The 119,115-nt window shown below is 40.7% G+C and overlaps 3 protein-coding genes and 1 long non-coding RNA gene across 5 annotated transcripts; 2 read left to right on the top strand and 2 right to left on the bottom strand.

Annotated features, from left to right (window-relative positions):
* Positions 1 to 8,173: 8,173 nt before the first annotated feature.
* On the bottom strand, positions 8,174 to 14,846 carry enpp4 (ectonucleotide pyrophosphatase/phosphodiesterase 4). Its single transcript, XM_078243474.1, has 8 exons — positions 14,689 to 14,846; positions 12,515 to 12,752; positions 11,900 to 12,199; positions 11,588 to 11,692; positions 10,348 to 10,546; positions 10,019 to 10,189; positions 9,617 to 9,886; positions 8,174 to 8,988 (listed from the first exon to the last, which is right to left on the bottom strand). The coding sequence occupies exons 2-8, from the start codon at positions 12,749 to 12,751 to the stop codon at positions 8,882 to 8,884; spliced, it is 1,389 nt and encodes a 462-aa protein (XP_078099600.1). The 5' UTR covers position 12,752; positions 14,689 to 14,846; the 3' UTR covers positions 8,174 to 8,881.
* Positions 14,847 to 17,118: 2,272 nt separating this feature from the next.
* clic5a (chloride intracellular channel 5a) lies at positions 17,119 to 25,962 on the top strand. Of its 2 annotated transcripts, none has more exons than XM_078243476.1 (6): positions 17,119 to 17,646; positions 22,461 to 22,570; positions 23,101 to 23,226; positions 23,311 to 23,417; positions 23,534 to 23,715; positions 23,803 to 25,962. In XM_078243476.1, the coding sequence occupies exons 1-6, from the start codon at positions 17,161 to 17,163 to the stop codon at positions 23,965 to 23,967; spliced, it is 1,176 nt and encodes a 391-aa protein (XP_078099602.1). In that variant the 5' UTR covers positions 17,119 to 17,160; the 3' UTR covers positions 23,968 to 25,962. The 2 variants fall into 2 exon arrangements, with proteins under 2 accessions (XP_078099602.1, XP_078099601.1); XM_078243475.1 differs by lacking the exon at positions 17,119 to 17,646 and adding an exon at positions 20,168 to 20,421.
* Positions 25,963 to 29,633: 3,671 nt separating this feature from the next.
* mgat5 (alpha-1,6-mannosylglycoprotein 6-beta-N-acetylglucosaminyltransferase) lies at positions 29,634 to 111,872 on the top strand. The gene is made up of 17 exons (XM_078244092.1): positions 29,634 to 29,822; positions 46,214 to 46,673; positions 51,167 to 51,331; positions 66,427 to 66,503; positions 68,224 to 68,313; positions 72,146 to 72,217; positions 74,516 to 74,677; positions 75,869 to 76,038; positions 77,209 to 77,343; positions 82,908 to 83,041; positions 89,780 to 89,913; positions 103,802 to 103,951; positions 107,913 to 108,059; positions 108,181 to 108,297; positions 109,204 to 109,278; positions 110,217 to 110,374; positions 110,685 to 111,872. The coding sequence occupies exons 2-17, from the start codon at positions 46,433 to 46,435 to the stop codon at positions 110,881 to 110,883; spliced, it is 2,226 nt and encodes a 741-aa protein (XP_078100218.1). The 5' UTR covers positions 29,634 to 29,822; positions 46,214 to 46,432; the 3' UTR covers positions 110,884 to 111,872.
* A 2,365-nt stretch (positions 111,873 to 114,237) lies between these two features.
* LOC144513033 (uncharacterized) lies at positions 114,238 to 118,808 on the bottom strand. The gene is made up of 3 exons (XR_013501071.1): positions 118,550 to 118,808; positions 116,658 to 116,748; positions 114,238 to 115,219 (listed from the first exon to the last, which is right to left on the bottom strand). It is a non-coding gene; the product is annotated as an uncharacterized LOC144513033 (long non-coding RNA).
* Positions 118,809 to 119,115: the final 307 nt, after the last annotated feature.

The raw sequence follows: 119,115 nt of genomic DNA, 5'->3' as shown, positions 1-119,115 counted from the left end.
AAAACTAGCTACATCGGTTATGCTGTTTTGTAAACATTACAAATCTACAGGCCATATACTTAAAAAAAATATTGGCCTGTCTGTTGTAGTCCCTTTCTCTCACTCAACACCTTGTATGCTTAGGTGTTAGCATGAAGCTAGAGCTGAAGATCTACTGAGGACAGATGGATGATTTTAATGCTACAGTTCTTATTGCTAAACATGTACACTAGTCAATGTGCCAATCTCTTTCCATCTCCAAAATTGTAAAGTCAAACAGAAGAATCCAAAACACAGTGGCACCATCATCTTATAGATAAACGCCCATGTTAGTGGAATAAGTGTTAACTGTCTGCTGTATGGTTATATCATAAATATCAGCGAATACAGTAAGGAACATAAGGCAGTACATGCTGTTCACGCTGTTTTTCTACATGTGTATGCCGTTTAGGGTTCCAATAGTTCATCTCCATCATTTTCTGCTATGCTGTGGGTTAGAGTTTCTTTAGTTATTCCGTCGGTTTACCTTGCTAGGCAATGACAAAAATGAGAAATCGTCTCCAAATGTTCAACTGAAAGAGCGAATGCATTTTGCAGTTATTTTTGTCTATGTCTAATACTACATTTTCCTGTGTGTGATTTCTAAATCATGTTGATCCCACACTAACAGGGTGCTGCCACTGAAGCTGATATAAAACAGTTTTGGACTTTAATAGTCACAACCCTCTCAGTGACTTGTCTCCTCCTGTAACGAGTCCAATACCAACTCCTCCAAATCCACCCACGGCTGAGCTGTGAGCTCAGTATTTATTTTTTTGGTTTGTTTATCCCTTTAATCCAAGCTGTTACATTGGCAGGCGACAACAAATTAGGCGAGATATCAGTCATCAGCCCGTCGACACGCCATCAGGGGGCCACCTAACACCGTGTTGCGAGTGTTTGCAAGGTAGTGAAAGTGTTTTTGCCGTCCTACCTTTTCTCCCGTCCCACGTCAGCGGTACAGCAGGCGAAACCCAGCCACTAGACATTTCCGATGGTGCGGTTACAAAAGATGAACACAAACACATACATGCTTCTTATTATAGCTGCTTTTCAAGAGCATCGAGCAGGTGAATGAGAAAGATATTGCATTTGTTAAAAAGGGGTACGTCAACATTTTTTGGGGGGCAATTTTGGCCTCTCATTTTTCCTTGTGCAGGTGTGTCAAATTGCAGGAAAAAAAAAATCTTTTATCAAAGGCCATTGAAACTAAGGTTGAAAGCAAGCTTGTTTTCAATGAGTACAATTGGCCATCAAATGAGCAGATCCATCAGCGCTTGAAAGCAAATGGCAAGAAACAACAAAGCAACTTTGATGGTCTGGCAGGGAATGAATGGAACTGGGCCAGTATATAAACTGAGAGGCTGATGAGGGAAGTGGGAACAGGTGTGTAGATGGCGGGTGCAGTCAGGTGATGGGGAAAGGAGGGAAAGTCTAAATCTGGTGATGGATGAAGAGGCCTAAGGAATAGGGAATGTGGCTGGAGAGGAGGGAGAGAGATATGTTGTTTTCTATCATTATGAATATATTGAATCCTTATTTTGGGATTTTGAACTGTTATAGACCAGTGGTTGTCTTTTTGGCTTGTGATCCCCTAAAAGAGTACTCTCTACCAATTTAGCTTTACACTCTTTTAACATTGTCGGACTCACAATAAACATCTAAATCGATGCAGCAGAACCAGACATATTGTCTATTTTGTTACACGTATTGTATGTATGTCTGGTGAGCCAAAGAAAAATGTCCACCTTGGTGGACATTAAAGATTTATTCTATTCTATTCTATTCTTCTTCCTTATCAAATTCCTGGCGCCTACGTTACCCACAATGCAACTCGACCACCAACAGTTTGGTCAGAGAATTAAGTGTGTTGTAGCTAATAGTGGCTAATTGCCTCAAGCTGCTAGCCTCAAGCTGAGTTGAGGAGCGGGCTACATAGGGGGACTCCACACCCCCAGACTATTTTCATTTTCAAACTTGTAGTCTTCAGCCCCAACTGACACTGACTTGTGGTAATTTATCAGTAGTACTCCCTAAGACCTTTAAATAGACTTAGATTGTAAAATCATTGGAGATCCCCTTTAAAACAAAGCAAAAGTCTACTTTTTTCCTGCTTTCCTTTTCTGTTAATCATCTTGCGACCCCTAAGATTTATCTTGCGACCCTTATTGGCGTCTTTACCCCCTGGTTGGCAACCACTGTAATAGACTAAATAATGAATCCATTGATCTAAAAAATTATCAACTGATTAAATAATCATGATAATAATTTTTAAAACATTTTTTCAGCCAAATGTGGCAGGTGAAAAAGGAGACTACAACACCAAAAATGTTGACGTATCCCTTGAAGTTTGACCAACGTGAACAAAGAGTAAGCTTACATTACTTTTCCGTGGTGCTAGCTGATAAAAAGAGAACATCTGTTACTTTGCTGCAAGCTAAATTCAGTAGGTGCAAACGCGCAACAGAAGCAGCAGCATCGATGTTCGTATGGTGCAACGCGCTCAAGTTACGGAGTCAATTGGTTGCTAATCCTACTTCATATGGTGCAAATATGAAACACACATGTACTTATGGTGCAATAAGGGCAGATTGTCTCTTTAAATTCTATGGTGCATCTTGAGTACTGCCTTCAGTTGCCGGCCAAGGCTGTGCCAAAGGCTCCGTCCAAATGGACAACTGCTCTTCCTGTCCTGCAAGAGCTATGCAAGTCTCCAACGCAAGGAGATGTGCTTAGTGTACATGCTCACAACACACACACACACACACACACACACACACACACACACACACACACACACACACACACACACACACATGGTTTTCCTCCACAGCAGGGAGATATGCTTAGTACACACAGTGAAAAGTAGTCTAACATGGGTAGTATAATATGGGTTGTGTCCCTACCTCACTACTTGAACACACACACAAACACACATAAAATCACACACTAATGTCCAATAATCCCTTACCCCTTTATAATTTGGGAACAATATTCATATGGTGCTATTATGCTGGATGGGTTTTGTATTGTCGTGGTGACAGTGGTATGAAGAATTTATCCAAATATGTTTCGAGTGTTTCACGTTCAGATTGATTGAATCGTGTAATTCAATCAATCTGGGTTTCCTCAAGTAGAGAGTGAACATAAAAACAGCAACACCTTCTGTCTCTGAGAGTGACACATAAAAGCAACAATGCCTTATCCGCTCGACAGAACTGGAGGTGGACTATTATTTATTTTTTTAGATATCCAAGGTTGTGGTTAAAGATAAACTTTAGGACTTTAGGAATTTTATGGTCTCCACTGATGTGGATGTGAACATTCACTGTACATTAAGCATGGGTTAGAGCGTGTCAGAGCACAGAAATCGAAGAACAGCATACTGTGTTAGCACGAAAAAAACTAATATGTGACATTTAGAGAATACAGTCAAACATTTTCTGTTCTGATCGTGCTCGTGAATTTCTTGCATGAATGTTTAAGATTTGATGGCACACGTGCTAAGGAAAACAAGTGGTTACTGCAGAGGCTTAAAATGTAGAGTCACAGCTTCGTATGTGCTTCTGGGTTGTTAAAGGGAGATTTATGTTGAGCTCCAGAGCAGCTGTCCCACTAGCTTCTCCCTTGTACTGACCTTTGACCTTTTGACCCAAACCATGGCCCCTTTGCACCTAGCGCTCCAGCCAACCAGAGATCAGGTTTAACACAAATCAGGTCTGACACAACCAAAAAAAATACAGTTCCTTCTTTATATGGAAGTATTCATGTGTGGCAGTCAGACTCAGCTGTAGCCTCATTATCCAACTGCAGGTATCATACCTTCTTACCATCTCCATTTTGTTTTTCATATTTGGATCCACACTCTACAGTTGAGTCTGCATGCTACAAATGTAACTTCTTCCTTCACCCAAAAACCCATAGCCTTAGCCAGGCCCACTCTGTATAGACAAATCCAGTCAGTGTTATTGTATGGCTACACATTCACAGCTATGCAAGGTTACAGACAGAACGGTTCTGGGCTTGGATAACCTTTACAAAAAAAATACCACATCACTGTTCTAATGTGTTGCTTGTTCTTATTTCATTGCCTTTTTTTTCTTTGTTTGCAAACCGCAAAGTGTTAATGTGCAACAATGCAAACTTTTTTCGAACCATTTGTTTACTTTTTGCAATTGTTTATAATAATATGGTAATCGTGCACGTCATTTCTATGGACTTAATTTACATTTTTCTCTATCATGTTTGTCTGTTGGTGGGTTCAAATTGGTCGGGAGGGGAGGAGGGGGAGGAGACAGTGTAATGCACCTTTAGGGACTAATCAGGATGGATGCAACCTCCCGACAAAGGAATGTGGATCTGATTGTGAAAAGTAAAACCAGAAAGTTATCTTTTTGTTCTTTGTATAAACACATAAATGTTCCACTATCAGGGTCTGCAAAGCATATGAGGCCTGTGGTTAGGCTGCGTGTGTGTGTGTGTGTGTGTGTGTGTGTGTGTGTGTGTGTGTGTGTGTGCGTGTGTGCACTGTATGTGTCAGTAATGCTTCATATGCTTTTTTTAGCCAAAGTTTTACTTGCTTGGTCCAGAGCTGTGAAATTATCATTACTCGTCATGGTTTCATAGAACTGGAGGCCATACACTAAGCTGTTTCTGATCTCAGACCAGTTTCTACCAGATCTGAGTCCAACGAATTGAAATTGAAATCCTTTTCTTTTAGAAGCGAAGAGTTTTTATTTTTTTATTTTGGCACAAATGTTTAAATTTAAGTCGGAGGAATTTCAGTGGTTTGACTCAGGTGCACAGGGCAGGGTCAAACTAAACGTTAATGTGGATGTATCTATAAGATGTACCATGAGCTTTTATTTTGTCGGGGTCATGCTTTTCTACTGTGTTCTTCAGCTTGGAAAAAAAAAAAAAAGTAGCTCTAGAGATTTCGATGTGCAAAAGTACCTTTTATTTTCTCGTGGTTGGCATTTTGATTGTAAATACCTTTTTCTGGTAATCCTCCTCTGTTGGATCTATGTTCGATAAGTTGGTTAGATGGCTCTTACAAATGTACTGATAGTAAATGTTCTTTATAAATATCCAGAATGTAAGACGAGAGAAGAAAAATATGGCTTCACTGAGACTGTGTTTTCGTAAGAGTCTGTGCCATCGTGTTGTCTCGAGTATAAGCACACTGATATTAGATCTGTAGGCAGGATGAAGCTTTGGGAATGATTCGCCAGACAGCCACAACCAAGCATTAGACGAACAGGTGAATAATGATAGGTTGTTGTTATATTTGTCGCTCACATTCCTGATTTTTTTTTTAATTGTTCTGCATAGAAAGACAATCACTACCAGCAATGATTAGTGAAGAAATAATTTCATGTATTTCTTTAGAGTACAAAAATGTCCATTTTGACCCCTCATATGTTGTGTTAAACGGGATGAGATAAGTGCTCAAGAATATTCACCACTCCCAAATCTGTTCACTAAATATGAGGCTGGAGCCACCAGCCCGTTAGCTTACCTTAGCGCAAAGACTGGAAGCATTGAAAAAAAAGCTAGTCCAAAGTTTAAAAAGTTGGACAGAGCTAACTTAGCCAAAGTTAGACCTACTTCTAGTCATTATGCTAAGCTAAGATAACCGTCTCTAGCTTCCAATTTAGTGTACATTATTGACAGTGGTATCAATCTTCTCATCTAATTCTCTTTTTCCCAATTCGTCTGACTTTTCTTAATTAGAGTGTATTATTTTTAATGCCGCGAGCTCCACAGATGAAATTCCATTCACTTCCTGTATTGGGTGGAAGCAGAAATCTCAGAGACAAATATCTCAAAACCTTGACAAATAAAACCAAACCTATCTACATGGCTTGGTACCACTAGATATGTGAGAAATCTGATATTGTCATTTTTGGAAACCAACCCTTTAAGGAAAAATAAGTAAAAGAGCAATTTAGGAGTTGTGTTTGTTAAAATGGACATTTTTGCCTTTGAATGTGAATTAAATAGCTTGATATGATGGTCATATTTGCAGCGTGCAGCTACATGTCATTGTCAAACAGTTCAATACATAAGCACATATTTCAAACTTGAGGAAGAAAATGTTCAAAGAGGAACACAAGTTTTGAATCTAATAAAAACAGGGGCTGTCTGGCTGACGTCTCCCGTCTTCACTGTAGAAATGATGGCTGCTGTCATCGACCATGTTCAAACCGCTCCTGCGTCAGTTCATAAAAACACCATTCAGGAATCTTCTGGTCTTTGGGGGATTTCCAAATTCTCACCGAATGTTTCTGACCAATCACAAAAGAAACGGGAGAGAAACAAGACGAAACATTGCGTATCTCTTGTTTGTCTGTGTATTCTGTGTCTACAATAGTGTTAAAGCATTCTGGGGAAGAATTGAATGATATTTTCAATGGCTCTACGTGGCCAGCGTTAGGAAATGTGTTATTTTTGTTACAATACCTTCTGAAAATAAAGTCTATTTATCTGTGAAGAGACAGAGATTTACAATACAGATGACTACATAGAAATTATGACAAGATTTTAAATGATGTTAAAGAGATATAAATGAAAACATGTACAGTTCACTTGGTTTTGAACACAATACAGAAATGTATATGCGTCAGTATTGAGTTTGATTTTATATATTTACCATTTTATTACATTGTAATGTTGTGACTGCGATGGAGAAAAAAAATTATAAAGGAATATAAATTAATTTTTTCAAATGTGTGTCGCTTTTCCTTTACATCTGTGGACACTTAATGTGAGGGGTTTTTTTTATTTATTTTTTTTACATTCTTTTGAATCACAACATAAAAACTCTGATTTTCAAACAACTTTATTTAAAAGAAGTCATTTTAAAAGTCATTAAACCCCAGGAATCTCTATACAGGCCATGGAGGATTTGCATAGTGCCATTTTTTACACCTCTCAAAACTAGAAAACTCAAAACAGTAACTTTATGGATCAAACACAAATACAGTAGTACAAAGATGCAGTTTACGTGCAGCATTTAAAAATCACAAACACACATAAATATGATGTTTCTGGGTGTGGAATTGTTCTTCTTCTTGTTTCAGCAGAAAAATGCATACTCACACACACACACACACACACACACACACACACATGAATAGATGTATGAACACTACAGTACATATCACTAGTACATATATAGTTGGAAGCATGCATGCAGCACTGCATTAAAAGATAAGGCTTTCGATATGACCATCCCTATCCTGTTGTGGCACACAGCCTGGAGACCATTGGTTCCTACTGTAGATGTTAACCTTAAAAAACAGGTTGTATCATTCTCAAAAAAACACTAAATCATTTCCTGAAAAAGCTGGGCACTGTAGTTTTTAGCAAACGTTACTCAAAAAGGAGGAAATGTGCATTTGCTGGGGACTACTTTTAGCTGTGGATGAATACACATTTGGTGCTCTTGTGCTCTAGTGAGTATGTGGGGCAGCAGGACGGTGTATGGTGGATTGAGTCAATATAAACTACAGTGCCCATGTTACTTACAGTGAAGGAACAGGTCACCCAGTGCACCAGTGTGGCTCATTGATGTGTTTTTAATAATTTAATAACTTTAACAATGGAGCTCTGGCGCAGAGGAATAAGATATATCAGGCTTTTATATATATATATACACACACACACACACACACACACACACACACACACACACACACAATTTGTTAGCAGATACATTCATTGTTGGTTTTGGTCTTTTCATAAAGAAAAGAGGCATCAGTAAAAACCTACTCCTAAATGTTTCTTCTATTTTCAAAAACTAGGTGATCCAGTAAGTTACTGTCCTACCCGATGCTAATAATAAACATTATATTGCTTTAATTTTATGATACAAATCCCTATGTAAAGAAATGTATCTTAAATATCTCATGGAGCATTTGGTGCATCTTAATAGTCTTTGGTATCATTTATACTCATGCTGTAAGTACAGAAGGGATACCGTACACACCTTCTTACTGAATAATTTTCATAGAAATCATCCTCTTCCAAACACCATTTCACTTTACTGTAGCATTTATAGTTATTTTAACCTATCCAACTACAATTCAACATTAAAAATGTATCAATTCAGATGTCAAATTTTAGTTTTTCAGCATGCAAGTATGGAGAAAAGGACATTTAAAGCATTGTTTACTTCAGACTCGGGTATCAGTGTAACAAACAAACCAAAACGGTAACAGTACACACAGGAAGACAATCAAAACTTAAAAATCTTAAAAGCTTTTCTGTTCAAGACACACAGGATCTCAGTGAAATACATATGGGTCTTAAATGAGCTACTGGCTCCCTCTTCTGACAAAATGTAACACTACAAAGACAGAAAAAATAAATAGAATACAGACATAATAAAGTACTCTATAAACACAATTCCTGCAGAAAAATACAAAATAAATCTCTCAAGTCAGTATCTTAAACAAAAGTCTTTTTTAAACTTTAAATTTCCCAGAATGAAATGATTAATCTCAAATGGACTTCAATATTTCCTCACAATAAGTAACATTCCAAAACAAAACAAACCACTGGCTTCTTGTCACATGTTCAAGTCTATCGTAACAGTAGCATTAGGGAAAGTCAGTAACAACAATAGTATTCACTATTTACAGACATTTGACAGTAGGCCTCAAAAGGTTTAAAAAAAAAAAAAACAGGTCTTTCTACTGCATGTGTGTATGTGCACATGAACAACACGCATACAGCGCACACACAGGCCAGAGTGAAAGCTAGGGCAGCGGCCTCTGTGAGTAAAGTGCAACATTTAAACTACCTCTTTGAGCACAAACGGGTGACACAGATTAGTGTGGAGTAACCGGTTCGGACTGGTTTACTCCAACAGGGGGTCGTCGTCGTCATCGTCATCGTAGTCAACCTGTAGCCTCTGGAAGGGCCGGGGGCCTGACGAGCGGCGTTGGCTCAGCAACTTGAACAGAACTGAAGAGAAACAAGTACTGTTAGTTTGTTGATCGGTTGGAGACACACAGGGCACGTCACGGATTTAGCTAAAAATCCTGAAAACTAGGGATAGACCGATTATCGGGACGTTTTTTTGGCAGTTTGCAGATTATCTGCATCGGCGTTTTATTTGACTGATAACTGATAAAGTTAATGAATTAAAAAGTGCACTACTTTGGCTCTGCTCCAGCTCTGTGTCTGTCCCTCTGCTTTGTTTTCACTCACCACTGAGTCTGACTTAATGTCCCCCCCCACAACACTGTCTGACTATCTTTTACTGTCTATTATGTTGAAAGTTTCTAATTTAAACAAACGTTTTGTATTGGAGTTTGTAACCAAAATCTTAATTTTGACTTAAACATTTTCATTTTCACTGTATATGCATCTTGTTTAAAAAAAAATCGGTTTAAATAACTACTGATAATCGGTATCTGCCTTGAAAAACCAGAAGAGGTTGATCCCTAGATTCCCTACTGAAAACCCCCTGGTGCTCCAGGGGTCTATCCTGGGTCCGCTTTTTATTCTCTATCTAACATGCTACCCCCTGGGGCATATATTGCATGGACCTAACACATATTCATATACTGTTGCAATCATTCAGACTTACCAGTGATTGCACTGAGTACCAGTAGGACGCCCACCACCAGGCCGATCACCAGAGGAGCATCCCAGCAGGTCTCAGCAGCCAGCAGGCACCTAGCCTGGGTCAGCGTGCCGTTGTTGGGCTGTGGGGGCACCGACAGCAGGCGGCACATGAGTGGGTAAATGTCCACGCTCTCTAAACTGCTGATTTGATAACCCTGATGAAAGCTGGGCCCCGACGCTGCCATGAAGGGGTGCATGCTGGACAGGGAGTTGTCGTATCCGTGATCACCCACTGAAGGAGGGAGGAAGGGAGGGAGGGAGAATGATAGCTAGTGGGTGGAGGCGATTACAGATGACTTTTTAGTTATCCAAATGTCTGGCTATCACAGTATCACAGTATAGAGAAATCAATTAAGAGACGTACATCTTGGCAGCTTCCCTCGCTGCACTATAGTCCAGCCTTCGTCAGCAATCAGTATGATTGGCTGGATGCGCTCATTGTTCCGGTAGTGCAGCCTATCAGGGATGGCTGATTTCAAATAGGCTGTCATATGGGCGTGGCACTTATTCAGCAGGGCGAAGATGGCGTCTGGGTCTGCAAAGCACATGCACAGAAATAGGCATTTGTGTGAGCAATGGCTCCAAAAAAAACCACTAGAGAAAAGAGTTTAAAATTTTGACTGATGTACTTATTGTGGTTATGTTTGTATACAGGCTCTTCTATCTCATGTTAGCTGAAGTAAACCTGGTTACCATTATGTGGGATGAGGGCTGTGACAGGTGAGAGGTCCACCAGTGTGTAGTTGTCGGGGTGGAGGCAGTCGTCAAGCTGTATGAGGCGCTCAGCCGAGCACTGAGCCATGCCGTGATCACTGGTTACCAGGATGTTGACGCGACCCCAGAGGCCAGTCCGCTTCAGCTCTGAAACCAGCAGGCCTATGTTGTCGTCAACCTGATCGCATACCAAGTGACACGGCCATCAATAACTGTTTACATCAAGCAAATGTGAAGTGACAGGAGTTCTGTCCAAATATAATTAATCCTCAAATGTGCTGTACATTAGATCATGCCAAGTGTAGGCCATTTTTACAATGAATTTACATATTTATTGCATCTTTATCAAAATAAGCATCTGCCAAGCAAGAACACAGACTTAACTGCACTGAGGAGATATTACCAAAACCTCCTGCTTCCATCAAGCTTTTCTATTTCAATAATGTTATTTAATAAAAATACGTGCAGGTCAACTCATAATTCTCTAACATGTTACTCAGAGTTAACTAGATGAGTGGATATTCTTGTGGATATTAAAACGTACACATATGTGTTTGTTCAAACAAGATGTGTGGTTTCTTTTTTGTTACAGCAGGCTCCAAGAGTCCTGTGCCAAGATCCATTTCTATTCATAATTTGTCAAAACATTGATGATTCTAGTTTTCAAAAATGTGAATACCTAAAATGAATACAAACAATGATTAATTAAGGCACCAATACAATACGACCTCCATAAATTATTCTCAAAAACCTGGGGACAGTCATACTTGTCACAAGCAGGAAAAGCTCAGGTGTAAATAGTAACCAGCCATGGCACTATGAATGCTGGCTCACTGCTGCTCATTAAAAACAAAACAGTTGCTGATTCTCTCGTCTAGGTATCTGTTAAAAATTGTAAAATAGGACAACCCAAACAGTTAAACCACTGTTAGAAATAATTGCACAGGCTTTATTTACCTGCAGGTAATTTCCACTATATAACCTGCTAGCCCAGTGGTGAAAATGACCTAGCTACAGGTTAAACTGTCTACAAATTAACTGGGTACTTTCTTTCTGTGGTAAGTGACCATAGCATAAGCACATTATACACATGAGAGACTAATGGAAACACTGCTGGCTTCCAGCAAATGTATTTGTCTTCAGAGCAGAAGATTTCAGGAACCTTTTGTGTCAGGATCTAGTGAGCTCTGAGATTTTAAGCATAACCAAATTGCTGTACCTCCTTCAGCACACTGCTCATGGCAGTGACGTTGTCCGGACCAAATTTGTGACCTGACCGGTCTGGCTCTTCCCAGTAGAGAGCTGCGAACATCACCCCTTGCTCCTGGTGGAATAGGGGGGATGGAACAGATGTCAGACAATGGCTACTAACCCTTCCAGACTTCTCAAATGTTACTGCTTTGTGCAATAAAGTGCCATAAACAAGTAGTTAGTCCAGTGATAGAGCAAAATGGGAGTGGAAATACAGTAAAATATCTCTGTTACTAAAGAGACGTACAATACACTGAGCTTACTAAAGTAACTTTTCTACCTTTTCATCTCCCAACATCAAGTTCGTCACGTTCCCCAGTCGTTGTTGGAATGTCACATGAGAGTCGTATGGAAGGAAGTATGACGCTGTGCGGTTGCGGATGGCCACATTAGAGCCAGGCCACATAATGGCCGCCGTCTTGTAGCCGGAGTCCAGCGCGGTGAGCCAGAGGGGCTGCGCCTCACTCCACCACGCCGGGTCGGTGTCATTGCCATCGCCAACGTGGAAGTTCTTGTGGCTGACAGGGTCGTACATGTTACTGGACAGAATACCGTGAGACTCAGCGTACAGCCCTGTTACCTGGAGAGGAAAAACAATGGCTAGTTATGATCGCTGTAGCTCTTTGTTATGATACTATATTGCTTATTTCAGTTTATTCTATCATCTTCTATTACCTACTATATTATGAGACTTAATTGGTTCAGTTTGGTAAAATGTAGTTGGACCCAAGCAGTTTATACAGACTTTTCATGTTTCCTTGACTGATAAACCACATATGAAAGTGCATTATTAAGCGTTTACATTATCAGACAAACAGCTGGATGGGTGAGCATCACATACTGCTATTTGACAGATCATCTTTGACAACACAAAAAGCACAAGCAGCAGGGTTACCAGGCTGTAGTGGTTGGGAAACGTCTTGGTGATGAAGACGTTGGTGAGCTGCTCCACCAGGACCCCTTGACTGTACAGGAGCTTCAGGTTCGGCATGGGGAACCTCTTCAAGTAGTCTGCTCGGAAACCATCGAATGACACCAGCAGCAGTGGCGGAGGACCCTGCTGAGCTGTGTTGTTGTCTGTGGCCAAAGCTCTGACGCCACACAGGAAGCCCAGCAGTATATTAAGTAACATCCTGAGATAAACAAAGAAAATTGTTATCTACAAATTCATGTGACTAGTAATGGTGTGCTTAAAACAAGACTGAGTCTACAGTCATAATAGTGGCTATATGAGGCTGTACATTGAGTCTCTGAACTAAATGCTAATGTCAGGATGCTAACATACTCACAATGCAAACAATGCCAACATGCTAATGTTTAGCAAGTATCATTTTTGATCAGTCCATTAATTATCACTTTTTTGTCCATTATAACTTTTGATTGATAGCACTACATTAAACACATTCTGAAGAGACAAAACAATAAAAATCTGTAAATGAATCAGCCCTTCCCTTCCAAGAAACCCAAGCTGTGGAAAGTGCACTTTTAATGTCACATGGCTAAACCGCCATTACAGGACCGTTTGGTTGAATACCACTAGGCAAGAGTCCAAACCGTCAGTCAAGCTTTTCAGGGCAAAGCTACAAAAAAGGAAAAAGGGAACTGAGAACAGATGTCTGGCTAGATAGACAGCAATAAACATTTACATTCCATTTGCCAATCATCATTCTCACATACAAAAGCACATAGAGAGAAAGTGATATATTCTTTGGCGCTTGACTTTTACTTGTAGGAAGTGAAACTTATAGCGGTTACTTCACGCTGCTCCAGTAGGCAAAATGAAAATTACAACAAATCTACTATAGATGTATGAGTGATAGGTTAATTCCCTGATTGTTAGTGCGTGTCATGTCTTGCTTTAACGTCTGTAATGGGAAAGGGGTTTTCTATGAGTTTGTGGGGTCAATTTACTTTCTGTGTGGACAAAGGCAAAAACTGGGTCAACTGATAATAGTACGTGGAGGAACAGGGTATACTGGGTAACCTCCTCTGCCTGTTTTCTCATACAACATCCTGATTCATATGCATCCAATTACAAGACAAACAGACACTGTTGTAACTAGAACAACACGGTTACAGACGACTAAATACTTTTTTCCATACACATCCTATGAGGTCAGCTAGAAAGAGCAGCTAGAAGCTAGTAGAAAACTCAGTAAATTTCCTTTCTTCGAGGACACTTCAGTAAGGAAGAATAAAAACACAATTTCCATGAAGCAAGACAATCCATCACAGTTATACGTGTTACAGTTACATGAATACCAATCAAATGTGCATTTTAATAACGAGGACAAATAGGGAAATTAATAGTGAAAATCAAACATGACTGCAGGACTGCAAATAGCTTATTTTACTGTACATTCACCCACAATTTGCCCTGTACTGTAATTCTGCCAACACTCTCTTCCTTTTCCACTCGCTTCTTTCAATCACATTTTCTTATTTACTTACTGAATTCAGGGAGTTAAGTAATTCTGAAAGCAAAGATCTCAAGTTGTGATCTCTAAGAAGCATGAAATTGAAGTAAATGCTACAAAATTAGATTGACACACACGCGCGGGCGCGCGCGCACACGCACACACGATATTGATTTCTATGTATGTGCACACACTCTTCAGGCAACATGTTCTTCTGCACTGATAAAGAGCAAAATCTGGAGCTTTTAGTATTTTTCCCACTGTCTCTGACTCATACACAAAATGTAACACACGCTCACACACACCTCGGGCACTGACGTAACGTTAACTGACTTCCAGATGAAAAACTTGAGCAGCCAAACTGTCTATGGATGTATTAGCTATAATGACATGTCAAATAAATAACCACAACCACGAAGTCACCATTCTTGACGGAAAGTACCAAAGAAATGTCAATAATAATTGCATTTATAAATACTGAAGACAATGCGGAAGTCAAACGAAGAATGTGTGATGTAACGTTAGCTATAATGCGCAAAAAATTTATTTTTCAATATTAGCAGAGGAGCGTTAGTTGTCCGCAAAGCATTAGCTAGCTTACTAACGTTAATGTTACAGCGTTAACATAATGCTAACATTATCTGTCTGTTACCTGTTACAGGACTGACAGGTATACTTTGTCCTCGAGACAGTATCGTTGAATAACTTTCCTTTTCGGTCTATTTTCGTAGCAACATCATCGTCATCATCACTGGACTTCCTCAAACTCTTATATCAAAATTCACAGACGTTGGGACGTTGTCATAGACAGTTCGTTGTCGAGCTAGCTAAGATTATTTCCATAAAGTTCCGGCTGCGCATTTCAAAATAAATCCTTCTTTGAAACGCCACACACCATAATACAAAATAATGACGTTTTTTTCATCTTCAGTTACGTTTTTTTTAATATAAATAGCAATTCAACTGTAATTAATAGTAAATCCAAATCCAATAACATAATTATTAATCGTTTTAAAAACGGAAAGCTTTGTTATGTCTTGTTGTGGCAACCTTGACGTAACCGTTGACGGACGCCTTAACTAAATTAGCAGTTCAAGCAGCGAATCAGCGTTCTCATTTGGGGGGCGGGACCATGGATGTACGTTTGGTTTGTTGGATGCATCATGTGGTTACAGTAAATGCAACATTATAATAGCTGTTGTAGCCTATGGTTGTAGCCTACTTTCGTAAAAAATAAGGAAATCCATATAGTATTATAGTGGTGGAAAAATTATTCAGATCCTTTACTTTAGTACAAGAAGGCCTAATACAACACTGTAAAAATACTCCAACAAGTAAAAGTCCTGCATTCAAAACCTTACTTAAGTGAAAGTATTTAAGTAGGCTATTATCAGCAAAATCCTACTTAGAGTATCAAAAGTAAAAGTATATATTGTGCAGTAAAATATTCTCCGTCCCAGTGTTTTACTATTAAATATGATGTTTTTGGATTAATATTACTGCTGCATTAATTTGTATGTTGCATTTTACTTCTATAGATGGACTGTGCTAATTTGAACGGATATACTGTTGGGTGGGTTAATCTACAGCAATGCATCATATTCTATAAGATCATCATATGTTGGTAGCATCACTGTCCTGTGAGATCCACTTGTCTCTAAAAAGTCAACTTTTCATGAGCTCAGAAAAACAGCCCTGTTTTTCGCTTTGTGACGATGCATTTTCCAGCGGATCCAGAAGAGTTAAAATAGAGAATTTCGCTTAAGAAGAAGGAGGAGGAACACTATATCCTTCAGTTTATCACAACATTTTAAAATCATCACAGCTAGAGATATGTGGTTTCCACTGGACAGGAAGGGGGTTTAAAACTGTAATCTGAAAAGCTAGAGCTGTCAGACAAATAAAGTAAAAAGGACGATATTTCCCTCTGAGATGTAGTGGAATAGAAGTATAAAGTAGCAGAAAATGGAAATACTCAAGGAAAGTACAATTACCTCACATTTGTACTCAGTATTGTGGTAAATTAGTCTAAATTCAAAATGCATGACCAGCTCCAACACAATACCTCTCACACTTGCATTGCAGCATTGTATTGCAATTTGCCAGGCATTCAAAAACAATAAGTCTGTGTGGTTATTGTTTCTCCCTCAGGTTTGATTTAACACACATAGCTGACCACTCCTTTTTGTCACACAATCAAAAATTGCAGATGTTGAACCTGGTTTGAACACACCAACACGTTTCGAGAGCTGTCCCTGCACACAGGTGTAAAGGCAACAGAAGCCAGTTTCAGCTCTCTGCAATGCTCTGCATGCTAAATCAAAATCAATACGTTGCTGCCGAATCCTGGTTAAAACTGTTGGAGATGGTCCTTTAAAAGATACACAGTGGGCTTATAGCCAGCTGCTGCTCTCTCCGTCAATAGCAATAACATGCCATGGATTGGTGTATTATAACCAAGTACATTTACTCAAGTACTGTACTAAAGTACAAATTTGAGGTACTTTGCTTGAGTCTTTTCTTTTCATGTCACTTTCTAATTTTACTCCACTACATTTCAGAGAGAAATATTGTACTTTCCACTCCACTATTCATCTGGCAGCCTTAGTTACTAGTTACTATACAAATTGAGATGTATGCACACTAAACACATATAGTTTATAAAAGAAATAAATTAAACTACCCAACAATATAACGGCCTACAAGACGATTAAACCCAGACCTGTTTGGATCGTTTCCAGTTTCTAAAATGTGAAGATTTTTCTGCTTTGAGTACTTTTCCTTGTAATACTTTAAGTACATTTTCCTGAAGCTACTTACACACTTTTACTTAAGTAACATTTTCAATGTAGGACTTTTACTTACTACACTTTACAGTGTGGTATTAGTACTTTTACTTTAGTGAAGGATCTGAATACTCCTTCCACCACTGATGCCATGTCTATTCAAGTTGTGTTCTCCTTTAAGGATCACCAATGTTTTTTTTTCATTGCTTTTCTGCCTTCCCCATCCAAAGTCCTGGAGTGCTTTTTCATAAGGTAGGCACTTTTGGCACCACAGTCACTCTGCTGTACACCTTGACACGCTCAACCATTCAGGTCTCTGCTTGACCTCTTCAGCCAGAATGGATCATGTGTACGAGAAAGAGATTCAGTCATCAGGTGAATATGACCTGACGTATGAGACGCCATACGCGGAGCCCTCAGACCTGACAGCAGAGTATGAGAACACTGGGACTCGACGAGTACCGGCTCCCCCTTCTCTCCCAACACCTCACCATCCCACGGAGGAGAGGAGAGGCAGTTCCTCTTCTTCCTCATCCTCCTCATCTTCCTCATCTTCCTCACATGCCGAAGATGAAGAGAAAGGGGAGAATGAGGACTTGAATAGGGAGGAGGAGAAAGAGGAAGAGGTGATGACAATGGTGGAGGAGAGCAACAAAGGGATGAATTGGGAGAGGGGGTCTCCACAGGCGGAGGAGGACAGGGGGAACTCATCACGCAGGTCCTCATCTTCGTCATCATCGTCTTCATCAGCCTCTGTGAAGCAGGAACTTGAGGAGAAGGCAGAGCCTGATAAGGATGTACCTACAGTACAACTTTTTGTTAAGGTAGGGGATTTACTACATTATGAGATTTCCAAATTGAGTTCAGTGTAATCTCTGTGACACTTCATGGTATGTGTGTGGTCACATGCATAGCAAGCACATCATGTGCAGGTTGCATGCTCAAATTGACAACCTTTCTTTGAACTAAGTTGTAGGCCTCATAAAGCTCAGTCATAATCACATTCATATCAGTTGCTTATGAAGTCTGCAAGGTCACTGAGTATGTCCTAAAGTGTGTGTGCACATGTGTCATACAGCATGTGTGGGCGTGTATACGGGAATCTGATTGTGCTACATCCAGAGTTGGACATTGTTGTACTTAATGTGCTATTGTTTGGGCCCTTATACCTCCATGTGCTGTTCATTCACACCCCCTTCTATTTATATATATTATAGGGCATCATGTTTAGTCATTTCTGTGTGTGTGTGTGTGTGTGTGTGTGTGTGTGTGTGTGTGTGTGTGTGTGTGTGTGTGTGTGTGTGTGTGTGTGTGTGTGTGTGTGTGTGTGTGTGTGTGTGTGTGTGTTGTTCTGGTTCTAAATATAAGTCAAGTTGAACTTACAAGAATGTTCTGTGCCTCAGTGCCGGGATAGCTGGGGATGGTTGCTGTCAGATGGCCTTGTGAATTCATGTGTGTGTGTGTATGTGTGTGTGTGTGTGTGTGTGTGTGTGTGTGTGTGTGTGTGTGTGTGTGTGTGTGTGTGTGCATTCACTGAGGAACGCTGTGGGATTTGATCAAAAGCTCTGGGAATAATTAAGCAAGTGGACCTTGCATTTTGTATATTTACTACACACAGTGCAGTACGTGTTTCCAAGGTCAAGTATCAATCTTCAGGCTCAAACAAGAAAGAAATATATGAAAAACTGAAAATACAGATAATAGAATGAAGCTCCATACAATACATTAACATGCACAAAGAGCCTCAGCTAAGGACCATAAAGGGAGTACATTCATTAACTGATTGTGTTACTTGTTGCCATTTTACAATAGGAGGATGGTATTTAATAAACAGCTACTGACTAAACTGATAAATGACGCCCTCAAGCATCAACTACAACCTGGCAAAGCACAGGTGGGGATGAGATCAAGGCCACAACACAACACGGCTTTTGACAGATCAATAGGCTGAGCTTGATACCACGTTTTATCAAGGTGACACTCTGTACACGCCATGCCATTAAGCTGCTCTTTTGCTCTCGGGAGAGTTGTGTGTGTGTGTGTGTGTGTGTGTGTGTGTGTGTGTGTGTGTGTGTGTGTGTGTGTGTGTGTGTTTAGCTAAGTGTGTTGGTTGGTGGGCTATCTATCTATCTACCTGTATCTATGTATCCATGCTGAACATTGTACCTCCACACCCAAACGCTCGCACTCTAAATTAATTTATTACATAATCGGCACATTCCACACTAAAGTCCAGTTGCACTGGAGTATACAGAGATCATAAATTTGAAACTACAACCACATAATTTATAGCAATATCACGCTGAGGTTATTGCAGTAGAATAAGAGTGACTGAGGTCCTCTGTTGGCCGCACAAAGCCCAGCAGTTCCAAACTATTTTAATTCTGATCAAAATCCCTTTAAAAACAACTTTATTAACATTAGCAACTACAGACATAGTGGATTACTCTAACAACCTTTTAAAAATGGTTTATCAACATTTATAAGATGGCTAACTTTTGCTGGTGGCTTATTAGAAATTGAGAAAACCTTTTGGAGTAATAAGTTCTAAGTAATTAAAGAGCTAGCTAAAAAAAAGGAGGAGGATTTCCCATAACCTGGCAACCTAAATGTTATTCTTATCGATGGTTTATATAACTGATGTAGAAAACATTTGTAAATTATTTATTGACCATTATAAAGTTATTAATTACAGCGCCTTAAACCTTTATAAATGTTGGTTTCATTAGAAAGGGTATTGACATTTTAATTTATTCTTTATTAACTGAGCAATACAATTTCCCTTTAAAATGGGTCACAATTCTCTATGCTCAATCATTCCCTTAAACAGCTGGGCACTGTAGTTTTTAGCAAACATTAACCAAACAGAAGGGAAGTAGTGCATTTGTTAGGGACCATTTTCAGCCATGAAATAATCTACATTTGGTGCTCTAGCAAGTATTTACAGCAGCAGTATGGTGTGTATGTGGGATCAAGTCAAAATAAACTACAGTGCCCATGTTTCCCATAATAAAGGAACAGTTTTAGTCTTCAGACTCAGGCTGAGAATTCCCAGCATGGGACCCATGAGTGCTGATGAGTCTGAGAAGAAGACGATGACTCTCGATGATTCAAAGTCACCCAGTTGTGTTGTCAATCAGAGCTGTAAGAGATGAGAGGGACAGGGCACCCTTGGGTGACTTGCTCTGCCCTCCCCCTCCCCTCACCACATTAATGCTTTCCATGACACCCATCCCCACCCAAGGGGGTTATTTTTGCCTGACACTGTCACGCCCACACACACACACATACACACACTCACAGACTCTCTCTGTCACTGGCGCACGTCCTCAGCTGACACTCTAATGAGCGGCTATGGGACCAAGCGGACTTCACCGCATGGACCTGGAGTAGAATCTGCTGTAAACTGACACGGCACACACACACACACACACACACACACACACACACACACACACACACACACACACACACACACACAAACAATACATCTACACACTTGTAGAAACAAAACACACAAGCAGAGCGGGTTTTTCTTGACCATGACGGATACTGCAGCCGAGGAGGACAAGGACCCTGATATTGAGCTATTTGTCAAGGTGGGGTATGTGTGTTTTGGTGTATAGATCACAAGCTGACACTAGATCAGTTTTCTTCTCACCTCTAAATTACTTTTCTGTACTAACTTTACCATCTTACCTTCCATTCTGCCTGTAATAAAATAAGTTTTTTGTTGCTGTTGAAGTCAAGTCAAATTAAAACTGCAGATGCTCACTATATAATCTGTAAAGTGTGTTAGTGTGTGTGAATGTTGGGGGTGGCTCCTTTAAGTGTGTGCATACCATGTTGTTGTTGTGTGCTGATTTTCCATGTGTTAACCTGACACCCACGTGCATAGACAATCTCTCTCTTTCTCTCTCCCAATGAATTATTACTTGGGTCCTTTCAGTATTGAGAGCAGCAGCTTTACATGATCTGAAGTTATGATAAAATATGTGTTTGGTATGTATCTGTAGGTATGCCTGTGTGTATTTACTGTATGCACAGGTTTTAGCATGTCCCTTTGCTGATCAACACAGTCTAGATATATTGCTCTCTTATGTCACTTTTGCCAGTCCATATTGTGTTAAGGATGGGAGTGTGACAGCCCGCTGAGTCTACTGCATGTGCACTCTTTTACATGTTTGATTACTTGTAAGTTACCGACATATTTATAATGAACAATCAGTTAAATATTTTGAAACAAGAAAATATTTAAAGGAACACGGTTTTTTTTGCAGAAAGTTAGATGAGGAGACTGATACCTCTCTCATATCAGTACGCTAAATATGAAGCTTAGCTTAGCATAAGGATTTGGGGAACGATCTAGCACTAATTAAAAAGTTATCAAGTTATATCTTGTTTGCTTAATCTGTATAAACCCAAAGTGTGAAATATAAGTGTGGATTGATTTGTTTCAATGCTGTGCATACTGGGACCTTTGGAACAAGCCAGGCTAGCTGTTTCCCTGTGCTTACAGTCTTAATGCTAAGCTAAACTAACTGGCTTCTGGCTCTGCCTTCCTATTTAACGTACAGACCTGAGAGTGGTACTTGTCGGTACGCGATCTGTGACTTAGATTAGAAAATGAGCAATATCGGATCGCGCATGCGCATAACGGAACGTGCAGGCAGCACAGATCGCGTACCAACAGTATTCATTTTCTAATCTAAGTCTTGGCAAGAAGTTAGTATGAGTCTCTTTACACATATTTGCTAAACCATTTTTGAATGCATGATACACACTTTCGTTGCATGACAAAACAGTTTTAGTGCAACTGATTTAAAATGTCTAACGGTAATGAAACATTCACTAATTTGCAATTTCACTTGCACACATTCAGCAATGGCTGAATAGAAAGGTATGCTTCATTCAAATTTTTAAAGCAAAACAGCACGATTTACATGATTTCTAGTAACTGGGCTGAATGTATTTTCTGTATAAAACAGAAAATGTAAGATTAGATGACTGGACTTGTTTCCTCAGAAATTTCAGAAAAAATAGATCACACCTATGTTTAAAGTTCAGTGAAAGTGTGTGTCTTTTTGGATTGACGGGACAGTTGTTGTTTTTTGATTTCCATAGCTAATACACTGCTACAGTATTGTACAGTAGGACACGCACGCCCACACAGGCATTGAAGCGGCTAATGGAAGCAGTGTGGATTATTCATGTTGGACTCTGTGTCTCATTACATTACAGTGTCCTATTGCACCTTTGTGCGCGGACACACATACACACACACACACACACACACACACACACATGCACACATGCACATATTGATACTACTGATCATATGCCAATTATAAATGTGTGTACGTATACACACAGACCCAACCTCAAACCCACCACTTCAAACTAAAAAGCACTGATTCTTCTTCCTCTCTAATTGATTTGTCAGTGGTGTGTGCGTTGTGTATCTGTGTGTGAACCAGTTTCTGTTTTAGAATGCAGTTTGTGTGGGTATCCCTGTCAGTGTGTTTGTGAATGAGCGTGGGCCTGTATGAGGCAGTTTGTGTTTGTCTCCATTTCTATAGCAGTAGCCTATTAGTGTGTTACCATATTTGTGTGTGTGTGTGTGTGTGTGTGTTTACAGGCTGGGAGTGACGGGGAGAGCATCGGAAACTGTCCCTTCTCTCAGCGCCTCTTTATGATCCTCTGGCTGAAAGGTGTAGTCTTCAATGTCACCACTGTCGACCTCAAGAGGTAATAATAATATCATATTGTATTGTATGTATGTTGTCTTTGCATAGGGGTAGAATAATAATCTCATTGTTGTGTAATTTCACTGTGAGGCAAATTTTTTTTATTACTTTCATGTTCTGTACGTGCACTTCAAAAAACAAAAGTACAGTGACAATTTTTTAGCATATGCAGTTGTTTAAAGTATTGCATGGACCTATAAACACAACATCCCATAACTCACTGTTTTTATTAAGCAGTTAACAGATAGCTTTAATTATGCATTTTATGCATTTAATTATGCTCTGGCCCTAAGTGCTGCTTTGACAAATACATAAAGGTAATGAACAAAATCTCAAAGGGTCACATTTAAAAAAATACTTCACTTAAAAGAGTAATTGTGGTTGGGAAATGAGGCCCAGTGTTAGCAGCAACAGCAACCGTGGCTGAATAGACGAAGAAAAAAGGATCATGAGCTGTTAGGTGTAATATTGAAATAGCATTTCATTACAGATTTATATAAGAGGTTGTAAAAATGATTCCACTCTGATTAGGAAACCGGCTGACCTGCACAACCTGGCCCCAGGGACACACCCGCCCTTCCTCACTTTCCAGGGGGAGGTTCTCACTGACGTCAACAAAATAGAAGAGTATCTGGAGGAGATGCTGGCTCCACCAAAGTAGGCATCTTGCACTGATAAACACACACAGAATAAAGGAAATAGGGAGTCACTTCCTATTTACACCATGTTCCTGTTTTGTAGGTATCCCAAACTTGTAGCAAAGAATCGGGAATCAAACACAGCAGGAAATGACATTTTTGCCAAGTTCTCCGCTTACGTCAAAAACACTAGACCGGATAAAAATCGAGGTAAGCAAGCTGTACACAGGCATACGCATACATCTATTATAATCCAAATAGACATTCTGGTTTATCAACTTTGATGACCTTTTCACCTGGATATATGTTTTATGTGTGTGTTCCAGCTTTAGAGCAGAATCTAAACAAGTCCCTGGCCAAGCTGGATGAGTATCTGATGAGCGCACTACCTGACGAGGTTCAGGCGGGACACCACAGGGGCGAGGGAGAATCCAAACGCAAATACCTGGATGGAGACGAACTGACGCTGGCTGACTGCAACCTTCTGCCCAAACTTCATGTTGTCAAGGTGACCTGCTTTGGATTGGTTTAGTTTAGCTCATTTGACTTTGAATTGTGCCTTGACAGAACTGTTACAATAACTGGTTTTCCGCAGGTGGTTGCGAAGAAATACCGGAACTATGACATCCCGTCTGAATTCAAAGGGTTGTGGCGTTACCTTGGCAACGCCTACAACCGAGATGAGTTCATCAACACGTGTGCAGCCGATGTGGAAATCGAGCTCGCCTATAAGGACGTTGCTAAGAGGTTGGGAAAGTGAATGCATCACTAACACAGTCACTGTTGTACCTTTATCTCTTTTTAGAATATCTACTAAATCATACTTCTGACACACAGCACAGATACACACTCTTTACAAAGCATGTGTCGTTTGTAACACCAATGTGCTGAAATGTGGTTAAATGTAGTACATTGATGTGGTGTCTCAAAGAAAAGACGAATGATTTGTCTTTTTTTTTTTTAAGTTGCTAAGTAGCATCTCAAGTCTTATGCCTCTGTAATAATACTGACCATAAAACAAAGGCTGAAATTGTTTGGTCATGGTGATGATTCTGCTGATAATTCTCAAAACAAATTACATGATTTATAATGAGGAAAAAAGTTTGCAATTGACTGTAAACCCCTCCCCCCGAGCAGTGATTGTCAAATCATAGCTTAGCAACTGTAACTATGCTCGGCGGGCCTGTCAAACATTGGGTTGTTGAAGTGGTGGGGCTGTGAAGTGAGATTTAAATTCCGCATGTAAAGAGTTTGGAGGTGTCATTTCTTTAGCTTTTCCAAAAGCAGTAACAAAAGAGCAAAAGTGTAAGGAATGGATTAAACAGTGTTTATCTGCATTAAAGGGATGGTTCGGAGTGATTTCACCTATAGGGTCCTTTGCACCATGACCTCGAGCCAAATACCCCTGCCTTTCCTTGGTCTAACATTGGGCGAGTTAGTGCTATCAGCCGAATGGCTTAGTGCAGGTGCTAATGGAACCACATATTTTTGTTGTATCTCTTTTCAGTGTTGTAGTTTGTAGACGGTCCCTAAGCACTCGTCTTACTGCCGTCTCACCACCGTCTCACCACTGGCTGCTCGTAGATACCAAAGCCATCAGGCAAGTGCTATTTAAATAAACTCCTGGTGTACTTACAAACTTTCCAATGCCTCGTTTGGTACCATTCTGGGCATTATTAGTGGGGTAATTTACGAGATATACCTTTGGTTTCATTAGTGCCTGCACTAAGCCATTCGGCTGATAGCGCTAACTCAATGTTAGACCAAAGAAAAAAAAGCTTCTGGGGGGTGGGGGGCTCGAGGTCATGGTGCAAAGGTGAAATTACTCCGAACTATCCCTTTAACGTGCTGTGCCAGAACGGAAAGCTTGACAGGCGTAGCAAAAGCAACTAAGGATAGTGGGGCCTAACGAACGGTCAATTGGAGATGTCAAAAGTTAAAGGGGAAAAATAAAATTCAGTTGCTAACAGCAGATCCCCAGTCAGCCAATGTTTGAGCTCTACTAAAGTATTAGCCTTTCTGCTTCTTAAACCCTAATAATTTACCTTGTGAATTTACAGATGTAAGAAGAAAAATGGTACGCATAAAGCAGGGTTTGATTGACCTGTCCTCTTTTTTTCTGTGGAATGGATGATGTTGTATTACATTGCAGAGTCGAATTCATAGACAATAAAGTGTTGTTGGGAAAGCCGGTTGAGAATGTGTTTCAGCCAAATTAATTTGTCTTTTATTGGAGGCAGCATCAGCTTTGTAGCCTTTAGATATATGGTGTCTCACTTCTTTTCACAAAGAGGCAATGATTGAATGATTGACTTTTACAGTGTTACACCACAGTTTATGACTGATCCTTGTCTGGTCTCAGTGTAATTCAGATTAAAACTATACTTTCAATCAGATAAATCAGCCTGTAGTGAAAAGAAAAAGCACCCGAACGAAGCAAAGTTTACCCCAGCTGTTTTGTTGTCATGCAATGTTAATCATGATTGCTTTTGTGGGAATCAAGCTCTCCTCCTGCCTTAAGCTCTTTATGTACAGTGAATTATATATGTCTGAACATAATATGAATGTGAATTATTAATGTCATCAAAGGACTTGCCCTTTATACTGCCCCATAGAGCTGTGTGATAATATCATAAACTTCATATTTCTGTAAATGACTGTAGCTCAACTGTATTCATATTCCTTCTGATATTAGAACCATGAACCCACTGTGTATATGTCGCTTATTTGAATAATAAATCTATTTTCTCAGAGACTGAGCTTGAGAGTTGTGTTTTTTTCCCCCACTGGAAAGTGTCTCATTGATGTATAAGTGTGGTATACACTGGATATTGAATGTGTCTCTCCCATTTTATTGTGTTACATAGTGCAAGAAAGCTTTGTTGCTGATTTGTTTATGTAAAAACATATCTAATATATTGAATTTTGAATACTCATGCTGAGCCAGTTATTTTTAGCCATTTAAAAATATTTATCCTGACCTCTGACAATCACAGGTCATTCGTGAATAGGCAGGAATAAACAAAGGGAAACCTTAAATGCAAGGACCAAGGAACCACGTGGCTGTGTACACAGCTTCTTTTTTTCACCCTTTGCTTACAGTGTTTGTTATCTGCTCACAGCAGGTTCCCTATCTCCCTGTCAGCCGATTTTCCTGCCTCACCCCAGAAGGTTCATTCTATATCCACGTCACAGTTTTATATTTTAATGTTCTGAATACTAGTATAAATATCAGGCTTCCCTAACTTTAGATCTAATTCCCACAATAATTACCAGCTGTGTCATGTCATTGCAAGACAATATTACCATGCACCCTAAAAATTTCAGCAATGGTTTATTTATTTTGTTGTGCTTTTAAGAAATGCACAACCTAATGCGTCTTCTAAACTGATTCGCTGGATTACAGCATCTCTACATAGAAATACAAGGGGCCCATTGCTGTGAGGTCTAAAGAGCCTGTATCATCTGACAGCCAGCAGATGGCAGTAAACACAAAGCTTTTATAGGTCTGTGACAGCATGACCATATAGTTAGGGACCGTCCCGTTTTATCCTGTCTCCCCTTTCTCCAGCAGCAGTGGCAGCAAAGATGGTCAGACACTGTCCTGTGACTCCCATGACTGTCCCGGGACAGTCAGGCACTGTTCCGTACACTGTCCTGTGACTCCATGACTGGACACAGGACAGTGTCTGGGTATCACAGGACAGTGTCTGGGTATCACAGGACACTCCTCAGGACACTACTAACAGGACAGGACAGTTTTTTCTGCCACTGCTTCTCCCTTTCTGTTTAACTACCTTGATGTACCATGGCACACATTTATATCCATTTACAGGCATGGTAGTAATTGAAGATTAAAGCAAGCTTCAGCTAAGTTAGCAAGTAAGATAATGTGTTCATAAAGCAAAACAGATTTAAATACCCACTCTGTTACAACTCTCTCTGGTTTCCATTATCCTTCAGCAAAGAAGAACGCGAGAATGGAATATAATAATGTCATTAAATTATGTTTGTTTGATGTCTTGAGACCTTATTGCTGTGACAGATTCTTAAAATTGTTGTGACAGATTCTTAGAAAGCTGCTTTTCTGGAAGTATCTTATCTTAACACTACAGAATTTGCTTTACTAGTTTTTGTAGTGAAGAGTGCTTAACTTTATTTTAACTTTATTTAATGCGTGGCTCACATCACACATCACAACTCATAGAATCAACGGTGGAAGAAGTTTTCAGATCCTTTACTTAAGTAAAAGTAACAAACCACACTGTAAAAAAATACTCTTTTACAAGTTAAATTCCTGCATTGATAATGGTACTTAAAGCCCATCTTGCAGGGTTTATTTTCTAACGAATTTGCGCAATTTGCTTGTTGGTAATAAACATTTAAACTGTTACCCAACAACATAAAATACAAAGGATATCACAAAACGGAATAAAATACGAAAAAGTAGTACTATTTTACAGCGGTTTGCAGTGATTCTCTTTTCCCCCACAATGCATTGCATTACGTCACATTTGGGAGACGACAGATGAAAGCCCCGTCTCGGTTCACTGTCTATGGTCTCGGTCTGTGCCACTGGTCTTGCAAAACATGGCTTTTGGTCTTGACCAAGTCCATGTGTCTTTATTATGTGTATAATAATATTGGAGGGAAAGTGAAACACAGCTTGGATGCTGTTCAGCTTTTCACAAGTTTAGACAGCTAGCTACGCCGACGTTTGCTAACGTAACGCAACAGCGTTAGCCTAGACTGCTAGCTATGTAAATATTACAACTGCCTTCGGAGTTTCCTATATCTGCATCCACGTTGTCAACGTAAGACCTGTGGCGTTAGTGCTCCTTTTGTACCATAATTTTATTGAATGAAATGTTAAGCTTCGCCAGCTACTTCAGCAATCGGCAGTAGTTTCGAGCGAGCTAACCACGACAGTATTGTCACCCACAATCAACCGCTGCTGCTAAAAGCAGTCAACCTGCAGTGTTGTTTGAAATAGAGACACTTGTGGATGTGTTAGCTGTCGTGGTTAGCTCGCTGAAACTACTGCCGAAGTAGCTGGCTGGCTACGCAACGTTAGCTAATTCCGCTAGCATGCGTACAGGCTAACTGTAGCCAGTTAGTTTTGTGTGTAACGTAACAAATTCCCACCCATCTCGTAGGAGTGAAGCTTAACATTTCATTCAATAAAATTATGGTACAAAAGGAGCACTAACGCCACAGGTCTTATGTAGATAGACGCAGATATAGGAAACTACGAAGGCAGTCGTAATATTTACCTAGCTGTCTAGGCTAACGCTGTTGCGCTAACGTTAGCAAAACATCGGCGTAGCGTTAGCTAGCTGTCTAAACTTGTGAAAAGCCGAACAGCATCCCTGTCCAAGTAATAAACAAACACTAGGCAAATATGTTGTTACTGGAGCTAGTAGGCTACCATCAAAACGTGAGATATCTAATCAAAAATGTGTTTACAACGTCGGGGGATTTCACAGGTGGGACTGGAAAGTTAGCCCATAGCTAGCATGATGCCTTCTATTTCTAAATCTAGATAAGTTTACCGGTACTTATCTGAACTAACGACATGATCACTGTCACTAAATATAAAGAAAACATTGACTTTCACTTGGTGCTATTCACTGACAGTAAAAACACCTCTTCCTCATCCCAGTCAGTCACCATAGTTCCAGTACTAGGCTGAGGCACGTCTCCCCAACGTGACGTCATCACCGAATTGCGTTAAAAAACCCACTAATACCAAAAACGACAAAAACTGGCCTTTAACACTATTTGGAGACATTTTTAACAATGACATACATATGTTGAGTGCTTTATGTACCTATTAATCAACAGTGGTGGTTAACCTGCAACATGGGCTTTAAATTGCTAAATGCAGTACTGTAGTAGAACCTAATGCAGATTATTAGCTCCTGTAAGTGTTCTACTATTACATTAGATCCTAAATGCAGATGTATTGATGTAATGTTAGCAGCATTTTACTGTGTAGCTGGTCAAGGTGGAGATAATTTAGTTGTTTAATAACAAAACATCACATGTTATAAGCTCATCATATCTTTTAATATGGAAACATCTTAATTTGTTAAGTAAAGCTGTCAAATAAATGTTGTATAAAAACGTACAATGTGTATTTCTGTATTGCACTGTGTATTGTAAATGCTCAGGTTCAGGCAAGGTCACACAATAATTATTAGACCTCTTTATAAAACAAACGTTTAACAAGAAATAAATGCATTTACATTTGTCTAAAATTATCATCCAAACACATGTCAAATTGCATTGACATCTATAGGATCTTTGTTTTCTATCCCACCCAAAAGGGGTGCGGCCTTGACGTTTTGCGAAGTACTAGTAGCCTATAGCCTGCCGCATGTGCTGGTCTGATGTACGTTTTCTTGGGGGGTGTTAACATGCAGACGCTCCCTAAACTGCCACTCGCTTTCTGCAAGTGGGCAGAGCAAACGGAGGCTCGTGCGCTGTGGCTGGCTGAAATCATTCCAGTCTGCTCAACGCAGCGACGTCTCCACTCGCTCTTTCCCTGGATTTTGAGTGCTTATACCACCCGTATATCATCACCGTGGGCTACCGACAGAAACCATTAAAAAGGTAAGCCCCTTTCTGTGAGTGTAGCACCTCCGAAGCTCGGTTTCTGCCTCATTGTTAAGGGAATAACGCTGGAAGAAGAGGCGCAGTGTTGTAGCTGTGTGTGCTCGGGAGTGGGCGACTTGTCATTGCGGCGTTGCGTGTTTTGTGTTTTGTTGTGAAATGTGTGGTGGTCGACCGAAGCAGCTAGCCTCCTCAAGCCTCAAAACAAAGCTAATATAGCCAAAAATGGGGGTAGCTTGCTTGTTAGTCGGCTAGCCACATTAAAGCGATCCTGGTTGGTAATAGAGCTGAAAAGCTAACGTCAACGCTAGCTGAGTTTTTACAGCCAGTTAAGGGAATCGGAACGTAAATCGCCGCAGAGAGCAGGGGGTCCTATTGTTATTAACGTTACATGGCCGGGTTCAGCTAGCTTGTAAAATAAGTGATAGTAACACAGTGTAATACTGTAGACACGGATGGCGTACCCGCACAGTCTCTCTGGCAGGATAACATCATTGTGTCCGGAGCATGTCTCGAACAGGTTGTTAAGAATAACGTTCAACTTGTCTTGGTTATAGTGCCAATTTACAGTAGTACTTCGTTAATGGTGTGCCTCTAAATGATCTAATGAGAATCTGTATTGTCTCTACAATATCAAGAAGTGCTCTTAGCTATGTTTTAGCGTTTATTACCCTTATGTCTACAATATTCACCAAGGAGAAATCAGGTGACATTTACAGCTGCACTGTCAGTGTGCCAGTAACAGAAACATTCTTCCTGCTGACAGTGGTGCACTTACTTGTATCTTACAACAGTTTTAACAGACACAGTGTGATACAACAGTAACCAGGCATTTCACCTTGTTATATGCAAGCCAGAGAGATATATTTGCTCGGGGTTTTTCTTTCAGCTTCCAGAGATGATGTTGCGTTTTGGTGGCACCGACTCAGGCTGCGGAAGTTAATCATGTGAATTCATGCCTTGTAGGCCCACAGCGTCTTCTTTGGAAATACCTGGCTGGAAAAAGTGTAGGACCTGTAATTTTGACCAGCATTACCTGTTTTGAAATGAGCCTTGGGGACATTATTTCCTATAGCCGAAACATTTAATTATGGTAGAGTTGAATGCCAAGGTTATTATATTCTTCATGTTTTACAACTGTTTATTGATGACTAGCAAATTAGTAAAAGCTAAAAAAAAATAAAAAATAAAATCAGTCAGTGACAAACATATAGGGAGATTAATGAGTTTTAGTTCCTGTTCTGGTGGCTCACTGCTGAAGCACTTATCTCACCAGTGGAGTCCAGTAATTTTCGGTCTGCACCATGAACAGTCTCATGTAATTAGGTTATGACATGCTGATTTGATGTGATTATAAGAGATGTATCTTGTGTCATTGTCATGCAGGCTGCAAATGTGTACTTTCAACAAGAAGCTTGTCAAAACGGCTTTAAAGATGCTTGTAATTTGGTTTTGGTAGTGGTTAGCAACACAGGACAACTTTCCCTACTGGGACAGTAGAGTATGTCCTATGTTATTTAATGTGACCCAGCAAAAACGTCCCTGCTCCCTACTTATGATCCTCAAGTAAATGCTGAGTATAGTGACCATCCACCAAGGTGAGCCCCTGTCTTTATAAAGCGCTCTTTCAGCCACCTTTTTTTGCTGGAGCTCTTGGGATTATAAATCCTGAGGAAAAGGAGCTTTGGGAGGGGGGTTGGGGTTGTGTTGGTGGTCTAGGGTGGAAAGCCAGCAGAGGCAGTGGAGGGATGAAGGAGGAGCGATTGAAGATGGAGGGAACGGGGAGAACTGGGCTGTGGTGATGGATGCCATGCAGGGAAGTGGAACACTTGGCCTTTCTGTGATTTTTAAAGGACTCCTGTTCCCTCAGCACAAACACGCCTACACATACACCTAGAGCTGTAACAATTCCAAATGTTGCAGTACAATTAATTGTCTCAGAAAAAAATTGCCATTTAACAATATAATTGTCTCTTTCAGTCAAATTTTTTTAAAATATTTATTTATTCATTATTTGGTTATATCACTGTTATGTGACACAGATAATGTAATAACATTAATACACAGCCTATGAAGTAAACGCCTCTTTATTATCATAAACCATTTTTTCTAACTGTACCCCACCCCCCCTTGTCATTTTTGTTGCTATGAACATGTATAGGGTCAAGTGCCAACAACTAGCATAGCTTTAGCTCAACAGTTCGACCAATAATCACTTAGATAATTACAATTTGGCATATCTAAACAAAATCAACAATTACCATCAACAGTCATACCCCTTAGGACCTTAGCTAATGTAGCAATTCATTGCGATCAAACAAAGAAGCTGCAATTATGTAAAAAAAATGGACAATTATGTAGTAATTGTTATAGTCCTACATACACCTGTCTTCTCTGACGTGTGTGGTTAGTCTGGTTTCTGATCACTAAGCCAGACATTCCTGTATCTCCAAAGTACAAAGTATACTTGAGGTCAGAATGAGAGATAAAATCAGCTCTTTGGAAGAAGATTCTGCCATGTGTGTTAGTTAACCCCCCCCCCCCCCCCCCCCACACACACACACACACACACTCCAGCTAGTTGGCCCTCCTCTCTGAAAAGCCCCTTTCCCATCACGCAACACACATTCACTTCCTTACAGTCAGTCTACTGTTTGGAGCTCTGCAGTTGCAAAGCACTCATTTATTCGTGCTGCACATTTGAGCTGCAGAACGATGTTCATTGGTAGGGCAAGTCACAAAGCCTACAGTAAATCCTCTTGAAAAGCTGTTTTCACATCCAGGGCAAAAAAAACTGAAGAGGTAGGAAAAAGAATATTAGGGATTTTCAAAAAAACTTTACTGTAACCTCGAACATTAATCATATCCTCAAGTTAATGCCTGGTTTTTTTCTATTAAAGGATTTCACTCATAGGTGGAATATTGAACTATAAACTGCTGTTAAAAACGTTACTACATTAAAATGTCATGAGGGTGTGAGACATTTAAATTATTCCCACTGTTGGCTAGTTAGCTGCTTCCTTCAGTTATTCATTCAAACTTGAGATACTGGAATAATAGAATGGTGTTATTACAGAAACAACCTCAGTCGGCAAATAGAATCTGGTAAAACCAGCACGCTAACATAAAATACTGTCACTCTTGGTAATACGTCTTAGTCATAAGAAAAGTTACTGTTGTTAGTAAGTACGTAAGGTAACACTTTATAATAACCATCACTAATAATGGTAAATTGATAAATTAAACTTAAGTTAATAGTTATTTTACTGTTAAAAGACAATGAAATGATAACTAATAATGTTTACTAATAATTAGTAATGCTATAATTTGTTATTTTAACAGTTTATAGTCGCAAAACGCATAACATTTTATATATTATGTTAAGTATCGGTTAACGATTACTCCTCTGACTCAGACATTTGCACAGAAAAAAGGAGCAAATGTGTCTGGCTGGCTATATTTTTATGTCACAAGGATAGAAAGTGAGGACAGTTTGCCACTCCTGACTTCTTTTAAAGGGGTTTAGAGGATTTGGATTGCATTAAAAGTGAAGACCAGCATTAGGATTAGTTCAATGTTAGAGAAAGTGTTATAGGCGTACAGTGCAGGGGTTTGGGATTTAATGTAGTCCGAGAAGGTCCTCACAGGAATGGTGATATCATTGGGTGTGTGTTTTGCATACATTGAATTGCATAACAGTTCATTGCCCTTAAATGCTGCACTGCAAATACTTTGCTTTTATGTCAAATTTGATTTAAGAGTATTTTAGGTAATGATTCTGAAGTGTGTGTCAGTTAAATGTCGTTCTTCTACATATTGTAATGAGACCAACTAGTGTTAACATAGCAACAGAGCTTGTTTGTGGTGCTGACAGGGAAAAGGAAGTGGCGTGACTACTGTCAGCACCTCATCTGCAATTCCTACGAACACTTGTCACCGGCCTTGTTTCTGACATGCAGGTCGTGTTCAGGGTGGTCCTCCCATCTCTCGGCATGTTGTGGCAGGTTAATCGGTGCTAGTCTGAGGAAAGTGATGCCTTATCTGTGTTGTTTTTTTGTGGCTGTGTAGAGGAGAGACTTTTTTTTAACAAACATGTCCGTTACGAAGTCATTAACAGCAACAAAGGACAAAAGAAACCAGTGTTACAAGTTTTATGGTTTGCAAAGGGATTGAGTGTTATTTGCATCTGTTCGTTAGCCCCCACATGCATCGAGGGAAATGTAGAGAGCAGGTCCTGTTACATGTCAGTGTTGAGGTATTCACTGGGTGTTGTTGGCCATCAGTGTTTCAGGGAAATTATATAACTTCCCTTCTTGTACGTGTCGTACAGCCCTAAGACCGGCAACAAGCTTCCCTTATATTTTGGCTCTACCTTTTTTGAGTTTTTTGCAACTCTTGAGAAAAAAAAACTCATTACAAACAAAAGCAAGACAGCTACAGCCACAATACAATTTTAAAAAAGTCTTAAAAAATCCAACATGAAAGATTGTTTTTGTGTCACCTGCTACTTGGCTTCCTTTTCCATGAGGATGGTTCTTGTTTGTTTGTTCTTTAACTCTGGGAGTTAAAGCTGTCCAGCAGGGGCTCTTCTCAATCAGAGCAACATGTTCCTGAATGCCCCCCCTGCGATGCCTGCTGATTAGATTTAGGGTTCCAGGGTGGAGCTGGACTTCTTCCTGTGGAGGTCAAGGTTGTCAGGTGCCGGGCGTTAAACTCTGTAGTTCACAGCGTGTAAGGTGCTTTCACACCAACCAGACGGCCGACTGTCGGCAGAAAAGGCAGTCGGACTGATCAGTCGGGTCCCCAAGGTCCAAAACGATGCCTCAAAACACACTGAGGCGACGCCGACTTGAGCGTGCGCGAACCGTAATACGTCTCCATAGCAGCAGGCAACGCTTCTCTGTATTGTTTCCCAGAAAATGAAAACCGGCAGCCGATAGGACGAACGCGTCACGTGGGTCTTTTTTCTCCGGAAATTCACAGCCAGACTGTCATGGCGGCTTGTTCAGAATACGATCTCATATTGTACTAAAATAGTTCACCGAAATGTGTTTCTGAAACATTTTAAGCGAGAAATAGGCCATGCAGTTGCTGAATCTGTCTTCATTTCAGATCAACAAAGGTCAGTTTAAAAGATTTTTGTCAGATTTTGAGCGGCTCATCCGCTCGCCATTTCCTGGCGAGTCCCGACTGCCCTGTCTCCCGACTGAACATGTCGGGTCGGCCCAAATGAAGGCCGACGGCTCCTCGGACGGACGACGGCACGGAACACACCGAACAGACTCGAGTCACCGACCTCGCCAGACGGTCCGACAGCCTATAATCGGCTCTGTGTGTCAGCGCCTTACTGATACCTCTTTCACACGGCAATGACCCGGGTCGGACCAGGGTTATCTGACCCGCATTCAGCCCCTTCTTTTGTCATTTCAAACCAAGCAAGTCAACACAAGTTGATCCCTGGTCATGACAATTCAGACACGACCTGGGTAACAACCCGGGAGTAGGGCTGCACGATATAATACAAATATGCCATATGCAATAACGATATTATTTGCGATAAATAGACACATTAAAATGTACTCAGTTCTGCATTTCTGCTGCATGTATTCTTCTAAAATACAACCAATTGCTTGTTGAATTTAAATCAAATTTAAAGCAAAGCATATCTAACATTCTTTAATTGAACAAATTGAACATTGAATTGAATATAAAAAGCACCACTCAATAAAAGGACATGTTACATTTTAATGTGCAGTTTTCTACTGATATTTTCTTTGAGTGTCAATCGCGATATGTTGCAGCCTTTTGCGATAGTTGATATTGCGATGACGATAAGAAAACGATATATTGTGCGGCCCTACCCGGGAACAGTTCATAACAATTACCCCCGTACTCCAGTCCAGCTACCAATCGGACCGGTTAAGCCGGAAATCGACCCAAATTCTACAGTCAACCCAGGTTCAACCCTGGTTGAGCCCTCGGTGTGAAAGGGGTACAACAGCGATGAGTCCCGGGGGTGAAGCTTGAGCCGCCCTCCTGTGGCGATCACCTGATATTACTTAATAGGATTCTGTGACGAACATCACTTGCTTTTTTATCTTTTATCTGATGCTTAACATATAATATTATTTATCTCACTTACGGAACTTAAATACCAAGATTCCTATATAGTAGTCCACATATTCATCTTTATTTCCAGTGGCACTCTTATCAGACAGACTGAGGTGGACGGAGAAGGAGAGGAAGACAGAGAGAAGTAGACGTGACAACTTTGGATTCGAATACTCAGTGGTTTTGTCAGGTGTTCATTTTGTTTCATGTCTCATGTTAATGATTGATTGCTTGTGTTCAGGGTAGTGAGGGTTACTTTCTATAGTGGTGTGTCACTTGGCCGCTCTAGTGCATGACTCACCTTCCTCCTTGAGCTTGTCACCTGGAAGACTGACCAGCCAAATTAATTCTTTTTATTTTTCATTCTCTTCACCCTACACAAAGGTCATACATATTTTCATAGCATCCTCGCTATCAGTTTATTAATGAAGAATTATGAAAAGTACAGCAAGATTTTTTGGTCTTCTAAATATGTGAAGATTTATATGACAAAACCTTGAAATTGGTCCCCTTGAAGAACTGTTTGAGCCCATCAGTGACTCAATACAGAAGCCATTCACATTGATCAGGTTGCCTGTCACGTTTTAGATAAACTTCCTGAACTTAGCTGCAGGAAAAGCCTGTCTCAAACCCTGGGGTCAGCTCTTGATATCTGGTTACGAGCTGGGTTCCCACCAGTAAGATGCTGAAGCTGCAGCAGGGCCTGTTTCTCTGGAGGGCCTAATGAATAATTTAGAGGCGGGGCTTATGTGAAGAAGTCCCATTAAGATGCAGAGTCACACCGGTCTCCATGGTAGCAGGACCATATTATCAGGATCACGTCTCCTTTGGCCAGGCAACAGGCAAACTAGCACAGTTTTAGTCTGGGAGAGGATAGACGTTGACTAGTATGAGGAATTTCACTTTCCTGGATGAGGTTTCGAAAGGATACTTGTAAATAATCCCCAAGCTGGAGCCTCTAAGCATTTAGTGACAAATGGAGGGCTGTCACAGCATCGGTAAAAGAAAAAGGTGGGCTGAGCTAGGCAAAAGGGCCATCTTGTGTCTTGTTATAAAAATGTCTGTACATGTTTATTGTCTTTTGATGTTGATGATGGGGCAGGAGAGTAGTACTCAAACTATTAGACTATTGGTGGATTGACAGAAGATTAATCTGTAACAATTTTGATAATCGATTAATCATTAAGGCATTTTCTAAGCAAAAGTTCACTGGTTACAGCTCCCCAAAGGTAAATGTGTCTGGTCTTAGTCTATTACGATTGTAAACTGAACTACTGTACAGCATGCACTGATGTATGTGCATGAGTACATGTAGTAACTACCCCCCCTTATATTAAAGGCATATGCTGTTGAGTGGCAGTTGTGACTAATCAGTTATTTATTTATTTTTTTCCCCGTTTGCTCCTTGTGACACCAGAGAATAAAGATACAAATAAGACGCAGGGAAAGTGCAGCATGAACTGTCAGATTTACCCATGTGGTGGTGCAGGGACGACATTGGGTTTACATGTCAGTCCATGTGAACTTGAACCTAACAATATTCAACTTACTGGATATAAGACCAAGAAAAGCAACATATTCTCTAGGTAATTGTGCAGCTCATTGTGAGCCCATAAGCCTTCTTTTAAAACCAAGTCACCACCAGAGAGCTCTGAAGTTACCTGAGTGTGAGAAAGTCAAGCTTTATAAAAGCCTATTTATATTCAGGAGAAAAATGGATACTTTTTCAAAGTTGATCCATAATTGATGGCCAAAGCTACATCTAGAGCATATTTCTCTACTTTCTGTCATTATGCAACAAGCTCTTAGTGTATGTTATTTCAGTTCAGTAGAATGCTCTTTCTCTTTTAGATCAGGAGTAATGCACTGGAATTAATCTAGACCTTCAGCGTGCTTGACCTTTTATAGAATATCCCCTTAAACTACATTTTTAAGGAAGTTATTTTCAGCTCCAATCACAGACGCAAAGGAAATGGACAGAGTCTTTACCTCACTCAGCCATCTGGCCTGGTCTTAACAATTCTGCATATGACAGAACAGGGTCAAAGGCTGTGTGATTAGGACTCCGCTGGACAAATATTAAAGCCTGAGATGATTATATTGACAATGATGCGATATCAAGCCCTGCGACTTTACCATAAACCAGTTTCATCTGTGCAGACAGGGGAAATAAACTAAGCAGCCATGATTGCAACAAAGACAAATACCTCTTACTGAATCCTGCAGGTATTTGTTATTCTGATTAGGTATTTCTTGAAGCTGGAAACTAGAAAAAACAAGGTTCTATTTGTTATGTAAATGCTTGGTCAGGGGTTGTTCTGTTTGCCTTTTTAAACTAGAAATTTGACTGAACTTTGTCTGGAACTTTCAACTGACCTGGATTTATTTTAGTTTCTTGGTAATCAGTGTGTCTGTCTTCCACTTTGCAGAGTCTATTAGTCACTGTATTCTGAGGGATATTTGGTGCCTTGAAGACATTCTTGTATCCGTCCTCTGATTTATACTTTTTTAAGTAACATTGTCATAGATTTATTTAGAAGTTTTGAATATTTTATATTTGTTTTTGATTTAGATCATTTCACTTTAACATTTCACTAAACATTAATTAGTCTTTTCTGTTGATCACCCAGATTTCCACTCTGTTTTGTTAAAGATAGACTTTACAATCAAACAATTAAAACACAAAATAAACAGTTTTCATTAAGAACACAGTGAGAGAACTGTGAATCAGGACCCAGGAAACCTATTGAAACCAAATCTGTAACTTCAGAATGTGATTTATGGCATCACTTCGAAATGAGCATAACTTTCTCTTTTTTCTTTCTTTCTGCTTTTCTTATGTGTGACTTTATTTTTCCGTCAGTCACAGTTATCGTATCCATCTTTTAAAATAACATTTTTGTTATTTCTTTGCGAGGGAATAGTGGGCTTATCAGTACTACAGTGTGGTCTGTACTTGAAACTGAAAAATAAATGCAATTTTAGAGCTGCTCTGTTGTCCCTAACAGGAAAACGGCCTTAGTAGCAGATTTGAGAGGACAGTGATTCCTCCCAGGCTTGAATGATTTAATTGTTTCTGTCTTCACCGCCTCTTGAAGCCTCCGGGTATTGTGCGCTGCTACTTTTTCCCCAACAATGAAAAAAATCATTCAGAAGGTTGTTATGTTATCATTTCAAGTTGCGAGAGTCATATATTCTGCAACCTTAGCTGGCTGTCAACCCAGTTTCACAGGGCTGTTGCTGCTAAGAGCCAGAGGGCTCCCTGCCAGACAAATTAAGATCTGAATTAGCAACCAGAAGGTAACTGAGAGGATATACTGTATGCTCTGCTTAAGGGGGGGGGGGGATGTAGTCTTTCTCTACAGACTATAGAACACAGCCTGTGATTGGAAAGTTTCCTAACAAAGGTGTGATGTCGTGTGATGAGTTTCAGTGTTGGATAAGATAGATTGACACAGTAAATCAGGCTAGAACAGAAAGCCAGCTCTGACTGATAATGTGTCTATTCAGAAACTGAAGCGGTAGAGTCAATGTTCTGTGTAGGTTTTGGCTCGTACGCCTTACAGCGATGTACCACGGGGTATTCTGAGCAGCGTTCCTCTCCAATAAACAGCCCTAAAGCCTCCTATCCTTGTCGGCGCCCAACTAGCGAGTGCTGCCAGCCTTTTCCTGCCTCCCTCCAATGGAGTCCCATGCAATGAGAGACATCCGATGTTATCAGCACTGCAGATTGCACAGCGCTACTGCCAAGGGCTTGTCTCATGAATTCACAGTGCAGTGCAGAGATTCCCCCCCACGAAAGCCTTGTTTTGCACCCATCACAGAGCAAATTAGAGCGAGTTAAATGTAGAAAAGAAAGATACAGGAATTAGCATTTTTCATTGTCTTCATTTTTGGACAATAGACATCCCCGCTTTGTTAAAATGTATAAAAAGATCTCTGTCCATGCAGAAAACAAAGATGAGCCTTTGTCTTAAATGACTGAACAATTATGGTGTGTCATAACCTGCTGTGAGATTCCAGCCCTGTTGGAGGCTGCTTGCAGCTGTCTCTGACCTATTTATGAAGCTGATGGATGGAAGGTGAAGAGAGCCTTTTGTGTTGCTGCCTTTTGTGTTTCTTGGGAAGGTGCTGAGGATTTTCTGCCCACCGTTTGATGTTGCTGATATAACCATCTTTGCTGTGCCTCATTCTGAACACTGGCCGCTTAGATTGGAGAAAAATATTCCAAAAAGAAGAACAATAGTAAACAATAGTTCAAATATGGACCGGTGCAGGTATTTTGGTTATGTCCAGTGTACTGTTGGGATTCTCGTAATGTTGCATCTATGGAGGAGTCTGTGGTCCTGACCTGATTAGAGCCCATTTGAAAGAGCATAAGAAAGACGCAGTTCAAAAGCAAGGCTGCAGAAATCCCCTCCCCTCGCCTCATTTACAGCTACAGTGGTTGAATGCAGATGAGAGAACACCTAACATCTTTTTTCTTTTGGCTTGATTGCATGCTGGAAAGACTTGAATGATTTAATTGTTGCTTAATAAGCCCATAGGTATTTGTTTAGTTGTGCAGATTGCCTTCAGGGTTGTCAGTTAAAACTTGTTGAACCATTTAACAGTTTAACAAGTGCTGCAGGGCTGTCTCATTTTGCGTTATGGGCAAAAGATTGCTGATTTTTGGCCAAATGTATTATCATTGGCATGGTTGTGTTCAATCAACAATAAAGATTGCAAGCATGAAAATAGCAAATTACAGTTTAATGTTTACATTAATTATCCAACAAGGCCCCAGACCCCCACTGACACTGGCACTCTGGTGGTCTTTATTCTCATAAATCTATAAGACTGCTCACACAGTAAAGAAAATGGAAATGTGATTTTTGTTTAATATGCATGGCTTTTCAGAATTATGTATATGTTTGCTCCCGTCTGATTAAACACCTGTTAATAAAATGTTACATCTGGTAGTTGTTAATTTACAGCATTGATAAGCAACATCCAGAAATTAAAATGTGTTGTGGCAATTGCACTGATGAAATGGGACGTTGTAGATGACAAACGCTGTTATTCGTGTTTGAAACAAACAGTACGTGGTTAATTCCTGAAAGGGGTTTAGATGTAAATGAGACACTGGAAATGCAACAGTGAGGTGGTACAGCAGGACAAAGTGAAGGCTGCAACAACAGGAAACAGAAGAAGAGCTTGTGGTTTGTGACTCAATCACTAACTGAATGTTAAACTGTGGCCCCATTTACCCTTTATTTCAAGTGTCTTGTATCCACATAAGATAAATTAAACCACCTCCGGATTTCAATCCATCTTGAATGCTTCTTAATATTCTCTGGTTCCAGCTTCTAAAATTCTATAATTTGTAGCTTTTCTCTGTTTTATATGATTGAAAAATTAAAGTGGCTATTTGTAATTTTCAGTTTGTGTTGATTCTAGCCCTAGTGATAGCCCTGCCCAAGTATCAGCCATAACTACAACAGATAACTTGAAAAATACAATAGGCCCATATAAAGAAATCTCCTGCTACCTTTTACCTGATTGGATATGCTAACACAGGCTTTTACGGTGTTACAAAGAAATCTGTGACCCTTCGGAATGCGTTACCATAGAGCCATTCTACCTGCCTTAAATCATTTTGTGACTTTGTGGGAAAAATCGGACAAGGGCAAAGGCATTAAAAAACTATATTAAAAACAGCGTTCTTTTCACTGTTAGTCTCGTTTGCTGTTACAGGTCATTTATGATCCTCAGATGAAAAATGACAGTTTCAGAAACATTAAAAAGTTAGTAACTTTAAGTCAGTTTTGGACTATTGGTTGGACAAAATAAGCCATTTGTCAACATCACCTTGGACTCGCAGAACTTGTCATGGCCGTATCACACTATTTTCCAGACTAAATGATTGACAGATTAATCAATAGGCCTTCTTAAGATACATGTTAATTGTAATCCTCCTTTTACTTGAAATTTAGTTTGACTAATTCACCTTGTTCCTGACGTTTTGCGTCCTACAGATTCTTCATGTAGTCGGAAGTAAAACCTTGACATTTTGCATTTCAGACATATGCTTAACCACAAAAAACACACACACACACACACACACACACACACACACACAGTAAGAAGAACAGCTTCTTTCATTTGTCTAGCAGACAAGAAAGCCTGTTGAACATTTAGCAAAAAATGTAAATGTATAACAGAAAATGCATGTATTTAAGATGTTCTTTGTGTGCTCGCTTGTCAGTGAGGAAGATAAATTGTAAGCTATCCAAATGTTTATATATTGAGGGAACTATAAACCCTTTTGCATAGATTCTGTACAGCCCCATCCATCACAAAGATCACAGCGTTTGGGAGAGACAAAGCTGTTCTGTGTGTGTAGCCTCTCTTTCAAGAGACGCATTAAACTTTAAATTACTTTTGAAGATCTTATCTTGTTTTTAGCCAGTAGCAGCAAGTATTCTTGCTTAAAGCTGTATTGGTTTCACGTCAGACATACTACACAACCTTTCTTTTTATACTTTTAGTTGGATGTGGCCATGTCTGGCCCTGGTTTTTTCCAGGGCCAGTTTTCTCCGCATACTCAGCCTGGATCACAATACTCTATGCCTCCATTCAACCTCTCCTATCCAGTCAAATGAACACAGTTTGGTGTGTCAATTTTCTGCATGCATACCATAAGAGCTTCCACACACAGCGACCTCCAGTTCAGATACAGTATGCCTCTGTGCTGCTGTGTGGTCTGCTGTAGTTATAAACTGGCTGCTCTGCTTAAAGTAACAGGCTGGAGATCTGTACAACACTCACGTCTAATACCTCCTGTTTGGTCACCCATTGATTGCTAGTTTCTCATTCTCTAAAACCTGAACATTAGGCCTGCACGATATTGGAAAAAACTTACATTGCGATATTTTTTTCCCCTGCGATATACAGTGGGGAGAACAAGTATTTGGTACACTGCCGATTTTGCAGGTTTTCCTACTTACAAAGCATGTAGAGGTCTGTAATTTTTTATCATGGGTACACTTAAACTGTGAAAAACGGAATCTAAAACAAAAATCCAGAAAATCACATTGTATGGTTTTTAAATAATTAATTTGCATTTTATTGCATGACATAAGTATTTGATCACCTACCAACCAGTAAGAATTCCGGCTCTCACAGACCTGTTAGTTTTTCTTTAAGAAGCCCTCCTGTTCTTCACTCATTACCTGTATTAACTGCACCTGTTTGAACTTGTTACCTGTATAAAAGACACCTGTCCACACACTCAATCAAACAGACTCCAATCTCTCCACAATGGCCAAGACCAGAGAGCTGTGTAAGGACATCAGGGATACAATTTTAGACCTGCACAAGGCTAGGATGGGCTACAGGACAATAGGCAAGCAGCTTGGTGAGAAGGCAACAACTGTTGGCGCAATTATTAGAAAATGGAAGAAGTTCAAGATGACAGTCAATCTCCCTTGGTCTTTGGCTCCATGCAAGATCTCACCTCGTGTGGCATCAACGATCATGAGGAAGGTGAGGGATCAGCCCAGAACTACACGACAGGACCTGATCAATGACCTGAAGAGAGCTGGGACCACAGTCTCAAAGAAAACCATTAGTAACACACTACGCCGTCATGGATTAAAATCCTGCAGCGCACGCAGGGTCCCCCTGCTCAAGCCAGCGCATGACCAGGCCCGTCTGAAGTTTGCCAATGACCATCTGGATGATCCAGAGGAGGAATGGGAGAAGGTCATGTGGTCTGATGAGACAAAAATAGAGCCTTTTGGTCTAAACTCCACTCGCCGTGTTTGGAGGAAGAAGAAGGATGAGTACAACCCCAAGAACACCATCCCAACCGTGAAGCATGGAGGTGGAAACATCATTCTTTGGGGATGCTTTTCTCCAAAGGGGACAGGACGACTGCACTGTATTGAGGGGAGGATGGATGGGGCCATGTATCGCGAGATCTTGGCCAACAACCTCCTTCCCTCAGTAAGAGCATTGAAGATGGGTCGTGGCTGGGTCTTCCAGCATGACAACGACCCGAAACACACAGCCAGGGCAACTAAGAAGTGGCTACGTAAGAAGCATCTCAAGGTCCTGGAGTGGCCTAGCCAGTCTCCAGACCTGAACCCAATAGAAAATCTTTGGAGGGAGCTGAAAGTCCGTATTGCCCAGCGACAGCCCCGAAACCTGAAGGATCTGGAGAAGGTCTGTATGGAGGAGTGGGCCAAAATCCCTGCTACAGTGTGTGCAAACCTGGTCAAGAACTACAGGAAACGTATGATCTCTGTAATTGCAAACAAAGGTTTCTGTACCAAATATTAAGTTCTGCTTTTCTGATATCAATGTGGTATCAAATACTTATGTCATGCAATAAAATGCAAATTAATTACATAAAAATCATACAATGTGATTTTCTGGATTTTTGTTTAAGATTCCGTCACTCACAGTAGTGAAGAGTGAAGAGTATCTATGATAAAAATTACAGACCTCTACATGCTTTGTAAGTAGGAAAACCTGCAAAATCGGCAGTGTATCAAATACTTGTTCTCTCCACTGTATATTGTGATATGAAAAAAAAGACAAATTTTTACAAGAGGACATAAATAGTCCTATTTAGAAATACTAAATCAATCTCAACTACTGGGGTGATTTTGTAGGGGAGTGCATCTACAAAGAAAATAAAAATGAAAAAGGAAATTTTCTTATGTGAACCAGTCTTTGTTGAACTTAAAACCAAAACAAGTAAGCGCTGTGATTACTCTTCTGAAGTGATTTTTGAGAGGGAAATTAGGAAGAAATACACTGGTTGACAGACATGACACCATATTCATATAATATCAATCCAGGCTGAAGTGAATATTAATAATGCATGCATGTTGCTTCCTCTAAATTTCAGGTTGTAGTCAACTAGCGGGGCCTGCTTTGGTTGTTTGATAAATTGATTAATATTGATCATGATTGTTGGTTTGCTGTGCATGCAGAGCCTGCATGTCACACTCTTGCAACAATGTGTATCCAAGAGTACTTAAATCAGTGTAAATTACGTTATATTAGAAACAGACTGCTGTTGTAGATTAGTGTTACGTTTCCAGCGTCGCAGCTCCGATCCATAACGTTAGTTGGGACAGACGCCTTGTTTCTTTAGGCTAACTATGTTAGCTTTAGCCTGGCTGGTATCAGCTTTCTGCGGTGAAAAATGGCCGGTGTTGCACCGAAAGCTGTGACCCATCAGGAACTGTGACCGCAGTGGGCGCTGTTGCACATCGTCTGCTCGTACGTGGTAGACAATGGAGGGCGAAGAAGAGCGCCTACGCAAACGGCGTAAACATTAATACATTACATCCACGGATGCAAGCTGTATGATTATTCGCGATTTGTTATTGCTTCCTAAGGAGAGAGTAAACCGCTGGTGACCATATTCCACCTCAGGCATAGTAACATATGTTTATCTGAAAGTAAATAAAATATATGAAGGTACATTTTCTCTGAAATGTTTCTAAACATGTATTTCTTTGTCACTGCATGCACAAGTTACATTTGTAATAACCTACCTACAAATATATTGTACTGTTAAGAAAAGAGAGAACTAAATATTTAATGGACCAGCACATTGGGTAAGTTGTCAGAATGTGTGACCTCACTGTAACTGCTTAATAAAGGAGTTAAACTTCAAAATATTGTTTGGGGTAGTTATTTCATCTCTTCACACTAATGTTGACACATGTTTTCTTATTTTGAGTCATCACAGAGCCAGTACCTCAGAGGTCGCAATATATGACAATTATCAGCCGTCAGAATGTGTGACCTCACTGTAACTGCTTAATTAAGGAGTCAAACTTCAAACTATTGTTTTGGGTTGTTATGTCATCCCTTCACATTACTCTGGACACATGTTTTCTTATTTTGAGTCATCACAGAGCCAGTACCTCAGAGGTCACCATATATGACATTTATCAGCCGTCAGAATGTGTCACCTGCCCTGCTGAAGTCCACTTGTAAACAGGAGTGATGAAAGCTGTTACACTCTCAGTATGTAGAGGTACTGACTCTGTAATGACTCCAATAGAAACAATTATATACTTATATACTTCAGTTTCTCCAGGATACTCTGTATTATGGCTAACACTGCTGACAACTTTTTCCAATTATCAGTGTTTTTATTGTAATCATGTACATGTGTGTTTGACTTAGGTGACGGAACTCCCTCATTGTCTGTGTTTAGCAAACAACTAACCACTCATCTTTCCTTCCTCTCTGTCTTGTCTTTTCTGCTGCAGGATGCAACAGGTCGGACTCAGTCCACTGAGATGTTACTGAGCGACAAGAATGGGTCAGAGAAGGAAATCCCGTCGGTGAGGCAAACAAAAACCACCGCAGCTACACCGACTGACGCAGCCATGCCCCGCCTGCCCTCCTAAATCTCCTCCCCAGCCTCCGCACCTCCCCTCGGTCAAATCAGAGTCACAGCAGCCCCAACAACTCCCTATAAAGTCAGCATGGCTACACCCTTCCTGTGGAAGCTGTCATCCCAGAAGCTGGGCTTCTTCCTGGTCAGCTTTGGGTTCATCTGGGGCATGATGCTGCTGCATTTCACCATCCAGCAGCGAGCCAGCCATGAAAACAGCGCTGTGCTGAGGCAGCAGATCCTGGACCTCAGCAAGCGCTACATCAAGGCCCTGGCTGAGGAGAACCAAAGTGTCATGGATGGGCCCTATGTGGGTACCATGACAGCTTACGGTGAGTAGGCCAGCTAACAAGTCGAGTTCATGTGTCCCAGATATGTCAGGCGTTTTTAATGATTTTCTTGTGAAAACACCCCTCACAAGAAAGTCATTAAAAACGCCTGACATATCTGGTAAATGTGATGTGTACAAGTTCCTTTCCCAGGATTAGCCTGCTATTAGCAAAGCAAAATGAACGTGTCAATTGATGCTGTATGAGCCATAACTTTTTTTTATTTTCATAAGATCACTACCAGACACTAAAACAACAAGAGAGGTACCCTTTGATAGAATGGGATGTAGGGCTGGTCTTTGCTCATGCTCTCTTTTTACATCTTCTTTAAATTGGAGCGACTGGTTCCACTTGTCTACCTCCTGAGTAGGCAAACTATTGCCTTTATTCAAGAAAACTTCCCTGGGAGATTTAACGCTGATACAGCTGCATCAAAGCACAATACTGCAATAGCACAGGTCCAGGAGACCCATCAATAAGTTATTCATGCCATTAATAGACCTGTATGGCTCAATGGGAGGCTTCATTAGAAACCTGAGATTGGAATTGATTGTTCTCCAATGCCCAGAGAAATAACAGGATACAGTAAAGCTCCAGGAGATTAAAATCAGCTCCCAGAGAATGGAAAGAAGAAGCTGGAGTACGCAAAGAAACAAGTGCCATACTTGCTTAACTTATTTAAAGGTACTGTACATTAGGGGTGGGCCATATCACATTGTTCACTATAATACCGTAATCATTTAAAACAAATTCATAAAGAAATGATGGCAATATTCCGACTTGTTGACATAAATACGTCATACCGCTACGCACAGCAACAACAAGCAAGACTGAAAGCCAAATTGCCACCGGCCCCACCGGTTTAACATCAATCATTGTCCTGTGTTCATGTTAATTCAAAATGGAAGAAAATCCCTGAGCTCTTCTATCATCTAAAGGTAGTTCGGTTTCAAGAGGGCAGGTGTGGAACATAGTATCCTTTGCAAAATATGCCACAAAACAATTGCTGCTAAAGGTAGCACTACCACAAATCTTTTCATCACTTAAAACACCACCCAGTGCAGAACTCTACAGTCAAGCCAGCGTCAACTTCCAAAAAGAGGGTCAAACCTAGCCCCCACGTCGTTTAGAGGTACGTGTATGTACTGGGCTTTACGGTAAGAGCATGCAAGAACTGACCTCAAAATAAAAGATACTTTCCTGTGAACTGTGTTGCAAGTTCACAGTCATTCAATAAGTGAGTCAGTCTGTCAATAATAAATAATTGCATAAATAAAAATACATAAATAAAACAAAAACAAAACTACTGCCTGCAAACTGTATTTCGGAGACAATTTGAATTTCAATTGTATGAATAATTAGTCACACTAAATAATAAAGAATACATTTCGAAAGACCAATGTGGCTTCATGACAGTACACAGTGTCATTGAGTTGAGCTTCCACAGAGCAATTTTACTTCAAAATGATGGCAGCCTAAAAACATCAAGGTATTATTTATACGCCACTATGAGGTAGCACATAACAAAACTACTGTCATCAGGCTGTACTTTCTGTTTACCTCGACAGTATTGCTTGAGTCACTTGAAGGAAATCAAACATATGGATTAATTAAGCGAGTAATTTGTAATGTGTAATTCAGTATGACCTGGTATTAATAACTTAAGATGAAGAAGGAATAGTCTGTACAGCTATAATTCCCTAGACATATGCTTTTTTCTCCAAGAAGAGAAACTATGCCTGGATATAACATTTACATATGAGGAGTTATTCTCATCATTTATCAGTCTGTAGATTTTCCCGTAACATGATCCACAGTTCCTGGGAACGGTGTCCTGTCCAGTCTGTTTTGTTCCCTTTTATGACTTTGATTGATTTTCACGGTGCTGCCGGAGCTGCAGCACAGTCTGCTGACCGCCGTCAAATATTGCATCCAAATCCATTTTATGTCCTTGATTAGATAGGGAGGCAGCAGGATACTCTGTGCTTCCTGAGCTCACTCACTTGGCCGCTGATTTGCCCTGATACAATTTGTAGACACAGAGTTTCCTCCTTAGCTACCCATAAATGAGCCATAAAATCTTTATGCATTTGAATTTAATATTGTGTCTCCTGAAAGCCCATTTGTCAAGTCAATTCTATTTATATAGCCCAATATCACAAATCACAAATTCACTTTTTTGCTCACAAAGTTTCATCTTCTTCATTACATACAGTTTTAAATATTTACTACAATCGTTTTCACTGCTGATTGATCTACTGATAATCCTCTCGGCTAAAGGAATAGTCGTTTGCTCTTAAAAGGAGGACGGAAGAATCTTCCTATAGGTCTTTAGTCCAAAAGAGAGCAGCACTATTCAATATCGAGGAGATTCCAGGAGTTGACCCGTCAGTCACCAAAAACATGTCTCTCCACCTGAAGCCTGTCTCGAGGCAGGCTGTCATACCATCTTCTTCCTCCACAGTAAAATCAATTGTGACACGGAGATGATCTTTCCTTTTCCAATGCCCCTGAAACTGAGCCGTGCAGCCGGGGCGTGACAAGCCACCTGAAAACGGTGTCATGTTACCGCACAGTTCAGCAGCTATTGTGGATTTATTTTGTGGCGTGGACACATATCACACTTGTAGTCTCTGCCTCAACCTGCTCCGTCAGAATTCAGGAGAATGAAGCTGCCCACAGCGACGACCGGGTGTGGTCTAATTGCTGGTCTAATCCTCTCCTTCCTCTTTATGATGGCAGTCACTGTGTACTCCTTTCGCTATCTGATATATTACGTTTGTAAGATATGGAGACCCCTGACAGGCTGGGTTAAAGCAGATGACAATACACAATAGGAATCACTGATGAATGCCTTGGGCTTGTGTTCCCGTATAATCACTTCTTTTTAATGCTCATGGGCTTAAGGAAAAATCCCAGATCATTGTGCATCTATATTATCTTATATGACACTATTATTAAAAGCAAAGTGAAGTTCAGTGTGTTTGCCGCTCCAGGATTTGTTTTGCAACTGTATCACCTCGCTAGGAATATTGAGACAGGCAGAAATGTGTCCCTAGGTGTGCTATTACTCATCTGGTTACCTGGCAGCAGTATTGGTATACAGGAGGACATGTCAAAGCATTATTCACAGTGCCATGGATGTTTTTCTAACATACTGGCTAATGAAGCTCGCTGATTTAAAGCCTCACATTTAATTATTGTAAAACCTGAGAACATTTTCTGCTCTCCTAACAATTTATTACACAGATACAGAACGTGCACACATCTTTTTACACAATGTGTATTCTCTTTTACGTTCTTATTTCTATCCAGACTGCTGCTTCTGCAAGTTGACATTTGCTAAGGTACGAGCTAAGATATTAAACAGGCCTTGCTGAAGAATCTCTCTGATGTACAGCCTGAAGTCAGTGGGCACAGACCTATATGCCAGGGGTAAACAGAGGGGGCATTAACTCTGGGCTCACCCCCTTTTTATAAATTATGTTCAGCCCAATCGCTGGGCAAGGCCATTGCTTCAAAGCTTTCCGTTTGGTTTCTTTCTGGTCTCACTGCGCTGCTCTCTGTGCTTCTGCTCCTCCCAGCACACAGCTCGTCCAAAATCAGACAAATGCATTTCTCTTCACATGAATCAGGCTGGTGTGCTCTGCCAGGCCTCGTTGCGCCCGTGCCAATCTCTCTGACGTGATGAAAACTGGCGTGTCAAATGCATCGCGCTAATGGAAAATGTGGCGAAGGTTTGTGATAGACAAACTGCAATTATCATCATCTGATGAAAGCACGCTTGATGCACTCTGGATCACTTCTGCACACATATAAGCCAGTGCATGATGATATAATATACTATGAGGTTGATGATTATGACAGAGCTCTTTGCTGCAGACAAATAGCATGTTGCTGGGAACATAATATCTGTTGTTATACTCTATATACCAGTTACAGCAGCTCAAAACAACTTCACATTTCTTTGCAAATGTCATCGCAATTGCTGTTGCAGTATCAGACGAATGTATGCCCTCTCCTTCTCATTACTGGTCGGCGTCCCTCCTGCCTGTTCTACCCGTAGCTGTGTCCTATGCGTATAATAATAAGATGCCCACAGAAATGCATAAACTCAAATTAAACAGCAAGGCTACTCGCAAAGTCGCTGCAGCTCCAGTTGTACATTTAAATGAGCCTTAAGCTGACTGCCTGAAATCCACATACTTGTAGTGGGAGATGAAAAATCCACATTGTAGTTGAGCAAGGTTCCCCATGTTTGTATTCACTGTGATGATAGTAAAAGAATTGGAAGCTTTTCCTTTGTCAGAATTTGGAACGTTATTGCTCAGTTAATCAGATACAGATAGATCTTCAGCTGGGAGAAGTCAGGGGCCAGTTGGAAGTAGCAATAGCTGCTAGCCCTAGCATTACTTGCCTGATGTTAACCGCTCTTTTCGATAACATCAAAAATCATTTCACTACTTCAATAATCTGATTCACATTCTTACTTGCAGATTTAAAGAAGACTCTTGCAGTGCTGCTGGATAACATCATGCTGAGGCTTGGCAAGCTAGAGTCCAAGGTGGAAAACATCTACAACGGCACAGGGGGCAACCTGACCAACGGCACCAGCACTGCCACACCCAGCGCCACAAATTCAGAAAAAGTGAACGTGGCAGGTATGTATTCCATTTTCGCTTTTGCATTTAAAAAGTCTGGAGTGTGTGCATGTCATGGTGAGGTGGTAAGGGAAGGATTTGTCTTAAGTCTTTCATAAAGGCAGACATTTCAGCCCAGAGGATTGGAGCTCAAAGAGAAAACTCACTCTCTCGCAACATCCTCTCAGAAACAGTTGGCTTCAGAAAGTCCTTATTTGAATGAACTGTGACTCATGTATGGGCAGGTTTTATACTGTTTCTTTTTCCATAGAACCCCTGTTGTTCAGGGTATGAAAGTGCACAGTAAACATATAGTAGCTAAGACCAATTAAAGAAATGAGGATAAGCTGATTGTGGCTGTTTTCTATGACCCTTGTTTCATTTAAAACAAATCCCATTGGGAAAAACATTCCCGAGGCATACAACCAACCAAACTCTGCAAGTATTGCACAGTGCACACCAGGCACTTTATAGGACCAGACCGCATCTTTGGACATAATTCAAATAAGGCCTCTGTTCACGCTGCATGACCCTTTTTATTTGTTTTCATTGATTTTCCTGCCAGCTTTCAGATGATGAATTCAGCCCAGTTGAGAGAGCGAGGTGTTGGTTTTTATTGGATCCTGGGACTTCAGCTCTCAGTTGTTTGCACAGCATTAAACCGTAAGAATGTGGAATCTGTGCTCTGAGACAAATTATGCAGAATACGATTAGGCTGATTGAGTTGTATAGAATAGATCTAATCTAAATGACAGCTGCTGCACTGCCATTTTTTTAATCAAATGTGGGCACTGCTTTTGTAACTTTTACTCTTTTAAGACCTTGAGTTGAATGGTTATAAGTTGGCCTGTTTAATGAACATAAGCATCATATGAAAGTGATTATTATCAAGACAATTGACGTCATAGACAGCACTCTGACTGTCGTGATGACTCTGATAAAAATCGGATTTCCTTGATACTGTGTTTAAATGCTTTTTCTATGAAAAGGCAAACCACTGACGCCACATCCTTTCTGCAACACGTCATCATGTCTACCTTGTTTAATCTGGGTGACTCTAGAACAGTCATTTATTCTGGGTTACTTCATCCTGACATAATATGTTTGAGATAAATGAAAGAGCTGGTGAAGTAATGAAACTGTGATTGGCATTTGTCACTACTTTCTTACATTTTATATGCCAAACGATTAACTAACATAATCAGCACATTAATCCATAATGAAAATAAATAATATTGTAAAATAAGGTTTTATTAGAATACATAAAAACAAAACAATACAAAAATCTAAAAGTTAAATTGGGAGACTCTAATTGTATAAAATCCAGTTAAAAAAGACAGATGTTGGCAGCCTAGCCTCCTGTGTCTCTGTAGGCCGTGTGTACAGGTGTTGGTTCTCTGTCTTGTCTCAGTCCGTCCATTGTGAACTTGGGAGATGAGACACTAATCTCACACCATTGTCTGGGCTGCTCTTCACTTGGGCTCCTGTGTTGTGGAGCGATAGTACCTGGACCTGTGATTCATGTCAATAAACCTGCAGTGCCATGTTCGCTTAAAACTTCCGGCAGTACCCTTGAGAGACAACATTTGGATCCTGAATGCAGGTCAAGCTGACAAAGCGGCGACTACATCTCTCTTGGCAACAAACTAAAGGGCCCAGCACTCCAGAGTCTCCATTGGAGCATGCCCCCTGTCTTGGAGTGGGTGGCAGCCAGGGCTATTGCCAACTCCTCTAGTGCTCCTCCCTGACTGGAAGGCAATTACAAAGATAAGAATCTGGACAGTGAGGGCAACACACCTGGCTTTCAGAGAGGCTTCTATCAAGATGGAGCTGAGCAGCAGCCCTGGGACTGCACTGTTTTCACCTCGATTGTATACATTTTCTTATCCAAAGACTCTGGCACGTTCTGGACCAAACCTGGATCTTTGCAGTGTTCACAGTGTATTCTTGGCTTTTACTCTGCTTTTGTAACTAATTTACCAGAAAATCTGCAAATCCATACACGTTTCTTACACATGCAAACAGGGCGAGGGAAACTCTGAGTACTGTAGAGTAGAATGCCGTGACCTTTGGTGGCTAATACCATCACACCTTTTACCTGACAAGGATGAACCTGCATTTTAACTGAGGTCTTCAATGGAATTCTGAAACATTCAAATGTTTTTTCCACCCAGGTCAAAGACACTTTTCAGCTCAGTGACTGCTCAGAAACAAATGCCGGTCAATTCACTTGAATACTAGTTGAATCAGTCGTCTCATGTGACAGAAACACACAAACGCATACAAGAGTTCACATTATCTGCACTGTTGGTGGACATAAGTAATTAGACTGTGTACTTCTTTCTCCCTTCTTCCCTATGCTAGCTCTCTGAAATCCTACATTGCGTAAATATGGTCGAGGCTATTTAGAAACAAAAACATTAACAGATGCCCCAAATGTTTAGGGACACTTCCCAAAGCCTCTGATGACCTGCATACAGTGCTGCAATTACATTTTGCACTACATCTTTTGGTTCACCATTTCATCACACACTCCACAACAGAGCTTCATACTGAGCCTCATGTTGACGTGTGATCAGTGTAGCAGCTACTGTGAGTCCAACTTTCCCTCTGCTACTACCTCCTGCTGTTGTAAACTAACAGCTGTGTATACACTGTGGAACACACCTTCTTTTTTGTGATTGGTCATCTCACAAAAATATGGCACGCTCTCATTGCTTTACAGTCACACTCCATTGTGTGTAAAAAAAAAAAAGGTGTCTGCATGCCGCATTTTTTTATTTACTGCAATGCAAGCTCTGTCTATGCTCAGGAATAGCTTCGGCCTTGTGTGCTGTTGCATTTAGCCAAGGACAAGAGGCACAGAAGCCCCTCATTGGATCAAAACAAGTCAATCTGGCCTTGGTTTTTGCGTAGCTGGAGGCAGATGGGACTTGGTCTAACAGCAGTCTGTGATGCCTTGTCTTGCCGTCTCGCTGATGTGGCTTATCAACCTCGCCAGCAGTGTTTCATCTGTGGGTCGGCCCGTGGTGTGGAAATGTAATCTCCTCCTACACACACAAACACCCAGGCGTAGGGACAGGTGTAATGAATGGTCAGGTGGGGATTTGCATCCATATAACTAGCCCTCGCTTCCCTCTTTCTCTATTTTGTTCCCTCCACGATATTTCTTCACCGCTTGTGAGTGTGTAAAGTTATCGATGTTATCAAAAAAAAAATTTCGGTACACAGAAACCTGTGCTTTCACAGTTTTGTGGCATCTTCACTGTTTTGTCTCTTTTAGCTATTGATCCGCTTGCATCTCTGTTTGCCATTCACAGTGAAAGTTGAGAGCCAAGGTTTCAGTGTTGACAAAGGAAAGGGACAAGGACAGGGTTTCTGCTGCAGATTACATGTGTCCTGGTTAGCTCATGATTTCATTGGTCCTTGCACTTTATTTCCAGTTTAAACATTCAGCTGAGGTCCTTACAGTATCTAACTTGAAAGGAGAGCGAGAAGGTTGATTTCAGTTTTACACTCAGGGACTCTTCTCCTGCAAAACCTAAAACAGTGAATTTACGAACAATCGCATACAATTACCTTTTTAATACTGAAAACATTTTGTGGGACCCTCTTAGATTTAGAGCAGACTCTGTAGTCTCTATTAGCTTTGTTCTTGGAGGCCTTGATACTTCTTCAGTGTACAGCTCAATACTAATAAAGTACACACAAACCCTCTCAGTGTAAATAAGTTGCTGCGTTGCTGTCTGCTCCCACACACTTTCAAACAAACTCGCATGAATCCTGACACTCGGCATCCTACAGTTTAAATTCCACAGCAGCATAATTGAGCAGAAATCATTAGTTTTTAGCTGTGCTGAATTATACTTTGTATTATTCTATTTTCACCTTTGTTCACTTTAACGTTTTATTACTGTAGGTTGCAGCAACACACTACTATAAATAGACACAGTTACTGAAGGAAAACGTTAATTAGAGATTGCTTATATCCATTTTTCTTTTTCTTGCAGATTATTAGCCATGGTTGATTTGACTGGGTCAGTGGCGACAAATACAATGCCTTTCCTGTGGCTGCTTCACAATCAAAGCCACCCTGTTTTTTACCAGTTGAGCGCTTTTAATTTAAAACAGCTGCAGTTGGAAATGTTACGTTTGCATTAGAGGTGGCTTGATACAGTGTAAAGAGTGAGGCTGGCTGTTAATAAGTAGATAGAATTGTGCTGAATTACATACATGCAACGTTTCCTGTAAATCCCCTGTATGTGTAAAGTGAATGGTGGACTCCACCACTAACAATAAAAACTACTATATAAAAGGTTATCACTGAATGTAAATGCATAAAAATAGGGTTTGATTTCAGGAACGCATTTTGTTAACCAGTTTGACTTTAATGTTCATGTCTAACTTGCTACAGTAATCATTGTGTATGATATGTTGCTTGATGCAGTTTGAAACCATTCAAATGCCTCCTACCAGGGTTTGTGTTGATGTAAATGAGAGTACTGTGACACAGTGAGTTCAAATCTACAGAGGTAAAAAAAAAAAAAATGAAACCTGTTTGACGCACAGTCAAATATGAGACCTGAATCTTGATGCCTCTGATGTGGAGATCTGGAGTGGAAATGTTTCTCAGCTCCACAGTCTATTCTTGCAGTCTATACGTGCTTACCTGCCTGTTTATGAGCGTGATGTGACAAAGTAGAGAGGACTGAGCCTCCCCAGACCAACAGACAACAAGCACAGACAGGCTCCTCCACGTGTGTGTGTGTGTGTGTGTGTGTGTGTGTGTGTGTGTGTGTGTGTGTGTGTGTGTGTGTGTGTGTGTGTGTGTGTGTGTGTGTGTGTGTGTGTGTGTGTGTGTGTGTGTGTGTGTGTTCCATTGCAGAAAAGCAAAGTGTGAAAATGTGCCTGTATCTAGTGTTGTGCTATTGCAGAGCCTTAGAGATCCCTCCCATATGGAGTGCATTAGATCTACTTATAGCAGTGTTGTAAACAAAACTGCAAGAAAAGTGCAGACAGCTTTGCTTTCATTAAGTTTTCTGCCTGACACTGTGTAGAGCCTGGGAATACTTCCTGAGGCATTGCTGACAGGGCTTGTGGGATTGGCACACATTTAGCTTGAAGTATGTAATTAGGGGTGTGCAAAAAAATTGATTCATAGACTAATTGCGATTCAAGCTCTACCGATTCAAAATCGCAAAATTGTATGTCTGCTGCAATCACATGGGAAAAGTAACTACATTTACATACTGTGAATCGTTTTTCTTTTCTTTTTATCGAGAATCGTTTTTTAATCGAATCGTGCCATTTTCTGAATCGTGCACCCCTATATGTAATACTTCCACTTAAAATCACACTCGTTCCACATCTTCTCGAGGTAAAATGTCAAACATTCCCTCAAACCCCCAGAATGTTGGCACAAGATATGAGGTATACAACATATTTTAAATGTAACTCCATAGCCATGTAAGGCGCTGTTGTTTATCTTAGAGATGATCTGAGAATCTCTAGAATTTCTTGCAGCACTCTGCTTCTTCTTTATACAGTTCATACCAGAAATAGCAGTGTGATTAGAGCCACTGTTAAGACACTGAGCGGATTCATTTGGATTTAAGGCATTTTAGTGGTTACTGAGGAAGGAATGTACAATCAAGTTCAATTGTTGAATGTCTTGAACTAGGTTTAAGTGTTTTTCTGTGCATTTTTAATATAGTTATTTCAGTTTATTGCTTATTTTATTTTAATGTTTGAAAATCTAAAAATGTAGTTCATGTAATTGGTGCCTCGATTTTTTTTACATGGGGAAACCAAAAATGTACATTTTTAAAAGATGGAAAGGAATACGTCTTGCTATTTAATATCATTTTACAATGTTGTGCAATGACAGTTAAGGAATTCTTTTATCTTGCAGTAAAATAATACATCAACAAAGTCATTGTTTTTTTCAAGTAATTTCTTTCCCTAGAATTAATTATTCAATAGCTATAATGTTCAAAGTCCACAGGTTGTAGTCTGTAAAAAGTGACACTGGCCCTTCTGTCTTTTAAAAGGGAGTGATTTTTGAAGGTGTCTGTCGATCATTGGTCTAAACTCCTCAGTTCTTCCATTGTGTGAAATAACGATTATCACAATTGATACTGCAGTGTTTCTTCACTGAAACAAAGGGTTAGAGCTAGCTGCAGCATAACAACAATTAAATGAAAGCTTTTTGCTAATCCTCTGTAAATCAATTTGAATCAGTCAAATCAGAAGTGAGTTGAAGCCCATGCCTTGAGGAGGTAGGGGAGGGCTGGGAGAAACATCTAGGTCTAACACACCATTGGCTGGGACACATGCACCCCACTTTTTCAGAGACTCTATCTGTCTTTTGTTTTCCCTCCCTCCTTTAGTTTGATTCAGTGGCTGTTTTGCGGGGACTCCGCTGATCATTAAAGCTATGGTCGGGAAGCCCAGCATTTGAATCCACAGTGTTGCCAAAGCAAAGGAAATAAGAAAATATGCTATTTTCTGCATCTCTGCCTACTGTATGGCTCGGCTTCTCTTTGTATGCTGCACTCCATTTCCCTCTGGATCCTATAGTCTCCATTGTCTCCTCTTCCTTTGTGCCAGCATTGTTATTGTGCTGATTAAAGCCACAGCCCCGGCCCTGTATATTCTGCATTGCCGCCTCCTACCAAATATCAGCCGTTTTCCCCAGGCTTTTTTTTGGAATCCACATGCAACACACTGTGCATATAGTATACACAAACATCCTCCAACTGCATCTTACTTTCATTCAGCTTATTTTTCTTCAGGCAAGAGTAGCAGGATCCACATCTGAGGATAGAGCAGCAGATGCAGGCACACTTGAACTGAGAGTAGAGATGCAAAGATGCACTTGCACACAGTGACTCACAAGTTTAAAATCTAACATACACATACATGTTCATAGATGTATTCTAAGTTCCCATGCATTCACACTTTACATGGAGCTAAAAATTGAAATTGACATAATTGTTTTGGTTATATATATATATATGTATATGTATGTATGTATGTATGGCAGGTTACTGAAGTTTTCTTTCAGAGGAAATGGAACATTTCCGCGAAACCTGTATGTAGCTGTTTTTAGTTTAGAGACAATGTCGACAATTCTCGGTTTCATTTAAAGTCCTTCTCATCACAACAACAACAACAACCTAAAGCCGTAGATTTCCACCATTTGTCCAAATCAACAGTGGAAAGATAGTCATAGCTATGCAATGGTGGGAGCTACTCAAGGTTTTCTGGCTGCCTTTTGTCCTTGCGCCGCTCTTGGTGCAAAATCTGAATCTTCCTCTTGGATATTTTTGGAGAGAACAGTGGGCCGATCAGATTGCCCGAGCACAAAAGAGGGACTGATTATAGCCAGACGCTGTGCTCTTTGCAGCAGAGGAAGGGAGAGAAAGGAAACTCGACGTGGGCTGGAGAGCGGGGGAATGGGGGAAATTTGGATTTGTTTTTTTGCCTGAAGGACTTCACTGTGGAACACTTGTGTAGACCAGAGACAGTGCGGGGCATGTGTTTTGACCAACCTCAAACACGTGCCCCTCGCACTGGGAAGCCCCTCTGGTGTGTGTTACCCTGCTGTGTGCCTTCAGGTGGCAGGGCCTAGACAAGTGGTTTGGAGTTTTCATCTGACATGTACAGTAAAACCTCACAACACACACACTCATGTAGTATAAGAGAAACAGTTGGGCTGGAATAGTGCCTGTATTGTTTGTTCATTTTGGCTGAGTTTACATTTGACCATGTGTCATTTTCCAATACAATTTCCTCTTCTTTTCATGAGCTATTTTTATGTTCTTCACCTCTACTCCCCTCAGATGAGCTGATAAAAGTTACAAGGAAGTTATTGAGAATGTGTTTCTAAAGGGCATGGGGTAAACCTAAACTATCTCTGCACCTGGGGTCTGTATGACAAAGTGAGAATAGTTGGTCTTAACTATCGTATCGTATCTGTGGGATAAACTCAGTTTCCGGCTATAACCTGCTCCGGAGCAGGTTCAGTTCAGAGCAGAGGGTTTCAAACTGTGAGGTTTAGAAATCATAGAAATAAGACGCTCCGTATAACTCCAGAACTTGCCTTAGAATCATCAGGTTTTTAGGTTTTCTTCAGGATCAACAGTGATAGTTCACTGTACATCCATGGATACACTGCAAACAGGACGTTTTGTTAGCGAACTCTGCAAACTTTTAATGCTGCCAAAACAAATATAGGCTAAATAAAACTGGCTTAAGTTGCAGCCCATGGCATAACTCACTGACTACATGGTGGCACACTTCCTGTTTACAGCCTCCCTGTAGTCAGGGCCGGCGATTACTATAGGCGAACTAGGCGATTGCCTAAAGCGTAAAATGTGTTGGGGACGCCGTGTCGCCCTTAGATCTACTTCTCATTAATAGTAGAATTAGAATGACATGCGAAATAAAACATGTTTATTAAACATGATCATCATAGGGCGCCCCCTCAGCCACACGGAGCTCTGAAGCAGACCTGTGCGTCGCTTAGCGTCCACTCTCGCTGTAAAAATAGAGACGAGCAGCGGCACAGACCACGGAGCTGCTGCAGCTTGCCTTCCATGGTCTGTGCAGCTTCAGGTTTATAAAGGACGCGCTCTGCTGTGGGCATGCTGCGGTAGATGTGTCCCGTTTGTGCTCTGTGTATTTCTGCAGTAGGTCTAGTTTCGGTTTTCCACCTCCGATGTAGAGCAGCGTTCAGCCACTTCCCTAAACTTTGTCTCATTCAGAGACCAGAGTCTCAAACGGGGCTCAGTGTCTGTCAGACGGTCTGAGATCGACCATATCAGCAGAGCAATCACGTAATGCACAGCAGACTGTGGTGCAGGTGGATTATTTTCTGAAATATTGTGATTTCATTCTTGTAATAGCCTATTATCACTTTATTTTTCACCAAATATCACGACTCCTCCAAATCACAGAGAGCACAGATGAGATATATTTTGTGCACAAAGTTTTGAACATGAGTAGAAATATTGCTCAAACACATCTGAAATATTACAGTCCAGGGGTTTATTAATTCTTTAAAATGAATTCATGTAGCCTATCACTGAGGTGAATAATTGTCATATGCACATTAATTCTCCAACAAAAGACGCAAAAGAGGAGGAAGGAGTAAATGATGCTAGGCTACATGTGTGGTGACTCAGATATAATTAGAAAAGTTGATCCAAAGGAGAATAAATAGATGAAAGCAATACAGATTTCCTGAGAGCCTTACTGCGTTATATTCCATTATGTTTTATATTTGGATTGTAATCTATGTTTCCCTTTACATAAAGATATTTCCAGCATAAATTGATTCAGAAAAATGTAGAAATAGGTGCATAACAATTCACCTGAATGCAGGAAATGAAGTGTTTAATGTTCAAAATGTTCAGGGGGAGAACCCCCAGATCCCCCCATCATAAGTCACCATGCACACAAATCTGGAAACAAAACACTGGCCTTTGGGTTGCCAGACCAGTTATGATTAGACCAAATGTTGATGCCATCTAACTTACATGCAAGTAAAATGTACATACATTGGTACTCTATCGCTGACACAGCACTGTGGAGATCTGGCACTGCGAGACTGGGGGGCGCAAAACTCAATCTCGCCTAGGGCAACCAAAGGGCTAGAGCTGGCCCTGCCTGTAGTTATAAAATATTACTAATGGGTACAGTAATTAAAACTGTGTGTTCCCTTCTGCTTTGTTAGCAGGAACAAACTTACTTTTAACTGCTTGTATTCAGACTATTTATGTAATAAAAAGCACCAAAATGTCACTATGGAAAATAATACTGAATATGTTCACATGAATTTGCGCATGGCAGGATAGGAAAATCACAGCTTTGTGATACCAGTTATGCAGGATTGCCAGTGTTGGACTTGTTAAGACGGTTCAACCCAAGAGACTCAGAATTAGTATAACTTTCTTTGTGATACAGGCCTAACTTCTCTCCACCTGCACAGCTGTTGATGCTCTGTATTAAGCCAGCCTGCCTACTGTCTAATTGATGAGCTGCTGCAGAGATTCACACAGAAACTAAACACACACAAACTCACACACTGATGCTTCTGCTTCTTCTTACAAAGTGCATCTAAAATTAGTGCTTCTAAGCCAGTGGATCAGAGGACACAGATATGAGGAAAGCTGCACTTTTCGCCCCTTTTTATTTATATTTTTCAAGCTTTCAACTCCACAGAATCACCATGTTGACACTTAACACACTATTTACTTTAAAACCACGTTAGTTCATTGCTGAGGTGTCTTTAGAAAACCGTAACTGTAGAGTACTTACGTAATTGTCACAAAACTCTCATAACCTTTCTCTTATATGCCTGCCAATAGATTTAGTTAGTGTCATACCTTTTCGGTGTCCACTAACCAAACTGTGTCATTGAAGCTGGGCCTTGGCAGATTTCCTGTTATTTGAGGGAATGTTTTTAGTTAAGTGTGCCTGAGAACGAAATCAATGAGAGTGAGAGAGATGAGGAAAAAGAGAGCGAGAGAAGTACACAAGAGAAAGAATAACATAAACCAGATGTCCTCAATCCAATTCTGGAGTTGTCAAATTTCACATTACCTCATAGACTTGGACATAGACACTCAGGGAGGGACAGGGAAAATAACCTAGTGTAATATCACTTATTGTTCAGCAATGATACTATATTTAAGGGCTATCGGATGGCCAACACTGCGTGCTAGGAACTGGCTAATGGTGACCTCAGTGCTGCGAGAAGCCCTTTGAATGATCTCATCTGTTTTTCTCTGTACATTACATTTCAGAACACTTCTTAATGCGTCTTTTTACCTCATTATTTTTTACTTTAATATTCCTCTATATCATTTTACCTTGTGGTATCCTGGTTTTATCTGTTACAAATTAACTGCTCATGTTTACCTTTATTTGACTGTCAAAGAACTTTGCTTGAACTGCTGTTAGAATATTATTTAAAGAAGGTTTGGCATTGTAACTTTACTATTTGTGTCCCTCTGCCTTGGTTTCTTCGTTACTGTTTGCACAACAGAGGTGTAGTTTGGTGCTTGGCTCATCGCCCCACATCATCGCTTCAGCGTGTCAGTCAAACCTCTCGTCACCCTATTCATTGCCACACTGCATGTCTGACAGCAAATATCTAGCTGCTTCAGTGTGCCCACGCCTCCCTGTGAATTTTCCTGGTCGGTAAAAGATTTGCTAAAGCTCCATGACGCTCTGCCAGGATGTGTTACTTAAACCACATTCACCTCAGATTTAATGCATAGCAGCTAGTGATTGGACTGTGTCTAGTGAAATAGACATAAATGGATATGAAGTGGAAAAGGCAGGTAAAGGGTTTGGCTGGATTGATATCCACCCTTGTTGAGATGAACGACAAGGAATGGGCTCCCTTTGAAACAACACTACCTCTGCTATGTTTGATTATGAAGGGGGCTATATTTAGCTGCTCCTTGGCAGCAGCTTCTTCTGCTTGATTAAAGCTAGGAGAAGATTTGCCTGGTGGCTTTGGCGCGCGCTGGCTGACTGGCTGAACGACAGAATGAATGACAGGCTGCCTGGTTGGTTGGTTGTTTGGCAGACTGACTGGATGACTGGGCCTCTGAAAGATGAGATAACAGGAACTCACTCTGCACTGTTGGCTCTTGAATGCTGCGCAAGACAGCCACTTTACCAAACAACAAATCACAAATCAGGTTTCTTAAGGTGGCACTTTCAGTTTTGGAAATCAAGGACACAAAGGCAATATAAAAAAAAAGGATGAAAAAAGCAACAAGAAGGGACACAAGTCAAGGACACAAGTATGATACACGCTTGAAATCTAAGCCTCTCTAAGCCAAGTGCTTTATCATTGGGCATCTACGATACAGAGTCAATCTGATACCTATATTTACTTAAATGATTAAATATGTATCTGACACATTAAACTGAAACAATGCAAACACAACAAACAGCTGTAGCTCTTGGAAACAAAGCCTTTACTGTGTGTTGTGTTCATCTTGTGACCGACTGACTCCACCAGGAATGGCTCACTGGCCTCACACCTCTTTCCTCTTTGAACTACATAGGATTAAAATCACATTTATCACAAAGAGTGTTTGGTCTGGTACTAAGTATTAGTTGGCTTATTACAGCTTTTTGCTGAGAGCTGGATCCATTCGGCTAAACTTGGCTAATGGGGTTAACTAATTTCCCTTTATTGTGGACAGTAATAGAAACCAAGCAGTGTTGACGTCCAATATACTTGTCATCTGTTTGATAAAAATCAAAGGAGTGGGAGTACTGCCACGTTCCTGCAATTTCCTCTTTCCGGGAATGATCATACGGGAATATTCAAAGATTTATAGACACAATTGATTGTTACCTCAGACACTTAGTATAATACACAGCATATTGAAGTGTTTGAGCCAGGATTGTCTGGAACGGGGTCCAATGAGCCCATTAGGGGAGTACAGATTTGTCCAAGGAGGGCAAAACACAATACTGTGAAAACTGTACACCTGTTAAGTGCAATCTTACTTATTATTATTCTCAGAATAAATCACTACATTCAAAAGTATATTTAGTGGTGACTATGGTGGTGACTATGTTGCAATGTAATTGTCTGCGTAATGTAGACAATGTTCTGTTGTTTTTGTCAGATTGGACAGATAGTCTAGCTAGCTGTCTGGCATTACCCTGCAGAGATCTGAGAAAAGGTTAACCATAGTCCTCATAAATCCATCGGAGTTTAAAATGCCAACTCAAAGAAAGTTCAAGGCAACAGATATCCAGCTTAAATGAGTGAAATTGGCGGAATTTCCGAAGGCAACCGACCAATCCCGGATGTGGAACGTCGTGGATACAGACTAGCTAACTCATGAAAAAAACACGTTAATTGATTACAGATGATAAAATCTAAACATGACAAGCTTGCAAGCAGCCTTGATCCTGTCCTAGATTTTATTGATGCAGAGGCCATGTTCAAGGGCTCATACAGACGCTAATACAACCACACATAGACTCAATATCCCCCCTTCTCCTTCCCTAGATGGTGACTAAAGGAGTGAATAGGAACTCATGCCCATGGCTTTCCATCTAACCTGTGATGTTTTTAGTTGTAGTACTGTACATACTGTGTGGCATGTCATCACCTCTCTTTTATCCCTCATTCTTTGTGATATACACAGCTGAGGGAGCGAGCCAGAGAGTGTCAGCGAAACATGTTTCTCACACTAATGTAGGCGATAGAGCAGCACTGAAAGAGGGAGAGAAAGAACAAAGTTTCGCAAGAATATCTGTTTACTGCAGCAACTTCTCGGTGTAAATAAACTGAATCAACGATGAACATGATGTGGGTGCCTCTGCTCCACGACTGAAGATTGACCCAGTGCTGGGGCCGCTGATTAGCTTCATACACAAATCTCCATAAACACACACATCCTTCTCCGAAAACACCACCCACAAACTCATAATATCAGTCTGCTGTTGGCTTCCAAGCTTTTATCTATTCACCGCAGTCTATCATAATGCATTATTTATACTCTGGCTGTATAGGTCAGTGGCGATGATGTGTACGTCTCTAAATGGGGATATCAAAAAAGTGATTATATAGGAGGGAAGCCTGCGTGAATGTTAATCCTACGGTGATATTGTCTTCCTGGGATATTAAGAGCAATGCAGGAAAAATATCAGAGTGATTCCCTCCCCCACTGCAGTTGCATTCATTTTGTTTATTGCAGAAAGCAAACAGTTGTCAAACAAATGTCTTAAATGCCTCTCGACCGGTTTGACTGGCCCCGCTCTCAGCTCTTAGTGGTTTCTGTTGTGGAGTTGAGATTGCTAAGGCAAAGGTGACCCTGTTGGCTGAGAGTCATCCCTGACCACAGAGTAATGGGCAGTCTCCAGCTGTCATTCTAAGATGCAACTGGTCTGAAGTGCTGGGAATGTACCACAGACTGTAATCTCTATAAACGGATATCTGCCTATGAATGCAGAATCTGCAGGCAGCGTGACAGGTTTTTGGTATCAGAAGTGTTTTATAGTCTGACGATGATTTAGCTTTTTATTAGCTTATTTTTTTATTGTTAAGAAGAAGAATTTATCTGCATGTATCATGCGCAACCCACATACTCGGCGCTACTGCTCATCCCACAAATGCCTGTTCCTTACAAATGGGGCACCCTTTGAAAGGGAACTAAACAGACTTTCCAACGGTATAAGATTTATTGCCGAAAAGCATTGTTACCACAGAGAAATAATCTACCAAACACAAATTTCCTTACTTTTTGTGCTAAGTTTAGAGATATATGTTGTGTGTATATATACAACAAATAAAATGTACGACATCCGTACAGTCTTATCACATTACGCCACGCTGTGAATTGAATTCAAAGTAAATATAGAAGTTGTCATGAACACTGTTCTGCTCCTCTGACAGAGATCATAAAATACAGCGTATGACAAAACAATGAACAGCTGATGCAGTTGTTCCGCATGTCATATTTAATTGATGTTGCTTTTAAACGACTGCTCCGAGGCAAAGATGTCTCATGTTTGTTTCATGCTTGTTGCCTCGACTCCTCTCTCCTCAAGTCTCTTCCTCGACAGGGGGAGAGGGAGAGGGAGAGGGAGAGAGAGGGAGAGAGAGGGAGAGAGAGGGAGAGAGAGGGAGAGAGAGAGGGAGAGAGAGGGAGAGAGAGAGGGAGAGAGAGAGAGAGAGAGAGGGAGAGAGAGAGAGAGAGAGAGAGAGAGAGAGAGAGAGAGACTGTTGGGCCACAACCCAAACTAGCAGTGTTGTTCTTTGTAACACTAGATTTGGTTTAACAAACACGTTAGCAAAGCAACCTAGTACTAAAAATAAGCACAGCAAAAATGTCATACAGTTTGGACCACCGTGTTTAACGATATATCTTTAAAATGACAACAAAAATAAACAGGTTTGCCTCTGAAGGGAAAAGTATTGTGAACTGCAGACTAGAAGTGTGTTTAACTTTCAAAGTTTACATCTGCATTATCTCCAGTGTGAGGATCATACATCCTGCTAAAGCTACAGACAGTGACTGACTTGACCTTATTGATTTTCTCTCTCCTTCCCTCCCTCTCTCTTCCTCCAGACCTCCTAAACGGAGCCCAGGAGAGGTGCGATCTGCCACCTTTGGAGGGTTTCCCTCACTGCGAGGACAAGGTTAAGGTAAATAACACATCACACAGAAGGACTTTCCACCCCACTCCCTGTGTCTGTTTATATGTCTATGAATAGGTCATTTTGAAATCAGTTCAAGAAATAGGTAGCAAGAAAATGAGAGCACCAGCTACAGAAATTTCAACTACATAAACAGAAAAGATGGCATCAAATTCCCACACTTTGTTGACTGACAAAAGCTCTTTTGGGAAGAGCAGAGCAAGAACACCACAAGTATAAACAATGATCTAATTTTATTACCTCCAACAGTCCATGTGCGGGAATATTACACTTCAGACTTAATTTCACTTTTTAGAGGCAATGAGGCAGAGCGAGCCCACACACTGACACAGGTGCCTACACACAAATAACAATTTTGTGTGTGTGTGTGTGTGTGTGTGTGTGTTGGTTTCCCTGGAGCTGATAGGGCCCTATCATACACACCATCTGCTCCACCAGTCCCAATCCTCCACCGATACTGTTAGCATGTCCAACTGGGCACCAGGCGATTCCAAATCCTGCTGTAAACACACACGCACGCACGCAAACACACTCATGTACACATACATTGTACACAATGCTTTGCAGCATTTCAGAAATTCACTGAACTGTTATTCCACAGCAGTTTTACAACAGTATCAGGACACAGTTAGTAACATCTGACAAATCCATTTTTGACCACTTTACAGAGCCCTTAGGTTGCCTTTTAAACAAATATAGTACAATCTTCATGCCTCCCTTCACAATCCGTGCAACTCTGATCCAAGCCCATCTGCCAGGGCTCCCCTCTGTGAACAGATTTCAAAACTTGATTTTATATCACCCTGTGTGCTGCTCCCTTAGGTTACTGTTAGTCAGCATGCATGATGTACTCCAGCCTATGAACTAAGCAGGATAGCTGTCAGTCCACATCTTGGCTCAACAGCCCTTCCACTTTGCATGTATCCCAGCATGTCATTCACAACAATGCCAAAATAACTGCCTTCTAAGGATCAAATCAGGAGAGGGGGGGGGAGACACTGCAGCACCTTCTACCTCTGTCCTTTAGTGTTTTAGTATTATTTATTTTTGAAAAAAGCATGTTCTTCCATCTTTGTCAAAACTGCCATTTTCACATTGATTTATTTTCCACACATTCACACATGAGAGCTACCCCAGATCAACCTCCCTCTTTTCCTGTTGGCAGCTGAGCAGTTCCGCTGGATGACTTGCACATGTATGTCATGAAAGGGAAATAGTGTCTCTTTTATTTTCAAACCCCAGATTTTCCATGTGATTCCTGGGATTGAAGCCAGTGACGTTTAGGTCTCAATCCTGCTTCTCTAACCTCAGAGCCTTAAAAGACAGCCTAGACTATTTCCATGAGGATAGTGAAAACTAGCAGCTGGTGCTATAGATTTTGCAACTGTGCATTATGTATTCTATGAGCATCACAACCTGCCCACACACTACAGTCACTGGTAAACATCAACCTGACTTTTTTGTATCCATCTAAAGAGCTTTATTATTAGAATGAAAAAAGCTCCCTAGACAGCCGTTTGGCCGTCAATGTGAATGGCACAAAAGGGTTTCTTAATAGTCGCTGATAAAATACATTTGACTGCTATTAGCTCGCATAGGGCTCATATATTTTACAGATATTAAAGTAGTCGGTGGAGGGGATGATTTGGATGATGGAGAATGCATGTGGGTTTCAGATTTAATCCTTCCCTTTCCTCCTCTTCCTCAGTGGATGAAGGAGATGTGGCGCTCAGACTCCTGCTATGGCAACTACGGCGTGGATGGATCCACATGCTCCTTCTTCATCTACCTCAGCGAGGTGAGCCGTGTGTGTGTGTGTGTGTGTGTGTGTTTAATGAAGGTGTCTAAATACTAAAGTGTCTGCGTTTCTCACATTTTTTTCTCCCACTGAGCTGGGAACATTTTTGACTGATCACAGCATCAAGACGCACCTTGTACATAGAAGAACATGGACTGCATACATGTGTGTAGTAGTAACATGCTTGTATTGTGCATGTGACCATTACATTATTAAATTGGTCTAGCTATATCAATATATGGACTTTTCAGATTGTTTTTGTTGACCTAATGCAAGAGAGGAATGGTAAAAGAAGATCAGTCACCTGTCAAGTTTCTATTCAAAGGTAATGCAAAATGAACAGAATTTCCATAAGATTTGCAAAAGGAAATGCAAATGAATGCACTAATGCAAAACACTCAAAAGGTTTTAAAAAATAAAATTCAAAGGGAAACAGAAAAAAAAAAACATTATTTTCTGGCATAAAAACAATCTGCTAAACCTAAATAATAAGCCTGGCGATATTCTATATTTTTGTTATTGTCAATACATCCCATGAATAGACCAAAACGTTTGAATCAGAATCAGAATACTTTATTGATCCCCTCAGGGTAAATATTTAGTTGCAGTTGCTCACAGTCACATTCAAGATAAAATAAGAGTAAGAAAAGAGCAAGTCAATAAGTGTACACAGTAAATAAGTAACATATCTACAATTAAGACGTAAATAAAAATGTTAAGTATTTACAGACAAATAAAAACCTTAAATTGAAGTGAGATTAAGTTACAAGTCAGATTAGGTTAAGAAGATTGTTTCAATGGATTGTACAAATTCTATTGTAGTGCAGTGTACAGTATGAATACAAGTAGCAGCAGTGAATAAATAAATAAATAACACGTTTGTTCATGTAGCTGATAACTATTGCAGGAATTATTGTACATAATTGTCCAAGAATATTGAGATGTGATGTGGGGATGCGTGCTGTGAGACCAGTTTTAACTCTAAGCGTGTGACACTCAGAGGGAGGAGTTCTATACTTTGATGGCCACAGGCATGAACAACATCCAATATTTTTTGCATCAGTGGAGCACTATGGCACAGAGGATTAAGATATATCAGGCTTTAATACACAGTTGGATACATGCAGTGTGTGCTGGTTTGGGTCTTTTCATGAGATTTGTTGACAAAAAGAAAAACATTATCCTTGAACTTCAGTCTAAGATGTCTCTACCAAACTTCATGAATGCCATATTGCTGGAACTGTGATGGGAACATTTGCATATAACGTTTTAATAATTTAGCTTCTGCTCCTGTTAGTCATAGTAACTTACAGTGAGTACAAGAGTAGAGTAAGCTGGGATTGCTGCAACACACTAGCACATAATGGGAGGTTCAGAGCCCTGACAACACTCTGTCACCTGAGAACGATCATATAACAATGAAGCGCTAAAAATAAGAGCAAAGGAGAGAGGCAGATAGGATTTTATTTTTAATGAGAGCAAATTACATTGTGTTTAAAAGGCTGGTGTGGGAGAAAGAGGAGGTGACTCAGTGGGAAGGGAGGGAGAGGAGGAGTGGTGTGAGGTACTTCTTGAAGAGATGAGTTTTCAGCCTCCGAGGGAAGACGTGGAATGACTTTGCTACCCTGCCTAGTTTACATATCCTTGGCAAACAGGAAAAAGCTGCTAGACCGGCATGGATGAGTCATGCATTATTGACGAGCACTAACATATAGAAGCTTGTGTTCCTTCAAGGGACACTTTGAGACTTTTAATTTTGCATGACTTGTCTGTGCCAGACCAGTCAACATTTATTGTCGTTGATTCTAATTAAACTCTGTCATTCACCCCTGAAACCAAGCTCAAATTCATTCCGATAATGATTTGCTTTTTAACACGTTCCCCATCACCATCTGAATACAAATCATGTGCTCATGGTAAACTGTTTCACACTCTTTAAACACTCATACTCTCAGATCCAGGAAACAGCTCTGCTTCTCATGAGACGTGATTTATCATTTCAAAGATCCTTCATATATCATAGCCATGATTACCATTCTGTTTGATTTAGATTATTTAAGTGTGTCTCTCCCTCTTCTCTACTGGGAAAATTGTTCACGTTAATAAGTTGTTTGATCGAGTGCTGATTCAAGTGAGAATCGTGATTCTCCTTGTCTAATGGAAGGATATTTTATTTTCTAAAAAGTAAAACTTTAGTCATAGCTTCAGCTCCGGGAAGGTCAGTAGCCTGTTATGAATATTGTATATAAGCTGAAAGCATGGCAGTGAACTAAGAAGGCACACAGAAAGCCCGGCCTGCTCTGTATGGAAATAGAAGTTAGATGGACAACAGCAGAATCCATTAGGGGAGAGGAACCTTTTCTTGCTTGCTCTCTGTTCATATTCATTCAGTGTTTATGAAACAGGGATGCTTTACAGGAAAAGACCTGCAAAGATTGGAAACGGATGCATCTTCTCTCTGCAAGTCTCGATCCTGCTAATCTAACAGCCCTCAGCCTCCACTCACGGTTGCCATGACAATTTGAATGCATTTTCATTTAGAATCTGCCATGTGTGGCTCGTCTGTTATGAACACACACAGACACACAAATACACGCCCTTTGCCATGTATAATTCATATCTGTCAACCACCACATTAACCTTGTGAATAGGCAAATCAGAGTGGGCAACATATCATGATGGATGTCGACTGCAGAAGGTCAGGGCTGTGTGTGTGTGTGTGTGTGTGTGTGTGTGTGTGTGTGTGTGTGTGTGTGTGTGTGTGTGTGTGTGTGTGTGTTAGTTATGAGAAGGAGGCTAAACACACCTACCTTATCTTTAAGCTCTAGTGTTTACAAAGCAATATTTAGACTGCTGTTGCTGAGATAGGCAAGACACACACATACTCCATATTCCTCTCTGGTCAAACACGAGAGGAAGGACATGCTCAAGCAGAGAAGTGGAAGTAGAGCAAAAAAGGGAAACTTAATTAACATAAAATGTAATCCTACTAAGATGGGCCAATATCCCACTTTTTTGTCTCGTATGGGCATTTACAACAGCCACACACACACACACACACACACACACACACACACACAAACACACACACACTGTAGGAAGTGAGACTTCTGTTGAGCATTATGCTATATAACTAATATTTCCTCACATATGGCCTTCATTGCAGGATGAATACTAGGGGTGCACGATTCAGAAAATGTCACGATTCGATATCGATTTTTAGGCTTCGATTCAAAACGATTCTCGATTAAAAAAAACGATTCACAGTATGTACATTTAGTTACTTTTCCCATGTGATTGCAGTAGACATACAATTAAAAAATATGAATCGATTTTTGGAATTCTATGAATCGATTTTGAATCGGTAGAGCTTCGACTGTGAATTGATTTTTTTTTTTTTTTGCACACCCCTAATGAACACACATTTGCGGTTCCAGGAGTTTTTTTTTTCAAACCCATATTCCAAGTTCAGCAGCAGAAAACAAATTAGTTTGCGCTCCATTGCTCTCCAGACATGTGCAACATGGAATCAGATCTAATTTAGCTGCTCTTTATGCAAATCAGGGGAAGTGCTGCTCATTTACATCTGTAGTCTTAGAAGATACCCTGCTAAATTTTAAAACTTCATTAAAACATAATATTAAGTTAATATCCCCCTATATCCGTTCCTAAACATGGATTAGCTGACTTATGTGTGTGTGCTCTTCTGTGTCACTAAATGTCTGGTATGTTTTCTTAAGTGCACATCTCTTATTTGTGCTTGCGTCCGGTTAACAGTGAGCAGAAACTGAAAATGTTCCAGCAAAGTAAAACAGTGTTTTTGATTTGATAGGTGGAGAACTGGTGTCCTCGCCTGCCTTGGAGGATAAAGAACCTGAATGAAGATTTAGACAGGAGGGGACAGGTGAGAAACACAGCAAACGGCTCCCGTTCACTGTAAAACAAAAACAAAGAAAGGACACTTCAGCTACCTCTGCTGCTCTTTGGAGATGAGCCTTTTGAGGGCTCTCATCGCAAGGCATTGCTTGTACCAGGACAGCTAATGGTCTCTCTGCACTACTATGCTGTTAGTTAAAAAAACAACAACACTTGGCATCATTACTAGAAAAAATCAGGATGTATTTGGGCGTCACATTTCAAGTGTCAGGGTTGTGGTCCAAATGGCTTGAATGTATTCATTTTAAAGAGTTTTTCCATTAGCATACATTTTTAAACCGAGTCTTTCTCGACGTTAAGTCCCATGCCATCATCCTGACACTACAGAAGAAAATGACATTCGACACCATTTAATGGGCTGTTTTAATTTTAAGAAACACTTGCTCGGGGCGGCCTCTAGCTCATCCAGTAAGAGCGTGCGCCCCATGTAGGCTGAGTCCTTGGTAGCAGCCCGGGTTGGAATCCAACATGCGGCCCTTTGCTGCGTGTCATCCCCTCTCTTTCTCTCCCCCTTTCCTGTCTATCCACTGTCACTATCAAATAAAGGAAAAAAGCCCCAAAAAATAATCTTTAAACACTTGCTCACAAAATATCTAATTGTTTTAAATGTCCCAAAATGGCAGTAAATGTGAGAGGTAATTTCTACTGCAGTGTGTATCATGATCATATTTTTAAACAAGGCAGCAAATGAACAAGCAGGCTGAAGCTGATCCACAGCATCAACATGCCTTGATGGCATAAAGGAGTTGAGCAGCTTTCATAGACCAAATCCGGAGTGACGGGACCTTGGGACAAATCTGGAATAATGACCTTCTATCCCTGCCAATGCACCAGCTCACTCAAATCCCACTTAGAGCACCTCTCTGGGCCGTTAGTCTCGTGCACTGTCCACGCTATCAGCGCTCCTCGAAAAAAAAAAAAAAACCTTCCCTCTGCTGTGGGTAAATCAATATTATAAGCACTCTTTATCCCCTCTCTGGATGCATCAACAGAGCCCTCTGTGGTGGGGAGATGTCATTTGACAGGCTTTGGAGATTTTAATTCAGGCCCAGGTTTTTTAATAGGTTCAGTCTGCAGAAGTGATTTCCTGTCGTGATGAGGGATGCTAATGCCCTGCAACAGCCTTGTTTCAGCCACCTTAGCAGCTGGTAATGACACTGTGGTTTGAGGTTTGTTCCCCCTGTCTCATTCACTGCTTCTCTTCCTTCTTTCCAGGCTGTTCTTTGATTTCCATGTCTGAAGTACACACATTAAAAGTATTGATATTTTCCCCTTTATAATGGTCTGTGTGGCATTCAGATGAGTTTTATTACAGTGTAGTGTGATTCAGTAGCCGCAGTTTCACTTTGACTTCCAGTTAGTCACCACTCCTAAAACACAGGATGCGCTTGGTGCAACACACTGTTAGGTGTTTTACAGCTGGATTTGTTTTTGGACATAATGTCCATGAATGTATCCTAATGTTGCTGATAAGAAGTCCTCCTCTCCTCTCCTCTCTAAAGCCTTCGTACAGCTGAGCTATAAAAGGTGTGACCGATGTATTCACTTCTTTCACACTACACAGCCAGAGCTCACGTTTGCGTAAGCACATTTTTGTGTGCCCCCAATAAATGATTTCCTCTGCAGATGTCTCTCTGACAATTTATGATGGTTATTATCACCTCAACAGAATTACTTGAATTCCAGCTTCAGTGATTATAGAGGTTTCTTGGTCAAATAGGGCACATTTAGGCAAATGTAACATATTCAACATTCACTCATCCACCCATTTATCTATACACCATCCCTGCTTCCATCTGCCAATTTAAGGTGGTAAAAAGATTTAGGCAGTTTGGATAAACCTTTTTATCCTTTAGCATGCAATGTTTGCCTTTTGAGCTGGGGCTCATAGTTTCATTACTACAGCTCTTCTAGAAGGGTCTCCCAAGAAAAAGGCCCTTTAGCCATTTGGAAAGTGCAGTTGTCAATATTGCAATTATAAATTTGATTAGATACATTTTTAAAGATCCCCATGGGGTTACGTCATGGCAGCAGCAGAAGAAGGATGAAAGCACTTGAAACAAACCGTTATTTCAGATAACAAAGCAAGCAACAGGATAACACATTAAACAGACTTAGAGTTACAGTGTCTTTAGATTAGATTAAATTTACAGCTTTGAAATTAATAGCTTACTCTGAACATTATCTGGTGTACAGGTGGAAGTACAGTACAGTAGTAGCATATATACATACAATGTTTCACATTTTCACGTGTCTCCATGTGCAGGCGGAGGTCCGGACCAGTTTTGAGGAGCTTTACCGCGTGATGTCACAACGCGAGGAGTTCCGCTGGATGATGCTGAGGATCAAACGCATGGCTGAGCCGTGGGTCAGTGCCATCCGCTCACTGGCTGCCAAGCAGAACCTGGCCCGGCGTCGGAGGAAGAAGGTATGACGTACAGTGCGTCGTAGTACACTGGAGAAGTGAGATTTGCACTCAGTCGGGCAAAGGGATAAGCAGGCAAAGCAAAGACCTATTAGAAACAGTGTTTACAATTTTGACTGAAAAGCTTTTGTGAGCTGGATATACTCTAGATGTAATTAACGCATCAGTTGGAGACAGAATACCGTATACAATTGTCACAGCCATCAGACACCCACAGAAACAGGTGCAAGCAGATATAATGAGTGTAATTCCAAATTTAGATTACTTATTTGGGTGATCTACTCTCACAAAAAGATATCACAACTGGTCAAATTCTAATGTTTATGTTTCTAAAAATGAGAGGAATACAAACCTTTTAAGAACTTTCTGAAAACATGTAAACACACACACACACACACACACACACACACACACACACACACACACACACACAAACACTTATTCACACTTGTAAACGCCCCACTTTTGTTTAGGGAAGAAATGGTGGTGGGAGCGGACTGACATGGATATTCCATTGTGTCCAAAGTTGGTGGCAGCTCCTAACACTGAATAATGTACTCCACACTTTCCAGTGGCCTTGTAAATAATTCACATCAGATTCCCGTGATACCTTAGTGCTGATGCAAAGCAGCATCCCCTTAACAAAGCAGAGAGTTCAAGAAAAGAGATCTATCCATCTATCTATGGTATCTCACCTATCCTACCTTACTGTTCTGTGTGTCAGTTTAATCCATTTAATCTATAATTAAACAAAGAGTGTTGTTCTCTCCAGATACTTTCAAAGCCAGGTCTTTATTTCAGCCGCTAATCTCTTTTGGATATTAATCCGCACATATTAATCCTTGACTAGTATGCTCTGGGACTGGGGGTTGGCTGCTATTACTTCCTACTCCTGCTGTGGAACACTGTGTTCCCCTCAGCTGTGTGTGTGTGTGTGTGTGTGTGTGTGTGTGTGTGTGTGTGTGTGTGTGTGTGTGTGTGTGTGTGTGTGTGTGTGTGTGTGTGTGTGTGTGTGTGTGTGTGTGTGTGTGTGTGTGTGTGTGTGTGTGTGTGTGTGTGTGTGTGTGTAACACAGCCTTCCTAAAAACAAACCAAAGAGACAAAAAAAAAAAGTTTTGAATGCTAAAGTAAATTCTACGCTACATGATTTAGAGTGTCACTTATTCAATTCCATACCTTTTTCCCTTTCAATAGATCCTGGTGCACTTAGGCCTGCTGACCAAAGAGTCAGGCTTTAAAATAGCAGAAAACGCCTTCAGCGGTGGCCCATTGGGAGAGTTGGTCCAATGGAGTGATCTCATAACCACGCTGTACCTGCTGGGCCATGATGTTCGCATCTCAGCCTCCCTGGCGGAGCTCAAAGAGTCAGTACCAAACACACTAAGCACTATGATGTTCCTTTAGTGAAAACAGTATCGTAAGAAGATACTTATTCTGAGTTAGACTTCAGGAGATCCAACTTTCTTTAGTGTTTGCTTTAGTCAGAGTAGACTAAAAGCCAAAAAGCCTGAGCCAATAAAAATAATGATTGTTGTGTATCCTGATGCTTTAGGTCAGGTATAGAAATTGTTTGAGAGGGAAGAAACGCAGGTTTGCATAATTTTTGCTGCATTGGTGCTGTACACTTTAAATGCAACCCTTGGTGAACAAGGCCTAAATTCAAAGCACATTTTGTTTACCATTTATTTTAAACATTTAGGTTAACCAATTAGCTCTTAGTATTTAGTTATATATGACTGTATATTTGTTAATTGACTGAGGTAAACAAATGTAGCTCCACTGTTATTTGTGAAATATTTGTTGGTGGTTTTTCCAGGTAGAAAAAAGACTGTAAGGCAACTACAAACTTTGTTTAAACTGAAACTGGCACCCTGACTCAACTTGTGTAGTGGGTGCATACTGTTTGACATGGATATAGTATAGTGTGAGCTGCTGTGCTGCCTAAAAGTAATCTGGCCTTCTAGCCTCCCATCCTCACCATGTCAGGGATGATTTTTGTTGTTTGCTCCATGTTAAGAAAAAAATACCTTGGTAAGTACCTAGTTAATACATTTTTATGTTCAGAGTCCATGGTTTAGTTTTATTGTCAACAGAAATTATAAATACAAATGCTATTAAATAATCTTCTGTACCAATATTTTTCCACATCTTTTTAGCTTTGTAGATTGGTACCTCTATCAAATATGCCAATGTTAGTGCATTAGACAAAGAAGATACCACTGAATTTGGGATTTTTTTTTTTTAATCTGAATGCATTGTTGTTTTTAAATATTTTTATCAAAAGAAATTTCATGCACTATTGGAGTGAACAAAAGTATCTTCCCAAAGCGTCCTTCCCAGGTTTATTACCAGAGGGCTAGATAAGTAAAAGGTATCTGTTACTGTTTAGCTACTGGCCTAATAGAGCGAAATCTGACCATGTTAATACCATGGAATAGAATGCAGAAACAAATAACCAGCAGCAGCAGACTTGTATGTTTAATGTTATTAATTATCTGGCTATGAGAAAGTTAATTTCAAACTTTTCTCCCCAGGATCATGCGCAAGGTCATGGGGAACAAGTCCAGTTGCCCGACACAGGGTGACAAAGTGGTTGAGCTCATCTACATTGACATTGTGGGCCTCACCCAGTTTAAGAAGACGCTGGGACCTTCCTGGGTCCACTACCAGTAAGTCCATTTATATCCACCGACCAGCTTCTGACTATGAGTGATGCATTCTCTACATGGCCACACAATTCTCTGCAATTTGAACAGTTTGGGGTATTGAACATGAGCGATTTCTGTATTTGTGTTCTTGTCTGCATTCTCACTGGTTTGGAGTGGGCGAAAAACGTGAAGTCATAATCTTCCAAGCACCAATCAGGATTTAGCAACATTTGAACCACAATATGATGACAGTTGTGTGATTGTTTGCTTAAGTTGCCAACACTGTCAATAAAATCTGATCAAATCACACCCACACAGTCCTGGTGATGCCTTTTAGCTTTTTTCTTTTGTGCATTTAGTTGTGACTTTTTAATGTTATAGAAACCTAAGAGACAGCTGTAGGCCCTGTCACATCAACACAATTGCAGATTGGTGGCTGCTATCATTGGATTTAATGTTTATCTTTAATTGTATGCATCCAGGGAGCGGTTTTGCTGAGCATGCATTGTCTGTTTTAAACACTTCTACATTGGCCAGCTTTCCAGTACAACCACTTTTCTACAGGTGGCTTTTGCGCGGCTCTGATTGAGCCGTTGGCGGTTCATTATATTGCACTGTAACTGTTTGTTTCCCCTGTTTGTGATGAATTCCACAATTTGTACATTTATCTTACCTTGTGCTGTCAATTGTCAACCATGGTTTAACAGCTTTGCTCACATATGCAAAGGGCATTGGGTTGAGGCTTGTCTGGCACTTGCTTGGACAATGAGTCTATTTTCTGCTCAAACATTACCACAATTTCCCCAAAGACCGCAGTAGCGTCTGTTGTTCGCTCTGTTTCAAGTCTATTCTCTCTCGGATTGCTCCGCTGAGGACTGTAGATGAGGCCTTCCTGTTTTTTTTTTTTAAAAAGCTCTCATCCTTGCCGACTGACAGGAAAAGAGAAGAAACAATAAGTCTGGGGGCACTAATGGCCCCGCTGGTTCCTCCTGCTTGTCACCAGGTTTTGTTAGTCTGCGACATAACACCTTATACCGCATCCGCTCCCTTTGTGCCCTGAGGAAATTGATTCAGCCTCAGGCGTCATGTAAGGTCCGGATGCTGTTTTCTGCATTATTAGTCCTACCATAATTGAACACTTATCTCAAAGCACTTAGTGTCACTGTGCTTTGTGAAAGAGGACATACACTGCAGGTTGGAGACATTTTTCTGTACTCTCTCACTAAGTAAGTAAGCTAGTCAGTTTCCCTGCATCACCTTTCTGCCAAAGTGTCTTTTACTTTGCCGTCTCCTGTTAGTGAATTAAATTTTTTGCCTTTGTGGCCTGAGAATCCCTTTGTGAAACCATTTTTCCTTGACTGTATTTCTCATACAGGAAGGCAGGGAGAAGGATATCCTAAGCACAGAACATGCCAGATTTCTTTGCATATCAGACCCCAAGCAATAAACTATGTCATTATTGTTCCCTTTTTTCTGGTTTATTCTTTGTGTTTGGGGACAAAGCAACCACGTCTGTCAGGCCCGTTTGTGATTAATGTGTTTTTGTTATTGCCCCAGTCTTCTGGCTATCTGTCTTACAGTGCTGTATCACTGTGTTTCATACTACTCCGGAGGAATGGGAATGCTCTGAGCTATTGTTTTCTGGGTATATACTAGAGCCAATGTTGCCCTGTTGTTCCGTTTCATTTAATCCTTTCATCCAATAACTGAATCGGGCAATGCGCTTTCATCTACATCAGCGAGGCTGCAGAACATGTGCCAGTGTATACCAGTTCTACATTTGGTGTTGAAGGAAATAATGCAGAAATGAAACTGGACAAATGACACGTCAGGCTTTAGCTGCGTGTGTCCACAAGTTTGATTTCATCATTTTTCATCTGGCTTCTATTTCCTACTGATACTTCCTCACTTTCTTTTTCCAGAAACTTTGTTTTGACACAACACTGCATGTATTGCAGGGGCGTGATTTCATGCCACTGGCTTCCGCTCATCCACAGTGTCAGTTGTTGAAGTGTCTGTGGTTCTGTCAAAACAATAACTTGCTTTGGAGATTGTGTGAGTTGCAAAGCATATAGTGGTAACATGTAAAAGCCAATGTTTTTAGAAAGTTTTGGAGAAAATTAAAAATAGTTGTAATTGATCCTTCACTAAGCCTGGCTGCCCTTAGTTACTTTTGCTACGGCTGTCAAGTTTTCCATTCTAGCACGGCACATATTCAGGTTATAATGATATGTGGCAGATTTACCCCTCATAATGTGTGTTAATTATTGAAATAATTGGTCTTAAAGTGAAGACAGAAGTAGAAAAAAGCAAACTTCTCACTTCTAGTTGGCCACGGTGAATTCCTTCTGGCTGAAATGACAACTGCCCCGCTCAGATGTTAGCTAGCTAACTAACTCAGTGAATGTTTTAATCCTGAAAGGACTTTTTCTAACAACCTGTCCCACCACATAATAATAATAATAATAATAATAATAATAATAATAATAATAATAATAATAATAATAATAATAATAATGTAGTTAAATGCTAACTCTTGGCCTTGGAAGCAATGCAAGGTTACTACTGTAGTTAGTCAGTCAGCCAGCCATGCTAATGTTTGCAGCTTATGCTGCTGCTGATTGGTTAAGGGGAGAGGTTCAGTGAACAGGTAGTTGATCAGATGACTTGTGTAAAGGAGAAAGGTAGCTTCTCAAAAGAAGTGGCCGATTAATGCCATTTTGAGATAATCCAATGCCAGCGCTCACGAGGCCGTTTAACAAAAAATGTCTGCAGAACAAAGTTAGCGCTCCCCCGACGTCAGTGTCATGGTGCATCTCCGCGACAACGGAACTTTTTGAAAACGTTTTCCTTTTGTGTTTTTAAAGCTAGGCTGCGAGTTATAGCCTACAACTAAACACGGACTATAAAGAGACAATGCAGACAATTACAGTGTTAAATAAATGTTCATTTAAGTTCAGCAATTTTGTCTCATCTTTTTATTACTATAAACTGTTGTATTTCAACATGATATTGGCATCATAAATCGGCCATCGTCCGTCTTGCTGTCTAAATATCGGCATTGTCATCGGCCATTAAAAATAACGACCACCTCTCTAATGTTATATAGGTGTTATTTTATTGTTTTATAATAGTTATAAAAGATAACAATTCAGGTTAAAGTCTTATGAGTAGAATTTATTTTCACAATCAGATGTTATTAGCTGGATGACAATCAGGGTAAGATAATAAGTAACAAATTATAGTATATCTTTCCCAGCTCCATGGTGCCCTTGTTAAGTTTTTTTTTTTTTAACTAAACCCTGACGTTGGGCAGTTGTTCAGCTTAATGTTTTTTATAAGACACATTATTAACTCATATGTCTGTTTATCATGCAGCTGTGTTTAACGTCAGGGCTGTGCAGACATATAACAAGCCCTTAGGTAGATTCATATAAAACAGAAATTCCCATTTGATATCTCCTGTTTCCTAATGACCCATATGGGACCAATTCATTTATGGCTTATTTTATATGAGCGATAATCATGGCAGGACAGAAATCTTTTACAACAGCTTTTGTTATACACTATCCATTTGGGATCACTTTAGGTGGATTGCATTATTGTGAAATTAAAAAGTCTACTTTGGCATCAACATCCTCACTCAGTCCACCTCGATTGTGATATTGCAGCATATTAAGTGTTACTAAGTGCATACTTGTTGAGCTGAACAGCCTCAACTCCTGCCACATTACGACGCCCACTGTCAACTCACTGGACTCAGAATATGTGCTGAAAGCCTCACTGCAGCCCATATCTACATCATGCTATGGTTCCAGCAGCACTTCCCCATCTGTTGAGGATAGATCTACCGGGGACAGATGAGGGTTGTTTTTTTTCCGGAGCAAGTGGGAGATGACATGTGGCCGTGTTGTTGTTTTTGTTGTTCTGCTTTCAGTCTAAAGTTTGTTCCCAGCTCTCTACTCTCCCAGGGCCTTTCACTGTTCACGCAGCCAGCTGCACAGCTTCTGCCTGGATGGAGAGATGATAACAGAGAGGGAGAGAAGGAGAGAGAGAGGGAGAAATTTTTACTTGCAGATGTCTATGTGTGTGAGACTGAGGGCCCTATCTTGCACCCGGCGCAGCGCAGCGCAGAGCCCGACTTAAGTGTCTTTGCTAGTTTTCCCATCCAGTGCCCAGGTCGTTTAAATAGCAAATTCACGTGCTGGTCTTACAGGGAGGTGTGTTCAGGTGAATTCTTGCGGGAAGTGATCGCGCCATTGACCAACAAAAACCTGGTCTAAAGTCAATAGCGCAACATTTCATTGTTATTTTAACAGCAAATTACTAAAATGCGCATAGGCGTATGCACAGCACGCACACACTATGCTTGTTACACACACACACACAGGGAAGCGCAGCAGCACACAAACATGCAAAAGATTACAAATCAAAATATTACGGTGCAAATCCGCCATCATAATAGCAGTGTGCCAAGGTACAAACGTGCCAGTCATCAGTGAACAAGTTTTGATTAATAGCATGAGAGGGAGAGATCGTAATTTGTGGCCAAGTTGACAGATTGATATTGGCTTTCCTTTCGCTCATTGGGTCTTTGCCTTCCTAATTGTTGAAAGCGATGGACAGGGCAGATCAGACTTAATCAAAACCGAATCTAGAAAAGAGAAGTGAGTAACAATAAGCGAGTTAGTGAATGCAGAGCTTGGAGTTTAAGGTCAGTGGTTCTCTATCCCTCTCCTGGTTGTGGTTTAATTAATCCTGTGCTGTGACCTTTGAGTCAGCCGTGATGTTCATTCACAGTCTCACACAGGACAGGATTTCACCGTCTCTCTGTCTGAGAGTGGAGGCATCGTTGTTGTGGTTTCATGATCCCGTACGGAGCTGTTTTTATTTTGTGTAAATGCATTGTTTTTTTGTGTCACTGTATACATTGTGAAATACTTTATTAAAGACATTTAGTCATATCTCAAAATACATTTCTTCAACGTTAAACTACAAAAATGCTAAATATATAAATGAGTTAATGTTTTTGTTTCATACCATTACAATGCTCCATTCCACACGGGAATACATGACACGCAATAAAAATAAAGATTTCCAGTAGTTGATAACACAAATAGCACATATTCTGCAGCATTAAAATACATGTGTATCTCATCTTTAGCTGTTGTAGCATCCAACGGTTTAGATAAAACACCTCAATGTTAATGTAGCTGGGAGCTGCCATAAAGTACTATCCAACTATGAACAGGTTGGTTAATTTTCTAGATCTCCAGGCTTACTGGTGGGGTTTATATGGGTATAAAATTAAGTAACCTAAGGCTTTTTTCTTGTACTACTGTGAAGGTAATTGGGTGCACAAGGTGTGAAGAGTTTTTCTTCTAGCACATAATAACAACACTGAGCAGAGATGTGTGCAGAGATGATTTATAATAGTGTTTGTAGGTTTTATTGATTCAACACGATTCAAAGAAAACTTAATTGAAATATACAGCAGGCTGTTAATGTTAAGCAACTCATCATACAAGCATGTGCTTCTGGCATGGAGCAGCCCTTAACACTCTTGTCTTTGGGTGATGTCATAGGTGCATGTTGCGGGTGCTGGATTCGTTCGGGACGGAACCAGAGTTCAACCACGCCCACTACGCCCAGTCCAAGGGTCACAAGACGCCCTGGGGGAAGTGGAATCTCAACCCGCAGCAGTTCAACACCATGTTCCGTAAGTCGGCAGAACGCCAACACACACAAAGCACTCTCTTACCGAAAGTGCATTTGTCAACCATCAGTAAGCTTTAGCTCTGGTAGTTTAAAATAAACAACAACAAAAACAGGCCATTTGGCTCAATTATAGCATGAGTGCAGGATGTGAAATCTGTTCGCCACAGTTTATGAAATGAAAACCATAACAGAGAACGTTGCTGGTTGATTCATCCTCTGACTCAACAAGTTAAGAATGCAAAAAGATCCCTGATCCGTCCGAAGTACAAAAGTGCTGGACACTGGCCTTCTTCTCCACATGACTCTCACAGAGTTAACCTTCCCCACTCTGTTTAAATAAGGCCAAGTTGCCAAACATGACTACTTGCAGTATAAATCAGTTTTCGTGATCATTACACCCTAGGTTGTCTCCTATTCCACAGTTTAAGTTGAGTGTGAATGAGATGTTTTGGTCGGGAAAGAGGCATAAAAGAAACTCCAGCACATTGTTAATGGAATGTCATCATGCAGATTAAAGGAAAATAAGAGGTCAGACACACTCCATTTTACTGTGATTATAATGTAGGACGTAGGGGTTTTATTGCTCTGTGTGTGTGCATCACTGTAAGCTCACTCTGTAACTGGAGTCAACCACATTTGCGGACGTGGATGAGTGGTGGCGTTGCAGCAGAAGGGAGAGGGGAGCCAGCCCCCTGGGGTATTGACCTTTTCCCCATGGCTAAGAGAAAGTGAAATGTTACCCCTGCAGTCCCCGTTTGCGAGGTGAGGCCTGGAGCTATCCAGAATGCCACTGCACCTGAATAGGCCCTTTGTCCCCTTAACAGGGTATGTCTTTCTCATAACACACTGGGGCCTTTGCACAAAATCCAGTTAAGAGTCACTAGGTTAGATGATATCGCTGCTGAAACAAGTGCACAGTGGTTTGGTAGCGTGTTAAAACCACAAAATGGCATCACTCCCAGGCACGAGAGACTAGAAAGTTTTGTTTTTTTTCATCTCTGCATTGTGCCGCACAACACCTTACCTCCAGGCTTAAGAATAGCATGTGTACCATGCAAACAGTATTACATTAACACCTCCAAGGATGATGAAGTAGATATATCAGGTATGGTATTGTTATAAGGCCGTCCACAAATAATATTTGCTCATCAATCATTGTTATTTGATTAAGCTTTGTGTTAGTTTATGCAGAACACGGAAGGCATATGCCCGCTGAATGAATAATCATTCCTATCAGACACACCAACACAGAGACACGCCAATCACAGCCATTCTCCTATCAAGCTGGTCCTTTTATACTGTATATGACTCCTTCCTCACTGGTCCCTGCTACACTGACGCTGCTTCACTCACTGCTGCTGGCAACGCTTTGGCTCCACCACCCCAGCCTCCACCTTCCTAGTTCAGAGTCCTAACGTGACTCAAAGTTTAAAATGGTTTTCAATATTTTCCTTGTGGCTCACTCTTTTTTTACCCAGGGAGGGGTTCTGCGTGGTGCTCCCTGTTTCAGCTTAGCATGCTGCTTGGCTGGTCCAGGGAGCATTATCAAGAGCGGAGCCATCAGCGCCAAGCATGTTTTTCCATTAGTTGCAATAAATGGTTACATCTATGACCAGAGTGTTCCTGGCTGAATCACATGAAATTATACGGGGTAGTGTGTATTTCTGAGCAGGTGCTTCTGTCAGCTTGGATTTACCATGGGTGGAGTTTTCTGCTTGAGAACATTTTACTTTGTGTACATTTTACTGGTGTCAGGATCTGCAGAAGTAAATTTGGTTGTCTAGAAGCTTCTCATGTCTCATATTTACCCCATCAATCTGGTCCTACAAGCACGCTGTCAAAGAAATATAAAAGCATTTTAATACTATTTGCAAATGCTGTGTACAGTGTAGTTCCATATAGAAAGTAAATACAATAAAAAACTTTATATTTACTTTATTAAACCATACATTAAATGTTATATTTGGATTCCTTGGTCATGAATATGTATTAAAATTCACCTATTTAATGTAGATGTAACAATGGACAAATCAGATGCTAGTAGGTAATCTATCCTAGATTTGGATTGGTCTATTTGTTACGATTAGGCTCTGTGCTCTATAAATCATTGGTTGGGGGAATTTGGAGTTTGTGGCCTCTGGCCAATAAGACAAGAAAAGGCCAAATTGACCTCATTAATCTGTTTCAGAGTCAGGATAGCAGGGAGTGTTTTCTGCTGTACAGTTTGTGTTAGAATGGGCTGCACGTCTTAGTTAAGTCGGCTGTGTTTCCTAGTCATTAATAATCAGGGGAGCTGAATACTTGCAGTTAAAATGAACCTTTCCTGTAGGTCAGAACGACATGTAAGGATTGAAGTCCTGTAAAGTCTAATTTATTTACTATACACCTTATCAGGTTAAAAGACAGGTTTGTTACAAAGACTTTGGTGTGGGATATAAACCTGACTACAAACAGATATACATTTTATCTATTTATTTTGGAAACAAGAATGACTATGAATAATGATCCTTCCTTTAATCCCTCTGCACTACTGTCACAGATATACTTTCCCTGTCAAACATCTTTGTCATGCACATGCACTCTTATAAAAACACATTTAGAAACTTGAAGCATGCACATGGCCCAAGAAATCAGCTTTGTCAACCAGGTTTCTCTTAAACCCTTGCCACAGTTTTCCTGTGTGTGTATCTGTGCAGCTGAATGCTTAATCCCTTCCTGGAAATGATGATTAATACTGGTCATAGGCCGAACAACAGATATTATTTATCTTTGAGGCATTGCCAGCTACGTAACTGACCCTGAGATCTGCCAGGCTGATAGTGCCTGTAAAGCTTTGACTGATAATGTCGCTGGCACACCCACTCACAAAAGGTTATCTTTTTTTTTTTTCTATATTCGTTCGTTCGATCAATAGGCTGTTGTCTCTCATACGCCTTACTCTGTCCAAAGCACAAATAAACTTTTTACAACACCTTAAATAAGAAATGGGTTCTTGTAATTCATATCATTGGAAAACCAGACAGAGAGAACACATTTGTTGAGAATGAAATCATTTTTATTTCATTCAATCAAAACGTAATTAAATGCAGGCTTTCAAGATGTCGCCCTGCCTGTACTCTACGTATGTGGTTATTGGATTTACAGAGTTTTCTAATGAAACATTGGTGCAAGACAAGAACAGGTGCTGTAATTGAGCACCTCTCACTGTTTCTTTACATTTTAAACCTTTTTAGATGCTTTCTTTGATTGATTGCAGTGGATTAGCATTAATCAATCTTATTCGGCTCCGATACTGCCTAAAACGCTGGTATCAGAATCGGGAAGTACTGGAGTTAATGCACCGATCCGATACCACGTAATAAAGCCCTAAAGAAAATCTACGTCAAAGTAGTTTATTTATGTTCTTTTTCCGTTATAACTGACTGTCAAACTGCATAATAAAAGAAAGTTCTGTGGCGTTCATTGTTTGTGTTTGTTCATGTTTCACAAAGAGTTTAACCTGAGCCAGACTGACAACAAAGATAGAAATCATATCACATCCATACAGGGATAGTAGTATACAGTTGTTAAAACATAATAAAATATATGTCACATTGGTATCGGCTCAGTACTCGGTATCGGCCCGATACGCAAGTTCAGGTATCGGGAAGCAAAAAATGGCATCGGGCCATCTCTAATTAGCATAATGGAAAGTTCCAACACTGAAGTCCAGAAATACTGTAGAGACACATAGACACCAATTAGCATTTAATGACATAGAGACAGTTATACACTTTCCAAAACTGCTTTACCGATTAATAGATTGCAAACCAAGGTAAATATATTGGACCTTCAAATGGCACATACAGTACCGTGGTTGTGTGGGTGCATAGAATAGGGCCAAGTGCATTTCTTTGTTTGTCCTCAGACTGTATGAAATATGGCCGACATTAGCATAAATTAATGAACATCAATAATGTGCTAATGATTGCGAAACATCTGTCGAATGAGTTATTCATTGGTCTCGTGGATCATTTTTCAGACTTGTGTTGTGATATTTCAAACTAACATGAGTATGAATTACTTACAGATTAAAAACACTTCATTTTCATTCTTATGATGTTTGCAGCACTGTAGGACTGCCTGGCAGTCGCTCAATCTCAAAGTTGCTTGTGTATTTTTATTTTATTCTCACCCTTCAGGCCCATTCAGAAGTTGTCTAACCAAAAAAAGTCTTGATGTTGAGTTTTCAGAGTGCTGGAGATTTTAGTGTTGATGATGCATCTTTGCAGTTTAAAATCTTTTTTTTTTTTGTGTGACCAGCAAAATAGAAGTTAGTTTACTGTAAAATGAGTCTGCATTCTCAAATGTTGGGCTAATATTAATCACATAATCCTTAGTCTGTGACTTGGGATTACTTTTTCCCTAGTGTATTTTCTTGTGCAGGTACCACTGTGCGATGATGTAGTGTAGTCTGCCTCTAACGCTGATTCAGTGACACTTTCCTGCTCCTTTTTAAAGGGCACAAAGGAAGCCCCTGAACAGTCCCTCTCACCCTGTCAGAGACGATATCCTGCCCTTAAGAGTATTACCGGCATTTTTTCACCCGGTTTCGCACTCAGGTCGGCCATGTTGTACCAATATTGACTCCTAAGTGAACCCAGGCTTCCTTATTTAGCAACTTCACATTCACAAGTTTGTCAAGAGCAACAAAAGCAGCTGCTTCTCCAACAACGCTGTCCTCCCAGGCTGTTTGTTAGCTAATAGCAAATGAAGCCGTGGCAAGTTGAGTGACATTTTGAGTGGCGGCTCTAGTGGGAGAGGACGCATCTGTTGCCAAATGCATCAAGAGGGCCTAACACTAATTAACAGCCTGTCCTGTTTACACAGTTAGTTTTGTACAGGAGTGTTAGTGCTGCATCCTCCCAGTGCAGAGGACAATCTCTGCCTCGTCGCCATCAGAAATACTTTGTTATTGTTGACCTTTTGAGGTTTTGGCGTGTATTTGTTCAAAAGTGCTTTTGCTTTTCTACCGTTAACACCAGCTCAACTACACCTCCATTATGCCACACTGACACCTCACACAGATCTGGTGGTATCTTCGTAACATTTATGTGCTCTCCTACACACACGCAACATGAACTAACAGTTCTCAGCGGGTGAAAGGTTCCATCTGTGCATTGTCATGCTGGGAAGTGCAGAACAGGAGCAGGATTTGATTTGTTCAGTAATTACTTGGTCTGGTGCTAGGCTCATTTACTCTGCATCCTGTGTGTTTCTTTTTTATGTTTGCCCAAAGATATTTAGCTGGAGCCAATATGTGAACTGCCTGAAGAGATCGAGTGAACAAACGTTGGCTTTTTGTCAAGTGGGAAAAAATGTCACATTCCAGCCAACACCCTGATAAAAACACTTCAATAGTATTTGTGGAACTGCTGTAGCATAGTCAAACTTTTACAGTACGTCATTGTTTCTGCTGTCATCTGCCACAGTTGAATCATGATACAGCAGCTGTATCCCTGCCATCATGTGTTAAATGTCATCATTTATGATGATTCATCCCCTCTTATTACATGAGGCGTGATTAGTCCAGAGGATACCTGTGTTTGCACCTGTGGTATTTGAGATTCTTTGCAGAGATTTTCTCAATCAAGCCTTCTTTTATTTTCTATACCAGGGTTTTCCCTACTATTAGGTGCAGCACCTACGCTATTTTGGGCACCACCTTAAGCCGAATGAATGTAACCAAATTACTTTTCTCAGATGTAATGATTGTAGTTGTTTATTATCTGCGCTAGCTTTCCATTTTAAACACACATATGGTGAAAATAATCAATAAAACATGACGTGAAATTGCATTTTTTATTTTAATTTTTTTACGTACGATTTTCTTGAGGGCCGACCCCTAAACCCCATGCCAAATACGTTCATCTAAGTCTTCCATATACCTAGGGAAAACACTGCTATACTGAAGCCGATGCCATCTCCCTCTGACTGACTGACCTTAATTTGCCTCTGTAGTAAAAGCATTGTGGTAATAAAAAAAAAAAAAAAAAAAGCTCTGACCACAGTACAGTAGTTCCCCGGGGCTCTGGCACGAATCTGCACCAAAACACCTCGCAGGCTGTTTCATTCACTTCCATGGGTGATGAGGTCTGCGTTTCAGTCTGGTTGTACTATTCCTCAATTCGATTATTAAGCATATTACTTTTTGACTGAACCTTATCTGCCCACACTCCAAAACCCTTGTCTTCACATTTGTTTTACAAGGCAGAAGGGAGTGAGGTAAAGCGCTGCCAGATTCGGGCTCCACTCTTGACCTGCTCATCTCGTTGTTCCCATAGTAACTTGTCATCACCAGGCGATAAGGAACGGAGGGAACAAAAACCCAAAGTGCTTGTTGAGTTGTTCTGTGCAACTGTTTCCGTCTCTCTCTTTAGATCAGTGCTAATTACTGGGATTGAAATGGTCATATTTAACTAAATAGTATGCAGACACTTTTGTTTTTGCCTTAGTGATGCATAAACTAAGGAGAGAAAAATAGCCTAAAGTCATTTTTCATTTTATTCCCAAAGAAGCAATCACTGACTTTTTTTCTCGCCTCTATCCTTTTTTCCTTTTTGTTTTGCTAAGACACATTTAAATGCATCACAGTGAAGGTTAAATGACGCCTTTTAGAGCTTTTAATCCCTTAGAGGCAAGCACCGATATTCATTTGTGTGTTTGTATGTATTTATATTTTATTTTTATTTTACTGCAGCGCACACCCCAGACAACAGTTTCCTGGGCTTTGTCGTGGAGCAGCACCTCAATGCCAGCGACATCAGACACATTGATGACATCAAGAGACAGAACCAGTCACTAGTCTACGGCAAGGTTGACAACTTCTGGAAGGTATTATATCTTTTATGCACTCGCACACATGCATGAGACATTTACGATATTACTAAAACAGTGTACACATTTCTCACGCCCTGGAACATGTAAATTGGACACCTATAGGGCCGGGTTATACTAGAAAAGAAGTGGTTTGTACGTGTTGTCTGATCAGGTCGGAAATCAAAAGTGTTATAGTTATAGACTGATACAACCATGCTACAGAGAAAAAAAAGTAGTTCTGACTTTTCCAAAACCCAGCAAAACCCATATACTGTACACACATACCTACAGACACATTTACACAGACACACACCTTTTCAAATACTTACACTCTGACATACACAGATGTACACATAGATAAATACCTACGTATGCCTTCTGAAGATGAAAGGGACAGACTAGGCATGCCAAGAACGCCAGTGGACCAAGAATAACCCATTTCCAGACCCCTGAGAGCTCTGCAGTGAAACTCTTTGAACAACCTTGGGTAAAACTTTCACAGAAAAGTTAATAACGAAGCTCAAATTCATCGCTCTCTCCGTGACATTTTTAATATATTCAAATACATGCTCACACTGCGGCACAGGGACCAAGGGATTACTGTATCCTAGACAAAAACGACTTAGAGACTTGGAGAGATTTGCACATTGTTTGGCATGCCATGGATGGTTGGATTACTGCCCACGCCTTGATGAGCTTTCAGCCGACACCATGTATGTTTCAGAGTGGGTCGCTCCAGATCCTACTGACTCTTTAGTTGTCTGACAGAGTCGCTCGGTGGCATGATAATAGAAGCTACAAGAGAATTGTCTTCATGTAGCATGCCTTGTAGTGCAAATGCCTTCTCACATCAGGAGGCTGTGTGGTGAAGATGTGTAGAATTGAATAATAAGCCGAACATAACTGACTAATGATCTGCAAATACTGTTGCATCAGCCGGTCATGGTTTGTTCCACTTGGCTTTACCTACCTTTACCAACTCATTGGCTTTACATTTATGTCAATACAGCTGACTGGTGATAATAGTTCATGCATTGAGTTTCTGTGGTTCCATAGTTCCTGGAACTGTTTGGTCAAAAATCCCTGCGGGGCTTTCCGACCGGAGGGATTTTTGGAGTTCTTAGAACTAAACATTCCTAGAACACTTTTTTTCGTCATGTTCCGACAGGAAAAAAATTTGGGGATTTTTAAGTTCCTCTGGCCTCAGTAGTGTACTTTTTTAGCTCCTACTTCAGAGCAAGGTCTTTTCCCTTTTCCCTTTTCCTAGGTGTACTTGATTGGTCGAACTTATAAGTCACGCCCACTGCCAACTCGGAAACTTGCAGACAGAGCAACAACCAACAACGGGACATTTGTAACAATTTTCACCATCTTATTCATCATTAAATTCACTTCTGACAACGTTTTAGGCGAGAAATTAAGTGTTTAGATTTTGAATATAGGCAGTCTTGCGAAAATTGATGCCGAATTGACAATTTGCTTCAAAGTTTTCGGAGTTGAGAAGCTCCATCAAGTGAGGTGACAGCCAGCAAGCGCCTCCCCCGGCTTCTAGCTCGTCGCTCGGCCAGTCTTGCTCAGACATCTTGCGGTAAGCTGGAGGTCTCTCAGACCGTTCTCGTAAATAGGAGGCTTTTATTTCGCCGTTGACGGTTCGTTTGTTTAAATATCACAACACATGTCCATCATAAGATTAACGGGAACCTGTGGTTAACTGTCTTTTCGGAGTTAAGCTCCACAAGCGTGTCCTGTGGCTCGCCAGCCGTCACACACACACACACACACACACACACACACACACACACACACACACACACACACACACGTACGTCCACAGTGCAGCTTGCGTCACTCCCTTACCCCTCCTACCAGTCCCTATGGCCACTTGGCCAGTGGGAATGCAAACGGAAAAAAAGATTTTGGAGGAGAGTAGTTCTTAGAACTGCTTAGAAGTGTACTTTTCCTCTAAAAAGTACAAGTACTATCCGGTCGGAAAGCACCTATAGTCACACACATTTACGCTTGGAGCTGCACACTACAGGATTTCTGTTGGAGCAGATGGGAGTTTGGTGTCAATATTAAGGGCATTTAAACAGTATGTTTCAGGGCTTGGATGAGAACTTCACTTCTTCACCTCCAGGATTATTGCGATCCTGATCACATAAAGATGTGATTTGTCCTAAGAAGTAATGAACAAAATCCAACCAGTGGCCTCTGAAACAGCACAAGGAAGTGTGTGTTTGGAAAATACAAGTCATGTGGGAAAATATTAACAGCAACAAAACAAACTTAAAAACCTAATCTAAAACGTATTCATTAACAACACTTGTACAGTTTGAATTTCAAAGCCACATTGTAAGGCTCTAAATCCCAAGGTGTTTATAGTTTTTTAATCCAGAGGTAGCTGGCATGCTGCTGTGTTTTATGGCTTCTAGTACTGAGTCAGAGCTCACACAGCAGTGTGCTTTTCAGTCTAGCTTTAAAAGGGCAGACAGGGGGAGCCCATCAGCTCACAGCAAGCGGCATTAGTTGCCAATCAGACTCCCAAGCTGTTCATTACCTCCTGCTTTTAATTAAAGGGCCATTTTGGAACCGACTGATAACGAGCTGACTAGCTTACTTCATTCCCCTCCCTCTTCATTTTAAATCAAGCTGTCCTTCGATCTCTTTCTCCACACTTGAGAGGTTTTATTTCAAAATGATATATCCCCTATTTGTAATAGAAAGTGGGTCCCACTTTAAGAATTCTATTTCTTGCACGAAGGTAAAATTTATAATGGAATTATATTCATGTTATGGGATTAATGATCTGAAGACTCCCTAACTAACGCTTGAGAGAGGTACGGTCATCTTTTTCATATGTAGCAATCGAATTAAATCTCTTTTCAGCCCTGATAACGTTGGCAAACTTCAGTGTTGCTCATCAAATCTCTCTCTTGCCTTAATTACTATACCTGCCCCTCATTTCCACTTTTTTCCCCCTACGTTTATCTAGGGATCAGATGATTTCCATTTTAATGTAACTTTTAGCTAATGCAAGTTTAACTCTGGTTCGACTCTGACCTGCAGCCCTTTGCTGCATGTCGTACCCCCACTCTCTCCCCTTTCAAGTCTAAGCTGTCCTATACAAATAAAGGCCTAAAATGCCAAAAGAATAATCTCTACAGGCATCATAAAACAAATACAAATACATTTAGGCTAGATAAGACTTTACAGGAAACTTCCAATATTTCCAGGAAAGGTTTTTGAGATATATTTATTTGCTTTATTGAGCTATAAAACCCAAATAATGTGGAAAAACTCTGGTCATTGAAACTGGAAATGTGTGGACACATTAGAGTGCCTGAGCCAGCATTGTTGCAGATGTATTCTCCAGCTGAATGCTGTCTCCTTCCTCGGCCTTAATTTGGAGGGGTTAATGTAGGTTAGGCAAGTAATGGTGTCCACGTAAAACCCAGCCTATTGAAAGGTACTCGCTCTGCCTGATCAGTATGCAGAGGTGCTCAGGTCACACTCATCCCACCGGTGTACAAAGTGAACCAATGTGTGAAGCTCACTGAGTAATAATCACCCAGACACACACATTCTCTCACACATTTTTCACTAGTCTTCATTTCAAGTTTTTATCAATACCAGCACAACTGGAAGACAAAAAGGGGGAAAAAGTGTTGTTTCTGATGCACAACAGATGCTTTATAGTGCACATGACTTTCTCATTTCCGTGAGCACAAAACAGTTTCATTTGCCAATGAGAAATTTTGACAAAGTTCTTTGTTTTTCTTTTCCTTTTTTTTGGATCATCTATTTAGGGGCTTTGTATATTTTTAGCATGTTATATAGTTGTATGGGACTAAACCTCAAACCTCATACTATCAGGAACAATAGTCTAACTATCTGCGGAGGGTTTCTGATCCATAAACCCTCCGTTCATTGGATTACCTTTTCTGAAAAATACTGTTTTTCTTATTTTTCAAAATGCAAAATTGGGGCAGATTTCAAATATCTTAAAAGAAAACTTTATGGAGTCAACCTTGTGTGTCGTAGTAAAAAATCTCACATGCTGAGAACATACAGAAAAAGTGACAGCTGGAAAATGCAATAAATTACTATGATGATGATAACAGCGTGCAGATTTTTGGGAAGCACAGGGGAGAGTTTGATCGCTCTAGGGTTGAGGTTGTACCTAACTTTATGAAAGATTTGTCTGCACTTGTCTTGTGGTAATAGAGGTGAGTCAAGTCGGTGATTAAAACAGGGATCATTTGTAGTGAATCACTTTGTAGTGAAATTAAATGATTCCTCGTTTTGCTGAGGACTGTAACTTCATGTAGGCCAAAGCAGCAGGTCTTTCATATTTCAAGTATTTTGTTGTTAAAGAGGCAGTGTTGATGGTGAGACCTGAAATAAAATGGCCAGACCACCTCTGAGGGAGCTGTTTCCATAGCAACCCAGTTAGAAAAGCAGAGCAAGGGAGCTAAGAGTGACTGTCTTCTCTCTATGTCTCTCTCTCTGTGTGTGTGTGTCTCTCTCTGTGTCTCTCTCTCTCTCTCTCTCTCTCTCTCTCTCTCTCTCTCTCTCTCTCTCTCTCTCTCTGTCCACACACACTATACAAACAGCTATTAGATATTTAAGTATTCATTATTTGGAATATATCTCTCATATTGTCACCCTGTCTCTATATCTTAATCTTCCATTATAGATATTTTATTTGTAATATTTTGTGAGTAAAATGTGAATCTGCAACTTAACCAGCAACATTTCTCTGTCAGGTAAATTATTTCAGTAGTAGTAAGTCAGTAGTATACAGTTAAGTTGCATATTAAGTGCTTTGGGGTGCCTCTGTAAGTTATTTCGGGGTACGATGGTTCTGGAGAAAACTGCAAGCAACAATACAGGAGGCCAAGCAATTAGCCTGTTACGAGCAGGTATGTTTTAAACGGGCACTGCACTAGTCTCCACTAAATCGGTCAGTGTCCCTATCTTTTAGCGTTCAGTGTGTAAGAAAGCATTTGATGAGGCAGAAGGGAGCAAGGTGAGAATGAGGAGGATGTACAGAGAGGGAAAGCTGCAGGCCCTTGGCAGGAGATCAGAGGACATGTTGAAGAAAGAGAAATCACACTAAGCTGGCAGGGACACATACACACACACACACACACACACACACACACACACACACACACACACAGACAGAGCTGGCATATGTAGAGCAGGAAGGGCAACCATCCCACACTCTTACCCTTACAGCCTTATGCACAGTCTGTATGTGTTTCATCCCCCTTTCATGAAGGATAACCAAGTTGAGTTGAACATTAAACCGTCTTTAGTTTCACTGTGCTTGTCCAATCTAACGAAGCAATCTCTTGTGCCATTAAAGTGGCGTGAGTGCTTGGGCAGAAACCTGAATTTGACGTTTATGAAAAAGCTGGGTCGGCACGGGAAATGTTATTGCGGTTATTGAACAGACTGCTTCTGTCACAGATGTTTCGTTGAATTAGGCTCAAGCCATTTCCAGAAGGTGCTGTTTGCTGCTGCTATACTTTGTAACTCAGATCTGTCGTGTCAAATATTATGTTTTACTTCAATCTTTAGTATATTACAACTAGAACTGTACACTTTCTGATGTACTTGTGCTCACTGCTGAAAACTTGCACATTTGAATTGGTTGAAATACTGAAGGAAGGTAAAGTGGCAGTTGAAATACATTGACCAAAAAAAAGTTGAAATGGCAGTTAAAATGTAAGGGCTGTATGAAGTTGAAGTGTCAATTTAAGTGCTGACACAAGTATTAGTTGAAGCGAAAGTGCTGAAAGAAGGTGAAGATTCAGTTGAACTTCAATCACTGAAAGGAGTTGAAATGCCAGGTGTTTAGGTGGTAAATTGAGCAGGATGGGTCAGTTGTAGTGTAAGTCCTAAAAGAAATTAGCCACTTTATGTGTATAAACTGCAAGAAATGTATCAATTGAAGTGCAACCGTTGGAGGCAGATGAACTCAGTTAAAGAATAAAAGATAAAAGCAGTGAAACTGTCAGTTGACATATGTATAAGCACTGAAAGCAGTTGAATTATCACTTGAAGAATAAGAGATGTCAGTTAAAGAGTAACATTTGAAAGCAGCAAAAAAAAGTTTAATATTTAAAACAAATATTAAAAATCAATATCTAAGAGACACAGATATCCCAAATAAGCTGACCATTTAGAAATGTAGTTACATTTCTAGGCATGATTCATCATGATTAGTGTCTTTTTTTGGCATGGGGAACACACTGACCTTGTCTTTTTCGGAATGTGTTGTGTTCAATCTACTTTCGATTGTATTGATCAAAAGGACAAGTGCATTGAACTGTCAACACTGTTTGCTTCTGTAATCATTCACAGAAACCGTAAATGGCTAATCCAGACTTATGAGGGGAATGCAACCAACAAATGTGAGAGTAAAACAAAAAATAATATATTTAACAGTGACATGAAATTGAATAGCTACAGTAGGGCAACAATAAGTACAATAATATAATTAATATAAGAATAGAAATAAGTAATGTTTAAATTGAGCAAGCAGCCTAACTCTGCTTATACCGCATTGATAATTAGGCTTGAAATAATACGGACACCTCCCGATGGCATGTTTTGTTCACTGCATGCTTCATGAGGTAGTAGTTTGAATGTATGGAAATGGTGTTAAGAGCCCTCCTGGTGCCATTAGCTTCTATATACAAGGTGCAAAGCTTTTAATTGCACCCAATGATGCATGCGGCGCTACAGGTGTTTCCATCGCTGCAGGATGGGCAGGAATAATATAGATACTGCATGGGTTTTTAATTTATTTCTCTTGAAGTGGGCATACAACACATATGAGCTCAGCCTGGGACACTTGGATGATTACGCAGCCCACATATACAAAGCAAGGACTCAACTTTTCAGTTATCACCTCCTCTACTACTCAAAAACATGCTCTGGCCAGCCACCAAACTCCAATAGGTTACACACTGTTATGTCTAATGGAGTGTGGGAGGGCATTAAAGTAAATAACATCTCCTGACTGCACTCCAAGCACTTCTGGATACTATTTACCCATGTTCCCCTGGCGATTTCTACGTATCTGTCAGTGTCTAATGGGTGTTACGGTGCTTTTATTAAAGTGCTCATATTATGCTCATTTTCAGGTTCATAATTGTGTTTAGAGGTTGTACCAGAATAGGTCTATGTGGTTTAATTTTCAGAAAACGCCATATATTTGTTGTACTGCACATTGCTGCAGCTCCTCTTTTCACCCTGTGTGTTGAGCTCTCTGTTTTAGTCACAGAGTGAGGCATCTCACATTGTAAGTAGCTAGTCAGTTGCACAGTATGAGGGAGTGCCACGCTAGCAGCTAGGCGAGCATTATAACGTGTGTTACAAAGTGACCACGTTTGTCTCTGAAGTAAAGGCTGGACTACAATAGAGCTGTTTGGAGCAGTTTGTGAACAATGTTTTCTGTTGGAGATGGTAAGTCCCTTTGGGGTGGACGTTGGGCTTTTTCACTTTGTAAACCTATAACGTAAACAACAAAGATATATAACACAATAAAGGAAAGGGGAAAAGCCAAAAAGCATAATATGAGCACTTTAAGCTGTTTATTTACAATTACATCTGTCATACATTTGTCTTATTCTTTTTTGTAATCTGTAGTGGTGGGTCTTCTTTTTGCCCATTAGACGTAAAAGAACCACACTGGAATTAAGTCATGCAGTAGTTCTAATGATGCCAATTGCACGTCCTGAAGAAAATGTGTGTGTGATTGCTGTGAGCATGCTGATTGGCATAATTTTTGATTGCAATACCGAGCTTTTTGAGATCAGAATGGCAGTTCTACTGTAGTTGCAGTTGCTACAGTTGCTGGGTATAAAGAAACTGTTTCAAAAGTTTCATGTATGGCATTGTATTCCTCATAAGTCATTCATAAACAGTACATTTCAGTGTAATACATGTATGTACACTTGATCAATGTGCAAGACTGAGCATTTTGAAATCATCAGTGTTCAGAAAGACCATGGCTGAGATATAAATACAATTAATGTCTATGGAATTGATAATAACTCAAAGTACAACAGTGAAGAATAAGAAAAGTCATAGGCCGGGTATAAAGGCTGTTTAGTATTGCTAAAGTGCCCTTGTGCAAATCACCACACTTGAAATGAACCACTGCCGTTACTTCTGACTGACTCAACATTATGACATCACTGCAGAGATGTGTGTAATGGGCTCTGCTTGTCAGAGAGTGTTTATGCGGTGTTCTCTGAAGAATAGGTGGAGTGACTTTTTTGTTGTGACTGACAAGCTTCCATTTTTGGGCCTCCAGAGAGGAGATTATTTCAGATGGGAAGACGATCAGAGGTGCGTTTGATGTCGAAAGCAGTTTGAGGGTCGAGTAAGTCGAACCAAGTGCACCTGTCTGCATTCTGATGAGCCAACAGCTCTTTGCACCATCTTTTTTGAGAACATGAGGAATGAACACGAGGAAGACAGAATATGTATTGAATGCAGTGTCTCAGGTGAATGCAGAAGTTGATTGTTTCAGTTGAAATGTGCTGAAATGCAAGATTAATCTGCTCCCACCCTTCTGTCTTGACACTAGTACCTGATAAGAGAAAGCGCTGAAACATCAAAATCTGCTCTCAGCCCTGCAGCTCTGCCCCTATACCAACATATAGGAGGAGAAATTTAATAATAAATGGTAAAAAAGTGCCGTGCACTCACATAACAAGTGTTTTGATTTCCATCTAAACCTCAGATCAGAGAGCTGATTCCGCATTTCTGTAGAACAGCTGATAAACATACCTAACAGTAAATTTCGAAATCACTTATTTCATTTATATCATGTGTCACTTAGCAGCCACTATAAAATTGCCTAAGAGAAAAAAATGTAATAGAATAAAATGTAATAAAAATAAAATAACAGAGATGGGGAGTTTACTTACTTAATTAAGTCTGTGACAGCTTTAATAGTCTAATTTCTCTTATTTCTTACTTATAAACTGGTGAGTGCTGTAATGCTAGCCATCATAAACACGGATCAATGACAATAGAAAGTTAGCTGTGGATCTGAAACCTTTTTAGGTGGTCTCTCAGCCTGTAAGCTTTCCTCCCCTTAAGGTCGTGACACACTAACCCGATAATCGGCCGTTGGACAGTCTGGCAAGGTCAGTGACTCGAGTCTGTTTGGTGTGTTCCATGCTGTCGTCCGTCCGTGAGGCCGTCGGCATTCATTTTGGCCGATTTGACATGTTGAATTGGAAGGCGGGCACTGCCGGCATTCGGACTCAAATGACCAATCTGATTGGAAGAGTGATAACCTGAAAACGAGGAGCGGGATGAGCGTGACTAGAGTCTCTCAAAATCGGACAAATCTTTTAAACTGACCTTTGTCGATGTGAAATAAAGACAGATTCAGCAACTGCATGGCCTATTTCTCGCTTAAAATGTTTTCAGAAACACGTTTCGGTGAACTAGTACAATTAGGGATGGTATTCTGAACAAGCTGCCATGACAGTCTGGCTTTGAATTTCCGGAGAAACCAGACCCACGTGACGCGTTCGTCCAATCAGCTGCCGGTTTTCATTTTTGGGCGACAATACAGATTAGCGCTGCCTGCTGTTATGGAGACGTATTACGTTTCCTTGCTTCGGTGTGTTCCGAGGCACTTTTTTTGAACAACTCGGGAGACTGATCAGTCCAACTGCCTTTTCTGCCGAGGGTCGGCCATTTGGTTGGTGTGTCAGGGGCTTTAGACTGCCGACAGAAGCAGCAGCCGCCTCTCCGAGTCAGGCTTTACAAATTCTCTGTGATTTACAAGGTCATAAAACTCGCCTCCTCCTTTCCTGCATCAATCAACCTCTCCAGCTAAAGCAGTTATTTTATAACTCCCTAAGCACATGCTCCCGTACACGACTGCTGCAATCGATCTGCTACCTGGTTTCAGATTGCACGTTGCATGTGGTTGGAGACATATACATCCACATACAGCGCACACAAATCCACCAGGGCTTTTCTGAGGACATGGAGAGAAAAAACTATCTTGTGATGTGTCTTCACGCCTGTTAGTGTTACAAAGTCATAACTTTTTTCTGCTTAACCGTGTGCTGACAGCCAAGACAGGTTTATGAACTGAAGTTGGCATATTATCATTACATGAAGGGAAAGCAAAGAAATTCCACAATGGATCTGAAAAATGGCAATGCACCACATGCCTCTCTTTCATGTTGTCCCACTTCTGTAGTCCTGTCGCGCTTTGCCAGGGATGGGATTTTTTACATCTTTCAGCCCGTTTTTTTCAACACATTTGTTCTTTTTGAACACGCTCCCTCCCTTTATTCCAACCAAGTGTGTCTGTGTGTGAGAGAAAGTCCAGCCATGCTCCAGAGAGCATCTGGCCAGTGATGTCCTCTGACCGTGAAGCTTTGTGTGGTGACTGCCTCGAAGGGTCATGGCAATCTATGTTCCTCTTCTACACACACACACACACACACACACACACACACACACACACACACACACAGCCACTAAAGCAGTCACCATAAACACATCACACACATCCTGTCTTAAGAAACTTTATGATGTTTTTCCTTCAGTAGTGTTTTTTTCTTCTTCTTTCCGCTCCAGGCTGTCATGTCTCATGTACAGTAAATCCAACAATGTTCATCTAAAATGTTCATTATAATCCATATTCTAATTTACTGCATGTCTAATCTCATATGTCATTAGAGTGGTTTACAATTGCTTTGGCTCCGAAACTCTGCACAGAAGCAATTGTAAAATACCGTACTCATTCAAATGATTAAATAAAAAATGTAATTCTATGTTGAACGGCAACAAATCATTCCCAATCAGAACATGTGTCTAAAATGTATGTATGCCCTTAAGATTGTCAACTTTTGTATTTAAAGCGCCATCAACTGACGTGAAAGTGCAACACATATCTTAAAGTTGAACCATTCTGCATATTTACATGAATCACCATACTGCATAGGAATTACTGTGTTTTTAGAAGTATCAATGTTAATAGTCTTTCTTGACTCATTCCTTTCTGTTACAAAGTGTGGATGTATCCGCTCTTCCTGACCTCATGCACCTCTATAGATGTGTACTTCTATAGAAGTGTGTGTGTGTGTGTGTGTGTGTGTGTGTGTGTGTCTTCTTCAGGTACCTACCAGCAACATTAATTTTTAAATCCCCTCACACACACAACCACGCAAATAAATCCCAGCTCAGCTCTCCTGAGTGTAAAGATTACATGGTAGTGATTTCACCTTCTAATTAGAACTTACACACACACACACACACACACACACACACACACACACCAGGCTGCTTTAGTTACAGTAGGCTAGCTGGAGGCATCTGATAGCCATGCCGCCAGGGACCCTGACGAGCGGCTACCTGAAACTTAAGCCCCAAAAAAGAAGCACTGAGGTAGACACACACACACACACACACACACAGAGTGAGAGCAGGAACATGACCTGGAGGAAGAACCGTTTCAAAGGCAGGCTCATGTGTAGGGGTTGTGTGTGAATTTGAAACGGGTAGCTTTTAACAATAATGGCCTTCCTGCCCCATGAGTATTGAAACTATTGGTAATCGATAATATTCCAGTGTGTATGAGTGTGTGTGTCAACCTACTGGTGAATGTGCCTTTGAGGCATTTTGTCATTATGGCGAAAATGGCTGGCTTTCAACTTACTGCCTCCCTGAAGGGCTGGGCTTTAAGAGCATTCCACTGTACTGTACTCGTCTTCCATATGGTGCAGGACTAAGTGAAAAAGACAGGAAACATAGGGACATTTGTGTGCACATTTGGCAGTCTCGTCCTCGTTTTTGAAAATCATAGACCTGCTGTGAAAATTTTAGTGTGGGGACCATCAAAGGCCTTTTTATTATAGAAGTAATGTTTCCATCCAAACTGATTAACTTGACTCATTTTTTTATTTTTTTAATCTCTTGTGTGTGGTTTTTATGACCAACTTGACAGTGATTGCCAAGAAAATAAAACGATGTTCAAAGTAAACACATAATAGAAACTGTTAATAATATTTTAAGTTGATCAACAGACATTATTATGAAATTTACGATATCACATTTTGCTGCACGGTCTGCTTAACCCCAACTCACACATAGCCTTGAATCACTTTTAGTATAGTCTCGCATTTGCCACAGCGCTGTGGAGAAAGGTTTATTCCACACAGCATTCCGGGATGGGAGCATCGTGCTCTGGTTTGTTGGCATTTCTTTAAACCATTGGTGGCACTAAGCACCGGATGGAGCCACGGTGCCGCTGCAAAATAGCCTCGGGAAGGAACTTGTTTTGGTGGAACATGTGCTCGTTCAAAGGTTGTTTTAGCTGTGCAACAGAAAACTCAGCTGTCTGGATTTACCCTGCAGAGATCTGAGGAGCAGTTAACCATAGTCCTCAGAAATCCACCGGAGTTTAGAATACAAACACAAAGAAAGTGGAAGGTAACGGATATCCGGCCGAATATGTGGCCGAATATCTGGCGGCATCTGAACCATCCCGGAAGTGAAACTTCTTTGATATAGACTACTTTTAGTATGACATCATGTATATAATCTTATTCTGCTTGAGTACACGCTGCACTGTTATCATGTGGACTGAATTCTTAATCCTCCAAACACATGAAAGAATGCAGAGGCAAAGTGCATTCTGGGGAACATTAAAAGTGCCCTTGAAGATAAAAGCCCACTCTTAGGCAGAGAAAAAAATAATACAAATGTCCATATAAATGGTTTAAAAAGATGATCAGTTTTTACCTCACAAGGTCTTCGTCAGGGTGGATATAATAAAAACAGAATAATTGCACCCGTTATAACAAACATTATTATATCACATAATGAATTGATTCAGATAGGAGATACAGTTATTAAGGGTTACTCGTGCGATTTAGTATTATACTTAAATAAAGTTGGCAAATTCACAAAAGTTGCATTAAAAAAAGTATGGTCATGGTCAGCAGAGGCTTTGATATCCTGATTGTCATTCCCTAGTTTGTGGCTCAAACTTCAATAACTACTATTACATTTACCATAATGCAAGTCAGTGTCATTTGTTGGACCATCTTTGCCGGGCAAATGCCCATGTCAATCAAACTCCTGCCCCCAGATTGTAATTTTGTTACAAATATTAAGTCTATGGAACAAGTCGAGATAGCCCTGATGACATCATTATGACATCATCAGGGTTATATTTTCTGACATTATAGACTCCTCCATACCAAAGATAAGTAGTACACCCCATGACAAGTAAATATAGCTAAACATTGGTGAAGTGCCCCTTTTAAAACATGAAAATAGAATATGTATTTAGTTTGACCTTGTCCACATTCCTGTGTGATGGAAGTAGGCTGGACATGACTTTTGGTATAAAGGAAGCAGGCTTTGTTGGCATGCTTTATTGTGTTTTTTGATCAAGGGCATCACAAATCAGGTAGACCTTAATAACAATAGCAGGATATTGTGCGCACTGATGCTCCTCATACAGTGCTATTTTTAGCTCTGCCTGCCTTTGTGGCCAGATGGGCACTCAGGTAGCTCGGACAAAAGTTCATCAGGTCACATAACAAAGTAATGATCCTGGTCCACTCTCATAAACATGTAATTCAGAATTGTTCATTCCAGGATGTTTGTTTCTGGATTGGGCCAGCTGAACCTAAATAACCTAAATATTTTTCCTAACTAAATTAATTTCATTTTGTGCGAGTATTTTGCAAGAGTGGGTGATGTTTTTTTAACAATGTTTCTGACTTTGGAAACAAATGTACCCAATGTGAAACCCTGTGTTTTCCAGAAGGTTTGTGGACCTCTTTTATTGAAAAGTAAACGGTGAACAAATTTAATTGTATCTCCCTCTTTGTTCTAGGACAAAAAGAAATACCTTGACACCATCCACAGCTACATGGACGTCCACGGCACCGTGCACGGCACCAGCACCGTGCACCTTCCGAGCTATGTCAAGAACCACGGCATCCTGAGCGGCCGAGACCTGCAGTTCCTCCTCCGGGAAACCAGGGTGAGTCTCCCCAGCTGTAAATTATCTCACATTAAGAAAAAAAATGACCCTTCAGCGTAAGGGTATGGGGCTTATTAGACGGCTATGAAAGCCAGAAACCAACTCCCACGGTTTTCCCTTTCATATTTTTTAAATAAGCAAGAAAAAGGTGGCCCTGCTAACCTGCAGAATATTGAGGACACACAGTGTCTTTTTCACAGACCATGACCTTTCTTTATGTGCAGAGGGTGTGAAATCTGCTTTGAACATTCCTGTAATAGAAGTCGGTGTGTGACACTTACTTTAAAAAGCTTTTTTGAATGAAGTTTCCTAAAATAAATCACATTTTAGTGCTGAAATGTAACTCAAAAGTCAAGAAAGTGTAAAAAAGTGAAAGGTTTGGAGAAAAGAGTCTTTGTTTTGACCCGAGTGGCTGTAGTTTGTCTGAGTCTGTCCTCGGCCCATCTCTCCACAGAAGCACTTCTCCATTCATGTCATCACTTGTCTCTTCTCACTTCTCAAACCACTCTCATCCACAAAGACAAGGAAACAGCCACAGAGACTGCAGCCAAGCTGGATTGTACCGGGTGGAGCGAGCGGCACACACACACACACACACACAGACACACACACACACACACACACACACACACACATTCACAGAATGTGTGTTGAGCTGTTTAACACAAATGGCTTTGTTTTGTGGTAGTACTGAAAGCTGTGAAGTGGAGAGCACGTTACTGTACCTCGAACTGATGTAGGACATTCCATCTGGTATAAATCCTTTACTTCAAATTTCAATTCAAATGCATTATATACAAAAGTGGCGCTACAAACTAATATAGTTAGTTTATGATGTGGCCTTGGAAGTAGCTCTGGGTTACTACTGTAGGGAGTGACTTTTCACTACATTTTCTGGAGATGCCCACTGCCAGAGGGGGATTGGAATTAAATTGACATGGTCCTCGAAAAAACCTGGTCTGCTGAAGGTAAAACGCATCATTAGTGCCGACATTGAAAGATGGAGTCTGTTTTTTGGCTCCAGTCAGCATCCTTTTCAGAAGGATAAGGTGGGAGAGGGCTTCGATTTCTGTAGCCTCTGAAACCAGATGCCTTCCCTTCAGAGCAAGAGAGGTAAGAGAGGCAGACAGAGAGAGGAGAGAGAGACATCAGACAGGAGCTGGGGCAGGGATACAAAGTGCAAAAGAGCCATAGACCATGATTCAGACAGTTATAGAAAATAAAAATATGGATTGAGATTTAAACCCCTTTTGTACTGAAAAGATTCCGGACATTGCTTCAGCCAAAAAATGATTCTTGGCTGCCAAATCCCGCTCTGTACTGAGCACCTAAAACCAAGGACACAGGTATGTTTGAGGCACTGACAGAAAAGCGAAGGTGTATTCAGCAGTGGAGCAGATCGTTGAAGTGTTGAAAACAACTCGCTAAAGACTAAAGGGAAGCAGCACTCTGCACATTGGTGCCAGAGAGGGCTGCACAAAGAATGTAGTGAATTTAGATTTGCTGAATTCACGTAGCCTACTCTCACAAGTGATGAGATACAGTAGATACTTCCTTATCCTCTCATTACATTGTGGTTCTGCATGGAAAACCCATAGGGACTGGCCAATTAAATCCCACAAAACCCCAACATTTTAGCCACATAGTTGTTTAAGAGCTTGCCAGGAAAACAGGAGGGGTTGTCGGCACAGTTTTCCTTGTGTTTCTTAAACATCAAATTTACTGTCACCTGCAACCAGACTGCCTGAGCTAATTGGCCTCGTGGGTTTTAACTTTTGAGTGGACTGTAAAAAAGAGTGTGTGGAGGCGCTTCTGCCGTGTTCATCGGAGAGACAGCTGCCCGAACCATAAATGCAAAAGTTTGTGTGAGCTGCTACTGTATCTGAGAATTGAAGTACTGATGGTGTGTGATGATAGGACAATTGTATGATGTAAGTAATACAATATGAAAAACATCGTATTCAAAGTTAAACGAGCCTCCTAACAAAGCATCTTCATTGTAGGTGTTGTATACTCATGCAAGGGTGTTTGAACAGAGGAGGGCAAATCAATAGAACAACAGTTCTGATGTGGAGCTTTGGATTATAAGCAGGATGTCCTTCATGTACAGCATGAGCTTTACAGTGCACATGAACACACAAAACCGCTTGAATGCACACTAATAAGGAGCTTTCAGGTATAAGTAAAAATTCTTATTGATTCACATAGGAGATGCAGAGCTCTCATGCGCACACAGCATACACATGCACACACACAGAGGAAGGAGTGTGCTTTGCTGCCACCTGTTGCCAGAAGTCAGTCGTTAACAAGGCTGTAGGTGTTGACCAGAAACATTTGAGTTATGTTCACACATGAGCTGGAGCATAATTCAGCCTTAAGCTTAAGTCTGAGTATTCATGTGTATACAGACATACATGGTACAGCCCTGCATTGTGCGTTATAGAAAGTGCGTCATAAATCTCACTCACACACACACACACACACACACACACACAGGCCAATACAAACACACAGACAGCCATTGTAGCCAGCCAGCTCCAGTAAAAGAGCCACTAGCCCATTGCCACCACCTCCACCCCACCCTCCTCTCTCTGTTTCTGCATACTTGTCTCACGCTCATGTGGATAAGCTGCTACTACCTCGCAAATATTTGTTCTTCCCATCCCCCTGTTCTTTATATATCCCGTTCATACTGGCCATTAAAGTATCCCTTCCTAAAATGCTTCTAGTGTATGTGATGGGGGACCAAATCCACAGCGGGATTATAATATGAGCCACTTCAAAGCTTCAGCAGTCTGTGTTTATCAAATCAAGATAGTATCCTCCACAGTTAGTCCTTTTTAGTAATCCTTAGTTAATCCTTTAATGCTTATGCTTTATTTCCTTTTAAGTATTTCAAATGTGTGCTCTACAAATAAACTTACCTTACAATATGTAGTAGGAGTAGACTCAGTTGTAATGCGATGTGAAGGCCTCATTGACTGCTTCTTTAATCATACAGTAAGACAGGTAGACTTTCTTCTACTCATTATGATTCTTTTTTCACTTTTTTCTTACTGGATCATTTCAGTTTTATGTATTCTAACAATTATTCAAGTCAGATGAGGAAAATCACTCTTTTGGGTAAACTGCTCACAAGTCTTGTGCAACTGGTGATGAGGGGTTGCAAGTAGACATCATTTGAATCACTTTTAGTGGTCACAAGCCACAAAGTTTGGAAAAGCATAGATTTCAGTCATCGGTAGGAACATAGTAAGCTAAAATGGGTCAGATCACGCGTGAGTGATATATCTCAGGGGGTGTATTAATAATTGTTTATATTATTTTCTTTTGTAAAATGGTTGTTTGTATGCCTATTTATATGCATATGTGTGAGTTACTGTAGTTGTTTTCCAAATTCTCATCAGGCTACTCAGATACAGTGTGTTTCCATCTGCAAAATATCCTCCCTCTTCACCAAACGTCTACTGGCCTTTGGGAGCAATAAACATTAGAGTGTCTTCATATTATTCGGCTTGTTTTTCCTCCCTTGTTTCATAGAGAAAATGTGCTGCCTCGACTGTATTTAGTGCTGGTAATATGGGAGGGTTGCTTTAACAAGGGTTAACTGCTGCTATCAGCAGACAACAGAAACTCCTCAACACAGCCAGTGAACCTTTCTGCACCTCTCCATCCTCGACCGGCTTCTTGTTATTCTGGTTATTTCAGTAGCTCCCACATGCCACCTTCAGTGTTCAACATGTGATTTAAAAAACGTGTGAACACAGACTAAGTTGGTGACTCTTGATTGGCTTACATTAGCAGCAGTGTTATCACATACTGTATGTGTAAAGGTTATAATCATGACTATCCTCATCTACAGTTTAAGCTTTCTTTTCCTTTAAAAAAAATAAAAATAAATAAACATCCATGTGGAGGCTAATCAGTTTCTCTATATTTTTATATTTTCTCTCCACTGCAGTTGTTTGTGGGTCTGTCTTTCCCCTACGAGGGTCCTGCCCCCCTGGAGGCCATCGCCAATGGCTGCGCTTTCCTCAACCCCAAATTCAACCCTCCAAAGAGCAGCAAGAACACCGACTTCTTCAAAGGCAAACCCACGCTGAGAGAGGTGAGAGGAGGGGGGCCGGCCTATGGGGACTCACACTGAGGTTTTACCCTGCAGACGCTTCTGCTCAAGATACAAAAGGTGTGTTTGTTTTCCCTGACCTCTACTCTCTCGTTGTCTGCAGCTGACCTCTCAACATCCGTATGCTGAAGTGTACATTGGTCAGCCCCATGTGTGGACGGTGGATATCGAAAACTCTGCCGAGGTGAAGAGGGCCATTCGCTCCATCCTCAGCCAGAAGGTAAGGAACACGTTGATAGATTTTCCTCATGAAAAGTCTGCATTGATACAGAAATGATTTGAAAACATATGAGATGACTTTCTCATAATAGATAGATAGATAGATAGATAGATAGATAGATAGATAGATAGATAGATAGATAGATAGAAACTTTTTCATTCTTGCTTGAAAAATAGCTTGAACAAATACATAGGACAAAGAAAAGGCACAGATCATCACAGTTGAGATGCTGGAACCAGAAAATGTTAGGTAAATGATGAATCGATTATCAAAATAATTGTGTTTCTCCTGGTCCCCGGTGCAAGCACAAGATACAAAAACAGGTACAGACATGCAGTGCAATACGCAGGACAACTATACAAATTATACAAATATAAACTATCAAAATTGGACAACCTAATTGACAGAAATGCTTGGATGGAAACTTCTCCAAAGGATAAGTGAAAGCACGGGGGAAAGAAAGTGAGATCCTGTTCCGTCTTTGCGTCCAGGCCCATGCATTTAAAGGTCAGGTTAGGGACCTCGTGTTGTGTTTTGCTCCGCCGGAGCGAGTCGGAACAATGGTTTTGTTCACTGGACAAGCCTGTGGAGCCTCGTATGCTTTGTGATCCGTGGCGAGCTGCAGCCTACCAGGCTCCGGCTGGGCTCGGGAGAAAGCAGCGAGTGACTTAGTGCTACAACAAAGGCTTCAGTTGTTGGTCCTCAAAATCCAAGTATGTGGAGGTTGATAGTGGTGCAAAGGGCAGACAGCGGGCTAACGTTTCACCAGGCTGAGCTCACACACATACAGTGAAACGAGCTCATGCCTGGCTCTGGAGGTGTGCTGTAAAGTGTGCGACTTCCCCACCACAGTATCCTCTCCTGGCACTTCTGTGACCAGTCTGTGTTTTGTGTTTACGTGATCAGATTGAGCCCTACCTGCCTTACGAGTTCACCTGTGAGGGTATGCTGCAGAGAGTCAACGCCTTCATTGAGAACCAGGTACTGCCTCTAGATGGATTCCCTCCTCATGTTCTTTTCACATGTTCATGTTTAGGATACAAGTGTATCCGAATCTTGGTCTACTGAGACTTGATTATAGCTGAATGAAAATCCAAATCTCTTCCAAAAGACAAGCGCAAATGATGACTTTTATCTCTGCTGACAACAGCTCTCCAGCTCTTCTCTGTTCACTCGTAACGCTGCTGCTGCTGCCATCATCGTCATCACTGTTGAAAATGTGATGGGTGGGGGGGGTTCTACAGGGGCCACAAAGATGTGAAAGCCAAACATTTCAGCTGCTGTTGAGTCACTTGCATAACTTAATAACCCTGTCAACAAAATGAAGATATGTCTTGAAAATGTTCTGCTGTGGGACTGTAAAAAAACTAAACCAGATTCCAGATACTTTTGTAGGACAAGAGTGCGACCAACGTGCAACAATAAAGACATCACAGCTTTAATAAAAGATAGGGAAATTATATAGAACGATTTTCAAAATATATACAATAAATACCAGAAACTATATTATTGAAATAAGATGAACATTAAGAATACTATATAAATATAATAAAGTAAATATTTGAATATTTAAACTAAAGCTTTGAAATTTGTGGGAGAATTTGTGAATGTGGAATTTGCCTATTAGTACAATTATGTTTAGTAATAACTAGTAGGATCATGTATTTAGGTTCTGGAGGATTTCAATCAAAAGCAGTCAGTAACACAATTTCATATTTCCCATGTTAGTACACTGAGGATTGGTCATTTGAATGCCCTTAATTGTTAAATTAGGTATCACATCAATGTTTTTTAATTATCAGTGTCATACCAGATGGAATGGCTTTACTTCCATGAAATTCCATGTTTTTGTTTCAAAGCTGGCCTATGTTGCAGTGTGTGTTGTATTTCCGTTGTGTGACATGATATTGTGTTGTCAGGACTTCTGCCACGGTCAGGTGATGTGGCCCCCTCTCAGCGCTCTGCAGGTGAAACTGGCCGAGCCGGGCCACTCCTGTAAGCAGGTGTGTCAGGAGGAGCAGCTCATCTGTGAGCCCTCCTTCTTCCAACACCTCAACAAAGACAAGGACCTGGCCAGGTGGGACACACACACACACACACACACACACACACACACACACACACACATAATAATGTATAGTATATACATTGAGAGATGAACACACTTTCTCCCTGTCCTAGTTGTTATTTTAAAAGTGTCCTCTAGGTGGAAGCACACTTCAGGTTATTCATGTGTACAGTACTGTATGTCACACAGAGGGGTGACTTTAGGTTAAAACCACTGGAGGGCCCCATTTATTCTGTCTCTCCTTCTCACTCTAATTCAAACAGAAATAAATAGTCATTAAGCATAACAACTGAAGGAAATCTCTCTTCCTGTGTTTCAGGTTTGGTGTAGACTGTCAGACGGTGGAGTCGAGCGCAGACACGCTGGTCCCGGCCTACAGCGAGGCTCGCCACCACTGCATCTTCCAGTCTGACCTGCTGCTGTTCAGCTGCGCGGGCGCCCACCAGTCGCTGAGACGCATTTGCCCCTGCCGCGACTACATGAAGGGCCAGGTGGCGCTGTGCAAAGACTGCCTATAGCAGCACTAACACCCAGGCTGAAGGGAGCAGGGGCTGACAGAGGATAGGGCGGTGTTCAAGCGTGGCTGGATGCCGTTTAATGAAGTCAGAGCAGCTCAATGAGTGTGTTTGAGAGACATGCAGCTGTCAATCAAACACACACACCAGACTTTTGTGGGAAGCTGTCTGCGCAGAAAAACATTCACAGGACTGCGTATGTTCATCATATTTATTGTTTTCCCCAGCTGCTGGAGGTAAAGCAGCCAACCTGAGCATCCGTCAACCCTCTGGTTCACCAGCGGCGGTGCTGCGAGTCCCGGAAGCGGTGTAAAATTACTTGAATCAACAAAGGGAGTCGTATTTAAAACTGCAGCCTCCTTGGTGGACTGCACATCAGTGACTGCCTGCCTGCCTTGTCTTCAGGTTCATCACGGCAGCAAGGCACCAAGGAGACTCAACCGCCCCCCTGTCCCCCTCCCCCTCCACTCCAACCCCTCCATCCACCACCCCTGGTCAAATCTGAAGCTGTTTATTCATTCTTTAGGTAGGTTTGCACTGGACTGACATGCCTGAAGGCAGAGAGACGCGCACACACACAGACACAGACACACACACACAGACACACACACACAGACACACTCACACACACACACACACACACACACGCACAAGTTTAACAGACGGCGGCTAAAGAAGAACCCAGTTTTACACTGTAACCAACTCGTTCCTCTTTTCTGGACCAGCACGACGAGAGCGGACATGTAACGTAGAGATCTAGATTTTTATTCTGGAAGTTTTAGCATTTCCAGACACATACCCAGACTTAAGGTACTCCTCATTCCCTCTTAAAAGACCGAAAAGTCCAGTTGTGGATCAGTCACCGGCATGGTCCTCCCCTTGATTTTAATACATTCACTTTTAAATTGCACACTTGTTTTAAATGACTTTTATCAAAAAGAGGATTTAGTGTGTGTGTGTGTGTTTCTACAAAAGGCCAGTAGGGGAGAGTACTTTTTCCCGACTGTTGCAGCAGCATGCCATCCGGTACTACGCACACATTGAGAGGCGAGGATCCGGGAGGGGCGAGGGTCATTCTCTGTAGCTAAAGCTGTCGTGTACAGAGTGGCCGCGTCGTAGGTTGTTGTGACGTTTCGTCGTAGATGATAAACCGTCGTCAGTAGTAGTGGTAACACCTAGATACACTGCAGCCCAGGTGAGGAAGCCTTTACAACACGTTTTCCAAAGAGGAGACATGAAAGCCTTACCGAGATGTTTGTCTGTGTCTACACAAACTGTTACAATACAAAAACACAGATCCACACTCCTTGCCAGACAAAAGCTGTAAATCCTTTCAAGCTAACTGTAAGCAACAAAAACATGCCAACGAAGCGTTCCTGCAACGCAAAACCTTGCATCTCCTCATTTATTTTGATAATTGTTAGGATCTTAATTTGCCTGCAGATTTGCGAAGAAAAAAATCTAAATAAATTTGTAGTTCTTGTGGTGAAAAGAAATGCACTACGGTAATCCATTTGCAGAGGTTTAACAAGATATTAGTGACACTGTATATTGTTCATATGGGTTTTAAAGGTTTTCTTTTTTATTTATTTAGTATACAGATCTTTATCTCTGTGTTTGCTGGAAATCTTTGTTTTTAATTTATAGGAGGGGTGTCTCTTTTTTTCTGTCCTTTTTATAGATTTTTATTTATGGATAGTAATTTATAAAAAATTTAAAAATAAGCTTGTTTGTCTTTGAGTGTATGACCGGGAGGGGGAGGCGTTGTCTGCCTCTGTTCAGCTCTCAGCAGTGATGTGAAAAGACCTTATAGATTTGAGTCTCGCCAGTTATTTCATGATTGACTTTGCATTTTTATAGAATTTAATTTCTTTAAAAAGCTAAAAACTTGCATCAGGATTGGTTTTAAACTGAAATCTTTAGTTTTTGAAAAATTTTAACTGTAGAATAAGACTTTTCATCATCACTGTGTGGTTAAAGATGGACAGCAGTGGACAAACATGCCTCGTTTCATAGTGAAAGCCAGCAGGAGCCTCATACACTCTGTGCTTTTATTTCCAATCTCAGTTTTTCTGTTTGCACACGTGTAAATTCAGACTGAACGGCACCGTCCAGCTACAGTACACCACCTGTACTTTGTCAGTGTCGGCTCAGACTGTTTTTATGTTGTTTTTTACTTTTGTAAACAGGTCCAGTGATCTGGTGCCAATTTAGTTTTTCAAAAAACATGATGTGCCTTTTTCATGGTTCAACTTTAGGTTCTGCTTGTGTTTAATTATGGGCGAGCTGTTTCAGCCTGACAGTCGGCTGTGGTGTGTCAGAGATCAGCTTCAGGTCAGCACAACACTTGGAACCTGATCAAACGCAGCTTAGCACTCGTGATACAGCTTTCACTCCCAAATTGAACCATTTTCTCTTTTCTGAATCAGATTCATCTTTTGCTTGAATTGAAATAATTTTAATTATGTATCTAACTTTAATTTATTACAATTAAAATCAGTTAATTTAATCGCTCCAAACCTTGTGATTTGTTCCATTTGGTTGAGTTGCTTAGGTCTGGAAAAGTAAACTGATTGGCCATTCACAGAACTATAAGAAAGGATGATACCAGTGTTTGTTCACTTCAGCGAATGTTTACCTTACCATCTTGAAAATGCCAGTAGCCTATCAGTGGATGTACATGTTTATAGTAATTGGATTACCATTACCTTCCAGCAGTAATTTGATTTCAGAAACATCCATGTAAACACTTAATTTGGTATCCTTTTTTTTCCCCCAGTTAATCAATTAGAAATTAGTTTTCTACATGACTAAAAACCATGTATAAACTGGTGAGTAATCAGATTAATGCAGCACACTGATTTTATTACCTTAAACTGATTACTCACAGCAGTGACTTCCTGCGATGAGCTCCGACTCTACGCAGCAGTGATATAGTAAGAAAGAAACGACAGTGGTGTTATCCTTTCATTTACAGCATAAGGCTTATGATATTCTATAGTGGTGTTATTCTCAAACCGTCCCATGTGTGGACCAAAACCAACAATGTGTTAGTCTGTCTCTCAATACTTTAACTTCCCTACCTGTCTGTGGGATTTGCTGACAATAACAATAATATAGAATATCACCACTTTTTCTTGTACACGTCAAACAAGTGTATCAGTTATTTTTCAATAAAAAACAAGTCTGTCAAACCTGTTCTGTTGCAGTAAAGCCTTATGTAACTTTCTGTTAGTCAGGCTTATTCTGAGCATGCTGTCCATCAGATTATCAACTGTTTGGTTTCAAAAGAACAAAATGGTTTCTTCACCATATCTGTCTTTGTTAACCTCAGCATTGAATGTTTCCATTGTAAAAAAAAAAAAAAAAAAAAAAAACCTAGACCAGCTACTTACAGTCATACAAACATGTATCAATCTTTGTGTTTTAATCTGTCAGTTAGCATCCAGTGTCTGAATCACTACAGTGGTGATGATTGTGGTCCAAGCGGTGAAAGGTGAATAACGCAATGACAACATTTTTTTTTGTTTTCACAGTCCTTGACAAGTAAGAAGGATATAACTTTATTTTTAAATAAACCTTTTTTCTGTGACAAAAGGCTCAGACTCTGGTTTATTATTTGTTTTACATCACAGCGATACAGATTCAGTATTTACATCGGCACGAGAGTACAGCAGCACAGGCCAAGGGGGCAGCTCGAGCCCCACAGTGTGAGCAGATACACATGTCTAACAAGTCATACAATGTTTAGTAAATGATTACCATCAACCAGCATTACTACTGCTATTACTCCACAAGTCAACATACTTAAATCACCAGAAAAATAAAGAGTTCCCTTATAAATACCAAAACAAACAGCCGTTCCAGATAAGAGAGGACACATATTGACTTTTAACACAATATTAAGATCAATGTTGACTTGTCTGTTGTCCAAAACCATCACTGCAGTGTGTGTGTTGGAACCAGTTTCACTGATGGGGAGCCAACATGGTGTTCAGTGGTAACAACCACCAGGCATCATGTACATTTTATTTTATGTCTTTTTTATTTTATATTTGTATTTATTTGATTTCATTTCAAGGTTTGGGTATGAACACTTGCAACTGTGCTACCACAGGCAGAAACCTGTCGGTCACCTCTCGCCCTCGGCCCAGGCAGCCTCTATACCCGTGCTGCCCGCCTGAAAGAAAAGCACACATTGATCAAATGCTCTTCATCTCTGAACTGAAGATGGTGCTGTATAAAGCCTCGCCACCTCTTCTGAAGGTGTGAACACATAGGGAGGGTTGAAAAGAAGGACATCCACTTTTCCACTTAAGCGGGACAGGAGACACTCTGCCTAAAAAACGAAGGAAAGGTAAACAACCCATACAATTCAGAAACTTGCACTCGAAGCATTTGAATACCTGACGTGAATGTAAAAGTCTCAGCAGTGATGTGTTGACAGGCTGCAGTGAAACATTGTTACAGGGAGCTGTCTTTGCTGTGCACTGTGCTGCTGCAGGATTAACAGTGCAACTGAGGGAGACAATCATGTTTCTATTTAAGATTGTCTTTCCTCCCATGCATTTACAACAAGTAAGCTTTAAGTTGTATTGGCTGGGCGTGAGAATTGTCTTTTCTTTAAACTCACAGATATAGAGCTGAAGGTCCAACCACTGATGCCAAAAAAGCTGACCGCACTCCTGAGCCACTGGCCTTCAGGTGAACTAAAGGAAATACAGTAGGCATCGACATGTTGACATGTCTAGTGGATCTGGATTCTCCCCGGTAAGGTGAAGAACAAATAATAGAACGAAAAAAAAAAAGTTTTCAACCTGGCAAATAGCTCACCAGGATAAGATGCTGATGTGACAAACTGAGGTTGAAGGATCAAATCCCAGTTCAGTCAACTTCTTCTTTTAATGTCTCTCCTCAGTGATGTGGACGTTAAATACAACCTCCAACCATACCATTTCTGGTATTGTGGATAGCTCAGCATGATAAACACCATGTACTCAGGTTAGAAGTTTAAATCCTTTAAGGCACACAAAATTTTAAGGTCCAACACCCAAAATGAAGAAGTCAAATCCACAACTAAACCGCTGCAGGTTGCATCAGATCTGGTAGCTCAGTGTGATGGAGCACTGGTTAGGAGACAGACAGGTCATGGGTTCCAGTACAGGAAAAAAACTATTGTTTTTGAGCTTTACACCCAGAATGACAAAGACAAATACACCCAAAGAACCATTCCACACGTACATGCGTTGGTGGCGCGGTTGGTTTGTTCTCGACACTAAAAGCACCGGTGTCGGGTTCAAGACCAGCTCGGTATCAGCGTATGTGCACTTAGATAGGCCCCTTAGATAGAAAAGAGAGGTTAGGAAAGGAAGTGCAGGCAAGAAGAGATTAGGAGAGTATTAAGACAAGGACAGGAAGGGACAGAGTAAGAGATCTCAGAGAAAGGGAGATACCAGAGTAGGGGAACTCAGAGAAAGGGAGGGAACAGAGAAGAGATCAGAGTAGAATTTTTTTTTTTTTCTTTTCTTTTTTAATGGACGAAAAAATTATTTACGTCCACTTTCATGGCATGTATAACTGTGTAATAACACTTTTTGACATTTTTATGACTGATAGCTTTTTTTTTACATAATACATGTTATAACAGTGTAATAACGATGTAATAACACTTTTTGACTTTTCCAGAGATTTTTTTTTTTGGACATAATACATGTCAAAGCTCCATACAGCTACTACTATAACTTACTTTTTTATTTAAAAAAAAATTCAGGACATACAAAACTATGAGGATACAGTGAGTATGGTATGAAGAAGGCATGAATGGAGTGACGGAACTTCTCAGTTGTGGTCCGGAAACTCTGCACTCATCTGGGGAGAAAACAAGAGAAAGCAAGAGCTTATTGGATTGTTCTGCTTCAGTACATTTGTGTTCATTTCTGTTCCTTAAGGAGGAATAAAAGACACTGAGACACACGGTAAAGCTACTAGTGCTGAGAACTGGAGCTCACAAGCAGAGGATGGGCAATGTCTTGTTAACATCATTTAGTATCTGAGCTGCACCCTAAGGTTAACTGCATGCAGCTACATTTCAATCCAGCTGACACAAAGACCGTAACAAATGAAATGTGTGATACATATTAATAATAGGGCTGCTCCAGGGGTAAAAGGGGTCCGATACTCCGTACCACTAAATGATGCAGTGCCGGTACACAGGAAGTGGGAACAGCAACCACCTGCCAAAACCCACATACAACAACCCATCACCATCACATTTCCAACAAGAAAAGACAGCTGCTGACATAGACAAAAGTTAGTTTTCTTATGAATTGCTTCTAAATTGTTCCAGTGTCAGTGTTTGACCTGTGGGTTTTTAATACATGCTGGAGGGAAGCGCCTGTCCAAAGCTGTTTAGTTACTGTTGGCTAACGTCAACTTCTCCTACAGCTGACTGCCTGATATCCAGTGCTGTGCGTCGTTTATGGCAAAAATCTCCAAAATAAAATGACAGACAAAATAAGTTGTGATGTTTCGTGATGTTCAGTTTAGTCCAACACCACGGACGGCAGGTCAAACAAGCTATGCAACTTCTGTATCTCTGGCATAATAATGGTGGGCGACCGCACCTCTTTACTTACTAAACACACACAGTGCTTGGAAGGGTGCGTTTGATTTAATGTTCCCGTATTTGATTTTTTTGATGACCAAACCACACAAATGATGTCATCTGCACCGGTCAATGGCTGACAAATTACCAGCAAAGTTGTATGGTTTGAAAAGTTTTGTCAACCTTAACCAACGATTCTGTGGCACTTACACAATTTAAATACATGCAATGTGTGTGTTCAGGGATGCATGAAGCTGAGGAGAACAATATTAAGGGATGAAGGGGGTAGTACCGGAAAGAACTACAATCTGCTTTCACCCTTGGCTGCATTCTTTTCATTGCTACAAAATGTCAAATTCAAAACCCATCCGAGTGGAGAAGATGGAACCAGCTAAACGTTGTCAGAGATTTATGAGAACTAACAACAGCACTACAACACCAAGCCGACCACACTCACAGTCCTCTCTGACAGCTTACCAACAACTCTAAAACTAACGCTGCCATCGTTGTCAGGAGCTAACAGAACATTCAGCTTCAGCACGAATTCTCTAAAACATTTCACGTTGCTTTGTGTTTACTCCTTCAAAACCCAACAGACCTGCCGAGGGCTTCAAACTACAACCTTCTGAACACCAAAGCAGCCGCCTGACCAGCGGGTTTTAGAAGATGTAACACAGGGAAGACAGCGGCTTACACTCTGCTCTATCACTACATAGTCTTATTATACTTCTTCAGCATGAACAACACAACAACAACAACACAACCTGGGTCTAACATACAGACGGTAACAGCACTGAAAATACCTCTACCACAAGTAGGAATTAAACCCACTTAACCACTGACCTAACAACACAAGCATTTGAGCCATCAAGTCTTTTTATTCTGTTTGAGGAAACAATACATTTCCACACACAGTGTCTCAATTACTCAAGATTTATTTCATAATCCTTACTGTGGACAATGTTTTTGAGATTGTGGACTCTGTGATCTGAGCCTTTCAAATGAACTCAATCCTTCAACACATCAGCTGTTAGTTAGTTAATACGGAGAGAAAGCACGTCCTACCTCAGAAGTATGAGAAGATGTTCCTTCAGTTGGTCTGTAGAAGCTTCCTCTTCTTACCAGGCTTGAGGCTGCATATATCTACAGGTGTGTGACAAATAAAAGCACCTGTCATTGCGGTGAATGTGACCGCTGGGTCGTTGGTTTATTCTCCCCAAACAGCCAAAGTACCAACTGTACAGACGTTAGCATAAGCTAGCTGTAAATTAGCAACGGGACACGGGAACCGTGTGTTTGTTTGTGTGTCCAGGTTATGGCGTGTGGATAGTGCCACGGATGATTATTGCCTAAGGAAGGAGACTGCTGTATGGCGTGCAGTCCAACCTCTGACGTCTTTTATATACATGCAAATACAGTACAGAGTAAAGTAAATGTTATATAGACATAAGTCTATGTAGAAATGTAGAAGTAGCCTGTGTTACAGCTTCTAAAACCGCTGGTCAGGTGGCTGCTTTGGTGTTCAGAAGGTTGAAGTTTGTTTTCTCTTTTTACATAAAACATATTTTTTATAAACAATTTCCTAGGTAGAAAATGAAGATGTTTGTGCTCAGAAGGGTTTATGTTAACAT

This window comes from Sander vitreus, chromosome 24, assembly GCF_031162955.1.
Source record: "Sander vitreus isolate 19-12246 chromosome 24, sanVit1, whole genome shotgun sequence".
Classification (NCBI taxonomy): Eukaryota; Metazoa; Chordata; class Actinopteri; order Perciformes; family Percidae; genus Sander; species Sander vitreus.
The sequence above is the reverse complement of the archived record's forward strand: the minus strand, read 5'-3'. Positions and strand labels throughout refer to the sequence as shown.

Coding starts and splice junctions, on each gene's coding strand:
- enpp4 (XM_078243474.1), bottom strand. CDS start 12,751: ATGTTACTTAATATACTGCTGGGCTTCCTGTGTGGCGTCAGAGCTTTG. Junction 11,693..11,899: donor TGATGTTGGGAGATGAAAAG/GTAGAAAAGTTA, acceptor CTATTCCACCAG/GAGCAAGGGGTGATGTTCGC. Junction 9,887..10,018: donor GCGAGGGAAGCTGCCAAGAT/GTACGTCTCTTA, acceptor TCCCTCCTTCAG/TGGGTGATCACGGATACGAC.
- clic5a (XM_078243476.1), top strand. CDS start 17,161: ATGGATCATGTGTACGAGAAAGAGATTCAGTCATCAGGTGAATATGAC. Junction 17,647..22,460: donor CAGTACAACTTTTTGTTAAG/GTAGGGGATTTA, acceptor GTGTGTTTACAG/GCTGGGAGTGACGGGGAGAG. Junction 23,227..23,310: donor GAGATGCTGGCTCCACCAAA/GTAGGCATCTTG, acceptor CCTGTTTTGTAG/GTATCCCAAACTTGTAGCAA.
- mgat5 (XM_078244092.1), top strand. CDS start 46,433: ATGGCTACACCCTTCCTGTGGAAGCTGTCATCCCAGAAGCTGGGCTTC. Junction 51,332..66,426: donor AGAAAAAGTGAACGTGGCAG/GTATGTATTCCA, acceptor CTCTTCCTCCAG/ACCTCCTAAACGGAGCCCAG. Junction 72,218..74,515: donor ATTTAGACAGGAGGGGACAG/GTGAGAAACACA, acceptor CTCCATGTGCAG/GCGGAGGTCCGGACCAGTTT.